Below are 112,370 nucleotides of genomic sequence, written 5' to 3'. Positions count from 1 at the left end.
CAATACAAGGAAATAAAATCCCCCCAGTTAATCTGTTTCATTTACTCACATCCTGAAACCATTAATAAAACCATTTGGGAAGCCAGTTGAAAGTGATGCTGTAATCTCTTTTTAATTCTTGTAACATCTCTGGAAAGTATCACAGTGGGCTCTGCTCTGGGTCCAGGCAGCCACAGAGTGGCTGCAGCAACACAGCACAGTGACACCAAGTCCTCCCCAAAATCCCAGGAATGCTTTATTCAGGATACTGAGCTGAAGTCTGCAATCATTCTTGTGCTTATCACAAAGAGTTTTATGTGTATAATGTCCTTTTTTCAAGGAATTGGTGGCCTCAGCTGGCTCCAGCATTTATAACTCACCTTTTTACTTGCACCAGAGGGAAGCTAATGCAATTTTAAAAGATTTTAGGTCAAGTTCATCCATGTTTAATGCATTGGGGAATAATCTCGGCCATTCTGTTCATCTCAATTTGTTTGACTGCTTAAGACAGCAACTGTGCCTGTGTCCAAGCAAAGAACAGGAGTGACATAGTCAAACATAGACAATTTGTGGATTTTACTGCACAATATAAATGCAATGGCTTTGTGGCTGTGCCCTGATGTAAACCAGTAGGGTTTGACTGTGAATTGGAGCTCACTGTAGGTGCTACACTGAGAGGAGTCAGAGTGGGAATGGGGTGTGAGGACACTGGAATTTTGCTGTTTCCTCTGAGCAGTGGCTTTGTGCTATTTCCTGTTGCCATTCCCGGCTCTTGTCCTTTCTACTCGTGCCTCCATCCTTACCCACTGACACTCCACCTTTCCACTTCCCGCTTCTCCATGCTCTGCTGACACATCCTTCAACAGCAGCAGCAGCAGCTTTGCTCTTCCTTCCAGCCACCCTCCTACTTCCTGTCCCATCCCTCCTCAAATCTGGGGGTTTGACCAAATTTCCCTTTGATCCCTTCCTCCACACATTTCTTTGTTTCCTGAAATGTTGGTCCCGCTTTGCTGTTTTCCTGTTCTTGTTTGACTGGGGAAGGGAGCCTGTCCAGGAATGTCCCAGCAGCTCAGACTGTATGAAAAATGTGACAAATGGTGAAAGAGGGCAGATACGACCCAAGCACCAGCTGAAGGATGAGTAAAGTGATTTTGATAAAACCAGGTAGGTGACAGCAGTGAAGTATTTCACACTCAGAGCAGACAGAAATGAAGATGGGGAAGAGAGTCTGGTAAATTCATCTAATATTGACTCAGCTGATGTCCCCAGGGTGATCCACTAGATCTGCTTCAGTTTCCTCAGGCTGTTGCCTTGTATTTGAGTCTTTATTTAAAAAAGCTTTCAAGCAACAAAAAACCCAAACACCCTTCGTGCTGCTTTCCCCCTCAGAAAAACTCCAGAAGGTTTATCTGCAAGTGTTCTTTAGTCTGTGCTCTGTGCTGAGCCTTCCTGGAGGAGATGTGGCTCCAGGAACCACTGATCTGTTTCAGGTTCTGGCTGACCAGCTGGAACTGGGAAGAACAAGCTGGAAATGCTCAGCTGAAATCCTCATTACTGAGTGTTTGGCAGAATTATGAGCATTCATTCTTTGAAGCCAGTGATAAATGCCAAGAAAAACTGAATTTCTAGGACTGCCTATTAAAGTGCCTCTAATGCCCACATCCCAGAGTCTGTATGCATGCCAAAATATCTGAGTTAATTACTACATCAGATATATATCAACAAAAATATTTTAAAGTAGATGCTGTAAATTGTAAATGAAATACACTAAATCCTCTCCCACTTCACTCCTCCAAAGGGCTTTTAAAGTTTACAATCCTCCCACAATGTCCCTCAGACAGGCTGTGTGTCCAGTGAGACACAGCTCACTCAGGTGAGACACAGAGTGCACAAAGCAGCAACTGCTTGTTAAGGATATCAGCCCGAGAATAGCATCCATTTGAAACACCAAGGAGAATTCAGGTCAGGAGAACGTAATTATCCAAGTTGGAGTTTGTCCAGGTCACCTGGATTACCACTGCTATAAAAAGCAGGGTGGGACCATCAGTGAGTGATTAGGAGCTGTGTTTAGCAAGGCTTGTAAAGATCCTAATGTGAATTAGTGTTCCATTCCAACCAACTTTTGGTACGAGTTGTTCATCCATTTCATTAAAATCTCCCCTTTATGCCACAGCATTCAGCAGCATTCTGGCTAGTCACAATAGTGTGATTTACTTTTTTCTAAAGTTTCAGTGCAAAAAATTACATATCATTAAGGTCTTCTGCATTATATAAATAATAAAAACTACTAAATGTTACAACACTGGTAAATAGTCCTCTCTTGTGTTTTATTTTTGGATTTTTTGTGGTCTCAGCCCTGCAAGGAACCTCCAGATTGAACAGGATTAAGGACTCTCCTTCCTATGAGCCCCAAATTGGTATCTCCAGCTGTAAACCTATTAGAAAGGCAATCAGTTCCCCTAAACCGACTGCAATATGCACCTGTACAGCACAGTGTATTTCCAGGGTCAGCTGGAGAGCAGCCTTTGCCTGGAGGGTGATTTGGGAGAGCCCCCCTGTGCAGAGCTCACCTCTGTGCTGGTGCCAGCTGGGGCAGCCTGACCTGCTCCATCACAATCTGTCACCAGCCAACACTTCTCACTGCCTCCCCTGCACCTTGCTTTCAAAGAAATTAAAGTAAATCTCTCATTCCCAGAACAATAGTTATTGCTACAGGAAACAGAGGCAGACTGGGGCATGTTCAAGGTTGAGTAATTCCTGACAGTTTTCCCTTCTGTGCTGGCCTGTCCCCTGCAGACCTATTTGCTCTCTTTGCTGACTCACAAATCCATGTGGCAGACTTAAAAGACTTTATTATAAATACACCAATAATCTGAGCTGTCACTCCTGTGAGCTGCTAAGCTTCTGCTCGGGGCACGGGTAATAATGAGTTCTTATATTCCTTTATTTTCCATGAGGGAGAGCTATGTATGGATTTGTTATCAGACATCTGCCCTGTGGGATTCTACAGCTACTTATTCCTACTTCCACATTCTGGGGAAGGATGGGTTCCCTGGGTTATTTTGCTCGTGAGCAGAGAAGAAAAAGAGCAGCTAATGCTCCTTTGTCTGTGTGAACTGTGGCATTCAGCAGTTCCTGCTCCACACAAGGGCTGAGGGAGCACAAATCCATGAAAAGCAGAGCACTCATGGACAGGGCTGTACAAGGTTCTGAGAGAGACCACGACTACAGGAAGGAGGCTGTGACTGGAGTTTTGCCATGAACAGGGAAAAGGGAAGTCATGCTAAGCCTCCAGTGAGCAAAAGTTCATTACCAGCTGTTCTACCCACAAGGTTCTGCTGCCCACCCTCAGCCTCTCTGTCTGCACCTTCCAGCTCCTCAGCCTGGGGCTGCCAGGCTTCCCTATTCACATTTTTATTCTGAAATGTTAATCAAGTAGGCTAATTATATATATGCCAGGGTTGACACTGGCAGGAATCATGGAACTGGAACCACCTCCCACCCCCTCACATTTCCCTTCTGTTCAGACACAGGGTATTATTAATCTCCTAACACTAAATCACTTTCATTCTGTTCTTCCAGTCATGGCAAATGCATGTGGCAATTAGACTTTTGCCCCTAATTTGCACATGCCCCTGAGTTTTGAACAGCATGCCTCAGGAAAATGGGTCAAAATTCAATGAAAAAATATTTTACCACCACTATTTCTACAAAACCTCTGCTTTCCTTGAGAATATGCTGATTTTCATGTGTTGGCATGAAAAAAAACTCCCTCAAACATGAAGCATTTCAAAGTAGTTAAATTATTTGGCTCTGTGCCCAGGAAATATTTTTGGGGTTTGTACACAGAGTTCTCTTGTGCATTTCCATTCAGAAGCAATAGGATTGATACTGTAATGATTGCTGGATTGCTGTGCTCTGCAAACATTTGCTGTGCTGTCTGCTGGAGACACAGAGGGGGCAATCACTCGTGAACCATTTCTGTGGGAGAGCCTCATGCTGCACCAGCCATTTCAGATGCAGTGCAATTTATTCAGTGTCAGAACTGGCACTGGAGAGGCTGCAGCTGCTGGCATCAGACCTGGGATCCAAGCAAAACAGGAGCTCTTCCCACAGTGGGCACCAAGGGCACTGCTGAACCAACCTCACTGTTGAACAGATGCATTCATAAAGCACAATCCTGTAAGACTATTATTAAATACTGCACAGTCGGTCTTTAAAGGAAATAATATAACCCCTCGCAGTGTTTTTACTTTCTTTAAGCATTTTGCAATTCCTCAGATTGTTCCTATTCACTTTTGGCCATGTTCATCTGCTACTTCTTAAAAATAAAATTTTAAATACCCCAAGATCTCTCTTCATTATATCAAGCAAGAGGCAATCAAAGCCAGACTTGTGTGGGAGTTCACCAAGACGTGTTCTTTAGAGAACTGAAAAGGTCTTTTTGATTTAGTTTTTCCTATTTCCCATTTCAGCTGCTAGGAACTCCCCCCAGACACAGAGCTCATTCCCCTCTCAGCCAAAGGATGCAGGAACAAATGTGGTGCTCTAAGTTTTGCACACCACATTCATTTGTGTAAAATCTTAGCTGGACTGAGACTTGTGTCAGCAAATGGTCAGAATAAGTCAAGATAAATCGGTGAAATTTGTGTTCACACCTATAAAGGTCCTCCAGTTTCTGCTTTCTGATAATCCTGTGGCAAACTGTAGGCAGGGAGTAAGATAATGAATTGTGTAACCACAGAGCCCACAGATAACATCCAGTGTGACTCAGAGCAAATAAATTTTTCCTCAGAAGCAGAGAAAATGTCAGCTCTGTAGCAATTTCTGCTCCACCTGGGGCAGGGACATGAAGGTCAGTGTGTGGAGCAGAATTGCTTTGCACATTTCAGTTTAGGAGAGGAAGATGGTTCTGAAATGCATTCAGCATCTAGAGAATAAGATATAATGAGAGATCCCCTGAGCTACTTTGCTCCATTGTGGGTACACCAAGGAATTCCACAAATCTGTTCATCACAAAGTTCAGCTGATGGACAGAGCTTTGTGTGCATGTTCTGAGCATAAGTAGGACAAGAACAGAAATAAAATGAAGTTCTATATATATCACTGTAAACAGATATCCAAGACAGGACCAAGCAAGCAGCCAGAGAGACAAAACCACCCCAAGAAGCAGCCAAATAAATTCCCATCCATGGAAGCTCACAGTGCTCTTCTCAGCTGAGGCTGGAGGTGTGCACACAGCTAATTAGCATTTGCTTCTGCAACCAAATTAGTGACCTTTCAGAGCAGGCATAAGGAATAGATGACACAATCTCCCACACCACTCCTATGGGATCTAACAGAGCTCTTCTCCAGGGCTCTGAAATTCTGGCACACAGAAAATGCACCAATGCTTTTCTGGCTGCAGCAAGGGAAGAGTTTTTCCAAGCAGAGCAGTTTCAGACCTCACCCCACTGGGATGATCTGGAGCAGACAGGAGCCACCAGACTGGGTGGTTTCATTGCAAGGATCCTTCTGATCTGAGGCACTGGAAAACAAACACCTGATATTGCCACTGACTCCAAGAGCAGCTGTGTTAGTTTAGGCTCAGAAATCAGGGAACAAAGGGCTCCCAGCACACAAAGGGGCCCTGATAAAGCTGCTGTGGGCCCATCTGCTCAGAACTGATTTCTGTAATGGAGAAAAGAAAGAGGGAGAGAAAGGGAAAAAAGCCCTTAAAGCATTTTTTTTTTCGGGTTTTGGGATGAATCCTTTGCAGTTTGTGACTGGAGTTGCCAGAGCAATCCTGTGTCTGTCTGAATAAAGGTAGAGCAGCACACACAAGTGGGCAGTGTTTGTGCCCTCTCTGGGGCTGCACACACTGAGCAGCTCTGCTGGGCACCTCCATCTGCTGAAGCATCACCCAGCAGGTGCCACATCAACTTTGGGGAAGGATTGGTACAATTAAAAAGTGTATTGAAAAACAAATTCTTGTTTCAAAGGCTGTTCCCAAGGCTCAGACACCTCCTGATTTTGGAGAGGGACAGGACTTGCTGGGCAAAGGCATGGAGGGGTCTGGCTGGGGAGACTGAGGGTACAGCAAACCTGGGATCTAGACCCTCACACACCTAAATCGAGGAGAGTTTGAAGTTACTTTGGACAACAGAACTGATTCATGGATGGAGGGGGAAGAAACTAAATTTCCCCTCCTTTCCCACAACACACCAAGGTGCAATGAGCCAAGAGTCTGCACCCACTTGCTCACTGAAGCACAGCTGGAATCCCAAAGAGGAGCCCAAGCTCCAGGGACACAAGCAGGGTGAGCACATACACTGCAGGCAGTTGCTGTGGAGTCAAACAAAAGCAAGCATGCAGCTCTGCACTGGGATAAATGGAGAGAGATCCCATAGCAACTTTTATTCTGCAGCTTTCAAACAAACTGTTAGAGCAGGGAGCAGGGGAGGTGGGTGTAAAACCACAGCCAGGAGACAGCTCCCTCCAGGACATTTGTGTTGTGCTCACGTTTCTTGGCTCCTGGTTTTGCTGTTATTTGTAAGGGAGCTGAAGCCAACACTTTTTGCCAGCCTTCCTGATCACTGGAGAAGGCACCAGCAGCCACAGTTCCAGCTCAGCACACAGGAGAAGCAGCTGTCTGCTAAACCATTGGAGAACTTTGCAGCACAGCTGCTTTTGGGGCATAAATAATTTCTGTTAATGGGCCAGGTTAGCAAATTAATTCAATTGTTTCCTCGCAAATAGGGTTTTTGCATCCAGTTTTGGTAGGGTGTTTGAAGGGGGGGCTCTCAACTCAGTGCTTTTTGGAGAGGCTTTCCAGAGCACATTTCTGAAGAACACCTGGGAATTTGGTGACATTGCAGTATTTGTAAGATCTTTTCAACACAGTAGCAAGAAGCAACTACTAAGCATGACCCAGAACCATCTCTTTCACTATGCCACAAATATCTGTCTGGCTTTGGAAAGTGAAGGAAAGGAACAGGACATATGGGAAAAAACCCAACAGCCCTATGTTTTTCTTTAGAAAGCAAATTATCAGCCTAAGCTGAGGTCTACAGTTGAGGACACTGGATGGTCAATTAGAGAATGGCATGAGTTGGCATTGCTGCTAAGTCAAAAACACAAGCCCAACTCTGGTCTTTGGCAGGTGACTACATCTTTTACCCATCCCAAGTCATGAGAGGCCTCCCAGAGGGTGAAATCCACAGCCCCCCTTCAGGCTTTGGTACTCAGTTTGTGTAAGAGTAACAGGAGCTACCCGTGGGATTTAGGTGTTAAAGAGGCAAGTTTTGATTGTTGGGAAAACTCAGTGCATCCAGGATTAGATTTTGTTCCTTTGTTCATCAAGTACTTGAGAAGGAACACTCTCAGTGAACGTGGCAGGACTTTTCATGCTGAGAGAAAGAGGTAAGAGTCCATCTCCATTAGCCAAAAAAATCCCATAATAACCTTGCTTGACAAGTCAGCAGAGTGGCCATTCAGGAGAGGCTACAAGAGAGCAAAGCTGAGTACTTAAGGGTTGGACTCATGATCCTTGTGGGTCCCTTCTAACTCAGAATATTCCATGACAATAGGGCTTCTGTGGATGGCAGAGTATATTCTTTTCTATATATTTACATTTTTACTCTGGTACCATAGAGTTTACTCAATTTTGACTCAAAAACTAAATAGCCTGTATTGATAAACCTCCAGTTACAAGCTTTTTTAAACCAAGATCTTGTTTAATGATAACTCTGGTATCATTAATTTTATTTATTTATTTTAATAACACCCTGGATTCAGTTTGTTCTGTGTTGATGCATCCTCTGCAAGGGCAGTGATCTTACACATTATAGTGCTTTTTGCATTAAGCATCTGCTGTGAAAAATCAGAAAACTCCAGCTGAGCAAATTGCTGGGTATTGTTGGGGCTGTGCTTGGTGCTGTGGTCATATACTTGACTGAAAAAAAAAAAAAAAAAAAAGTCCAAGCCTTAACAAGGGACTCGTGTGCATGCCAGCTGTCAGGATGGGGGGAGCAGGGTAATTGGAGCGATTAAAAGCTCACAATCGTTACAGACACGCTTTTGCATTTAAGGTGGAGTGAAACTGTCCTGTATCAGTGCCATGGCTGCTCTGGGAAAGCTGTGGAATCCTATCTGTCACCTCTGCAGCAGTATTTTAAATTCTGGAACCTTGACCCCACCAGTTGGTACCTATATAAACACCTCCAAGAAATGCTCGGGAGCAGCAGTACAAAGGGATGTGCTGACCCCCCAGCTGTGCTGAGGAGCTGGGTTTTAAAAAGATGCTCCACTTGAATATATTATGAAATAATGGCAATTTTAGTAGCTAATGTGAGGTGAACGCAGGAGAACCCTTATTATTGTTAACAGTGGAGGAGCAGTGGTCAAATAGGGCAGGGAAGGAGAAATTTCCACATGTATTTGAGAGGATTCAGTAAGATCTCAGAGATAAGGATCCAGAATCTCAAAGAAATCAGGACCATGCAAAGCAATGACATTACAGTGCATTGGAATTACTGCACCAGTGGGATTTTTGCAAATTTTTCTGCAGCTTTGCCCCTCAAAGAGTTGACCCAAACAATGAGTGGGCAGGACATCTGAATATTATCTAGGTTTTCCAGAAAATACTTATATCTTTCCCAAGCATAAAGGAGACCTTGAGTAAAAACAAAATACTGTCCTCTACCTCCAAAGGCTTTCTTTACATGCACATTTCACACTGGATAAAAATAGCCTTAAACCCTGGGTTAAGTAAGCTTCTTATATTGGAAAAACCTGTTTCAAGTGGACAAAGAAGACAGAAGTGGCACAACATAAAACAGCCTTTGGTTTCAGTGTCTGCAACTTGAAATACCATCCTGGTCTCATTTTCTGTGTCCTAGAGGGAACTAACCAACACTGAGCCCCTGATTGCAAAGAGCAGAGTAAGCATGAACAGGGTGTGGGCTGTCTACTTCTCCTTTCTGCATTTCTCTCTTGAGATCAGGCTAAGTTCCTTTTCAAGCCTAACTGGAAACTGTGAAAAATTATTCACAGGGAAAAGACAAAAATCTATTCTGTATCTCTCATCAATACTCAAAACTTACAAGCTGGTCAAGATCTTCACTACAGAAGAATCAACTGCAATCATTTCCATAGCCAGTAATTTTGAAACTGTCTCATTAGTATTAAAACATTTCTAGAGACATGCACATGACTTATTTCTGTTGTAATTATTTCTGAGTTACAGTTCAAAGGAAAGTTGAAGAAAGTCAGAGAACAGGATATGAGACTTCCTGGTGCTTTTTTAAACTGCAGTGCAAAAAGCACCAGAGCTCGGTAGATTACTCCAAAGGGAATGAGAAGGGAACTAAAGCAAGCCCATTGTTTTGCTAAATTTATTAATCAAGTGTCCAGAAACAAAAAAGAGTGAAAAAAAGAAGAGCTAAGCAAGATATTCAGAGACTTCATGCTATTGTTCCGTTCTGCTAGTCTGTTCATCTTGGCTGTAGCAAACATTTCAAGCAAACTTGGTCACTTCAGGGTGCCTCAGTTTCCCCTTAAATACCCCACACTCCCCCAAAATAAGAAGTCAGAAGGTTAATCATCTCTCATAATTAGCCACACTGAGATGACCTTGGAGGATTCTAGCCTGAGCCCTTAAAACTGATCCTGGTAAGACTAGAAACTAAAGCTTTATTGCTATTTTTCATATTAATTACTACAATTTCCCTTAGAAGGCTTGTGGTTAACACCAGAGTTTCTGTGAGGGCTCCCAAGGCAGATGCAGGACAAGCAGCTGGGTGACAGAGGAAATTCTCCACTGTCCTACAGCAAGCCATTCCCACATCTGAATCCATGCCTTTTGTGATGGAGACCAGCTTAAAAGTGAAATTTAGTGGATCCCTCACCACACCAACTTAATTCTACAGCTCTGGAGGCCAAGCTCCAACCTGATGCACAAGCTGTGTATTAGCACTGGGAATTGTCAGGGAGGCATTTCAGGGTTCCACATGGGTTTTTTTTTAATCCTTCTTTTTTCTGCTGAAGTTTAACAAGGAAATATCTTGGAAACCTTGGGAAGGACAGGCCCCCTGTGCCTGTTCAGTTATGAGTCATGGGCATGTCTGACCATTTGTTAGCACATGGAGAGCTATTTCTGCTCCTGTCACACAGCCCAAGAATAGATAATTCTAAAAAGGAATTAGGGCTAATTGAACAACATACCTGAGTAAGCCAGAAGCAAGCATCAAAAAACTCTGAAAAATGCAGATCTTCCTTGAATTTTCTCCTGAACTTGCCATGGGAGATTTCGCCAGCATGGAACAATCCTTTGAGGCAATGGAACAAAAGTGTGAGTCACTAAAAAAATTCTCATTTTCAACAAAAAGCTGAATTACTTGCCCACTCTAATGGGGACAGATATTGGGCTGAAAACCACGACTCCACTAATTCAGCACATTGGTGTCTCAGGAGACAAAATGTTCCTGCTGTCCAGGCAGGCCTTTACAGGGCCCAAAACTGCAAGCAAGGGAAGCACAGGTTTGCTAAAAAGATAGAACTGAAGTGGAAAAAAACCCCCAAAACTTACTTGCAGTCTTAATTTATTTCAAAACACAGACAGATTCATCTGGATTGTAACAGCTTTCTAAAGGAGATGGGCCATGCCTGCTCCCTAAGAAATCAGCAGTGATACTGAGCAAGTGAAGCCACACAGCCAGTGTCAAGCTTTACTTTTACATGCCTCCAATTAATAAAATACTCTTGGGAAAACCAAGGACTTTAAGGGCACCTGTGTTAAAGGGCAAAAAAAAAAAAAGAAGATTTACAATCAGAATGTGATTATTTGGCTCAATACAAGAATCATTAGGTGAAACTATGTGGCTTCTATTATGGAAAAGGTAAAATAAAGCATTATAATGAACTCATTGGGTTCAGAAAGTTACCTGTAGGGCAAACAAGGGAATGAAAGGACAAAAAAAAAGGCATAAAAACAACTCAACAACTATCACATTCAAGGTAACACAAACAGATAACACAGGCAGTGTTTCCACACACCCCACCAGTGCTTTTCCAAAATCAGAGCTGTGACTTGTCTCCCTCAGACTAAACAGGAAACAAGAACTGGTTTGGACTGGAGCCACATATTCACAGTAAAATGATTACTGGTGAAAGCATTTTGTACCAGTTTCAAATCTCAGTACAAGACAGGGATTGCTCATCTAATTTCTCATATATGAAAGGGAGCTTCATATAAGATTTTAAACTCTGCTTTCTGTGAGGTTTTCCCTGGAAAAGCACATAGCACTAGCCTTTAGGAATTAGTAGGATGGTGTGTACACTACAGCAATGAAAGTGCAGCAAAACAAAATGATAGCAAGCAAATTTAGCACAGGAAAATACAGCCTGAACATGAAATTCCTAGAAAATACATTTGACACACCATTATTTAGTATTTAAATCCCCAACCTTCCTATTTAGTCCTGTTGAAATGCATAGTGTGAAAATCATTTTCACTTTTCCCTCCTCACTAACAATTACAGGTGATGCTTCTCAGCTTTGAAAATTTTAGCTCTGCAGCTGTCACATATCTGCTGGTTTTTTACACAAGTGTTTTACTAGAGATAGTCACACAGTGCTGGTTTCCAACCCTTATTTCATCTTGTGCATTTAGAACCAAGTCCATGCCAGGTATTAGGGAGTTGTAGATGCTCTCCAGTCAGAAACCCTAAATACTGTGGTGTTTGAGAAACTGCCACACTGGTAATTTATATATCATTGCTCCTGGTGAGTACAGTCTACCAGCAAATCAGGATTTATTTATTCCAGAAATTATGAATAATTTCCAACAACAAATCCATGTGAGAATTTTACAGCTTGCCAGCAAACAAAGGAAGTAGCAGAACTTCTAAAATTAATTTTAATGCATTATTTACCAAAGCTTCTTGTACAATGAGGTAGGGAACAATTCTCTGTTGACAGACAGAACTAAAGGAACAATCTAAACAGATATCTTTCATCTTCTGTTTCTACAAAATGGCAAGGACTAGAAACATTCATATTTGTATCCTCTATTACCTTTATCAACAGCGTGCTCCAAAGCCTTACATGCTACTTAATATGCTTAATTAATATGCTACTTAATGCATAGCATATAATGAAATATTTACTGACATGGCATCCCATCACTGATCATACTTTTTGCTAATAAAGAAAAAAGTGTCTCTTATAAAATTAAAGATAAACGAGACCAAAATATCTCTAAAATCTTTAAAAGACCTTATCAGCATCTACTTTTCAGACAGAGCACTTCCTGCAGTGGCCTCACCCCAAGGCCTGTTCAAAGCCAATCAATCACTGCCCACCCTCCTCATCATCATCATCATTTCCTTTTAAGCAATAGCTGGAAATAGCCCCCATCTGCTCTGAAAATCAAAGAGCAGCAGCTGGTGATCAGCCCTCTTTTAGAGCAGCCTGTGAGACTTAAGGATATTGTCCTGAGCAACTCAGTCAAAATTAATTATAACCTAGATGGAATTAATTAGAGGCTATCTTTATTTCATCTCCATTGTTGTGCAGACGATTGTTTCGCTACTCCTCACATGACTTGGTAATTACAGTAAGATGAAACCACTTAAGATGAAATGTCCTGAATGGGTTTTGATTCAGATTTACAAGAGTGTGTTTGCAGAGCTGGGAGGAGAAAAATGCTGTTTGTTAAATACAGAGCAGATCTCCACATACACACACACAAAAGCTTTGTCAGCTCTTATTATTGCCCAGTTGGGGCAGCAAAACAGAAAACTTTTTGTTAATTAAAAAAGAATAAAATACTAACTAGGAACAAATTATCTCTAGCACAGAGAAAACGTGGTGGAATTCTGTTGTAAAATTCGGATTTTAGATTCAGGAAGTGTTCCTCTCCTATTTGAAGATGGAAGAAGCTTCCTGAGATCTGTTGCATGTTACCAGTAGTTTTATCTTGCACTGTGGGACAGAGTTTCTATAGGCACTTTAATTCCAATCCAGATCAAATGGCTCTAATCAGTATTTTCTCAACTTTTTATCAAGGCAGGCAAGTGCCTGCACGTGATGCAGATGCTTCCCAGATGGATTGCAGCTAAAAGGAAAGACTCTTATCAGGACTGAAAAGAGACAGTGGCAGATTTCTATTTGCTTAGCAACCACTGTTCTCCATATTAACATCGTTGATTAGATTACAGGAATAAGATTCTCCAGTTTGATAGTACAAAACCCATTTGAGAACAGCAAAAAAACCCCTAAACCTTGCATTTAAGAGAGAGGAAAACATCCATCCAGTTGTAATCTACTGAAATAATTTCTCCCTAGAAGCATAACAAAGCTAAATTATTCTAAAATACTAATGTCTGTTGCATATGGGCTTGGGGGAGGCTAAATGGAAGCTGACCCTCCCTGTGGACACGAGTGCTTTGTGCTTCCAGGGGTAATAAATAACATATCCCCTGCTGGAACCAGCAAATGTAATGCCTGCCACTCCTGGGAATTTGGCTAAACTGAGTCTATGGCACAAAAGTGAAGATGGAGATGAGTGATTAACTCATGTGGTACCTGCTATAAGGAAGATCTAGAGGCCCTGGGTCATGGGGACACTATTGTTAGAGTGTGAAATCCTATGAAATTATCATGAGTTTATAATACATGAGGAGGCAGGGAGGCTCAGCTTCATTCTGCCTCTCCTTACAAGCAGTGGTTCATGAGAGAATTTTTGCTTCATCAGTCCTGTCACAACCTCAGGAGAAGGAAACAGCAAAGACAAAATGGTTCTTGATAGCAGCAAACTGTTCTAAAAGTGCTCAGCTTCCTCCTTTCTGAAAAACTCACACACAGGAGATGATGTTAAAAATCAACATGAAAACCATCAGGTACTTTTTGGGACAGGTAACAGTCACAGGCATTTCAGTGGGAACCCTCCCAGGCGTTCCAGAGCAATCCAAGACTTTCCTGAGGTAATTCCAGTTAAAATGAACACTCTGTAGCCATCTCTGGTTCTACAGTGAAAATCTCCAGTGATTTTCACCTGGAGGTATAGAGCTATACCCAGCAGTAGGACTTTTGATGCCAAACACACAGACAAAATGTTCAGAAAATTTTAAACTGAAAAATGCACAACTCTCTTGTGGTTGTCATAGATATGCAAGATCAAGTAAGTGTAGCAATAAATGAAATAAAGATGCATCATTTCCTTAGACCCTAATAATCCTGTGACAATCTGACTCGATTTCCAAACCAATTTTCCCATTTCTTATCCTCTGAAGAACAATTGCTGTTTACCAAGTTGCTTCCCAGAAACACTGCTGTAAAATATTAAAACTCCTGTAAGCAGGAAAAGGTCATCATGAACATTATGTTCAGTGGAGCACAGAAAAGCTCAATTCATCCAAATAAAATGAATTATATGTATTTGTATAAAAGCTATGTCATCCCATTATGTAATTGGTTTAATTAATAGGAATATTAGTCTAAATCCAAACTGGCCACAAAACGCTCTTCATAAGCTAGGGAAAAAATAAAAGGAAAAAAAAAAGTGATTTATTTAAGTGTGCAAAATCAAAATACTAAATATTTCACACGCCATTGTTCAAAGGATCTTTCTGTGATTTCAGTCTCCTTTTAATGTTAACAGCATAAGAGACTATTTACAGTTCCTCCTGCTCTAGAAGAGGATTTAAAAACCTTGTGTCCCAACCAGTCACACTATAATTCCCCACATTTAATTAGAAAATAGATGAAATCAGTTTATTTGAACTGGTACTTGAAGTAAGCAATTAAGTGCTTCACTTAATAGGAGTGTGTGCTGTAAATCTGGCCTTTCATTACAAATACAGCTCCCCACACAATAGGTTTCTAGCAGCAGACAGAAGCTTGCAGACGTTGGTTTAATAAAAATACACTATTTAGGAATATTGTGATGTGTATTTCCACTGCCCCTGAGGGACTTAGACTAATACAGCCTATTATCTGTCCTTATTACATAGAACTAAGTATGCAATTAATTGGCAATCTGTAGTGGATTATGGAAACATTCCAGGTGGATGGGGGTTTATCACAGCATTTTGCTGTAGCAGATACTGTAATTTCCTTAATTTGGGACGCTGACTTTACAAGAATTTATTTCTTTGTCAGATAGGTCGTGTGAGCAAGAATTTCCATTTCCTTTTACAGCAGACGCAAGGGCAGGAGATGCAGCACAAAGCACCCTTGAGATAACACAGTATTGCTTCAGCAGACTGCCTGTGCTCACACACAATGGGATGTGTGGGCTGCACCTCCCTCAAGAAATGAAAATGCAATCAATTGACTTAGTTAATATTTTGCTCTGTGGGAAAAACTCCATCAGACAGTCTGGAGCTCCATTATTCCGTGGCATCACATGAGCTGTGGCAGCCCAAGCAGGAAAAAGCCCTTCGTGGTTTGCCAGCCCTCCTCAGCAATTTGGGGGTGAGAGGGGTAGTTGTTAACTTTTCCATCCTTGCCTTCCACTGCCACTGGAGCTGGATAATGCAGGAAAAACCTGGCATGAGGTATCTGGAGCTGTCACAGATGGCTTTGCTGCCATGGGAGCCTGTGGTTTTTGGGAGGTGGAGTTCACCTGGGAGCTCCATATCCAGAGGAGAGCAGCAGAGCCCAGCAATGCATCACAGAGCAGGCACCACTTTCCCAGGAAGTGTTCTTTAAATATTCAAATATGATGTTATTGTGCACAAACCTCACCAATTTATTATCTACAGAAAGGAAAGGTACAGAGAGCTCCTTCTGCCCTTGACTCTTTCAGAACAGGCAGAACATGAGATCCGGTTCTGGTGCAACAGAGGGAAAGGCCATAGGGAAAAAAAAACAACCTTTCATTATATCACACTTTGGGGCAAATTCTCACATTTCCCTTTCTGCAGTGGCAATAAGTATTGTTATTCATTAGACTACCTAGGTCTGTGTACATAAAAATTCACCTTCAAAAAGCATTCTTGTTATATAGCAGCTCTTACTCCATGTCTCAAGACTCCTATTTTCTCCCCTCAGCATAAATGCCCAAGAAATCTACTACAATGCATGGATGAGAGTTGTGTTCTTGCTTGACTGGGTATCAGTTCCTAAAAGTGAACAGCTCACTGCTTTTCCTATGGACTCAGCAAGTATCAAAATTCTGGTGAAGGTTTATAAATGCATATTTGCATAGACCACAGCTCAGCCAAGTAACCCAATCTTCATGTGAACTACATGCCCTGCTACAGCAATTTTCACTTTCATGTAACTTAAGATATAAATCTGACTGTAGAATAAAATATCTTTTAATTCTTCCAGCTATACCTAAGCCTCCTGATTCCCCCTACTCTTTGGCACTTGCCACTCTCATTTATTTTCAGACTGGTAATTGCCCCCTTTACATTTCCATCAACAGACCCCCACACATCCAGCAAATCTCCAGATTGCTTTTGCCATGTGTTAGGATTAATAATTAATGAAGGCAGCTGATTGTTCCAAGTGACCCATTATCATGTCAGGGCAGAGATGAACTAGAGAGAAGACAGGATTCATTTCTGAACCTCCAATTTCAATATCAAAGTTCAAAATCACAACACCACAAGCAACATAAACCTATTTCTCTCAAGAGATTTTTTTTTTTCCACAGCTGGCCAGAACAGTCTCTCAGCCTTGGAAGCAGATATTCCCATGCTCAGAGCTTTTTAAACATAAACTATTTTTTCTCCTGTATGTGGCATTTCTCAGGGTTTTTCTGACATTTAAGCATCATCCAGGTATTTAATGATAATCAAGAAGAGAAAAAGACTGGGAAAGGGAAATGTACATTAGCATGAAAGACTGAAGGAAATGAATATGTATAACACACACACAAGAATAAAAAGCTGGTATACAATGGGATGCCACAGAGCAGAGTGGGAGGGCTTCTGTTCATTAAGTGTTGATACAGTGGATTGAAATAAAATTGAATAAAATCCAATTTAAATGCCAGGATAAAAAGCCTTGAACGATCAGGCAGGGAACAGAATGGATTTCTGTCCCTCAGAGGTCAGATCAATGCCTGACCGACAGCAGATGGTCGACAGCAGAAGCCTGCAAAAAATAAAAAATTAAATGGTTAGATCAAGTCTGCTGATTCTTTTTAATCCCATTCTTTGCTGTTCCTGTAACATAATATTTATCTCTACTACAAAAAAAGTACCTTTCACACAGACAGGTTTCTTAACAGAGTTCATATCTTATTAGTTTTCATCATGTCTCAAACCACCTTAGCCTCTATATGCACAATCCTAAAACAGTACTATTCAATTCTACAAGAATAATTATACTTCAGCAAGAAGACAGTAAATTCACCCACTGAGAAAAAGCAAACAAACAAATAAATGACAGCTCATCAATTTCTTTGAAGTCACGAGCAAAGCTTCACTGGAGATAGAACTGCACAGCTTATTATTGGCCTGCTGATAATGTAGGGCTCCCTGCTTTGAAATTATTTAAGGATGACTAACTCATGTTACATTTATTTCCTCTAAACTTGCTCTGGGCTATATGAAAAGCAGGAATCAATTAATTATTTGCAGGACCATTCAGACAGAGCTACAAACAAAATTTAGGATTTCAATACAGCACATTTGTGGGGTGCAATATCACATGAAGTTGTACCGCAAGAAATAAATAAAACCTAGAAAGGTAAAAATTAATTTTCCAATGGGTTACAAAACCACTGAAGCGTTTTAAGTGTGAGAGCAATTTAGAGATGGAAACGTTGGTATCTTAAAAGTTTAAAGTGCAGATGGAATCGCATAGGTTTCATTGTTTCCAATTTTGTCTGCTTTCTTCAGCACTCATAATTAATATTTACGGAATGCAAGACCTTTCTTAAGAGCCTTTCTAATGCCTCAGGCTCAGTATTTTTTTCAGCAGATGACTCACATTTTAATCCCTCGCATGTCACGGTAGGGCACAGAAAAAGGAGGGTGCTTGTATTGTGTCTAGTTGGCTGCACAGCTGAAATGGTGCTGCTGTGACTTCATTGTCCTCAAGGGACTCAGCATGGGCAGCATGTTTTAGTCATGACAGAAGGCAAAACCTGTGCGTGGTTATTTAAGGCAATCACTGAATCACTTTTGTGTTGTGCCTGCTATTGATTCACTCTTAACTGCTTTTGGCTTTCAGCAATAGTCTCACTTTACCCTGAGATGTGTCAGGGACTGCACAGGTGGGGACAGCAGAGTCACAAAGCAGCCTCTAACATAAATTACAGACAGGTTACAATAGAGTGGATTAAACATCCTAAATGAGATACTCCTGCCTTTTGTCTTCATGGAGAATATCTGACCCACTCTTGGATTTCTGCTTCAAAAGATGAGCTGGAAGTTCCAGCATTTGGATTAGACACTGGGAGCAATCCCACACTAGTTTAAGGAATGGGTAAATGATTTATCAAGCTGCTGCCAGCTCAAATGAGATTAAAATGCCATAATACAATGATACCTTAAACACTGTGGTAATAATGCCTTTTACCCACATAAATTAAGAAAACTCTGCAGTAAGTAAAAGAAGTTTAATCTGAAATCTGAGTGGACAGCATATTTGAAGGTACTTATATACCCAAAAGGATGCAGGTACATTGCACTGCTTTTCTGCAGGGAAAAGCAACCAAGACCTCTCCAGAGATTTTCTGAGGAGTTTGCAAAAAGGCCTTTTTATCATTTTAGAAGAGCAATTACCAAACCACTTCAGCCATAGAGTACCAGCAGCTGTCTATCATCATTTTTCCTGAAAATGTTAAAAGTGCAAAATCCATTGGAAAGCTCCTTGCAGAGCAGCTGGGGATTATTTATTTACAGCCCATGGTCTCAAATGCAGTGTTCCACATTGAAGGAATATGCATTACCCATGAATGATCTGTGAAACAGACAGTCCTAGCAGTTCACTACTGCAAACGGGATGTCTTGAGGGAAAAAATAGAGCTGGTGAGAGTGTATTTCAGATAATAAAGTGCATTCAGTACTAATTAATCTGTAAAGTGACAATATGAACAGACTGGCTGAATCCTCTTTGTCTGGTTATTTTGCTGTGTGCCAACACAGAGCTATTCAGGGATAGCAGAGCAGTTTGTTAAGTACATGACTGGGTGGTATATGACTAAAATTTCCTGGAATTACATATGCACTTGACTTTTCATGTACAAAAAGTCTGACTCAAACCTGTGCTAGGTTAGCAGTGCCATTCTTTTCGTGCATTTTTCACTTGTGTTTCAAAAATCTGGCTGAAGTTTCTGGTTTCAAGTCTCCAGATTTTCCTCCAAGACAACAATTTTGTTTGCCCATTGCACTGCTACTGGAAGGGGACAGCAACTCTTCCCCACCCAAGATGAAGGGGAAGAAATAGTCTCAAAAATCAGACCTGTTGCCATGGAAACCAGAACAAGGATTTTCGAGGCCAAAATGGATGCATTTATAAATCAGAGACAAGGAAAATCCTACCCTTTTATAAAAATACGTTAAGTGGAAAATGTCTTTATCATAGGAAGTCAGATATTTACTAGCTCAACAAATGCTGCAGTGTAAAGCAGCATGTGAGTAATTTTTTTTTTCTATAACACAATATGATCTCATCAGCACCAGTGGTTCGTGCATTTGAGAGAAAGGCAGTAGTAGCCATAGAAACAGCCTGCTCTTCCTGAGTGGCAGAAGGTGTCGTGTGACACCCACTTTTGGTGGTGGCCTCACACTCTGCCAGATTTGTGGCTGCTTTTGAGTGTGAGGGGTTGTTTTTTTGATGCACCTCAAGCCACTGGAACCAGTTTTATTCTGTGCAGCTCCACAGCTTGGCATTGCCTCTGAGAGGAGGTACCTAAGGGAGGGAGATTCTTTCTGCAGCATGGGAATAAAAGGTGGCTCCAGGGGTCCTTGTAGAAACAAGGCTGTTACTTTCCCTCCCAGAGCTGTTAGAAAGCATGTTGCTACAGCACTGGGATAAAATCAGGGCCATTACATCATGTACTCTTTCAGTATTTGTGTGGAGAGATGTACAAGTGAACAACAAACCTGCCTGAGGCCATAGAGCAAGACAAGGGCAGACCTTGGGAAAAAAAAAAAGTTTTTTTTCATTTTTCAATCCCAACTATTCACCACTTCACCCTCCTTTCCCCATCACCATGAATCTCCCCTTCCCCACATCAGCTGCCAGCACAGAGCCCTATCTAAAGGCAGAGCTTGGCTTGGACTCTGATCTCCTGTGACATATTTTCTGTTTAGTGCTGGAAATTGCTGCTTTAAACTGCAACTTGAGCCCTGTCTGGGGACACACGCTCTGAGTCACCTCTAGCAGCAGATGATTTACAGGCAGCCCTTCAAAGCTGTCCCAGCTCACTGCTATTATCTCCATCTCACTGGTACCTTCCTCAGTATAAAAGCACAGGTTATCCTCTGGCTTGTTTGCAATGCCTAATTAGGCCCAAGCTGTAAAGAGCCAGACTGACCTTCACCAGCTCTTTGTACTGGGGAGAAGAGCTGGATTTGCAGTTTAAGACTGCTTGTTGATAATGATGGTTTCGCTCTCCTGTGATAAAGTACAACTTGAAAACAGAAAACACAGAGAGAGAGCTGCTGTGTTCTGCTCTGGAGAGCATCTGTGGGGGGCACATCTGCCACACGTGTTTTATAAAGGTACTGGAGTACCCACATATGGAATAAACGCTGAGATGGAAGCAGTTTAATGCCCTAACTTCCTCCCACAGCTCATGGCTCCAGCAGGCAGCACAGCTGGATCGCACAGGAAGCTGCTGGATCACAAAGGAAGCTGCTCCAGAACCAGGCTTTTATAGCCCAAAGTTTTGAACAAAAGCGAACCTGGAAGTGATTGGAGTAATTTGGTAATGCTGAGATGTACAAGGACATGACTGCATACTATATATAGTGTGTATATATATATATATATACGGCCTTGGGAAAGGCGTGAGGCAGGAACAGCTTCCTCTCTCACACTTTAATCCAGTGTCTCACCTTTTCCTGGATATTCTTGGAGCAGAGATCCCAGCATTGAGCAGTCAGCAACAACTGGGTGCTCCCACAACCAAAGGCTTTGGACTCTGAGAGACACACTACACACCTGGGCAGAAATATGGGAAGCAGTGGAAAAGATGAGTTATGGTGGAAAATAAACTGTACTGCCCAAACAGAGAATGAATAGATCAAACCCAGCCCAGGTGGAAGGGAAGCTGTGTGGGAAAAGGAGCTGCAAGTAACAAAGCAGTGCATTGCCACTTGCACAAACCCCTGTGAAACTGCAAGAAATTTATTTGTTTACTCAATGGCTCTTGACATCACAAGCCACGATCATGTTTCCATCATTTATTTTCAAAACGTAAGGGTTTTCCATACAACAGGGGACAAAACACTGGTTTCTTGTTACGTGGTGGGTGTCAATGCTGCACACTGCCAAGAAACACAGCTGCCCTGCTGAAAAATTCTTCCCTCACAAATCTAAGATGTTTCAAGGGGTTTTCTCCCACTGTTTGGAGAAAGAGTCTGCATGCATTAAAGACGTGAACAAGGGTGAAAATGAGTTCAGGAATGTTACCAGAACTTTCCCACCTTGTACTCAAATGTGTTTTTGTTTGCCAGACTGCAGTGCTCTAGAATTGTTTGATGTTTTTCACTGTGTTTGCACCTCATTGTTTCTGATGGCGGTAGCACTTCCAGGGTTTGGGGTGGGCAGACCAAACAGTCTGACCCCAAGGACATAATTGGGATAACAGCCTGTGAGGTGATCCATGCTCACAAACAGAACAAAGAGTCTGGGCCACAGTGTTACTGTGAGTAGCGCTGCCCACATTACAATTGAAATAGATGGAATTATGCTGTGTTCTGAGGAAATGAGACCTTCTGTTTCCATCTGGAGCAAAAGGATTCTCTGCTTTCCGTCCTGCAGTACTATATATGGAAACAGCTAAAGTTACATATTTTCTATGGAAGACTTCCTCATTGGAAAAAATACCCTCAACAAATTCTAAAATGCCTTCATAGAAAGCAGCTTGCAAATTAAAAAAAAAAAAACCAACAACAAAAAAACCCCCAAACAAACAAACAAACAAAAAAGCCACCACCACCACAAAAAAAACCCCAACAAAATTAAACCAACCAAATAAAATAAAAAGAAGTAAACCCAAAGATTGTTGATATTTAGTGAGAGACTGAATTCTACCATTTGACTCCTTTACTCAGTTATAGGCTTGCTGTACTCCTCTACAGCTTTCACTAAACACTAAACAGAGATTACAAACCTTTGCAAACAAAACAAAAGAGTTGGGTAATGCAGTAAGTAAGTAATTCAAACTAGGTCTGGGCTAAGCAGAAAATAAACAAAAGGGGCTGTGTAGGGTTTCTCAGCATCAGAGGTTGCATATTTGGAGGAAAAGGTTCTCTTGTTAGGATTGTTTGCCTTGTTAAATTTGCTGTCATTTATAAGAACATTATCCCACCTGTAAATCCATTTTCTAAAATACTGCATGTTCTAATCTACCCATAACCACAGAATGTGAGAATGGTTTGGAGGTGGCCTTAAACATCATCTAGTTCAAACCCCAACGATCAGATTCATCTGTTCACTGCACCCTTTCTCCTTTTATAGAAGAGTTGGTTACCAGCAGGCAGAGGGGTTTGCAAAAGGAAGTAAAAAGACTTGCAAAACCCAGAACTTCCTCTGTGACTACCTAAGGACTCTGTTCGGGTGAGAATCAGACTTTCTTTTACCCTTATATGGCAATCCCACAAAACCCCAAAGGCAAATCAGGTGAGAAGCTGTGAAGATACAGCTCCTACAGCAGCCAGTTACAGGCAGAGCTGAGCAACATAAAAAAAGGCCCCAGGGGTAGGTTTGGACTATACCTTTTAAAGTCAAAAGGAATTTTGTGCTGAGGTCACCCTACAGATGATCAGTGGGTTGAGCCTACAACTACTTTCATCAAATAACATTATTGCAGGATTTCACTGTGACTGCAGATGGCTTGTGAAGCTTCATGTCTCCATCAAACAGGAAATACAGAGCCTAATGGCATTAAAAGAGGTGAAATTACTTTTGTGTTCACTAGACCCTAAAACATGGATAAGGGTCTTTTATAAATTAACTCTTTAAACTCAAATGCGACCTCTTTTGCAAAGGCCGGAGTTCTGCAATATAATGAAATGCTGAGTAATAACGGAAGTGAAAAGCATCAGATGTGTTTCCTCCTTGTGACTTACAGCAGTGCTTATCTACACTCCAGGCTGCAAGAGCCTTCAACCTGATGGCTTCTTTTGACCTTTAATCCCAATCTCCCTTTCCCAGAAGGTGAATATACCCCCAAAATACCCTGCTAAAAAGTGCCTCCGGTGTGATATCACCGTTCCTGGAGTTCTGATGCCTGTGGCTGAGGGCTGGAGTTCTGCTCATTGCATGTGTGAACGCAGCTAGTTAGTTAAAAGCTCTTTGGAACAGAAATCCTGTCTCTGTCTGCACAGTCTTTGGCACAGCAGGGTCCCTTTCTCAGCTGGCCTTCAGTGAAACTCAGTTCGAGGCATGAATCACATCAAAGGTGAATCAGAACGATTCTGAGTCACTGACACCAGAGAGTAACAACTTTAACATATGTATACAAGACTAATGAGCAGCAAAATTTCTCTGTTCCAACTCAAGAGAGGAGAAAAAATAATTCTAAAGAAACTAAAAGACAACTGAGGTAAAACAGATGTGCTTAATATAAACGCACAGCTGCTTAGCTCATCATTTACATTCTATTTTGTTACCTCAAAATAATTTATTTTAACTGAAGGAGCCTTACCTGAACTGAGAGATTTGAACTGAAATGAGGATTAACTGGAACTAAAGTAATCTAAATTTTCTGTGGTCTTGGTAAACTAATAAAACCAAATTTACTCCATTTTAAAGTCAATAAGTATATAGTCTTTTAAATAAACAGTTCGGGGGGTTGTGGTTTTGTTTTTTGCACTCTGCAATCAAACACACGTCTAACACCAGTTCAAAATTAGCCACAATTGTTTACAGAACCTTCTTGTGGTTTTTTCCCCTCTTTTTTTTATACACCAACATATTTCTGATTGTCCTTAAAAGGCATCTTAGTGTATCCTCTCTTTCTTACTGGTAGAAACAAAGCACTCGAGACGCTTAAGCAGCTCTGCTTAGTGGCTGAAAATACACGAGGAAGTGACGACTCATTTAAGGAGCGCTGCGAATTGCCGCCCGAATGCACCACGTTTCCAGCTTGACTTTTTACACTCTCGGTGCAAAAAAAAAAAAAAAAAAAAAAAAAAAGGCGTTGAAAGGGTGTTTAGCCTCTGACCTGGAAATTCCCCCGCAGCAGGAGCATAATCTGTGCGATTTAGTGTGAGTATCTTGTGGCTTTAAGAGCTGGCTGCCCTGCAGTTTACAGCTAATGTCACAGGCAAGTGACAAAACGCCATCCAGGAGCAGCAGGAAGCTCGGGTTAGACGACGGGCAGGGCAAACAAACCCACAGATCACAGTCAGCTCTGTGACAAACGGGCAAAGCTCGAACAAAAGAGGATAAATGTGAGCTAAGCCAGGCCAGGTGCCTTTCTGTAGCTTTTGACTGATTCTAAGCCCAGTAGGTGGAGAAAAAGGGTCATGAAATCATCATTTGTTTGAGAAGATGGTACTGGTCAATCAGAATTAGCTGGCTGGTAGCCAGTGCAAGGTCAGCAAGACTAGAATCTCTAGTCTTGTATTTCCAGACTGAAGAGAGGTCCTACAGAAAGAGATAAAATATGAAACACAACCAGTAAAACAAACAGATGTAAAAATCCAATTACATGTGAAGGAATACATCCACTGAAACACTAACCTTTAAAAACAAATTAAAGAAGAAAAAGTTAACTTGAACGAAAAAATTAGTTTTTCTCATTCTGCATGTTTCACTGTTTTTCTTGCATCAACTGGAAATTCTTTAACACTGTTGGAAACCAAACACACTTTGGATTTTTTCCAGAACCTGCTCATGTAGCCCAGGGAGGGACTTCCACCAAGAACCGAGTTTTGTCCTCACGGTCATTATGTAGGATTAACAGGAAAGGGATGAACTAATTAATTACACAAGGTTTTACTTCCAGCACAGAGTGTGTAAACGGGGGAATCCAAAGGCACTTGGAGGGATGTTGAAGCCCGCAGTGTGGGCTCCACTGAGAACTTCCTAAACATGCGATGCCATCGTGTGGACAAAGACATCTCCAGCACTTTCCAGAGGAATGTCACTGAATCCTAACATGTTTTGAGCTATTTTGAGTTAAAATGGTCATCTCGACCCTGCTATGGGCAGTGACACCTTCCACTAGCCCAGATTGTGTTCACATCGTATAAACATGACATTAATTCCTTCGTTTTTACTTGCTACGCCCTGACCCTGCTGACAGGAGCTGGGTAACTCCTGTTCCTCTAGTGGTGATCAGAGGGAATCTGAAACAGCATCCACCCTGGAATTCTGGTCAATCTGTTTCTAAGTCTGAGCTGGCAACAAGGACACCGACTATTCTACAGGTTTTTATGAAATTTTGCATCCGTGAAGGTTAAAAAGCATGCCACAATTAAAAAGTGTGGTTTAACTTTATCAAGGTTTTTACTCATTCTTGCATTCTTCGAGCTCTGCCATGGTTAGTACAGACAGAATCACAAATTGGGTTGGAAAGGACCTTAAAGCTCATCTCATTCCAACCCCTGCCACGGGCAGGAACATCTTCCACAATCCCAGCGTGCTCCAAGCTCCATCCAACCTTGGTCTTGAAAACTTCCAAGGATGGGACATCAATAACATCTCTGAGAAACTATTTTTTTCCCTCCTAAATTTTCCTCTTTTGTACATTTCTGCTTTCTGCTGAAAACACACTGATCAGACTATAATTAAAAGTGAAATGCCAAAGCTGCTAACCTGTTCCACGGTACCTCATTGCAGGAACACTGACAACACCAGATTTTGGGAATTTTCCCACCTCCCCCCATCTGGAAGGAGAAGGAGGCTTCACACTGAGCTCAGTCTGCAAGAAAATCAACCAGAGTCAGCCAAAGCATGGACAAAAATGGTGTCACTGCTATGAATGTGAAGGCCTTGGTGTGCTGCAGGAACCAAACCCTGTGGCTGAAAGAACAAGGGGAATAATGCAAATGGGATGAAAAGTTGACAACCTGGAAGAAAAAAAAAAAAACAAAACAGAAAAAGAGGAGTTGTGGGAGCAGAGCTTTGCAGCCACTGAGGTTAGAATTTTTCTCCCAAGTATTCACATGTGTGACTGAAGGGATGGCCAGTCCCTGTGACCTTGCATTTATCCCTTAGCCCATGTACAACATTTTTACCTCTCAGCCTCAGACCAGCCTGACTTTGGCAGTCAGGAGACAGAAACCCAACCTATTCATTGAGAAATTGTTGTGCTTTCCCTTTGTTCCCCATTGCCATTGAAATTCACCAGAGCCTGCGTGTTTACCCTGAAAGTGACCTGTGTGTGTGTATTTGTTACACACACGCACACCCAGCTCTTCCCTTCCCAAAATTGCTTCCAGCACAGATCAGGGCCAGCAACATCTTCTCCCACACACCTTTCTGGGACTTCCCAGGACACTTTTTGGGATGCTTTTTTAAAACACTTCAGCACAGGACACCTCAGCCTGATAGGAGTTGCAGGGGTTATCACTGTGTCCCAGCTTTGAATTTTTACTCTTTTTAAAACACGTTTTAGGGCCAGGGAGGCTGAGGGGAAAGGGATGCCTCAGGAAGATGGGTCTCCTCAGGGAAAAGGGTTCCTGGAAAAGCAGGGTGTCCTCAGGGAGGACGGTTCCCTAAAGGAGAGTCTCTCTAGGGAAAAGGGTCCCCTCAGGGTGGATGGTCCCCTCAAAACGGAGACTTTCCTCAAGGCGGAGGGTTCCCTCAAAAAGGAGGGAAGGGTCCGCTCAAAAAGGAGGCTTTCCTCAGGGAGAAGCGTTCCCTTAGAGAGAAGGGTCTCCTCAAGGCTGAGGAACCCCTCATGGAGACGCTCTCGGGCCGCCTCCTCACCGCCTTCCACCGCGGCCCTGCACCGCCCGTCTGGCCCCTCCGGATCGCGGCGACAACACCGCTGCTCCCGCCTTTCCCGGCTTCCCTCCATCCCTTCCCTGCCTTCCTCCACTTCCTCCATCCCTTCCCTGCCTTCCTCCTCTTCATCCCTTCCCTGCCGTCCCTGCCTGCCTCGCTCCGCCCGTTCCTCCCCGTGGCCGAGGGCCGGCCCCGCGCTCCGCCCCGGCCGGGCGGGCGGAGGTGCCGGATGGCGCCGGCCGGGCCGGGCCCGGTGTCAAGCGCGGGTCCATCGGGGCCATCATCGGGGCCGGGTCGGTGTCACAGCCCAGGGACCATCGGGGCCGGGTCAGTGTCGCATCCCGGGGTCCATCAGGGACCATCAGGGGCTATCGGGGCCAGGCCGGTGTCACAGCCCGAGGGCCATCAGGGGCTATCGGGGGCCATCGGGGCCCGCCCTGCCGGTAAGCGAGAGGCGGGCAGGGGGCTCTGGCCAGCCTCAGTCCCCGCCTGGCAGCGGCATGGGGCGGGCAGGGGGCTGTGCCCAGCCTCGGTCCCCGCCTGGCAGCAGGACGGGGAGGGCGGCGCTGCCGGCGGCTGCGGAGGGACGGGCAGGGCTGAGCTGGGCTGGGCACACCGGGAATAAACGTGTCACGGACCCCAGCGGTTCGCTGCTTAAATCAACAACGTCTCCACGGTCTGTCTTTGTAGATTACAGTGGTTTTCCATTCACCCCTCGGTGTTTACCCCACGATCGGCATCTTCCTCAGGCAAAACAAGGCTTTAGGCCTGAAGGTGAAGCAGCCACAACCCGGCCTCTTGTTTACTGTAAATAAAGTTACAAAAAAAAAATACTGCACTGGGCTCAACGTTGTGTCCTTCGGAGGCGGCTGAAGGGCTGCATGATGGGCTTGTCTACAAAAGAGAGATGTCAGGAAGGACATGGAATTTGCAGAAAAAAAAATACTACAAAATTATCTTTTTATTCCATATCTGATCTTTTCCATTTTGTTACCCCAGACTTGTGTCTTCCCCAGACAGATGGGAAGGCTGTTGGCGGTGCTGGCTGTCACTGTGGCCATGGTGGAATTTGGGGTTTCAGGTGCTGTTAGGTCTGTGCTGTGCTGTGCTGCTGCAGGGAGAAAGGCAGAGCACATGGCCCAGACAACACTAAAAATTGAGTCTCTGTAGTGCAGTGACTCCTGGGACATTGAGAGAAATAGTTGTAGCACTAAAAGTGTAAAGCAAAGAAACCCCAAACCAACCCCACACCACCAACTTTAATTCTGTGGGTATCAACACCCAGTGATTGATTTATTGGTTTCTTATGAATCTGTGTTTTTAATGGGTCTTGAGTTGTGTTCCTAAATGTTTTTGTTGCTTTGTTTCAAATTATTTTTATAGTTGTTGATAAAAAAAACCACTCTCATGTGATTTTCAGACTTTGCAGTGATGGTGTTTTAGTGCCACATCATATTGGCAGACTTAGGTTCACTCCATTAATGCACCAGGAAGATGCAGCATAATCTGTCATAACTAATCCATGATCAGATTTTTCCCTTCATGTTAGGGATGTATTCCAGCTGTCAAACTCACGGTCACTTTGTGTAAACTAATTTAACCATTAGATCATATTGGTTTTTCCATTTGATAGAGACTTGACTGAGGTTTGCATTGGTGGCCAGGGTGGTTTTAGCCAGGAGCTGTCACTCTGTCAGCTTTTAAAGCACAGTTACTGTTTACAGGTCTTCTCCACGTTCATTAAGCCTTGGTGAATACAGAGACTAAACAGTAGTTTTAATAATTTCCTGTAAGGCTGCTAATTTACTCTTGTAAAGCTTGCACCAGTTGTTAGTCTGTTTGATGTATCTTTCATGCCCCTTGTGATACTTTTCTGTGTTTAATGTTTCTTTTGATTTTTTTTTTTTCATTGCTTCAGGTTGAAAAGATGGGGAATTCTGAAAGCAATGCCTATCAGAATCACCTTTCCAGATTTCTTCCTGAGGAGCAGTCTGACATTGATGGACTATTCGAGACCTTATCAGGATCGAGTGGCTCAGCTGGAGCAAAAAATGTCAAAGCTGCAAAGAAAACTATGAGTCTGGCAGCACTACAGGCAAGACAATCTCTTATTCATGATATATCTGAGTTGTAGTGCATTGAACAGAATTCCAGAAATAAGCTATAAAGATGTGGTGTTTTTTAATTGCTCATCTCAATTTAATTTTTCATATTTTGGTACAGGACAGATATTTAACTTTTTCTTGCAGTTTAACCAGAGTAGTGACTTTCAGGTTTGCATTAATCTCTTACATTGCTCTTTTGGGTCCATTTGCAGCTTTCCTGATTCTGAAGTAAGTTGAGGTGTATGGAAATATTTTCACAGAGACCTGAAAAATGGGAAGAATATTTTTACCCCTGGAATCTGTAGTGTGGGATCATTTACAGATTGTCTTGAGAAGCTGTCACAAAGTCAGTTTTTACTTGGTTATGCCTGTCTCCCTCAACATATCACTGTCTCTAATCACTTGTACTAAAAGGAGAGAATTCAATTTGACTTGATTAAGCTGTGGCTCCCTGTTTTAGCTAATTAACATGCGTTATGCTTCTGATTAACTTTGCATTCATTTTCTAATCAAGAAAAGAGAAAAATGAGTCATTGGGATGCTTAATAACTTCAGCTAGTCAGGAACTAAGTGGCCAAATGAATGTAGTGGTAAAGTGCAGTTTTATATCTATTACACAGATAATGGAATCAAATTAAAACTCATTGAAAGCAGCAGGTTATTTTAAGGTGTTCAGCAATGCCTGTGCATACAGACCAGCTTCAGCCTTCCTGCAGCCTGGCTGTTTGTGAGCTCTCACCAATTTTTGGAGCACCAAGTTTGGAAATGATATTCCTGCTGTCTGGTTTTTCAGCACTAATTCATCCAGTGTCCTTGGGTGCCTGTTAATTGTTTGGGACCTCTTTCTAGCTTTGCTCTAGATCAGTGTGAGCTTTGGTGAACATTTATCTTTTCCCTTCCTGCCTTTTTGTTGGCCAGCTTAAATTAAAATCTTTTGGAAGACTTCCTGTAGGTGCAGGGAGAATGGCAATGGCATTTCTGCCTTATAGGTGACAATGCTCATGGCTGGACTGAGATGTGACAGATTTGATCCAACAACAATCAGGCACCACTGGTGAAGCCCCAGGCATCCTGTGCTCTGCTTAGGTTACACATCTGGGCCAGGACAGGCTGCACTGCATAGCTTGGGAAGCAGGTAGAGCAGCAACTTCTTGATAATTTCATGAAACCTTTTTACAACAAGAGTTCTGAGCTGTCAGAGGTGTGAATTAGATGGTTATTAAGGATTCCTTTTTTACACACCTCATTTCTTCACACCCCAGGTCCACTCTTTGGAATAGCTAGAAGCAAAATGAAACAGCACAGTGAAGTGGTGGGATTAGGCAGGGAGTAGGTAGGTAATTCAGCAGAGTGAAGCAAAAAACCCTTGAGGATAATGTTTTAGTTGTGTTCCCTGCTGCCTCTCCCACTTCAGGCTCATGCAGGATTTTTAGAAAGCCTCTCAAAGCCAGCTGTACCCCCTGTGAGCATCCCTCCCTCGCTGTGGAGCACTCTGCTGTGAAAGGCTGTGGCTGCTATTTCTGCTGCTGCTGGGATCAATGGGAGCTGTGGCACTGACGTCAGTGCAAGCAGCACAGAGCTCAGGATATTGGATCTCTCATGCCCAGCAACAGCATTAACAACATTAACAGCAAATGGGAGCAGCCCAGGTGGCTTCCCAAGAGTGGTATTGAGCCAGCAATCAGTGATAGCAGCTCCCCTGAGTGCAGCTGCAGTTGGGCTTTTAGGCAGGTGGGGCTCCAGTGATTTTAGCACAGTCCCCACTGAGCTACACCCCCTGTGGAAGAGTCAAGGCAGGTCTTCAGCACAGTGAGGACACTGGGTAATCACATCCTCCTGTATGCATGTATTTGAGATCATTTATTTTTAAACTGTGTCATTATCTTGAACACTCTGAAAGTTGAATCCAGAGTCAGATCTTTCCCACAGGGCTGTGATGAATGATGATATGTTTCTAGGTAGATTTCAATTCCAAGGGCCAAGTATGCAATTCTGATTTTGACTCTCTTAACACCAGGGATGCTTTTTAAAAATCAAGTGATCTGTGCTTCAATGAGTTGCTTTGCAGGGTGAAATTTTCCAGGAATGTTTCTACACGTGTGTGTGTGGGGTTAAACACTGCCTTGAGGACAAAACTGAGATATGGAAAACACTCCACTTTGTTTTTAAGTGAGCCACACTATTGAAAGCAGAATTTAAACACAATTTTGAATATTTTACTGGCAGAGCTGTAAACCTTTGCACCAGAGTTATCACCTAGAAACCCTTTGCTAATATCCTATTAAGGCTTCACAGTGTTGATTTTTCTGAAGTCCTTGGCACTTCTGGAAAAACAGTACCAACCTAAATAACTAAAAAATCACTATAAAAATACAGATTTTTAGTTTTTTCTCTTGGCAAAGCAGTTCTTTGACAAAAGTTTATTGCTGATACTACAGACTGTATGTCAGCACAGATTAGCTGGAGTACATCAGTTACTTTTGATTTGTAAAATGTGCTCTTTGCTGTTTCTCTCACTGCAGGCACACACCCGGGAGCCCCTGCCAGAGCCCATGACTGCTCGGTTGTACAATGGAATGAAAAGCATTGACCTGCCTGGCAAATCATCCGGGCTGAGTGAACAGATTGCTAAAGAGCAGTTTGTAATTTTTATGTCAAACCTCTTAAAAGGGAATGCAGATGAGAAGATTAGCATAATAATGAGAATGATCGCCAAGACAGGAGGGCCTCTGAAAGGCAAACAAATTCTAGAGGTAAACGAGCAGTTAAATGTGTGTTGGGGGGACAGTAAGAGAGCAGGGCTATAGTTAAGGGCCAGCAAGGGCTGTGGTGTGGCTGGTGCTTCTAGGAACTGAGTAAAATGCTTTCTAGAACTTTAGTTGCGGGATCAGCTATGTAGCTTTTGAGATATCACAGAACAGTAATTCAGTAGCAGCTCCTACACTGCAAAACTTGACCCTTCCCTCCCTCTTTTATTCCCGGTGTTATGGAGGTGCTTTGTGAAGTAAGATGTATAAAATGTCTTGAAAAAGGATTCTTTGCAAGGCCTATGACACCGAAATAGCATTTCTGTAGTTCCTGACTTGTCATGGCAAGAGATGTTTCTGCCTTTGGGATTACAGCATCACTACTGCTTGACTTTATCTTCAGATAGTCCTTTGAAGTTCTTGGAAATTCCACTTAAGAAATACCAAAATGGTGATGTTTTAATCTTTTAAGTTCATAGAGGATCTGATCACGTCTGTAGTCCATGTACTGAGCTACAGGAAGGAGCTGAAAGGTTGGACTTTGGAGAATACGAGGGATTCTTCAAGTGGAGTCAAAGCTTTAGCTTCTGAGCTGCTCTCAGAATTGAGGCTTCCAGGTAAGCAGCCCTCACTCAGCACATCCTACAGCTTGTGCAGTCACTGGCCTCATGAGAATTTCTCTCTTTAGGTCACATCTTTGAAGTTAAAGGGTGAGACCAAAATTTCAAATCTGGTGCTTAGAAAATGACATTGGAATTTTTTTTATTCCAAAATTTATTTTATTTATTTAAACTGAAGTTCCAGTTTGTCTTGGAACATGTCTATTTTACAAATACCTGACTTGAAAATGATAGAAATGGGCATCTAAATAATATTTATTTAAATGAAATTTATAATGTATTTTTTACTATGTCCTTTTATAAGGCATAGGTCTATCTTTGCACTTTGCTGTCTTGTAAAGAACATTTCATGAGCTGTAGCTTGGAGTCTGTTTCTAAATCATGACAGCCCAATCAAAGAATGCCACAGGTAAAGATTTCTCAGTTCTGTGGTTGCATTTGCTTAATGTAGTTGACAGTTTAATGTTGCTGACTCCTTTAATGTGTGGTTTTCAAGTTCATTACAACAATGGAATATTTTGTTTACACTTAAAAAATCACTGATTATTTTCCAGACGGGGAGACTTACTCCTGTTCCTGTGTGTCTTATTCTTTAGATGGGACAAAACCCACGGGTTCTCAGCTGCTGGAGACAAATTTTGACCAAGGTGTCATTGAGGATTGGGTGTACCGAGTTCCCCAGATCTCAGTTTTCCTCAGTGTCGTCATCAGGCAAGGCCTCCACGTCCTGCATTCCCTCCCAGACCAAACCAACGACATCCTCAACCTGGTTCCTCACTGCAAAGGCATCAAAGGACGAGGAGTTGTCAGTCTCTTTGACATCCCAGCCATCATCTACATCAACTCCCACCTGCCTGCAGAGATGCAGCACAAGTGGCAGCTTTTATTTTCCTCCAGGCTCCACGGGGAAAGCTTCTCACAGTTGTGTGCCCATATAGTGAACAAAGGTCCTTGCATAGTGATCATAAGGGACTTGGATGGTTTCCTCTTTGGTGGGTTTGCATCTCACTCCTGGGAAGTGAAGCCACAGTTTCAAGGTAAAACTCACTTTCCTTTCTTTGGTATCTCTGGTAAATTCCGTTTTGTACACAAGCACACACAGTATGCCCTTAATGGATACTGTCCCTTTAATGACACAGAGCGTTTCTTACACTTCCAAGTGACTTTCACTGTGGCAAAAATAACACTAATTTTCAAAGAATATAAAACAGATGCAAAGTTATTCTTAGTATGGCAGTCAGGCGTGTTGCTGATTAATATTTATAGTTTGTTATTTGATAAGGCTTTTAAAATTGCAGGACTTATTGACCACAGAACAAGTTTTCAAGGAAAACTATCAAGCCCTGTAGCTGCTTAGGTTGAAAATTAAATGAAAATTAATGAAGTAGAGCACAGATTATGAATTGGTGTGTAAATAATTTGTCCACAGGATGGCAGTCCTCCATCAGGAACACCTGAGCCTCCTCTTGCCATTTGTGCACTGTTTTTGTTTCCCTTCTAAAATCCAGCAGCCAGAGGATTCTTTGGACAAGCTAAACTTCTTGTTCCCATAAGACTTTGGGAGAGAAGAGAGGGTTTTTGAAGAACTCTTTGGGGAAGAATGTTTGTGATGGATTTGTGAAGAAAAAAGCATTGCCTGTGGATGTTGCTGGGAATCCTCATTCTGGCTACATTAGAAACTCAATTCATGTCCTAAATGAGTATTTGAAAATTACCACTTCAGACAGTTGGTGTAATATTATTTCACACTGATTACAATTCCCTTTCCATGTATTTGTTCCTGCTAGAGAAGCATGTAAAGCATACAGGGCAAGCACACCACAGGTGCCTCTGAATCCTGAACTGGGCATGGTAAAATGGCTCTGAATCATCGACTCTGAACTGATTTATGTAACAATGTAGTCAGAACTGGGGATGTCTGCATTCACACCAGTTTGTCCAGATCTGTCAGCTGGCCAGTTTGAGGTGATATAATACAGTCTGGGGTAGGTGACATAGTGACATAATGTCCTAGTGGTGCCTCTGACTCTGCCCTTGATCACAGCCTGTAATTGCATTGACTTTTGTGACTGCACAGAGTTCACTGAGAATAAAAAATAGATCTAAATCTTGATGGGAGATCTCCCAGCTTTCTGAGATGGCAGCTGCTGTATTTGAATTACTCAGCTTAAATGATTTCTTCTAATTTATTTGTAGGCAAGTTATTGCTTGACCTCTTGTCTGATCTGAGGTGCTTCTCTGTTTGCAGGTGACAACAGATGCTTTCTGTTTTCTGTTTTCCCCACTCTGGCTGTATACACATACACAGGGTACAATGACCACTACATGTATTTAAACCATGGCCAACAGACTATGCCAAATGGACTTGTAAGTATTCAGAAATGATGATTTGGAAATCGGATTTGTGGCTGGCACTTGGAAGTGTTCTGTGGTTTTTTTTTTTTTTTCTTTCTGAGAGTAGATTTATTTCACTTGTTATTCTCTGAGGGAATAAATGTGATCTGTGTCATTGGGGATTCTTCCACTGGCTGCTCTCCCTGCCACACCAACTGCTTTTGGAATTATGGGGGAGAAAGCCCAGCAGAATGAGAGTGCAGATATTGCAAGTAGCTGCTGCTGCTGTGTGATGACAGACACATGAGCTCCTCTTACTCAAGTTCACAAATGCAGAGGAGTTATTACAGAGCTACAGCACACCACCTGTCTTGGAAATGCTTTACAGTTTTGGAGCATTATGTGCCCATAGCCTTGGGAATTGCCGTGGGATGGAATTAACTTGTTCTAGAGAAAGTGAACAACATCAGATTACATTGTTGGTTTCTGTAGATACTTTACTAAATGGAAAGGAGGCAGCAAACCTGAGCACTGCCACTCTGTTTGGAATGGAACTGCTAATAAACAAAATCCAGGAGCTTAATTTCTGCCAAAAGTCACGGGTATTTGTATTCTTTGAAGCACAGAGGTAGGGCAGTATCACTCAGGTAAATTTTTAGTTGTATTCAGGAATAATAGATGTGGGTACAGAGGCCCAGCTTCACTCAGAATCCCCTTTTTTCACCTACCCACAGAAATGTGGCATAAATACTGACCACAGCAGCTTATTCTCAGGTTTCCTAACTTTCCCAGTGTGCTTTCCCTGTGCAGGATGTGTTTAATGTGCTGGTTTTCTCCACAGGGTATGGGTGGACAGCACAGCTACTTCGGGCTCTGGATAGACAGTGACTATGGGAAGGGCCACAGCAAAGCCAAACCTCGGTGCACCACCTACAACAGCCCCCAGCTGTCAGCCAAAGAGGATTTTACACTGGATGCCATGGAAGTGTGGGCAGTGGGAGATGTCCCTGAGAGTGCAGGGGTAGGTGAAACTGTGAATTGAACCTGTGAGGTTGTGTCCTGGTTGGAACAGAAGGTGTGAATGCAAAACTCATGGTTGCAGTTTTCTGTTTCAACACTCTCTCTCCATTATAGTGAATAACATTTTCTTTACCTGGCCCTGTGGTGCCATGGGTTTTGTAGCATCAAATAGCAAAGCTGTAGTGGAATTATTGAGGGTGCCAACAAGAAAGAATTATCAGGAGCCATGAGGTGATAGAGTCAGAATAGCAGTACTGTGAATTTCAAAAGGCCTTTTCCATACTGAGGAATGGTCTCTGGGAGGAACCTCCTTGGAGGGGCTCAGTGAGACACAGAGTTTCTAAAAGCACTGGAAATTTTCAAGTAAAGTCTGATCTGTAGTTCAGGAAGAGATCCAAAATCTTTCTTTATCAATCACTTTAAATTTACTATTGTTTTACCATAAATTTATGTGAATATGTTTATGCTAATCTTTCTGCACTTAGTTTATTTTTAGGTATGAGCAGGAGCCTTCTCTCCAGCCTCCTCTATCCCTGCAATTTATTCTCTTATTAAACTGTCTGGTGTGTACAGTTTGGTGGGGTTTTAAAATTTATTTATTATTAATTTTTACTTCTTTTCCTACTGAATTCATGTGCCCTGACTTCACTGAACACATAGCTCTAAGTAGAAGCTGAACAAACTGTGTTACAGAAAGTGTTGAATTGTAACTGGATCTCTTCTTTAAAAACTCCACATCAGCACTTGAGACTGAGGTGGGGTTAACCAGGATGTCCTGGATGGCTTGTAACCTGAATAAACTTGAAATAGCTCACTGTCATCTTAGGAAAAGTTTATGGCTATTTTATGTAGCTGCAGCAGTAAAAACAATTTAATGTATTTGTGAATTTTGAAATTGCAAATGCATCTCCTCCATTGTGCCAAGCTTTGCAGACCACATCACTTACAGACTTTTGAGTGTGTCCCTTCCCTGTAGCCTGACACTGACATTTTAAACTGACTGTATTTTATTTTGTTTTGAAGAAAAAAGGTAAGAAGAGTATCCTGGATGTGGATCCTCAGGCTCAGGCCTTGTTAGAAATGGCTGGAAAAAGCCGTCAGAGCGAAGGGCTGCGGGAGCCCCTGGAAGAGGATGAAGATGATGATGATGATGATGAGAACTAAAGGAGCCACAGCAACACGAAAAACCCTTACTTTTATTTGCTTCAAGTGGTGATGATGTCCCTTGGACAAGATATTTTTTTCCTTTTTTTTTCTCCCTTGAATGTACCTAATTGGGGCAAAGCTTAAGCCTTGTACTTGTGTAATATTTAGGTCTAAAGCACTGTTCTGCCTGAAGGGTTTTGTTTGGGGAGGACAGAAAAATTAACTGGGGACATAATCATTAGGCATGGCTGAGCTGTAGCTGAATATGAATCTGCTTTCGTTCCCCATAGATCACATCTGCACACTGAATTAAAAGCAGCAGAAGTTATTGACAGTATGGCTTTCTGTCCTGGAGAATTGATATGTACATAGTTATATATATTTATAAAGCCTGTTCAAGGCACTGATTCAAGCTCTTATACCTCAACTGCACATATTTATTTGCATGTAATGAAATTAGTCAGCAAAGCTTACAAACTGTAATGATGTCTTACACTGGTGAACATAGAATAGTCCACGTGATGCCATATGAAGGATGCTATTAATTGGCATTGCTTCACTTAAAGCATTGGATTTCAAGCTTTTTAAGTCAGATTTTCAGCAGCTGATTCCATGTGAGCTGTAGGATGTCCAGAATAGTTAAACAGCAACAAAACCACTATCCCTAGTGCATCTCACTTTATCTATTCTTGTCTCTTGCTTTTTAAACTTAGAGCAGAATCGTTGGAGCCATATTTATCCTAAAAATGAGCCATACCTCCAGCAGAATTCTCTAGAGAAGGTACATTCTTTAGTGGCCTCACAAGACTGGAGTAAAAGATCAGCTTGTAAAAAAGGCTTGGTAAAAAGCAGCCACATTTAATTGGGAATAGGATCTGCAGATACCTTGTGAAAGAAATAAAAATCAGGGTTATGTCTGTAAAATGTTTAAAGAAGATTGCTGTACACTTTATTTCCACATAATGAATTGTTACCTGTTATGGAAAAGAATCCCCACAATGTAAAATGCAGTTGTTGGGGTTTGTGACTGTTCACCAGTCAGCACCAGTTTTGTCAGGTCTCTAATACTCAGGACTTTTTCTACTTGAATTAGTTCCCATCTCTCAGAAATTTGTAGTTTGACCTTGCTAATTCTATGTGCAGTTAACTTGTCAAAAAGAACCCTGATTTCTACCAGGGGCTGTGATTCCTAACTCAGCAACAAGTGTTTGGTTATCAGTGTCTCTGATTGTCAATCTTTCTCCTCCTGAGGAAAGGGACTGTGTCCTTCCCCTGTGTCCTGGCATGAATTTGTCTTCTTTGCAGCTTAGAGAAAAAAAATAGAATTCTGTAAATTCTGCTCATGTGGCCTTCCTTAAAATTCTTTCCCTTGGTGTTTTCCTGTATGAGATCTTTTCCCCCCACCTGTTGTTTTTCATAGGGAGCCAGGTTTGAATATTCTGAACAATCTGCACTTGTGCCTTAACGTAGATCTCATTTTTAAAAATTACATTAAACAACATGAATTTAGCCTTGAAAAGAGAGCATGAAGAAATCACTCCAACCAGGCATCCTAGGACTCAAATGTGTGTTTTGTAGAGTACCTGAACTGATGCTTGGGGCATTTATATGCTGTTTGTTCCAGTACAGAGAGTGCTGTGAAAGGCCTGGGAGAATGTCCTTTTATGCTGTATTTGCTTAGAGAAACCAGATAATCTCCTAAATTTGTAACACACAGAAAAAAAAAAAACAAGCATCAGAACAATTGCACTGATACTTTTGTACAGTTTTGTTCTCTCTATATATTAATAATATTGAATTTTACAATGTAAGGAGCAGTAAGTACATGATGCAGTCTGTAAATGTGGTGATAGCAGCTTTTGTTTGAACATTCTCAAACTCCCACCACGAGTCTCAGAGATCTTTTTCACTTAGCAGTGACTAAGCCTATTAAACACTCCCATGTGGATGGCATACAGGATGAGACAGTTGAATTTCACCAGTTAAACATAAAATAAACAGCTAGACTTTATTTTCTTTCCATTACAAGGCAGAAGCTTGTTTTTGAGAACTGAAACCATCTGCAAGGGTATAAAGAAAGAAAAATTGAATTGTGCAAAGCTACTCTCCACCAAAAATATCAGTGGCCAGGTTTTCTTTGATTTTTAATGAGTATCAGTATAGCTGTTTCTTTCTAGACTGTGAATCCAAAATAAAACCTGTTTAAACTTCATCCTGTGACTATCAGCATTGTGACCTCTGAAATTGTAGTTTTTTGACAAGTTTGTGTCTGAGACTCTTCCTCTTTACTTTGAAGAATACTGACACTGGCACTTCAGCAAATACCTCAGTGAAATATTATTTACTAGGATGCCACTGATCCAACCAGCAGTTGCTATTATTCCAAATTGTTCTTTAAATATAAAAGATGGGCTTGGGAGAGACTCGGTCTTTCTTTTAACCTGAACCTAATGATTCAGAAATCTGGGCTTCATGCTCCTGCACTTAAAAACGTCCAGAAAGCTTTTGTGGGCAGTGGCTTAGCTGCGATCTGAACAGCTCAGTCCCTTTTGTGCAGTTTTGACCCAGCTGCAAAGCTCAGCATCCCTGCTCTGCTCCAGACTAATCCTTATCCTTAGGCTCTTGTGGAAGTGAGTCCTTTTCCCATTAAATCATCCACTGCTGAGCATTGGCTCTGATCAGCCTTCCCTTTTTCTCCTGTCAGTCACACACGTACAAAACTGACAGCTGAGGGTTGGCCCTTCAGTCCCTGCTCTGTTTGTTTCTGCTCTCCACACTTTCCTTAAAGTCTTGCTGAGTCAAGCCTGGATAGCTGGGAATCCACAAACACTACAGAGTGAAGGAAAAGAAATGCTTCAAGGTGGGTCTTTTCCACTCTCCTAATTAAACATTAAAGGATGTGTCTAAATCACGAGTCTCACTCAGATACTTGTCAGCAACGTTTTAAAATGTAGATTTTATTAATAAAAATGATTTTGATTTAAATAAATAAAATTTCAGTTTATGCACAATAGGTTTTTCTGTACAGGTGTGAAACTCTTTTGTCTGGGACTAGCACAGCCTTCTGGAATACAGATCAGTGTTATAAAAATATACCTGCTCTTGGTTTAAACCAGGAGCTACTCTGGAGGTTTCCAGCTCACGTGGAGTGGGTAGAAGAGTCTCTGGTGTAAGGACTGTTGGTACAGATGCACTTGAGTACCTTCAGGAAGGATGGATTGGGGTTATCCAGCATCACAGCTCCGTTCCAAGTGTGGTTTAGAGCAGTCTCAGTCAGTTGTGACATCCCTTTGTGTGCTTTGGGTGGCAGCAGCGCTTTTCACACAGCTTGACGAGCTCGGACACGACGAACACTGAGGAAGCCAGGCCGGTGAGGAACAGCAGGTCTGGGAGAGCAGAGAGTGCAGCTGAGCTCAGCTGGGCAGGAATCCCAGCCCAGGGCCTTCCTGCAGCTGGGAATTGGGCTGGAGAACCCCTGGGTACGTGGCCTCGCTGTGCCCTTGCCAGCTGAGAATTAGGGACCCCACTGCAGCAGACAAGAGCCACCCACAGCTGGGACAGTCCCCTTGGAGGGTGGAAACAGGAATCATTTGGGATCCCTTCCCCCTGCTTAGGACAACAGCCTGATGTAGATGTAACACGGTGTGGTAGGGTGCAATTTGCCGATTTAAATTAAAATCTGTGTTGCATTTCAGCTGGGAAACTGAAGTTTAACCCAGCTCTTTCCACAGAGAGTGTCTGCATAATCCGAGAAATATCATCATACAGAGCCAGAAAACCTGGGCATGTCTCCATTTACTTGCATTTATGTGCAGCAAATCAAAATTCAGAATCTAAGCTGGGATAATATGAAATACTATCCTGTTTGGGCACAGCTCTGTAAATACACAGCGTCAGGAGCTGTGGTTGATTTCCCCTACCAGTGACATGTTGGGAGCTCACAGAGCAAACTGGGAATGGCATCTGCTTTCCAAAGTCACTTCAATGAAATACAAAACAAACCTTTATTTATTTTGCAACTTACCTAACACTCCTAAATTCTCTGTCTGGAAGATCTTTTGTAGTGGAGGGATGTAGATAACAGCCAGCTGTCCCAAAAACGACCCAAGCACGGAATACAGGAACATGCGGTTTCGGAAGAAGCCAATTTCAAATATCAATTTTGTCTAGAAAAGGGAGAAAAAAAATAAAAGTAACTTTTTCCAATCTCTGTTGGAGCTAAATGTCAACCTGTTTCTTTACATCTCATCTCCATTACTTTTTAAGTTACATAAACATTTAGAGCTGCGTCATTGAAAGTGTAGTTGCACTTGGACCGTGATGGACAATTTTATCTATATATAAAGTTGATAAAAATCATACTGCTTTAAATAACATTTAAAAAGCCCTTACTATGCAAAGTGCTGGTATTCTAATGTTTATGTTTGTGATTTGAGACAAGAAATTAGTGCTGACAGAGCCATCTCACCTGAGAGCGACATGTCAGGGCGTTGAAGAGGTCAAAAAACACAAAACAGGTAAAAGTCATCGTTGTGGTTCGGGGAGTTATGCCCCCTTTTGGATTCTGGAAGCACGCAAAAAAATCAGGGGTTAGTTTAACCTTACAAAAATATGCCAATTCAATAGAAGAATTAAATGTTCTCTTTAAATGAGCCCAGTCAAATCAAAGAGTAGTAAAACAAAGGAGTAAATCTAGTTCTAGCTATTATGTGTAGCATTCAGTTCTCTCTGCTAATTTTAAAGTTTATGATCTTATCAACTGTATTTTAAATTCTTAAACTGATGTGGGCTTTGAGTAAAGAACATTCTGAATTAACTTACTGAAACTTAAAGTACCAACAGCAATCCATTGTACTTGGCATTTTCTGCTGGGAAAATGGAAAGCTAGAGTTGAAAAGTCCCTTAAAGTACTGATGCCACATCAAGTAAGAGGTTTCCATTCTAGATTGGAAAGACCAAATTAGAGGTAGCAGAGGGAGGCAGGGGCAGAGCTGGGAGCTGACCCTGCTTTCTCAGCCCTCTGCCCACACTGATCCTTGCCCATGGGATGGATTCCAGAAAATCCTTCTCATGTCCTTCAGAAACTGCCCTCACTTTGTGCTCCACCCGCCCTGATGGAAACAAGATCTGAGTGCAGATCTCCCTCACCTCCTTCCAGAACACAAAGAGGGTTCCACTGATGATGATGAGTGCTGACATGAAGATTTTCAGGATCAGGGATTTGCTGAGGATGGTGTCTGTGATGCACCGGGGGGGCTGCTTGATGGTGTCCCTGTCAACAGGTTCAACCCCCAAGCTGCCTCCAAGAGAAGCAGAGAGATGTGTTAATTAATGCAGGAGGGCCCAAACTGGACATCCTGAGAAACCAGGATAGAGCTGGAGGATGCAATTCTTTGGAGTATAGCATGAATATTCAAGCAAGGTCACATAAGGCCCAAATTTCTCCATGACACTGATACCAAAGGTCTTTTCTGCATATTGAGCTGCTAAAATAATATTAGATCATCAGACCAGTGTCCCACCCCAGAGTGAGAGCCAACTGTGAGAGTGTGCATAATGTGCAAAATATAAGTATTTAGCTGTACTTGTAATTAGCAGTTGGATGAGGTTCCTAAGTCTTGTGATTTTGGGGCATATCCCCGCTATTCCCTGGCCATTCCACCAGCAGGTGATGCTTTCAGGATAAGAGGCCATTCCTAGCCACAGAATGGAATGGGTAAGTGATTCCACTGTAAAACAGGAAAATACAGAAAACCTCAAGTAAATGTGAAGTGCTTTTTGAAAGGGCAGGAGGGAACATAATAATATATAATAATATAATAAGTGCAGCTTATTGAACCACTGATGATGACTGCTGAGGAATCACAACAGTTTGTGTTCCTAGGCCTAATTCAGAGATGTTAAAGCCAAAATTATTTTGCTCACTAGACTCTTCCTCTTCCATACCTCTGTGCTGGTGGCCCATCCATGATGATGTTGATCCATAAGATCTGCATAGCATTGAGTGGATTTGGTAGGTTGAGCACAGTTGACAGGGTAATTAGGCTCAAAGCTGAAATACTCCTGCAAAGCACAGAACATTATTCTGCAGGGCCTCACCCCCAAGGTGCTTTCACAGGAGCTGAAGTGAACAGGAACTTACGTGCTCAACTGGAACCGGACAAAATTTTTTATGTTGTAAAATATTCCCTTTCCCTCTTCTATTGCATTCCTGGAAGGGAGAGAGGAGTTTATTAAGTCAAGAGCACTGTTTTACACTGAGCTCCCTGTGACACTCAAAACACAAATTGTCTTTGGTAGCCCTTATTTCAGTGGAAATTCAGAGCCCAGCTCAGGAGGAGGTTGTCAATGCAGCTTCTCATGTATAATTCTTTTATCAACGAGTAGATCTGCAAATCTGGGTCACATGGCCAGGTTTTGGTTCATAAAGCAGACCTGGGACCTATTTATACACTCACTGTACCCTGCCCACCCTCTCTCTTGTTATCAACCAACAGAGCATTGCAAATTCTGCTTTTCCTCTGAGCTTCCTGAGGCAGAGCATGAGGTACAATCATAAAAGTTGGAAAACTCCCCCAGGATCGTCGAGTCCAAATTTTGACCAACCAAAGCTCTGTTCTACCCAGAATTCTAGGTGCTCTCAGATGCCCAGTTAGTTACAGCAATGGGCTTTCAGGTGAAAGGTGGCTTGGTCAGCACCACTTGGAAGGAACAACACACACTTGCCATGTGTGCAGCTAAAGAGGAGCCAGAGCCACCCTGGGGCTCTCCACTTCCATTCCTCACACCACAGGCTTGCTGCACTGCACAGCCAGAAGACAGCCGAAGAGCAAGAAAGTCTCTAGACCTACATGACTTTTGAGAAGTCATCATCCACCAGGATCATGTTGGCAGCCTCTTTGCTGACGTCCGTGCCCGCCTGCCCCATGGCGATCCCGATATCCGCGGATTTCAGCGCCACGGCGTCGTTGACACCGTCCCCTGTCATGGACACCACGGCACCAGCCCTCTGCAAGGCCTGTGAGAGGGGACAGCCCACGACATATCAAGCCAAGAACATAAACAAGCCACGTGGGCAATCCCAAAGGGTTTGTGCTATTTGCTTTGGTCTTTTTGTATGGAATGATCAGCTCGGTTTGAGGGCAAAACAGACCCAGCACCACACCGAGGACAGAACCAAAAATAAGGAGGTTGTTTTTTTCAGGAGTATAGGGAATCTCACAACTCCAGCAGAAGTTAGAAAAGGGGAATAAAACCCTCAGAAATAATTCTTCTGATGTTATAGTTGCTAATACCTCACTGGGTTGTTTTTTTTTTTTTGTGTGCCCAAGCCCAGAATTGCAAGAAAAATCATCAAATCATAGAATATCCTGAATTGGAAAGGACCCACAAGGATCATCAAGTCCAATTCCACAGCTAATACCTTCAGAGAAACAGTGCCAATGCTCTGGCTGGGGTTTTACAGTCCTTTAGTTTGAGCTGATGCTGCTGGGGAAGAGCAGATCATGCAGAGAACTGAGGCTCCCTCCCCCTTGTTTTTGTGAGGTGTACCATGAATTTCAGAGGCTCTTAGTACCTTTATTATTTTTAGTTTGTGCTTTGGACTTGTTCTGAAGAAAATGGAAACCTGAAAAACAAAACAAAACAAAACAAAAGACAAAATATAATCTCGTATTAGATGGAAGCTATTGGAAATAGGCTTTTTAATGTAATCAAAGCCATTACATCTTGGACAGTGGAGGAGAGCTCTGCCTCTGCCAGTTGGTCCAGCTCTTCCCCAGACATGGCTTTCAGCTTCCCATTGCAGAGATCAATATTCTGTCCTGCAAAAAAAAAGAGATACTCACACTCTAAATATTAGTGGATTCTATAATCCTAGCAACGCTATCTGTGTCTTTTAAGAGCCTTACACTGAAATTTTGTCATTTCTGATGCTAAAATAGTAGAATTAATTTACTGGAATTTGACCCAGAGTTCGTAGCTGCTCTATACTCCATCTAATGTTTGTTTCAATGGAAAAGCAAAAACTCAGTGACCTTTAAAGCCTCTACTGCAGACACAAAAACGATGCTGAAGTTGATTATTAAGGGATAAAGCACTTGCCTGATGTGACAGCCATAGCACAGACCCCCAGGAAAGCAGCAGAGTTTGGTACCTATAGCCACAGCAGTTTCCAGGGCATCTCCAGTGATCATCTTCACTGACACTCCAGACTCAAACAGGACTTGAACAGCTTCTCTCACTCCAGCCCTTGGGGGATCAATTATTCCAACCAGACCTAGAAATGTTAGTTTGCCAAGTTCTGGACCTGAAGCCAGAGCTAGTACTAGTAACAGAGAGGAGAAAAAAGAGGACAAAAGTAAATTGTCAAGGATGTATTTCTGTGCTCTGAAAGGAATATTTAGAGAACATATTAGATTGCCTGTTTTCCAGCAGAAAAAGTCAATAAAAGCAGATCTTTGGTCATTACAATTAGATCTTGTATAGACACAAAAAATCAGTCCACTAAATAACAGTTTCTCTGAATGAGAGCATTTCTGTTTGACATGTTTCTCTTAGGATTTCTTTCTTTCTAATTTTAAGCTGCCTCCCATGTCTTCCCTAAATGCAGACGGATTAAATCTGGACAGTGTTATGTTAAACCAGACACTATTAAACTACTAAGCTAAACAATAGCATTCCTGCAAAAACTTACACTTTTTTAAAAACCTAAAAATGTGAAATGTAAATTCAGTTAAACCAGTGAGACTCCCATCGTGTAAACATTCAGGCTCTGAACATTTTGTCTCTGTTCTTGGTGCACACCCGTTATCATTCAATCACTCTGAAATCACTCAAGGATATTTTGCCAGGGGCTCATGTCAATGGTGCTTTGATGATGGAATCAAAAGCTGCAGCAGCTGCCTGAGTTAATCACTTCCCTTCAGAGCAGTAATTTGCCATTGCCACAAGGGCAGATGATTTGGATATTGTAAATGAAGTGCTGCACAGGAGTTCCTAACCACAGGACACGGGGTGGGAGAATCTGTACATCAACCACAGCATCCTCCAGATCCAGCTGCCAAGGCTTGTTCTCATCTCCTTACAGCCCGGGAATGGGGTCTGTGCTGCTGTGAGGAAGCCTGGGATGCTCTGAGGGGATGTTTGGGGTGATGGAGGAGGTGACACGTGTGTAACCCTCCTGTGGGCTGTGCACTGACAGGCAGCTGGGATCAGGAGATTTGGGCCTAACAAAGGATTTAACCGAGCTTCAAACAGAAATCTCAGCGCCCAAATCCATGTGTGGAACTCCTTTCAAAGTGGCTTCTTCTTGCTGTCTTCTCCAAAAGCAAACCTTGGCAGAGCAGTGCTTAGGTCAGGCCCAGCACAAAGATCTCCAGTGCTTATCCCAGACACTCATAGCACTCCATGGAAGAGAAACATTCACATTCCCAGTGCTGATTTTCAGTTCCTTTCAACCTCACTAATTTGAACCCAGAAAAAAACCCCAAAAAACAGTTAGCAGACCTAAGACAAGCGTTGAGAAGAGATCATGAAAGTGATGCTGAGAACTGAGGGCTTTAAACTGAAACAGGGGAGATTTCGATTGGAGATTAGGAATAAATTCTTCCCTGTGAGGGTACCTAGAGGAGCTGTGGCTGCCCTGGATCCCTGGCAGTGTCCAAGGCCAGGCTGGACAGGGCTTGGAGCAGCCTGGGACAGTGGAAGGTGTCCCTGCCATGGCAGGGGTGGAATGGGATGAGCTTTCAAATCCCTTCAACCCAAACCATTCTGGAATTCTGTGAGGACTGAGCCTCTGCCCATCCCAACCACAACAGAGCAGGAAAGTTTTAGGGCAGACAGGCTGGCCTAAACATGGATGAGATGGGCAGAGAGGACTGACCTCGAAGTCCTGAGGAGCCCATTCTCTTCTCTTCCTGCTGGTAGAGGGCTTTCTGCTGGGGTGTGAGTGACAGCGAGATGCCACCACTGTTGTACAGAGTGCAGTGCTGGATCACTTCCTCAAATGCTCCTTTCATAAAGTAAATATCTTCCTGATCCTTTAAAGCAAGGAGAGAGTACACTTTATCCAAAAAAAAACCCAAAAAACAAAAAAAGGAGCACATTTTAAATGAATAAATCTTTGTTTGTAGGTGGAAAAGATCCTGTGTCCTCTTTTACCTGTTTCAAGAGATGCCCAGGAGCATATATTATGGATAGGATGGGATATTTTTGCTCTGGCCATTTTTCACGTTCAGCCCTCACAGACAGCATGGTAATGAAAAGGTTGGTGATTTTTTTAAACCAGAGCATAATATCAGCCAAAATGAGCTCCTTAACCCAGTTTAAAAGGGCCAATCTTTTCTCCCAAACACCAGACCTCTCCCTCCCTGTCAGTTATCTCTGAAAAGCTTTTGTTTTCCTGCTCAAACCAATGTAGGAGAACTACTCCCTCCTCCCATTCAAACACAGTTTTATGAGCTAAAAATCCACCCAAGCTGGGAATTTTGAGGTTTGTTCAGTTTTCTCCTGACATAGTTAACTCCTGAAAACCTTATTTGCTGAAGAGATACCATTTCATGCCCTTTGTTGAGGTGCACAATTAGAAACACGAAACCAGCCCCTGCCTCTGTTTGCTTTACCTGATTTTTCAGTGTGCATTTCACAGCCATCCACTTCTGCTCGGAGCTGAATGGAATTTCCTTCTTTCTTACATAAATGTCCTTTATGTCAGCTAATTCCATCTGAAGCAAGGTAAAACAAAAAGAGCACTGTGAGGCTGGGCATTGCCAAAACCTGGATATATTTTCCATATCACGAGGGTTCACTGTTCACTGTGTCCTTCCAGGCTGACAGATACCACAGAGCTCAAGAGAAAACACGAGGAGAGCAAAATTCTTATTTCAAAGCATTTTTGCCTTTGGGTGTGCCTGATATGGGATAAATTAAATTGGAGTTTGAAGCTTGATTCCTGATATTTTTTTAAAGAATTAGGGAACTGCCCTGCTTTTTGTGAGGCTTTGGGTCAAAGGAGGATCAAGCCCATTCCTTAAATCTTTGGCAGAGCAATGGGATGAGCAGATTTCTGGGTTTCTTTTCTGGGTTATTTCCCAGCAACTCTACTTGAAAGAAGAAAAGAAATAGCAAATAACAGAATGGTCAGTCGTGGATGTGGTTTTGAATTATTTCCTGGTGAATTAGACTCAAAAAGCAATTCACAACAAAACCTTTCAGTCCAAATCAATACATCCCTGCTCCAGCAGAGTGTGTGGGTGTTCCAGTTGTAGTGGGAGAGACTGGAAGCTGCTTTTGATCACCTTTGTCCCCAGCTCCCACCAAAGCAAAACATTAAAAATGGGAAAGACAACCTCCCTCATATTCTGCTATTGCTTGGCTACTGAATTCCAGAGCGAGAGGAAGGTTTAGTTCAGCATTTGAAGAAATGAAATGCCATTGTTTAAAAAGAAAAAAAAATAAAAATAATGATTTCACTGCTAGATTTATGAGCTTTAAAAGCTGGAGGTGAAAGCAGCAGGCTGGGTGACACTGATGAGGTGACAACCAGAGGTGTTTCACTGCTCTGCCCAGGAGTGTGAATGCAATATTCATAAAAACATCTTGTTTTATATAATCATGACTAGGAAAAAGTAAAAGCCAGCAGATGATCCAAACTGAGGGTGACTCTCTGCCATGCAATCTGGCCTGGCCTGTTCCTGCCCATTTTTAACTCTTGTCTTCCTCCTGGACTCTTAATTGGCATGTGCAGGAAATATAAAAAAGGCTGTCCTGTCTGAGCCCAGAATAATTGCATTACCCAGCCTAAGTGCAGGATTAACCAAGCCAAGCAATGATTGCTGTCAGCACAGGAGCTCAAGGAAAGTGTTTGTCCATGGCTAAAGGCTGACTGGGGGAGGCAACATCTCTGACCTCGGGCACAGGACACAAGGCACGACTGAAACCACCCTGGGGAATTTAAAGCAGCCTCACTCTGCTGCCAGACCCCACCAACCCAGCTTTCGTTTATTTTTTTATTTGAATTGCAGGAAGATGTTGGATTTTAAGGATCTTACCTTCATTGCCAGGGCAATGAGGGCTCCTTCTGTGGGTTGTCCTATCACACTGTTTTTCCTGATGATGGCATTATTGACCACACAGCCAGCCTGCAGGAAGGGACAGGTTCACACGGGCTATTCTTGTCATTACTCAAGTCACAGCTTTTTCATCTCTTTAAATGAAATGATGGAAGATTGGGGAATGAAAGGAGCCCAAAAGTGTTGGGAAAAGGTTTCTCCACAGCAGCATCACTTGAGATCAGTCCTTGTGTTTTCTAAAGCTACTTAATCCATAACATACACCGATATTTTGGTAAAATATTATGCTTTGGGTAAATTAACATCAAGAAAACATGAGATACATCGAATGAGCTTGATAGATCATGAAAATGAAAGCTCAGTCTCTCCAACTATTGTTTCTAATGTGCAGTATGAATAAAACAGGACCTAATCTCCATTTGAGATTCCAGCTTAAATCATTTCACCACCCAAACACTCACTGAATGTTCAAATTTTTATGTAAAAAAATGACACAAAATCCAGAGAACCTCACAATAAATTTATAAACTGACTGTGTAGCTGGCTAATGTCTACAAACTATGCACATTAAAAACCTGAACATGGTAAAATGTATTGGTCTGTCTTCTGCTAGAATTGTATTTTTATTCAGAATATCATTGACTGATGAAGCTGTTGGCTCTGGTCTCTCCCTGAATGTCTTATGATCACTGCCTTTCACTCCTAAGCTTCAGCAATTACATCACACTCAGTCTTTCCATGAGAATCTTTTAGCAAGACAGTCCATTTCACAATCACAAAAATGGTTTTTTTTTCACACTAATTATCCAAAGTTATTAGTGCAACAGAAAATGGAATGTAACTAGGATAAGCTGGTTCATAATTTATACTTGCCTCCACGAGTTTCCCAATGGAGATGTTGGAAAATTCTTTAAGGATCTCCTTGGATGGCAGAAGATAAACATTTCCTTCTCCATTGTAGCCCACCCCACTGACCTGAGGGAGGGAGAGAGAGATGGGAAATTTCCCTTTTTCCAGGCAGGACTGGACTGCAGATGTGTGCAGGAGGCTGCACCCAAGAAAATTCTCATTTTGAAGGAGTGCAGGGGTTCTTCTTTCTCTCTCAAAGCAATACTTAAAGGAAAGGCTGCAGACAGTGACAATATCACATTAAATTTGCTTTTTAGGGACAGAAGGAGTCAATTTGTCCTATAGGGAACTTGTTTGCCATGATTCCAGAAGGCTCCTGCAGCTCAGGGGAGAGATGGCAGCAGTGGCATCTCTGGGTTTGGTCAAGCCCTGCCCTCCTGCTGACTGCCCTGTCTCTCCTCTGCTCACATTTTGTATTTCCCCTCATTTTGCACAGAGAGGAATGAACCAAGCAGAGAATGAAGCTGCTCTTATAATAAATATTCCTCCAGGAGATGGACCAGCAAGGGTCAGTGGTAGGTTTCAGTATTTTCAGTAATTGCAGGGAACAGCAGGTTATGCCAATGAACATTTCTGTGGTACCTGAGCAGTTTTTGGACCCTCAGCCCCACCCAGACCTGCAAAAAACCCTTCTCCTTATGGGATGTGCAACAAACTGCTTGGTTTGGGTCTGAGTGAACCAAAGGCAAATTCAGTGCTGCTGAATTCCAGCAGGAAAGGCTGGATTCCTGCTTCATCCATCCCTCTCCCTGCTCCATCCCTCTGCCTGCTCCATACTCTCCCTGCTCCATATTCTCCCTGCTCCATCCCTCTGACTCATCCATCCCTCTCCCTGCTCCATACCTCTCCTTGCTCCATCCTCTCCCTGCTCCATCCTCTCCCTGCTCCATCCCTCTCCCTGCTCCATCCCTCTCCCTGCTCCATCCCTCTCCCTGCTCCATCCCTCTCCCTGCTCCATCCCTCTCCCTGCTCCATCCCTCTCCCTGCTCCATCCCTCTCCCTCTTCCATACTCTCTCTGCTCCATCCCTCTCCCTGCTCCATATTCTCTCTGCTCCATCCCTCTGCCTGCTCCATATTCTCTCTGCTCCATCCCTCTGCCTGCTCCATACTCTCCCTGCTCCATACCTCTGCCTGGCAGCCGTCCGAGGTCACCAGCCGGGTCACTGTCATCTCGTTGGCAGTCAGAGTGCCTGTCTTGTCTGAGCAGATGACATTGCAGCAACCTGGGGCAGGGTGGTTTCAGTCAGAACTGGTAAATAATGCAGCCCAGCAATGAGGTTGAGAGGGAGAACAAGTTTCACTAACGTTGTTTAAACTGCACCGGTGAAAGGCAGAAAAGATCAAGACATGAATGAGCTTCCTAACAGGGAAGGAAAGGATTTGAGTGCACACAGGGGCATTGTGAGCATGTGGGTGTGAGATGTGGTAGGGGACACCTCAAGAGGGGCACGTTGTCTTGGTCAACGTTTCTGAGTTGGAATATCACACAACAGAACGGCTGCTCTATTCCAAAAACACAGACCCAATTCCCACTCTGCCAATTAAGCCTTGCTGCTCTAAATCAGGAATAGCAGCCCTTCACTGCCTCACCAAGGGACTGTGAGAGGAGATGGGTTCAAGTCTGGTACAAAAAATACTCAAAGATCAACATCTAAGAGCAGAAACTGCCCCTTTGCTCAGCTTTGTGTAGTCCTGATCCAGTAAAGCACATTTTTCCAGAGCCCATTTACAAAATACTACAAAAGGGTCAATTAGCAGAGCACGACTTTCCAGATAGTTTCTGCTCTCTAGTAGGGGGGAAATGAATACAAAACAAGAATCAGGCTCCAGCTCCCTTCTGAGTGTGAATATCTTCCCTGGCTCTGGAATGATCACAGTGCTCAGGCACAGACCCCATGAGCACAGTGACCTCCAGGTAAAAGCCTGGATAGAAAATAAAGCAGATTGGGCTGCAATTAAATGAATCACATTTTGGAAGGATTAGCAGAGAGCAAAGCTGTGACCTCCAATACCTCATTTTTAGTTACTGATAATTAAAGAAGGATTGTTTTTTCTCCTTTTCAGGAGTCACACAGGCAGTTTTGGCTGTGCCTTCCCTGCACCTGCAGTTCCACCTCTGTGGGTGCAGCCCTACCAGAACGAATTCCTTCAGAGGGAAAAGCTGTTTCAGATGTCCTGGGTCAGGGCAGAGACAATAAAATCAGGGTGATAAGATTCCTTAACTGCAGAACAAACAAGGGCAGTTCAAACAATAGCAGAGTTTCCTAAGAGGACAGGTTTCAGCTGCAGAACCTGGCCTGATTTTGGGAACTGCACGGACCAGGCTTGGTATTTGTTGTGCATTTAATGAGTGGTGCTAATTAGACACCGTGTCTCCTTCATAGCCCTGCTACCCTGACCCAGCAGAGCCTGGAGTACAGCCACCTGGGAGGAAGGGACAAATTAAACATCAGGGGAGGTGGAAGAACAATTCCATCCCAGTTCCTTGTGCCCTGCAGCTCTGAGGATGTGCTGGATGCCTTCTCGAGGTCCCCTCTGTCCCTCTCTCTGTGATTTTTTGGATAGCAAGGAGGTGGCCACCCAGCCTGCAGAAGGATAATGGCTTTATTTATGCTGCCAAGCTTGATTTGGCAGGAAGGGGATAGAGAATTTTTTATCCAGACGCTGAAGAAGTGGACAGGATGGATCTGCAGGAGGATCCCACAGCATGGAGAGGAAGAAGAAACAAAGATTTTAACCCAATGTGTGTCTGCAGAGGGGCTCTGCTCCCCATGGGCTGGGCTGCACCATTCCAAGCATGTGCCTGTGTTCATACCACCAAAATAAGGAAAAAAGGGTGAGAAACACAGGGCAGAAAATGTATTTGATTCTGTGTGGGTTGCTCTGTCCCAGTGAGCCTATTCCAAATTTATTTTTCTGGATCAGACCAAGGCTCCAGCTCAGATTTTGGAGCCTGGCAGGCCCCTTTGCAGCCTTACCTAAGGTTTCTACTATGGGCAGCTTCTTCACAATCACCTTTTTCTTGGCCATGCGCAGCACTCCCAGCACCAGGGTGACAGTGACCACGATGGGAAGACCCTCAGGGATGGCAGCCACGGCCAGGCTGGGGACAGCAGAGACACAACAGCCTCAACACGGGGGCCAAACCACGAGTACTGACCCAAAGGTGCCAAAGGGACATTCCCAGGGCTGAGTTCTCCTAAGGGTATGAAGGGGGTAACCACTGGGACTGCTGGCACACTGCAAATACAAAAGCAGGATATTCATCCAGCCCTTCCACATTTTCCTGGATGATTTTGACAGGGCAGTTATTTCTCTTCTTTACATTGCCAAAGAGCAGGAATTTCTGGCTAAGCAGGGATTTAGAGGCTGGATTTCATTTCATTTATTTAAGTGTCTGAGGATGGGGGTTGAATATTGCTTGGCATCAGTTAGCCACTGGCTCCTGGCCACGTGCAGCCTCTCTTCTCTTACCCCACAATGTGGGGGACAGAACCAGCTCCCCAAATATCCCCCCCATCAAAACCTGCAACACCTGAAACATCCAGCCACAGTCTGTATATGCAGTATTTGATATTCCTTGGGAAAATCTGAATGCTTCTAGGAATGTGCAAAATGTAATCCAGCAGACCTTATAAAACCATAATCTGCCCTCCAAAATTCAGTATTAACCACTTTCCTTTGCCACCACATCCCCCTGGGAGCCAGGAAGGTGACTCTGAGTCAGTTTGGCTTCTCTGTTGTCTCCTCACCTGGCATTTTTTAAAATTTCTATAGAACACTTCTTTTTCTAAGAATTTATTTTAGAGCCATGACAACACCAAGTTAAGAGGTTTTATGGGCACTACTGGGAAGACATTTTTTATTGTGTGTTTGATTAAGAAGCTGTGCATGCTTTTTAATGATGTATGTGATGTGCATTCATTTTTTTAGATGCAAATCCAGTAGGAATAGCAAGGAGTAATATTTGCTCTTGGTACACTCCCACTAAATTCATAGCACAGATAGGAAAGGACATTCACAGCAGGATGAGGTGAAGATGTCAGTAATTTTCAATATAACAGTTTACAAAATTAAATAAACCCTCAAGCTTGGTTTTGTTTCCCTCCACTCTGTTTAAAGCTCACATTAATTTTGCCACTGCATGAAAATTATGTATTTATGTAAGATATTTATGAAATATTAAATATTCTGTATTTATGAATGGTTTTACTCAAGTTCTCATATGTGAAATGCCCATTGTTTTGAACAGGAAATTCCTTGGGATATTTCATTAGAAATCAAAGAGAAAAGGGCTCTGCAGTCCTCACCTGACTCCAATGGTGAACATGCTGAGGAGATGCTTCCCTTGCAGCCAGCCAATGAGCATTATCAAACCTGGGGGTGAGGGGGGAATGATCTGATTGAAAAAAGAGTTTCAAAAATCTCTGACCTGTTTCAGCTGCTAAAAATGCAATGAGGCACCCAATTCTCTCCTTCAGAACCCCCAAAGTCCAGGCAGCCCAGAGCCAGGAGTGCTTTTGGAAGAGAGGGATCCCACAGCCATGCAAGGGTGAGCTTTGCATCCCACTCACCAATTATCCCAAAGGAGAACAGGGTGAGCTGCTTCCCCAGCCTGTCCATGCTCTTCTGCAGAGGTGTCTTGGGAGTCTGGAAAAATCAGACATTCCTGGTTTTTCTTTGGTTCTTGTGTGGGATGAGGAGATGATGTCAGCCCAGAACAAGTGACCCACACAGTCCTGGCTGTCCATACACGGTCCCTGCAGTTGCTTTGGGCTTTTCCCACCCTCAGCCCTCCAGGAGGCAGAGCCTGTCCTGTCCTGTCCTTCTCTCAAACACTTTGGTGTCCCTCGCTCACACGGGTGTTTTGTGGCAGAAGCAGAATTGAACCCCGTGCATTGACTCCTGGGACTGCTCCTGCCCACAAACTTTCATCCAGGACATCCAAAATTTCCCCAGACAAGGGACTGTGTTACCTCCTCAGCCTGCATCATCTTGAACACCTCACCAAACTGGGAATTTTCACCTGTGCCAATAACCACGCCCTGAAAAATGGGAAAAAGAGAGATGGAGGTGAAAAAATCTCCAGGAAAAAAAAAACAAACAAAAAACCCAAACCAAAACAAAAAACCAACAACAAGAGAATCTCAGAAAAAAACCAACCAACCAACCAAAAAAACCACAAAAAAACCCAAAAACAAACCAACTCAGAGAATCCCAGAGTGGTTTGGGTTGGAAGGGACATTAAGCCCATCTTGTTCCACCCCATCCATGGGCAGGGACACCTTCCACTGTCCCAGGCTGCTCCAAGCCCCATCCAACCCAGCCTTGGGAACTTCCAGGGATCCAGGAGCAGTCACAGCTTCTCTGGGTACCTGTGCCAGGTGCCCACCCTGCCAGGGCACAATTCCTTCCTAATATCCAGCCTAACCTGCCCTCTGTCATTCACCTTTTCCTGTCACTCCATGCCCACACCATAACAATCTGTAATTAATGATCAGTGATGTCAGGACTCACTTTTCCCTTCCCATATCGCACCAGGGTCCCCATGAAAACCACATTGCTCAGCGTGGTGATGTCCCCAGCTTCCAGCAGGACACCATCAGTCTTGTTGCAAGGCTCAGCTTCTCCAGTAAAACTGGATTCATCCACCAGCAGATCCGTAACCTAATTAAAAAGGCACATTTGTGGCACTGTTGTGACCAGGAATTTCCCAGGCAGGCTGGTTTCCAGCTGGATTTACCTCGATGAGCCTGAGGTCTGCAGGAACTCTGTCACCCACAGACAGGTAGATGATGTCTCCAGGCACCAGCTCTCGTGCTAGAAGGTGCTGCAGTTTTCCTTCCCTTAGGCTGCACGAGGCAAATGGAAAAAAAAAAAAAAAAAAGAAGAAAAGGAACCAGACTTTGAGGTTTTTATTCCTTCTGCAAGCTTGGGAATGTGGCTGGCAAGAAAGCAAGAAGCCTTGCCCCAAAGAGCTTCCAATGTAAACAAGAACAGAAAATCTTCATAGCAATGAGCAGAGGATTATGTTCGGTTTGGGCTCGCTTTTAATTCATAAACAGACGAGCAGGTTATGGATGATTTACATTTCAGAAGTGACTTAAACATTCTTTATACAATAGAGGAGCAATAAGAAGTTGTGCTTACATGCTTCAAATAATGAATTGCAGATTCTTGAACCTAAAAAGAGGCTTTTTAAAGCTAGAATTACCCCTGGCATTCCACTATTGCATTCAAAGTGGAGCCTTCCAGGCAGTTGGATGCTTCTGGTGTCATATCATAAGTAAATAAAGAACCAACGTGGGGTTTGTAAGCTGCAGGGTGAACTTTGGACCAAAGGAAAACCCCACACCTCTTTGGCAGGGCAAGACTTCCCTGAGCCTCACAACTTCTGTTGCCTGTGACGAAACTGATTTGCAAAGACATAAATAGGAAAAAGGTTTCCTGTAATTTCCAGCCCTGATAGCAAACATCAAAGCCATGGGAAAGCGGTGTCTGATCCACTCTGCTCCATGGGCTGTCACCTGGCTGTGACCGTGCCTGACACCTGTGTGCAGCACCAGGCAGGACAGGAACCCCCTCCCACCTGCACTTGCACTCAGGTGCTGCTTTGTCCCCATCTCTTGGGGGGAAAAACTACCCTAAAGCAAAAAATATATACTCAGATGAGGTGTTTCCTGCTGGGGAGACAGGGATGTGCAGGATGCTGCAGGGATGTAGAGCAGGATTTTTCTGGGACCCTCCTGTCTCTTAACATTTATTCAATTCCACAAGGTGCTTACTCCCGATTTCTAATTTTTCTAATTTTTTTCCTAATAATTAAACAAAAATTCTAATAATTTCTGATCAATACTGATTATTTCATCCCCTTTCCCTGCGACCTGGAGCTGCACCTATTCACGGTGCCACCCCTCCAGAGACCAGGCTCTCATTAAGTGCACAACAGCCTGGAATAATTTTCTTCTCCCTTTGGTCCTGCCCTCTCAGCCCCACTCCCTGCTGACCCCCTGCTGCAGCCACATCTCACCAGTTGCACTCGGGGGGCACCAGCTTGTGGAGCTCTTCCAGAGACTTTTCTGAGCGATATTCCTTTCAAAGGAGAAGGGAGAAGAAAGCCAAGTTACAGGAGGGGTCTCTTTGCTCTCCTTCCTGCCAGCCATGGCCACGGAGCAGAGCTCGGCACAACCCACCTGGATGAAGGCCACGGTGACCACGATGAGCACAGCCTGGGAGCACAGAACAGAGGGCAGAGGGCAGTTACAGGTGTGGCACAGAGAGATGGGCTGGGGACAGGACAGGGGTCACCACCGTGGGGATGGGGGACAGGTGACACACACCAGGGTGATGCAGGACAGGTGACACCCACCACGGAGATAAAGGACAGGTGACACCCACCATGGGGACAAAGGACAGGTGACAACCATGGGGATGGGAGACAGGTGACACCCACCATGGAGATGCAGGACAGGTGTCACCCACCATGGGGACAAAGGACAGGTGACACCCACTGTGAGGATAAAGGACAGGTGACACCCACCATGGGGACAAAGGACAGGTGACACCCACCATGGGGACAAAGGACAGGTGACACCCACCATGGTGATGCTGGCAGCGTCCTCGTACTCCTTGGTGATGACACTGACTAAAGCTGAGGCCAGCAGCAGGAGGATGAGGGGGTTTTTGAACTGAGGAAACAAGAAAAATGTGGGAGGAGAGGTGCTGGAGCTGAGCTGGCTGCAGACCCTGTCAGGAAGGCTGGGGTTTTGTTTTCTGTGTGGTTTTTTGACCCTCCTTGCCTCGGGGTCAGGTTTCTGCAGTTCCTGCCCCACAGGTGATGGGTGGCCTTGGGGACCAGCAGGACAAAGTTGACACCAAAACACATGAATCCCCCTCAGTTTCCCCCTTTTTGCACAGACAGTGCTCCCCTTTGCAGACACATGGCACAGAGCTGATCCCAAAAGCTTCTTAGATGCACAATAAGGACAAACAAAAACTTTACTGTCTTTTTAGAATCTGATACCAGAAATCTTCTTTCTTCTTCTTTCTCATTTTTTCTTTAATTAATCTGCTCAAATCTTCACTGGACCGAGGGCTGTGGGAGTCAGGTGCTCACTTGTTTCACTTTTAAACAGAGATTTTGAGGCCCCTTTTCCTACCTGAGAAAAACTACAGCTCTGTTTAACTCCTGTGGGAATTGATGGAAAGGAATTAAATAGATAAAGATAAATCTGCCTGCTTGGTGCAACAGATGTGTGGTGATTCTCAGCAGGAAAGCCAGGGTTTAAATTTATTCCTGGCTGGATCCAAAGGTGAAAGTCCCTCCATTTGTCTTTAGAAAACCGAGGCAAAGGGGATGTTTACAAAAATAGCAGCTGGGAAAAGCCACAGCAAGGGGCTGCTGGTGCTCAAGTGCAGGGTGTGAATGGTGCAGGACCAGAGGCACCAAAAGCTTGCAGGGGGATCAGAGATGCACCAAAAAATCCCTTTGGTGTCCTTGAGAGAGAAAATGCTTCTTAAGGCTGAGCAGAAAAAAAATAGCACCTCACTTTTTATCAGGAATAAAAAAATCCTCGGAGAGATCTAGTGATGATTACCAAAAGGTTAAAGAATATAAATTATATTTTAAAAAAAGAGATAAACCATGAAATAAAAATTAAGTCTTTCAAAGAAACTCGAATCCTTGTGAATCAACTAAGCAAGAAGATCAGTCAAATCATAGGTTGAAAATGAAAATAAAATGAAAAATAAAAACGAACAAAAGGCCCTTCTTGTCTGGTTAAAAGCTCTCAAAGGGAGGTGAAAGACATTAAATACTGATGAGAAATAGTTAATAAAAGCAAAACCCAAGGATAACTCAGCTGGAGAAAGAGAAGATAACAAACATCACCTTCTGCCTGGCTTTTTGGGGAAATTGTGGATGTCACCAGCACATGGCACCACTTATGAATGTACCTGCCACTGGTGCATCACTGACAGAGCCCCTAAAGCTCCCCTGAGCTCCACAGCTGCCCCTTTTCTGGAGGGATGGCCAAAATCTGAGCATCATTCCAGCTACCACTGGCTCCCCTCCAACCTTTCACAATTTTATCACTCGCCTTAAAGGGAATAAATATGCTCCAGCAATCATTCCCCTGATGTACAGCGTTTGATTTGTGGGCTGTGTGGAGATAAAAAGGTTCATTTCTGTTTGAAGATGTTATCTGCACCCTCAGGGAGCTGCAGAGGAACCTCACAATGGTTTTCCCAGGAGAAGGAGCAGTTCCTGTGCCCAGGGCACAGCCTGTTCCAAGGCTCAGTCTCTGCAGGTAGAAATCCTGAATATTTCAGTGCAGACACACGCTCAGAACCAGCCAGGTTTTTGGTTTTTTTTGCCAAGAAATGAGGATCTGTGCAGAAAATCCCTACCTGGTCCAGATATTTCTTCCATATTGGCTCTGTGTTCTCCACTGAGAATTCATTCCAGCCGTGCTTTGAGCGGCGCTGGAGCACGGAAAACTCAGAGAGTCCAGTCTGTAAATCGACCTAGAGGGCAAAAAAAAAAACCCCAAACCCAACCCAGCCATTTCACATTATAGCTACAGAAAACTTGATGTCAAATTATGTCAAATAGTTTACATCAAATTATATCACATTTATATATAAATGATGTCAAATTTATATCAAACCCCTATAAGCAGACTAGGCAAGATCTTCATGGCTCAGTCCCAAATATGAAAAATAAATCTGTCTGTTGTTTTTCTGTTAAAATATGTATTTTTGTTAAACTATAAAATTTTACCATCAACCGCCACAGAAACCCATAAAGTAAGCATAAGTTAATTTAAAAAAAAAAAAAAAGCGTATTTCCAAAAGGGAGAAATTATATATCATAGATAACAAATTAAAAATCTAAAATAGTAAAAGAAATAAGTAATTTCTGGTTGCACTGTGTATTTAAAGAGAAAATAAAAGTAAACACACCCTGACAAAATTCAAAGGGAACAAAATGAGAAGGGATAAAATCTGTTCTGCCTGGATTAAAAAAATGCTGAGGTCAGAACCCAAAATACAGCCAAGCTTTCCCTGATGGTGGGGACCCTCGAGCCTGGCCAAGGAGAGGATCCATCCCACAAGAAGGGAGAGGAATGGGGCACTCCAGGAGTGTGTAAATCAATTAAAGACTGATTTTGCAGCTCAGGCCCTTCCCCCGGGCAGATCCCACATTCCCAAAGACAAATCCTTACATGTAGAGCTCTTGCCAAGTCCTCCTTGTGGCATTTACAGGCGTCCTTCGGGGGCAGGACTGCCACCTCCTTCTCCTGCTCGATTATTTTCAGCTCACACTCCTCGTGGGGCTGAGTAAACACAACGAAGCAATCAGCAATCGTTAGGTGAGAGCAGTGTTAATTAAAGTTTTCCAGCTTTAACCTCCTTGCTCCTTCCCTTAATCCCATTCCCTTCCTGTCACTGTGACTTGGCATTAGAGACAAGACATCCTTTTTTCAAATTGTGAAGAAGGTGTTTTTATTACCTACAGCTTAAATTTATAGGGTTTTCTAAGGGTGTTGTGTTTAATGGGTTGGTAACTAGTTGTTATTTCATTTAACTGGTTAGTTTGTTAGTAGTGATATGTGTTTGATAAAGTGTTTTCCTTTAGGTATGTTTGTATTGTTTTTTTAATGATTTAGGATAGTTTTTACAGGTGTAGTTAATTCTTACGGTTTTAAAATTTTTCTTATGAGAATAAGTAGATTTTTACTGTTATGGGATTCTGTTTTCATGAAAGTTGGTTCATTTTCACAGGTATGGTTGATTGAGTTGCAGTTTAGTCTTTGAGGCTTTCAAACCTGGTGTTCACCCAAGCTGGGCACCTACACACTTCCCAAATCTCAGCTCTTTAATACCAGCTCTAATTAACCCAGATCACAGCCTCAAAGCCAGGGACACGTTCTGGTAGGGGGAGAGAGGCTGTGAGGAGCTGGGCAACCAAAAAAGAGAAGCTCATGGTGCTGATGAGGAAAGGTTTGTGCTGTGTGAGGTGTCCCATGCCAGTGTCTCACATCCTCGATGTGAGAACAAGGAAAACACCTTTCCCCTCCTAAAAACATCATCAATGGACTGAAAACGTGAGCTGGAAATGTGAGCCCAAAGGAGAAGCAGAATCTCCCCTCCTGTGCCCAGGGCTGTTTTGCTCCATCACTGCCTCTGCAGCTGCCTCCAAGCAGGATAAACCAAACCCTTCCTGCCCCATCCTTTCCCTTTCAATTTCCTTCATTTCCTTCTCTAAAACGCACTCCCAAAATCTCTGCCAGGCCCACGATGAAGGCATTTCATGACCATTTGTGCAGGCTAAGTACAGAGAGGAGAAATCTCACCCTTCCCAAGGGACAGGAGCTCCATCCCCTTTTACCCTCATTCACACAGCACAGGAGTGTGTGTTCATTTAGAAAGGAGCTCCAAGAGAGCGTGGCAGGCATTTGGCACTGGCTCCCAGCAGCCTGGAATGTTTGCTGTGGGATGCACTCAGGTCTGGCTCATCCTCCTGCTCTGCTTTTTGGGGACTCAGCCCTCCCTTGAATACTCAGGAGCTTTCTAGGAACACCCAGTGCTTTGCAATCTAAAGTCTGAGATAAATGCAGAAAATCATAAATGCAGAATATGCCCTGGGCTGTTCTCTCATAGAGTTGTTTTAGTCCTGGGGTTTCTGGAGAGCTTGGAGCATCTCTAAGCCCTGCTCCTGGGACAGGCTTTAGCCATACCCACCTGCTGCAGCCCCTCTTTATGGCCATTTCCTGACCCACAGCTCAGCTGCCAACACGAGGGATGCCAGCACCCCTCTGCCCCCATGGCAAAGCACAGGAGTCTGCTGGGACTCCTTGGTCTGGGCAGGGCTCATTTAGAAACCGTTTTGTCCCAAGAATCACCTACCATTCCAAACCCCCAGCAATTTGCCCAAGATCTCCATGGATTTTCCTGCTCCCACATTTCCCCCAAGCTGGTGACCCCATTTTGTCCCAAGAAGCTGCAGTACTGCTCCCCGTTTTAGGGAGCACTGGACATCACTCTTATTTCCACATCTCAAAAATACCCCTTCCATGTTTAAAACTCATGATTTATATCCCTGTCCGGGTGTCCTGGCTGTACAAATTCATCAGTTCCCTCTAACTGTGTTGACATCCAGACACTGAAATCCCAAGAGCCACTAATGGAGCTGGAAAGATTTGGTAGGAAGAAAACACAGGGCTGCCATGGACAGACACATCCCTGAATTCACTGCCATCCTGATTAATGTGGCCTCTCCAGGCTCCTCTGTGCTGCAGGTGACACACGCAGGTATCAAGGTACAGCTCTGCCCTGCAGGGGTTTAAATTTTAATGAAAGCAGCTGGAGGGCAGGAAGAGACCCGGACACGAGGATAACATTCCTGCAGTCCCCTGGCTCTGTCAGCAATGTTTACCTTCAGAAAGGTGTGGAGGAAATACATGACAAAGGCTCTGGATGTGTCTGAGCCCTCTGTGGATCCTCTAGAATGCTGGCAGCTCCCTGCTCCTGTTGTGACGGGAGCAGCTTTATTGGGATGAGAGAGCTTGCACTGCTGATCCTACACCTGTAAGGGATTTTCCCTCCTGCACATGGCACAGCTTTTCCCACCTGAACAGCCCCTGAAATGCACAGGCTGGAAGTGCATCAGTGGGGCCTCATCTCCCTCCTCCTCTGCATGTGCTGCCTCTGCAGAGCCCCTGTGCCCCAATCCCACCCCACTCCATGGATGTGGGGCACTAGGCAGTGTTCTGTGCAAATCCCTTCATAAACAAACCCCTCCTCGAGCATTATTCACTTTTGTATTTACATTGCAAAGCAGATGTGGGTTATCCACAATATCCATTTATATTTATAACCTTTATCCTTTCTGCAGGAGAGCACAGACTCCATACAGCAGGGCAGGAAGGAACAACAAAAGGACAATTATCAGTTTATCTATTGCTTTGCAAGATCAGAGATACTGGAGTCTGTAAAGAGCAGCTGGTGTGGCTGGGAGCCACCTTGGAGGTACTTGAGCATCCCTCATCCCAAAACAATCCATCAATTGTGCTGCTGAGCAGCCCATGTGGAAGAAAGAGAGCATGGGGCTTTCTGCAGAGCACACAGCCCTTTTTGTGTAGTCTGGCAAACGGCCCAAAATATCAGTTCTCGGGATTTCCCCCCACCTCTGCCTCTGCTGAGGCTTTGCATATTCTTCTCTCTGTCTTAGGTTACTTTGCACCAGTTAATGGACTGCAGTCCAGAGTGGGCTGGGTTATTTAGTCTACATGAAGTCCTTCCAAACATTCAACTTTATCCCTGCCAAAAGCACAATAAATAAATCAAACCATTCTCTCCAAAGCCTTTTACATTTATTTTTTTTGGGGCGGACATGGCAGGCAAAAAGACCCACGCTCCAGGGGTGCAGGCAGAATCCAAAATCCAGCCTAGAGCAACCCTCAGTCCTGCAGGGGAGAGCCTGCCCTTGCTGGGCTCCCCCATCCAAGCTCCCAGCCCTTTCCCACCATGGTTTCTGCACCTTCCACACCATTTCCCACTCCCCTGTTGCACATCTGTCAACAGAATTCCGATATTTTTTTACATGAAACAAAGATCTGATTCCCCTGCTTGCAGATAAAAACTTCAAAACAGTCCCTTTGATTGTTCAGAAGGCCACAGGTTTTCCAGTACAGCTGATTTGAAGCACCCAGCTGCAGCCCCTTGGGAATCCTGCCCTGGACTGTGTCCACTTGGGGGTGACCCTGGGGATGGGGGATGCAAAGGAGCAGTGTCCAGGCTTTCCCCCCACTTTCACACATACAGGCACGTGTGATTGTGCATGTGCACACACACTGGAATGCTCAGAAGAAAAATCTGCCTGTTCTTCAGATTTCTGCAGGAAACACACAATTCTCACAAACTGTAAATCAGCCCCACAAAAATCCCCCTGATTCTGAACGGAGCACTGCAGAAAAGGAGTTAAACCATGCACAGCAGAGTCTGGACACAGGCTGGGTGTGTGCTTTGATGTGCCACGTGAGTGCTCTGCCATCTCCAGGTAACACCATGGCCACAGGTGAGCTGGCTGTCACCCCACAGTGACAGCACTGGGGCTTTCTTTCCCAGCCCATTCTAGGCATTTATCCTGCCTAGAATCCCATCAGATCACCTGGAATCACACCTTTACAGCCCTGCACAGTGCTTTGACCAAAATATTTATCAGGCTGAAAGTGCTCTGCAGCTATTTTCAAATAAAGAATCAAAATGCCACCAAGAAAGGGAAAAATTAGTAATTTACCAGCCTAAATCATACTCTGAGAATAACTTTTTGATTTACCAAGTTCTGATTTTCATTTTACACTGCTGTCTACTTCCTACCCCGTGCTCTCCTCACCTCCCTCTCCTGTTATACACAGACCACTCTCTGCAAGGACCAGAGCTAAAATTCAGGAGGGGTTTAGATTTGGAAGTAAATACATGTCACTATTTATTTTGGCACAGCATAAATGGTGCAGCCTAATTGCCAGTGGCCTCCTGCCTATGTGCAATCAGAAATCTCAGCTTCCCACCAAGCCAGGTTACAGGGACTTTCTGTAACCTCATCAAGATCTTTTCCTGGGATTTTGGGCTCTGGCTGAGCAGTGCAGAGCAGCATCACCCGATGCACTGCACAGGGTAAGAGTTCAGCATCTCATTTTCTTCTCCCTGTAACACTGACCCACCCCACACTGGACAGACAAGGCTCAGAAAAGGGATTTGCTGAAATGATATTTGGGAAAGGCCTCAATCAGTCAGGAAAAGTGCATGAATGTCTCCAAGTGTGTGGGTGGAGCTCGTTGGGATGGGAGTAAGGGCTAACCCCACGTGCTGAAGGAATCAGACAAATGGGGTTCACATGGCAGAGCACACAACCAATCTGCCATGTGGGAGAAAAAATGGGGCTTGAGCCACGGAAACCTTGTGCTGAGCAAATAACCAGATAATCCCAGACAGGAAGATTTTGCGGTGAAAAGCCAAGAAAAACAGCAAATATGTCACCCAAACCAGCACTGGCCACTCCATCTGCACCCAGGACAGGCAGTGAGAGCAGGGAGGGGACATCAGTGCCGCATTTTTCAGGAAAGGAAAGCAATATTTCCAAATGGACACTGCTGACCTAAGACAAAACCCTCCTTGGCCACAGGTTACCAGCCCTGAGTGCAGCAACAGCACAGAGGAGAGAGAGCCCGAGGGTCAGAGCCCCAGGGTGACAGCCCCTCTGCCAGTGGCCAGCACTGGTGGCAGGGGTACCTGGGGACAAGGGGGCCCTGCTCTCCCTGTCCCCTGCTGTGCCCAGAGAGCTCCCACCAACTCCAGGGCTCTCCCACTCTCTTCCTTAGTTTGGAGCCTCCTCCGAGCAGGGAACAAAGCTGCCGGGCAGGACTCGGGCCTCAGCTTTTCCTGCATAGAACAAGGCTCCCCATCGCTGGCTGACCCTGGCAAACAGCGCCCAGCCCCTGGCCCTGCTGCCGGGGCCAGCGGGCTCGCACAGAGCGCAGCGCTCTCCAGTTACCCTGGGACGCGGCAGGCGAGGCACACAAAGCGAAGCCCAAATGACACCAGCTATTCCAGCAGGTCCAGGCAAGAGGCACAGGCAATCCTCACCTCCTCTTCCGGCTCGCCGCTTCCCAGGGGCTGATATTTCTGCACGAAGCGGAGGAGCGACCTTTTCTGGAGGAGTTTGGTGAAATTCCCTTCGCCCATCCTCGCCGCGCTGCGGAGCGCCCGCGGCTTGGGACCAGCAGGTTGGCACCTGTGGCCACTGGCAAGGCTGGCTCTGGCTCCCCCAGAGCTCGGGGCTACCTGCAGGGACAGAGAGGCACCTGTACCTGCCGCCAAGTCACGCCTTCCCCCGGCCGCCGCAGCCCGAGGGAGGTGCGCGCCCTCCGCGCTGCTCCCATAAAAGCCGGCACACAGCCTGGCCGTGTGTGCCACCGTACCGGGACACCGGGCACACCTCCGTGTGCCCGACCTGAAGAGCAGGTTGGGGTTTTCCTCCGCCCTCCGGAGGATTGCTGCGGGAGGAGCAGATAGGGAAGGTGTTTGGCCAGGGGCAGGACAGGTTACAGGCACCGCCGAGCCTGTTTGTAAACTTCCAGTCCTCCTTAGGGAATGCTCCAGTCAGCACAACGCCGCGATTTATAAGTGTTTACATCAGGGAGAGGGCATGGATGTGTGCTGTGGGGATTTGTAATGATCATTTGTAAAACCCACAGTGTTTCATTCGTGCTTTCCAACACACAGCTAAGGCTGAACTTCAGTGTCCAGAACTGGACCTCAAAAATCGCTGTAGGTCCCTTCCAGCTCGACATACTCTCTGGTTCTGTGATTCTAGGATTGATAAAGTTCACTGCTTGCATCATTCCCAAAGATTTATGGCTGCCTGTCAGGGAGCATCACGCTCTGCTTTGTCCCATGAGACCGACATCCTCCCCCCCCGCACCGTGACTGCGGGATCCACTTATCCTGAAATCGTCCCTGAGGTGTAAACTGGGACATTAAGATCCTCCTTTGGCAGTAAAAACTGCACCGAGGGAATAAAAGTCAGAGAAAAACGGATTGTGCAGTTTTCTGCAGGAGAAGAGTTTCCTCCAAGGACGATGTCCAGAAAGCTGCACATTGATTTTCCTCTGGCCCGTGATGAGGCCAAGCCCGTAGACCTTTGTGACAACCTGTGGTACCCAAAACCTGGCCAGCCCTCACCAAAGCCTTCCCAAGCTATAGGAGGGTGCCCACCGAGGTGCTGCGGAGGGAGGGGATTCTCCCCAGACTGAGGGGAAAACAGGGATTGGGAAACACCCCGCAAGGAGCCGGCACCTTGTAAAACACAGCTGGGGCTTCCCGGCTCCCTGGGTTGAGCAATCCTTTCGCAAGGACCCGAGCTGGATGCGTCAGGCAGATGGAGGAAGTTCCTGCATCACCGAAACAGCGCTCCTTCCCATGGGAAAGCAGCCAGGGAGAATGCTGGCCTCTGATTTTCGGGAATCTCACATCCAAGCCCTGCCCAGGGTTTAGGTAAAGGCTTGGAGCAGATCCAGAGGGATTTGGATTTTATTGTACTGGAATCAGGAGGTGAAAACCCTCTGAGCTCATGCTCTTGCACTGGTCCCCACCTTGTGCAGCTCTTCCCAGGAGCTGGAGCACATCCAGCTGGCCCTGCCAGCTCCTGACAAGGCACAGCAGCACAGCCTGGCAGGGAATCCCTTCCCCTGCCCACCTGAGCACGTCTGTAGCCACCACAATCCTAAGATCACTCCAAATCCTCGTGTTTCTGCCAGAAAAGTGGTGGACAACATCTTCCCCCTCTCTAGGCAGCTAGGAAGAAAATTTCCCCTTGGTTTTGCTTTTCTCACCCCAAATCCTCACCCATCATCATGATGAAGCTGCTGCTCAGGAGGAGCATCCAGGGGCTGTGCTGTGCACGGTGTGCCCATGGCCTGGGCAGCCCCAGCGTGGCCCTCATTAGCCACTGTGGCTAATTGAGCAACAGGCTGCTCCTTTCCTTATTTAGCATCATCCCCTTGGCACACACCTGCTGCTTGTAGAGACACATGGAGCTCCGAGAGCAAAATCCAGAATGCACAGGACGGCCAAGAGGCCACACCCTGGGTTAGGGAGGGGGAACGCTGCCCTGAGTGGGACTGACAGAAATTCCAGGACAAACAGGACACAGAAAAGGAGAAAAATGAGTATAATAATGCACTGTAACAATCAGTGCAGGATGGTTGATTAATTATCCTCCCTGGCAGCTGGGGAGGAGCAGAGTGGTTTGGGCTCTCTCTCTCATCTTTGTGTTCCCTCAGTTCTGTTATGGGAAATTATATTTGATGAGATGGAATAAATGCAGGAAAAAATGTTGCTGTTTGCCACTCACTCTGAGAAATTGCTGAACGGACTCAAGCTTCATTTTCTTGCTGCTGTTGATTTCTGCATGTTAGGAAATCTAATGAAAAATTAATGCATTTTGCTCAGAAATGGCTCAGAAAACGCTGGGAATAGAATGAATCAGGACTATAATGTTAAGAAAACAACACTAATACAAGTTGTATTTCTTCACTCTATCATTTTCACACTCTAAAAAAACATAACACACAGCCCAATTACAGTGCCCTAAGAGTATTTCCTATTTAATTGGGTAATAAAGCTCAATTTCTAAGGAGATTATTTGGAAAACCTTTTTTTTTCTGGCTTTTAAATAGAAAATATCTGTTATAAAGACACACACAGCAAAGGAACCATTCTCTGAGACCCCCTAAGCCCCAAAATATGATGCTGTGAGTTCAAAACTCACAGCTCCTTCATCTGCTCCCCTGCCTGCCAGAACTGGGGCTTGTTGCACTTTTGTTCCTCTTGTGCCACCTTGAGGGAAAAAAAACTCTGCTGCGTGGGTAGAATGGAGTTTGCTGAAAAAATCCAAACGCTTCACTTTTGGGTTGGGATTTTCCTGGGCAGAGCTTCTGCTGCTCCTGGCTGTACAAGCAAGGAACAGAGTTTAGAGCCACGGTCCTTTTCCATCTTGTCCCATAAAGGCTGAGTAAAATCCTTGGGTCTGTCCCCAGGTGTGTAATGGGGAAGGAACAGGGAATTTAAGGACAGCTTTTGGTTTCTTTTTGCACAGCTTCCATTACTTAAATTGGGAGATTCACCTGGTGGGGGGCTCAGGCTGGGTGGAACGAGGTGGAAACTCTCTAAAGATCTTTTTTGTTTTGCACAGCTTCTCTTGCTGTTTTGCCTGCATGGAAAAGCAACAGGGAGAAAATAATGGGAAGAAGTAGGATTTACCTCTGCAGATTCACCAGAAGAAGGTGTGTTTTTTATTTTTAGTTTACCATTAAAGGATCCTAAATGATGCTGTAAATCCTTCTGCCATAGAGAGACAATCAATGCTCATCCAGTGCCACATCCAGAGGAGAATCCAGCCTGTGCAGCCAGTGTGAGGTGGGAGAAGAAAATAACCCTGTATGAACCAATCCCTGCTGTGTCACGAGCAAAGAGAAACCTACAGCCTCCAAAAACTCTTTCATGGATTGTCCAAACCTCAGAGGCTTCTTCACTGCTCAGCAAACTATGGAAAACTTCCTGGAGGTGATCAAGACACTCCAATAGCACAAAGCTCTGAACCAGGCACGCCAGAAATATAGTGTATTATTAATGATTTTGTATTATTCTGGTAGTAGGAATAGAGTTCTTGAAGATCTATTTTGCTAGTCCTTCTGTTGATCCAGCTGTTGGTTTCTGGGATGCACTGACAGCACTTCAGTGTCACTCCAGATGCTGCCTCAGGTCATGCTGGGCTTTTTCCACAAAGATCTCTCCCAAACTACAGTAGCAGAAACTGTATTTGCTTTCATTGGGGTGGAAATGAGCTGAAATTAAACCATGATTTCGGGGTGCTCACCAAACTAATCACTCTCTTGCAAGCTGAGGTTCTTGGTTCCTGTCACACTTCCCAGCAGGAGACAGGAGTTATGTGCACACCCCTGGAAACCTCCTCATCCAAACATGGAGTGATCCCAAGGATCCCAATGACCATGAAAAATCCAAGTGATCCCAAGGACCATGAGAGGCCCAAGTGATGGCAGCTTCACTGGCACAGTGAGGATCTACCCTGACCCTTGGTGCTGGCTGGGGCCATCCCAAACCCCCCAAACCTTTCCCAAGTGCCAGCCCTGCTGTGCCCCGTGGCTGAGCTGCAGCAGCTCCTGCCCCTGCTGTGGTTCCAGGGCAGGAGGGAGGCAGTGCAGGATCCTGAAGAGCAGGTAGAGCAGGACTGGAGGGTGGAGCAGGTGGGATGGTGGAGTCTGGGAACAGCCCAGCCCCTCTCCTCTGCCAGCTCTGCCCTGCAGTGGGCACAGCCCAGCTCTGACCTCACCTTGGCTGGTTTCTGCACCCTCTGAGCCGCCTGCAAAGCTGCCTGAGCAGTGCTGGTGCAGCCCAGAGCGGCTGAGCTGCAGCTCCAGCACTGACCCATGCTGGGCAGACAAAGGGTCCCTTCTCCTGGGACACCACCCCAGCCTCCCAGGGCTGTCCCCCAGCTCCTCTGCGGGCACTGCAAATGCAGAGGCTGAGAACTGAGGGTCTGACCCACAGCAGTGGCCCCTCTGGAAGGGGACAGGGGTGCTGGATGTGTTTTGGGGTCTCCCTTCCAGTGGACAAAATGACTTTAGTCTCCCTACGCTTGTGTTATGTTCTCGCAACAACAAAAATTTAGAAATTTGTCCTTTTTTTTCCCGTAATCCAAAGGTGAAAGTTCATCAAGAAGACACAACAGAAACTCGGCAGAGTTGAAAAACAGACTGGTCACTTTTTATTGAGCACCAAAGCAGAACCTGAACGTGTGTGAGCACCGGGGAGGGGCTGCCTGGGGCTGCACGGACCCTGGGGGATGTGGGAGGCATTGTCAGCACTCAGTGACACGCAGGAAGGTTATCATAGCACCAAACATGCTGCAAAGTGTTCATGGAAATGTTAAAAACAACCGACACCAGGCATTTCCTACTGTGCTGCACCAGGCTGCTGGTAAAGCATCTGTCTTTGGAGAGAAGAGCAGCTGAGGACAGCTCACCTGCTCTGTTCTTCATTTCAGTGTCTGAGATTCACATTTCAGTGCTCAGCGTTTCACTGTTGGAAACACAGCACTTTGACAAGTCCCTTCTGTGGCTTTTGTTTCTGAGTTTGACAATTAATAGCTTGAATTCACTTGGAAAAAACCCCCTGAGCATTATAGCACCACGAAGAAGGGTGATGGCTGTGAAACACCCAGTAAACAGAAATTCATCATCAAATTATTAATTTGACAATTTTCTTCTTTTAAAAATTACTTTTGCAAGCAGAAAATACATGTACTGTCCCACCCAGGTGGTCAGGTATGTGTTTCTGCAGCTACAAAGAAAATAAACACTGAAGTGAATGTGTCCACTCAAATTAAGCATATTTTTGGGCTGCTTTGAGAGATTAGGTTGAGATTTGAAGTTTTAATCTTTCAAATGTGTGAATGCTCAACACCAGTTTTTCAACTGGCTCCTCACAAGGTTTTAGGAAGTTTTTAGATTAAAATATAACATTTTGGCATTTACTCTTCAGGGCTTAGCAGTGATCACTGGAGGGCTTTGCTCATTTAATCAGAATTCGATATTTTTCTGCAGAAAGTAATGCTGAACAAAATCAATCCATTTCACTGAGCAGCACCAAGGAGTGAGGCTGCAGTAGGATAAGTGGCAAGCTTCTGGTTTAAACACAGATTGGGACTATAAAATATGGATTGGAGCGTGGAAAACCTGGTCTAATGGAAGGTGATGAGCTTTAAACTCCCTCCCAACCCAAACCATTCCACAATTCTCTGTTTCTGTGGCTCCTGTGTCCAAGCAGGAATTAAGATCTCATTGCAGGAAGCTGTATAGGATAAAATTCTAGAAATAGCTGTCCAAACATGGTGCTGCATTTAATATCTTGCACTTGGAAAAAAAAAAAAAGAGTTCAACAAGTGAAGATATTTAGGAAAATGTGGAGCCCTTCAGCTATTCCTTTGCTCTGTAAAGCACCCAGGACTGTGTTTAAATGGGAACCAGAAGAGCAGTTTGGCACCTTCCATCTCTCCAGCTGCAAATGTCATGTGCAAAGTATCAAGAGTTTTATAGGTGTCTTGGATCTGGCTGAAACCATTTAGTGAGTGGAAAAGCAAATCCTGTATTTTGTGAGTGGAAGCAGGCACTTGCATTTGTGAATTGGGTATTTCTAGGCAGTGCTACTACTGTGCAAATTAAAATGCTAATTTCATGCATGCAGATGGGAACGTGGACTGAACCATAGAGCAAATGTGGCTTTTGTGCCAAACAATTCTGGCTGATTTGTCACAATAAATGCAACCGTTCCTTCAGGACTGCCACGGGAAAGGAATAATAGAAAATGTATTTTCCATTGGATAATGTTAAACAGCTAAAAGAAGCTGTGAGGCCCAAATAGAAATATCCAGACCTTAAGGGTTAAAGGAAGGCAACACAAAGGTACAGGACTCCTGAGGAGCATGGCCCATCTGCCAGACAATCCTTCTCATCACACCAATTTATCCTGGGTTTGCTTTTCCAACACATTTCACAGATTATCCAGACTTCAGGCCTCTGGCTGAGATTTTGCAGGTACAAAACCACAGATTTTGTGAGTATTAACTGTGCTGGCTAAAAACAGCACATTACAAAGCCTGGCATGCATTTGTGTGTCTGCTGGATCTTGTAGGGAGGAATCTATTCCATTATTAACCCTCAATCTGCAGCTCACCAGACTGAGAAGAGGAAAGTAACCTAAAAACATTTATAAAGCTGGTTTTTGCTCCTAGATTAAACCTCCTCAAATTCTTAAGACTTCGAGTTTAGCCATTTAGAGTGGGTGTCAAGCCTGGTTTTTATCTGGATATAAATAGGAAAAGAAGAAACTTGCAGGTTTATTTGAATTTTAAGCTGATGAAAAGGCTTCTTTAAAGGAGTTGTTCAAGACAGGCGGGCACTGGATTTGATCCAGAGAACCTCTTTAGTCTCACCTATTTTAAAGCAACTTAGATATGATATTTAGGTAGAATTCTGACGTCACTGGGTTGTGTTCCCAGGCCTGAAATCTGAATTGGTCACACAACGAGCACGTACAGGGCAGGCTCTGTGTCAGCAGCCTGGTCATGGCACTGTGGCTTGCAGGGATCCCTTGGAGCTGTTTGCATTTCATTTGTAGGAGGGCAGCTGATAAGCAGTGATTTCCTTCAGGGGATGACCTTCCTCCCCTTCCTGGTGGGGTTAAAATCTGGACTCATCCTGCTCCTTGGGTAATGGAATTTTTTTTTGCCAGTGATGGGCAGGGATCAGGGGGATGCTGGAGATGTGCTTGTGGAGATCTGGGACCAGAAAGCTGCTGGGTAAAGCATTCCTTGGCAGAGTGGTCCAGCTGGGTGAAAACCAAACAACAGAAGGAAAAAAAAAAACCCAAGAGGAATTAAAATATTTATCCTTCCTGGATGTTTGCACAGAACTTGTCCTTAAGTAGCTGAGTAATCTTAACAGCCAGCCTGACGTAGGTACAGAGACACACTGAACTGCTTTGTTTTCATAATTCCCAGCTAAGCCCAAGTTAATCTTAAAGTGAAGCTTTAAGCTTTTTTTTTTTTTTTTCTAAAGTGTTCAGAAAACCATCTTGGGACAGAATTTTTGGTGCAATAAATATTTTAATTCTTGACTAAAGCTGGCAAAACGGATGGAGCTTTTGCTGTTGGCTTGGCTCTGGCCAGATAAATGCTCACATGAGTGGGTCCCACTGCTCAGCACACGTGTTCACACACATAAAATTATCCCACAAAACCCCCATGCGCTGAGGTATTTGCAAGACTGACCCTTTTTTCAGCCAGTCCAGAATAAACAGCTTTTCAGTTTGTCTGGCAGGACCAGTTACACCTGTGTTAGAAGAAGCCCCTAAATACAAAGTTCAAAGTCTTAAGGATCACCAATTATTTTCCATCCTAAAAATCACTCCATCCTCTAAATACCCACGATCAAAGGTTCTGCAAAGGAATCAGGTGTGTCTGGTGGAATGAGAGTGTTCCATGCACCTGTACAGGGTTTTAAGGTGCTGTCCTTACTCCAGCATTTTGCTTAGAGGAAATTTCACTCTCGGACAATGGTTTCTCTGAACAATTGCATTCTAAGCACCAGCTATTTCCACCCAGCTCTCCCTTTATTCACAGGGCACTTACCCAGGCACACCTTCAATTAGCCTAAATGTTTCTGCTGGTTTTTCACATAGCCCACCAAGTTGTTGGAATTGCTCCCTGTAAAACAAGTATCAGCAAAGTCAGGTTTTAGGCTAGGCTGTGGCACATGCTTTCAGGTGCTCTCAGCAGTGCAGTTTTATTGGTCTCATTATCTAGCAGTTCTCTTGGAGAGCTGGGGTAGCCCACACTGGAGGAGAGGAAAGGAAATCCTCTCTTGGTTTTGTCAGCCCAAGTGGCCAAATTTGGCTGTTTGTAAATCTTATATCAAAGATGCTGTCTCGTTAAACCTGAATGTCACTTCCAATCTGATCCACACCCAAGAGGGAGAAAGCAGGAGCTTTGAAGCTGTGAGGAAAGATGTGGGAGATGCTCCTGCTTTCTTTGAGCCCCAGATTTGTGAGAGGGACCTGGCACCTCTCAGGGAACACTGAGGGACTGATTCACTGGGCTCCAGCCATCCCTTATCTCTCACCACAGCCCTAAACCTGCTTTTGACAGAGCTCCGTGTTCAGCTGCAAGGAGTCCTGGGCCAAGAGCAAAGCTCAAAAACTATGCTTAAAATAAAATAAAAAAGATTATTGGACTGTGTGGTTCCTCTGGCAGAAGACTGCACCATTTAACTCATTCTGTCACAGCTGAAAATTCTGGTTCTCAAGAGTCCACAGTCAGGACATTGTAGATCTTATTTTAAGATCTTCAAGGCATAAAGAGTTGAGAATAAAAAAATCTCTTTTTTCTATGTACAAACCTTCATTTCATAAGGAGCAAATTCCTTGTAAGCATTGCAAGAATTATAAAGCTCAATAATAACAACAAACACTTCATGCCAGCAGCTTACCAAAATATTCCTTGTAATACTTATGCCTCAGGTTGTGTCCATCTGGAAAGGAAGGTACATAGTGAGAACATACCCAGTCAGCCTTCATTTCTTGTGTTAAACTCTGACCTTCTGTGCACAGCACAGAGAAATTAGAGATATGGAAATAATAACCTCACAATGAGGAAAATGAAGTCCTCTGTAGCCTAAGTGATTAGGGTTGCTATAAACCTCTTATAAAGTGCTGAGATTACTGAGCTCTGTGGACACAACTCACTAGCCATAAGAGTGGGAATTGCCACAAGCATTTTATAACCTTTTCAGTAGCTACAGGTCAAGGAATCAGAGGCTTTCCCAAATGAAATAAAATTTGGGTAATATTTCAAACCATCTATTAGTATTTCATATAATTCAGGTTCCAGCTAGGTTGTTCTGTTTGCCATTTATATAATTATTGAAGCTCTTAGAAATATTTCATGTCTAAGATCCCCAAAGTTCTACATTACACTGGTTACTATGGATGTTATTAAAGAAAAGGTTATAAAAAAGATGATCCAAAAGCCCTGGAAAAACTCTTCATCTGTTTTGGAAGCAGCTCAGAGACCTGGTTTGATACTTCCCCTGGTTTTTACAGTGACTAAATGGCAAAACTGATGTCTCACATCTCTCCACTGAGGTGATTTGTTGCCCAGTGCCAATGTACATACCCTACCATTCAATGAATATCTAAATATGTTATGAGCTTTCCTGGAAAATATTTTGGCATGTATGAAATTCTTTTTTGGGCAAATGCGTCAGCAGAATAAAGGCAACAAAGTTTTGGATGCAGAAAGCAAAGTCAGAAGACAAAACTGGAAGTTAAAACTCAGATTTCTCATTGAAGTGTGCAGTAACATAAATATTTCTAATTTTTGTGCTGTGTAGTAACAGCACGTGTAGACAAAACACCAGAGGACACTGGCACGGAGTGTCCTGGTCATGCCTTAAGTTTTAGCTTTCATATTTTTTAGGTTCTGTACTGCCTTAGTGTGTGACTCTGAACTTAAAATGAAGTGTTAGCAAGTTCTCTTCTGAGTTTAGTTAGACAAAAAAAAAATGCTTTTCTAGCTTAAGAACCACGGACACCACTGCATTTTCAAGTCCAGAAAGTGCAAACAGCAGCGAATTGAGGAGAGAATCTGGGAGCATGGGACTGCAGAACCTGGAGCTGGAATTGGACAATTAACCCAATATGGAAAATAGACCAAAACTTATAAAAGTGTGAAAACTCATGACTCGGGGTCCCTCTTGGGTCCATTTTGGGTGTAACTATGTTGTGTTCTTGCACTGCCCAAGGTGAATCCTTTGAAAGCCTTTTAATAAATCCCCACGTTATTCCTTTAACCCTGCCCACCCTCTGTTCCAGGTCAGCCTCTCCAGGTGTCACTGGTCCCTGTTCCCCTGTTCCCCTGGTTCTGCCCTGTGGCCTCAGCACACACAGAAGGGGCAGGGAGGTGCAGGCACTCACCTGGGTTTCCTCTCTGCTTGATGCACTGACCCCTGTTGGGGATGCCCTCGGCCGTGTTGCCAGGGCTGATGATGTGGCACTCGTAGCCCGTGGGGCAGTGCAGGGGCTCGTCCCCATCCTCCGTGGTGCTGCAAGCCTCGGCTGCAAGACAAGCTGCAGGTCACCAACCTCAGCTCTGACAACTAGGCTTTCAGTTTTAGCTTTCATATTTTCCAGATTCTGCACTGCATTGGTGTGTGACTCTGAATTTCATATCAAGTGTTACAAGTTCTCCTCCCAGCTCACACAAAACAATCCTTTTCCAGCCCCACAACCAAGGATATCCTGCAGCTTCAGCCCCAAAAAGTACAAACAGCAGCGAATGGAGGAGAGAATCTGGGAGGATGGGACTGCAGAACCTGGAGCTGGACTTGGACAATTAACCCCAGTATGGAAAATGGACCAAAACTTATAAAAGTGTGAGAACTCATGACCTGAGTCCATCCTAGGTGTAGCCATGCTGGGCTCTTGCACTGCCCAAGGTGAATCCTTTGAAGGCTTTTCAATAAATCCCCACTTTATTCCTTGTACATTGTCCAGCCTCTGTTCCAGGTCAGCCTCTTTAGACATCATCTGTATAACTCCAAACTCCATATCCAGTCTTAGCTGCTGTTCTCTCATTCTGGTCAGACACAACAATTCCTCTCCAGGCTTTGGAATCAAGGATACCTCACTGTCTCAGGCCCCAAAAAATGTAAACAAAAGTGAGTTGGGGGCGAACAAACTTGGTGTAAATGACTTCATTACCTGAAGCTGTAATTAGAAGATTAACCCCCAATATGCAAATGGACCAAACTTATGAAAGTGTGAAAACCTGTGACCTGTCATCCATTTTTGGGTGTAGCCCCGCGGGGGCTTCATCTGCTCTAAATGTACCTGAAACCCATTCAATAAATATTACTGCTTTTTATTGCCTTAATTTTGTCTGGTCTCTGCTTTTAAGTAGCCTAAAAACGCATCACCACTTCCTGCCATGCAGGATGACCCTCCATGGGGCTGCTCTCTCCAAGCAGGGTAAGTGTGTCCCTGTCCCAGCTCAGGGCTGGGTGAGGAGCTGGGGAAGGTGAGCAGGAAGCTGGCTCTGTGCTGCTCTGCTCCCTGTTCCACACCCACGCTCCTGCTGCTGGATCCCAATCTCAGGTGTGGCTCACTGCGGGGTCAGGCACTGCCACCCCTGTCCCAAACAGAGGTTTCATCATCTCACCTGGGATAGGCAGCAAGTGCAGCTCAGGAAGGTAAAGCAGGACTCGGGCAGTGTCTGTGGCCATTACATGTACAGACTCTGCAGGGCCACTCCACCCTCTCATTTTTAATTTCAAGCACCTCTGCTGTAATTCTCATGCCATGGCTGATAGTTCTTGCTTCCCTAATTACTCCCTCAAGCTGAGATGAAGGTGTTCAGATAAGAACAAATAATATAAGCATGACAAGGATGGATGAGGAGGAACCTATTTTATCTCATTTCTAGCTGTGCAGCTTCAATGAGCTGGAGGCAGAATTTTCTCTTGTAGAACTTGGAGTTTCCATAATAGATGAGAGTTGAGGCCCAGTGAGTCTAAAACCATCTGTGTAAGACCAAAGAGGGGAATTTATTGGCACTACCTGGATCTGACTAAAGCTGCTCAAAAGCTGGGTTAACATTTCCATGAAAAGCCCAAAAACTTCAGGTGTCCATACATCTGGGAATGCCACTTCTCTTCCCACCTCCTCACTCCCTCCTTATTTCAATTTTAGGTATTGAAAAAAATGAATTAAAACCCCTTTCCCTGTGGAATGAACCTGAGAAGCTCAATCTCATTATCAGTCTCCAAACTTAGATACCCCAGCTTCACGTCAGCTTGGCACAGCTCTGCAGCAGTTTGCCAGGGCTCCTGTCCAAAGCACCTTCAGATCCAAGAGCCACAGCCCCAGCCCAAGGCACCTGGGTGATGAGGCCACTCTGGATTAAAGGATCTCCCATTCCAAGTCCACCCACGGTCTATCAGGAAGCTGGCACAAAATTATGTGTTATGATGACAAAGCCTTTTTCTAAAAGGAAGAAATATCTCTAATTATTTGAAGAGTGGGTGCAAGCCCAGTCCCCCGCAGCATTCCTAGTGCTCTGCTGGATAATCTATATCCATAAAAAGTAATTTATTTACTGCACCAGAAAGCAGCCCCTAGCACCACACAGAGTTATTCCTGTGGAAACTCCAGACAAATACCAGCAGCCCCAGCAGCCCAGACAAGTTCTGTGTATGAGGGATTTATTCTCCAAGGCCTTTGTGTGATTATGGATATTGCAGAGAAGAGAGAGAAATGTCCTGTACCTTGTAAGACTTCCTCTGGGCCATCCAAAAGCCACCCATTGCCTCCCAGCCAGCGGGGTTTGGGCTGAACCAGCCAGTCCAAGACTGCAGAAGACAGAAACAGGAGACCACAGTGTCAAGATGCAGCAGCCACAGGGCACAAGGTTATGGAAAAGTTATGGATTTCCTCTAAGGGCCAGTGAGGGGGGTGCCTGATGGGTTGATCTGATTTTGACTTTCTATTTGTGCTCTTGTTGTCCCAGTGGAGAAGGAGACATGGATGTTACCCAGGGCCACAAGAACCTGGTGTCCTAGAGGCAGCTGCTGCTTCCCATTGCCACTCCCATGGCAGGGAATGGTGAGGTGGCTGCCTCACTTCTGTCAGCACTAATTCAGGCTGGGATTGCCTCTTTTCCTGAGTATAGAAACACAGGAACACAGAATGGTTTGGGTGGGAAAGGACCTCAGAGATCATCTCACTCCAATCCCCTGCCATGTCCACAGGGACACCTTTCACTATCCCAGCTGGCTCCGAGGCTCATCCAGCCTGTCCTTGGACACTTCCAGGGATGGGACATGGAAAATGCCATCCCAGGAAAAGAACTGGCCTTGAGTAACTTCTGCAATTCGACTAAGTGGAAATTTTACAGCACCAGTTTTCCTTGGACACCTTTTTCATTCATCAATCCCCCCAAAACCTGAAGTGTGCAACTGAACTCCACCCCACACCCAGTGCATGTGAAGATCACCACCACCACCACCCCCATGCCTGCAAGCTCCTCTCCCTCCCAGTTTGCCCAGGGGTCCCTGTGGTGGCTAAACAGGATGTTTAAAAGCCTCACAGACTGAATTCTAACTGGATTCAACTGCACCCGTGAGAAACCTGTCAATCTCTCCTGAGAATGGAATCTTATAATGGTAAAAAACAGCTTGTGTCCCTGAGAAAGGATTCTGAGACTAAGACTGTTTCTGATGCCTTGGGTTTTAGCTTTTATATTTTTCAGACTCTCTGCTGCTTTGTGTGTAACTCTGAAACTTCATGTTGGGTGCTAGTAAGTTCTCTTCACAGGGGAGTTGGATAAAACAATTCCTTCCCAGCTGGAGAACCAAGGACACCCATTACCCAAAAAGCAGAAATAATGAAGGGGGCAAACCAGGGGGCTGAGACTTTATAACCTGGATCATTTAATACACTGAACAACTTCATAAATTGGACAATTGACCCCAATATGTAGATGAACCAAAAATTATAAAAGTGTAAAGACTCATGACCAGGATTCATCCTGGATTTATTTGGGTGTAGCCCTGGCCAGGCTCTTTCACTGCCCAAGGTGAATCCTTTCAATAAATACCTATTTTATCCCTTTTGCTCTGCCTAGTCTCTGTTCCAGGTCAGCCTTTAAGGCATCAGTTCCTTGCACTTACATAAACTATTCCAAATCATCAAAAAGAAGACTACAAACAATATCTAAAAACAGACACTTGCCAGCATGGAAGCACCTCAGCTGAACTGACCAATCCTTATGGGATAACACCTAGTCACTGAGCAATTAGAAGTAAACACTGTGGGAAATAGAAAAGGTGTAAAACTCTCAGAAAGCTGTGTGAAAGCAAATCTCAAGATGGAGAAATGCAAGAATGCTGAAGATGCAAGGACAAGAAACAACAGGGCTGTGAGCTGTGTAAAGATAGGCCTCAGGAAAATATGTTAAGCAAGATAGTAGAAATATGTAAGCCTAATAATGAAGCTTTATCCATTGTTTTAAGCTATTACAAGCAAGCATTGTTCAAAGCAAGATGTACCTGTAGCTTCATTAATTGGCCTAAGCAAATTCTTGTCAGCTTTTAATATGATGCTATTGTCTAGAAAGTTCTTAAAAGACTTTGTCACAAACAGAACTTGGTCTGCTGTTGCTAGCAGCTGAAGCTGTTTCCATCTCCTTGGCTCTGTAAAATGAAACTGACTGTGATGGAATCTCTAGGGAGCTGGTGTTGTTTATCCTGGAGAAAAGGAGACTCAGGGGTGGCCTTATCACTCTCTACAACTCCATGAAAGGTGGCTGTAGTCAGGTGGGGTTGGTCTCTTTCTCCAGGAAGCACTGACAGAATGAAAGGACACAGTCTCAAGCTGTGTCAAGGGAAAATTACTTTGGAAATTAAGAAGAAGTTTTTCACTGAAAGAGTGATGAAGTGCTGGAATGGTCTGTCCAGGGAGGTGGTGGAGTCTCCATCCCTGCATGTGTTTAAAGAAAGACTGGATGTGGCACTGGGTGCCATGGTTTAGTTGAAGTACCAGGCCATGGGTTGGACTTGATGATCTTGGAGGTCTCTTCCAATTCAGTGATTGTGTGATTCTGTGATTTTGTGATTCTGTGGTTCTGTGATTGTGTGATTGTGTGGTTCTGTGATTGTGTGATTGTGTGATTCTGTGATTCAGTGATTTTGTGATTCTGTGGCTCTGTGATTTTGTGATTGTGTGATTCTATGAATAAATCTTCCAGTCAACTACTCCAGCAGCCCTGTCCCATTGCTTATGTACATATATACATAAATATAACACAACAAATATCCCAGAACCACCAAAACACGACCCATCTACAAAACCCTACGCGACGAGACGAGCTGCCAATCTCTCCTTGGCGCGCGCGGGCTGGAGCGTGTCCCACCCCTCTGGGGACAGTCCCCAGGGGCTGCAGGTGGCCCTACCTGGCGGGGGCTGCACGGACTCGAGGCAGGCATAGATGCAGCCGTTGTAGCAGCAGCGCTTGTGGCGCTGGCACTCGGAGTCGGAGCGGCAGCTGGGCACCTCGCAGGCGCGCTCCGGCAGGCTCTGCGGCGGAGGAGGGCACCGGTCACTCTTCTGCTGCTGCGAGCTGTGAGAATGAAGAGGGTACTCATAATCCTTTGCAAAGAGAAGAAAAGGAAGTCAGGTTTGCTGTAAGGTGTACTCATAATCCTTTGCAAAGAGAAGAAGTCAGGTTTGGTGTAAGGTGTACTCAATCCTTTGCAAAGAGAAGAAGTCATGTTTGCTGTAAGGTGTACTCATAAACCTTTGCATAGGGAAGAAAAAGAAGTCAAGTTTGGTATAAGATGTGCTCAATCCTTTGCAAAGAGAAGAAAAGGAAGTCAGGCTCGCTGTAAGGTGTAGTCATAAACCTTTGCAAAGAAAAGGAAGTCAGGTTTGGTGCAAGGTGTACTCGTAATCCTTTGCAAAGAGAAGAAAAGGAAGTCAGGCTCACTGTAAGGTGTACTCATAAACCTTTGCAAAGAGAAGAAAAGAAAATCAGGTTTGGTGTAAGGTGTACTCATAAACCTTTGCATAGGGAAGAAAAAGAAGTCAAGTTTGGTGTAAGATGTGCTCAATCCTTTGCAAAGAGAAGAAAAGGAAATCAGGTTTGCTGCAAGGTGTACTCATAATCCTTTGCAAAGAAAAGGAAGTCAGGTTTGGTGCAAGGTGTACTCGTAATCCTTTGCAAAGAGAAGAAAAGGAAATCAGCTTTGCTGTAAGGTGTACTCGTAATCCTTTGCAAAGAGAAAAAAAAGAAAATCAGGTTTGGTGTAAGGTGTATTCATAATCCTTGGCAAAGGGAAGAAAAGAAAATCAAGTTTGGTGTGAGTATGGAACATCACGCCAGGTCTCAAAGTGGTTTTTGGGTATTCACCAGAGAGGAGGATTGACTGTCCAGCTCCCCGAGCTGTTCTGTGGGTTAGAGAGGGTTAATGAATGAGGTTTGTTTGAGAAGTATTCTCTGACCAGGGCTGTTGGTCTGGAGACCAAGAAGAGAAGATAAGCAAGAAGAAACCTGCACAGGGAAAAATATTTTTAGAAAAGTTTTATGGAAGACAGAGGTGTAGATGGCTTTACACCAATGAACGTTATGTTGACTAAGTGTGACCAATGAAGAAAGTGTAAACTGAGTAGAGTGTACAAAAGACAGCGTGCTGTTGTAATAAACAGAATATTAGCCTTTTGAAGTGTGTCTGTTTGTGTGTCATGCCTGCCTCTACAGCAACACCCCAGCACTTCCCTTAGGGACGTGCTTTGGGAACACCAAACCATCATTAAATTATTGTGTGGAGCTTGTCTTTTAATTGAGATTATTGCATAGAAAATTAGGAGGTTAAAAAATAAAATTATTTGAAGTCTTTTCTATTTGTCTGGGAAACAGAGAGACGACCCCAGGCATCCTCATGATGAGGACACCAAAACACTTTGATGGGGAAGCAGTGGAAATGAGGGCACTGTGTTGTTTTGGGACATGGAACAAATGTCCCTGGTAGCACCTCTCTCCTCAGTGGGCTCCTTCCTCTCCATCACCTGCTCTGGACTAGAATTTATAGGGGAACCTTTCAAGTCTATCCACGGGGGAGCTCTGGCTTGTTAAATTAGAGACCATTCCTAAATCATGGGATATTCTGGGTGAGATCTGTGAGAGTGATGCCAGCTTCATCCCAAATGTTTCACTGCAGCAGAAAGAAGCCGAGCTGCTCATTGCACCCTGACAGGACAAGGGAGGTGAGAAGTGGATGAACAGGCACTGGAACATTTCTGAGGCAGCACTCAGATATTTTTCACACTGGGGTTGTTTTAGCAAGAAGCCAAATCCCTCCAGCAGAGAGGTGAATCACCCCAGCCCACTCCTTACTCACCCCTGGGCTGCAGCTCAGCTCCCCAGGGCAGCACAAAGTGCTCAGGGCACTCAGGTCTCAGATTTATTAACAACCATTTATAAACTCTAATAAAATCAACAGGTGGATGCTGGATTTGCACTTTTAAGAGGGTTCAGCATCAAGCCATGATGCTGAGCATGAAGTAAAGGCTACCATGGCCTCATGAGCAGGTTGGTAAGAGTCATAAATAGATAAAAATATGTGTAAATATACACTTGGCCCAATCACTGGTGTGTTACAAAATCAGTGATGAGAAACTGGGGTCGTTATTCCAAGAATAAACATGGTGCAACAGTCCCCCAGGGGTTTCTAGGAAATTTCTCCACCAGACTATGGAGAAATTTGAGGTGACATTAGCATCCCTCTCTGCATCCTGCTCCATCCTTATTGCTGTAACCCCCAATGGCTCTTTTGGAGCATCTGTGTCTTTGATAATACCTGTTCCCACATGGATTCTCCCAAAAACTGGCCCAGGAGAGGCCATTGCACGGAGATGGAGTGTCAGAGAGACAGAGAATTCCTGATATTTTCACTAATGACAGCCTCCTGCCCTGTTCCCAATACCAATAAACAATTTTCTTCTGCTTTTTCCTTTAAAAACCTTCCGTGATATTGTTTTCCCATGAACTGATAGGTGTTTAAACCAATAAAAAGGTTTGGGAAAACCCAATTTTGATGATGTTTTCCATGCTGAAGGCACAAGCTCTTATTATTAATCCATTCCTCAACAGCTGCAAAAACTCCAAATTTGAAACATGTTTTAAAATTTAAGATTTTGAAAACACACTTTTTTTTTGAGGGGGAATGTTGCTGGATTTTAAATAGAGAAAATGTTCAGACCAGATATAATTTTTGGATATAAGGGAGCACTGAACAATTAATCTGTGCAGCTGCAAACACTGAACAGGTCTCCTTGCTGGAGGGAGTGTTCATCCTGGAAGGTCACAGTTTACTATTCCATTTGAAAGGTCATCTGCAGACGGAAATGTGACCAAAATAATACTGGCAAATAATGGATACACGAAAAAAACCACCAAACAATTACTGCAGTTGCTTCACAGATGATTCAGAAACCAAGAAGCCAAAATTGCAATGAACAGCTGGCTCCATGAATGAAATTTCCGTTGGGGAACAATACAACAGTTGTGGCCAAATAACTTTGTACCTCATGACCTCCCTGCCCATTTTCTCTGGTCACCCATTGCTCATTTCTTTCAAAATAAGAATATGTTTTAAATTTGGTTTAATAAAACCCCATTGTTTATGTGTGCATAAAACAGGATTCCCTCACTCCCCCAGATAACCTGGTTAAGGATATCTCCAGGTTTGGGTTACAAGGATTTTTTGAAAGCTCTCCCAGCATTCACAGTTTGGCTCTGATTTATTATTTTTGCAGATTGTGACGACAGTCAAAATATCTTTAAAAATATTTTTTAGTGCAAGAGATAAATTTCTGTTTCCCAGAGAGACTTATTAAATAATTTAATGACAATATCTGCCTTAGAGATAGCCAGAAACAAAGTAAGGGGAAAAGTCCAGAGTTCAGCTGAGGAACCTTGGAAATCAACAAAGATAAGGAAAAACCTGGATGGATTCACTCAGTCTCAGCCATAATTTCAATAGCAACTGAGGGATGCAGTCTGCCTCCCAAAAATCACAGATTTATTCTGTTATTTGTGTCTGGAACTGCTCCCCGAGCTTGTGTCAAAGCAGAGCTCTCTGCTAATTCATATTCTGCACGGAGCCCCTCGAGGTGACACGAGATTTATTTCAGCCTCCCACCACCAGCTCTGGCCCTGGCAGGTATTCCCAAGCACTGGCCATAAAACACCTTCCCCCTGAAAATAAATACACAGTCAGGGAGAATTTTGAATCCTCCAATATTTCCATTAAAGACCTGGAAAATCACCCATCAGTGATGATCAAAGTGGCAAACATCAGACTGAAGGCAGCTTAAACAATCTGCAGGACAAGACCAAAGCAATGGCAATAATATTCTCCTGTTGTTGGCTCAGGATTTGTCATTTTGGTTCTGCTGTTTGCAGTTGGAAGAATGCTGCAGGATTGGGGTGGGCTCCAAGAAGATGCACAGTAATGGCTAAAAGGCTGGAAAGCAGGAAATAGAGAAAAAAAGGTTTGTGTGTGTGCAGGTTCCAAAGGGGAGGCTGAGGCTGCTCTGCTCACAGGTTACTCTGAGGATACGGGGGCCAGAAATCTCCTGGGGCACACAGGGCACCCCAGGGCTGACTTATGACAGCTGGCTGCTGGAGGGAAAATAAATTGTTGGAAGAGCATTACAGCAGCTGTGAGGAATTCTTCATTTCTGGAAAGCTTTAAAAGAAGGCTGGGATTTTTCCAAAACACTTGCTGTAGCTGACAGTGGAATGAAATCCAGACTGGCCCAGCTTTTCCCAACAGACTGATGGGTGTTTTACAATGAACTGACTCCCACTCCCAGGTAGGTCCCTCCCTCTGCCCTCTGGGGACAGTCCCTGGAGTGTGGGGGCTGCACAACACCAAATCACTAACCTTGACAAGTGTCCCAATGTAAAAGATTTGGATTTTTTTTTTTAAAGCTCAGCTCCTGCATCCTGCTGTGACTGCCAGGTTTTTTTCCTCACTGCAATCCCTCTTTCTCCCTTCTCCATTCCCACTTGACCCCTCCTTTCCAACCCACGCCCTTCCTCAGGGTGAAGGAAAAGCCCCTGGCCAGCTCCTCATCCTCACACCTGCCCCTCATTCTGCATCCAGCATTTTCTACATTTTTCCTCCTGCTGCAGCCTCAGATTTTCTGGACTCAGACCACACCAATCTCTCTCCCCTGTGTCTTTTGGGGTCCCACAGGGATGTCTGTGGCCCGTGTCCCATATGGCTGCAGGTTGCCATCAGCACCTCCATCTGTCATCCCCCTATCCAAGTGACTCACAGATCAGCTGCTCTGCCCCCAGACTCTGATTTTCCAAGCACAGGGAACACAGAGCATTTGGTAGGAAAGAAAACATCCCTGTGAGAAACCAGAGGGGCTGCCAGAACTGACTCCTGGTGCAGGAGAGGATGGAGAGCAGACGCTTTCCCCCTGACAAGGCTTTGAGGAGGAGAAAGAAATGCATTTTCTGTTTTCCCTGGACCAATGTTTCTGTCAATATGAGCAATTCTAGCTGAGCTTGCCAGATCAGTAGCACCTGGATTCAGGGCTGCCAGGAAAAACAGCCCTTTGAAGAAGTGCAGGTTGAAAGAAGAGGATATATCCTCAGGGGAGCCAGAGCTGCCTCGGCAGGGCTCCTTATCTCAAAATCAACATGTAAATCCCTCTTCTGCTCCTGTCCTATCCCTCTGGGTCATTCACCTCACAGCTCCTATTAAATTTGAGCTTCACATTGAAATATGGCAGAAGAACATCCATATGAATGCACTTTCCAGTGAGTGATTTTGCAGGAAATTCACCTTTTTATATCACAAATTTTCCAATAAAAGTGCAAACCAGAGAATACCCTATTCCAAAAGAGGTTATAATGAAGAAAATTTCTTACAAAATCCTTTCAATAACAGCACAACGTTTTCTGCAACATTTCAAGAAGACAGAATTTCAATTTGTTCATTGAGGGCAAGAGATGTGTGTCACAACTCTGAGTCAGCAGTTGCACAAACCAAATGTTGCCATGCACAGACATCACTCTAAAAGTCATGGGCATAAAAACATCCTTTTTGAATTAAAAGCTGCAGAAAAGCAGATGGAGGAATCTGCCTGTGGCACTAAGGTGCTGTTTATACCCATGCAGTGGTTGGAAGATGCAATCAGACCTGAGCATAAGAAAATAAACTGTTTGGGGCTTGCCCCCAAGCAATTCAAGGGGCAGAAACCTTGGCTCAGTGCTGGTTTTCAAGGGAACTTGAATGGACCAAGTAAAAATTTGAAATTAATAAAAAAATTGATTTTTTTTTTTTTTTTAACAGTAGGTCCTAAAACTCAAGCTATCACATTATTTTCCCTTTTTTTTCAATTTCCATTTCCTCCATGGCCATCTCTAGTCTTTTTGCACATCCACACCAGGACAAGATCCAGCACCATCCCCTCCACTCCCAGTAACTTATTGCTGTCCGAATTTCAGTCCCAGTCCCATTTCCCATCCCAGTCCCAGCCCTCGTGCCCCGGGTGGATTTGGGGGCTGTGCTCGGTGCCCTGAAGGATGCCAAGAGCAGGCAGGCACAGATGGGGCCACCGGGGCTGTGCCAGGGCGTGGGCAGCAGCTCTGCTCGCAGGGGATGGATTTTTGGGATCGCCACCCTTCAGGGTGATGGGCACGCCAGGGCACTGCAGGGATTTACAGAACCGTGGGCAATGCCACCATCCCTCCCTCCTTCCCTCCCTCCAGCACACATTTACCCAAAGTTACCCCAAAAAAGCAGCAGAGGAGCTGGGCACGGAGCCCTCCCTGCTCCAAGCAATAAATCCCATTATTTTCCTCCCACTAACAAACGCGCAGGGTTTGCATCCCCCCTTTCTCCGCGGTCACTTTTCCCTGGGGATTTTCCAGGGAAAGCGGTGCCGGTGCCATCCCAAACCCCTCTCCCAGCTCCGAGCGCTCTTCCCAAGCTTCCCCCCACAGCAGCTAGGTGGCAAAAGTTCCTCGCAGCCTGGGAAAAACTTCACGAATCCCTGTTAGACAGAGCCAGGGACCGAGCCGAGCCCTCCTTATCCCAAAACGCGAAAGGAAAACTCCCCTTGGGAGGCGAGCATCCCCAAAAATCCCCCCCAGCCTTACTCACATCGTATTTCTCGGTCATTTTCAGCAGAGCGCGTTTCCAGAGGGTCCTGGCACAGCCCGGCTCCGGCAGCAGAACCAGCACACACACGGCTGCAGCCAGGATCTTCCTACACAAACCCATCCCTGGCACCAGCCTGGAACCCATTTTATTTTTTTTTATATTTTTTTTTTTTTCCCCAAGGAGAGGTGGAATAAAGAGCCCGGCTCTGGGGATCCGGGAGGTTCCGAGGTTTGGGAAGGAGGGAGGGAGAGAGGGCTGAGCGCTCCGAGAGCCGCTTTTCCCTGCGCAGCTTCTGGGAAGGGAAAAGGGGAAGGGAAAAAAAAAAAAAAAAAAAAAAAAGAGAGGGGAAAAAAAATAAAAAAAGAGCCTACAGGCAGAAGCCGGGAGCTGCTGTTGAACTTCTTTAAGTTAGATCAGGTTCTCGGCTCACATGTTCACACAAAGCTCACGCTACTCCTTGAGTGATGGACGGGAAGATTACTTGGAAAGATTATTTTTAGACCTTTGTTCCCAACATCTGGCATCCTCCGAGAGCCCCATTCAGAGCCAAAGCGTGGGATCAGATGACAGCTGCCGCAGGGGGAAATAAAGGTCTCGGAGGGGTGGGCTCGGCAGATTTTTGCAAACAGTTCACCCAAACTTCCCCAGAGCCTGGGCTCTGCCTTTGTGTGCTTCCCACTGAGGGCTTGCATCACGCTTTGACAAAGTGATAACTTCATCCGAGCCCGCTTGAAGGAAGTGATTTAACAACGTGATAAACATCCAGGAGCTTTCATTAAACCAAGGGGACGCTGGTTTTCTGAACACCATACTGAGGGAGGGGAAAGACGTTAGGAAAAAATAAATCGGGGTGTGGAACGGGGAAGGAAGGTGGTTTGGAAATTACATGAGCACAGAGAAAGCAAGGAAGGGGACATGAGTCAGGCTGAGCCTGACAATGGGAGGGACGGAAGGAAGGAGTGGACGTGGGGATTTGGATATCCCCATGGACATCCAGCGCCTGCAGCACGGGAATGGCCCGGTGAAATCAGCCCAGCATCCTACTGGGATGGACACAGAGGTGCCGAAGGAGAACTATAAGAACGCGGCAGCTGTTACACTGATGTGTATAAATATGATAAATATATACATCTGCATGTATATAAATTTAGAGACGTCAGGAGGGCTGCTCAGGGCTCGCTGAGCCAAACATGGGGGTGTTTATTTTATAATTCCCCCCGAATTTCTCCTCCAGCAGCTTGTCCAGCCTCCACCTGAATGAAGGAAGAAACGGAACCACAAAACTTGTCGAGATTCAGACACTAAGCCCTGTTTGCCCTCACTTTACCCTGGCTGCAGCCCTGCTGAGCAGAGCGGAGCCTTGCTGGATGCACTGGATTTGTTTTATATCCACTCTAAAGTGGATCTGCAGAGGAGTGTTATACCCTATGGATACACAAAAAAAAATAATCTTCCAATTATTCCTTATACCTGGAAGCTGTGGAAATTCACTTTGATCCATGCCCAAGTGTCAATAGCTGCACACAGGTGGAAGCCAAAGGATTTTGTCTTGAAGCTTGCCAGAATATGATGATGGGAACCTGAAAAAAGAGCAAGGTGTGACTTAAAAAGCTCAGTATTTAAGGGAGTATATTTGATTTATTTAGAGTTAAGGTTCCTAAAGGTTTTCTAGCAGTAATTGTGCTTTGGGCAGTTCTCTCTATATCTCTACTGCTCTAAAAAGGTTCTTAGTAACAAAACCTGCTCAATTCATGCCAGGGAATTTTACTGGGAAGTAAAACCAGGGATTACTCTTATGGGGGGAAAGGGAATGAGGAGTTAAACTGGAGATGGTCACCTCCCTCTCAGCTGCAGAGGCACAGGATGGGGGATCCCAGTGGGACAGCACGAGTGCCTTGCCCCTGCATGGTCTGGGATTGATTCCCAAAGGAGCTCTGCTGGCAGGAGCCTGAGAGGGGATCCCTGTGGAGATGCATTGACCCTGCACGGTGTGTTTGTGGAATTTTATCCCTGCCTGATCCACAGATTGCTCCTGCAGTAACATGACAGCCATCCCCATAGGTGCAAGCGGGGTTTTGGGGGCTGGCAGGGTTTGAGGTGCCCCCATAGTACAGTTCTTTCAGGCACAGAAGGGGACAGGGAGCGAGTATTTGGGCTGGAGAGCATTTTGTGCCACAGAGGCTTCACCCTGCACCTGGCTGCTGAGAAGGCTGTCCCTGCACAGCTCCAGGTCCCTGTCACCTGCTCTGCCCTATTTCACCAGCTGTCCTCTCCCCCAGAGCTGCAGTCACACATTTAAAACAGAATTTATCCCAGTTTTCCTTCAAACAGCTCATTTTCCTCAGGCTCCTCTCTTCATTCAGTGGTAACTGTGGACAGCTCACAGGCCAGCCCATGGAAAAGTGACTCCCTAAGGACAGGAGTGTCACCTTTGGGTGCTGGCAGAGCTCAGCACCTGCAGGTCACTGTCACCTCCACCCAGATCTCATCCAGGCACCATCTGCAATCAGCAGCTGTGCTACAATTCGTGAAAGGCACACTGGGACAGCTTCAATACATCGAGAAAGGAATAAATCTCTGCCACAACACTGTCACCTGTTCCTCCTCTGACTTGATTTTTTACTGCTCAGAGAGCTTTGTCCAACACCACAGGATTCTCCAATTCCTTTCACAATATTTGTTTCAATATTAATACCTGCACCTTGATCCAGCACCTCTCAGGCACATCCAGGAGCTCCCACCCGTGCCTGGCTCCTGTGCTCTGAGGTGACAAATGACACTGCTGCTTGCACAGAATAAACAAGATTTTTCCTTGGAGTATTCCTATTTAATTTATATCTTTGTGCTGATATTTCACTGGCCTGTGCTCTCGCTGAAACCCAAACCACTGTGAAACAACTGCTCACCATAAATCTCCCTAATTTAATTCAATTTTTTGTTGATTCATATACTTGCAATCTGGACTTGGAGCAACTAATTCCACAGATTAATAGCTACTTCAGACACCATTTACTGGCCTTTATTTTTGCAGATACACAGCTTTGACATTTATCTGAGAGAAAACAGGGTCTGTGCCTTGCAGTCCATGGATTGTACACTGAAGAAGTGGGAATTCTGCAGGACCAAAATTCAACAGCTGGTCATGGTCTTCACATCAAAATGAAAGTTTATTGATGTTATAACACTTAGGGAACTGTAACTCATCCTGCACACAACTCTTTCATCAATTCTTCCTGCCACCCATCTCCATTCCTCACATGCTTCTACCTCCAGTCTCTGTTGGAAGCTAGGCAAAGGATTGTATATTTTTTACAATGTTAAGAAAAACTTCCCTGGTAGTACTGGAAAGAATGTTTTTCTCCCATTTTCTGGATATTCTTCTTCTTGGCAGTCCCTGGCTGGGCTGTGTTGTCACAGGACAACTGCAGGACATCATTTTTGCCATTCACATCCACTTTATTCTTCCATTTGGGGCTCAGTGAAACCTAAAACATGACAGACCTCAGTCCACTCACTTATGGAGGCATTTTTCATCCACTACAGAGCAGTTCCTGTCTTACCAAGTTCACTTTTGAATGGCCCATTTAGACAAAAATAAGAGGAACAGCCTTGACTTTCTGAATAATTTCTAGTTTAACATTGGCAGGTTTATGGCTCCAGCTATTAGTGCAAAGCATTCCCAGCAGCTTGAGAAGAAATTTGAGACATCAGGCACAAATTCTTACAAACACAGCCAATGGGAATAATTCGAAATTTAAAATTTCACTGGTAAGCAGGTGTCTGAGTTGTGTAACTCAAATACCAGGTACTTGATGATGTATGGTGATTTAAAAGCAATTGTTACAAGAGGGAGAAAATTAAGGGCCATTTTCTCTTAAACTACATTTTATCCACACACAACAGTGGGGCTGAAGTTGTTGACTCCAAGTGGAGCATTTCCCTCTGGTGATGGCACATCCATAGGGAGTGGGTGCAGGTCCTATGCCCAGGGCAATAAGACATAAATGAAATATTGCAATATCTTGGCTAGATTTGGCTCCAGTTTATGTTAAATCTTGGGCATTCAGCAGGCCAGCAGTTCAAATAATTTTTTAACGTGTGCCTTGTCCAGAGAATCCACAGAGCATCACTAAGTCAAGATTTCTCTGCTTCAAGATTTGTGGTGCAGCTCCTCACACCAAATTCCTGCTGCCTTCAAGGATTCAGAGTGAGCTTGCTCCATCCATCAGCACTGAGCAGAGAGTCACCCTCTGTGCATGAATCTCTGAGAATCTCCATCCCACAAAGGGTTTCAATAAGGCAAATTCTGCACTACCATAAATTGCTGTCAGATGAAAATGCAAGAACATGGGCGAGACTTGAGCACCTCCCCAGGGCCCGTGGAACCCTCAGCATCATTTGTCACAGCCAGGAAGATGGATCTGAAGGAAAGAATGGGTATTTTATCAGCTTAATTATTCTACCAGCAAAAAATAAAACAATTTTTTGGAACTGGGGTCCATGCTGCCTGATTGGGATGACTTAAATAATAGTTTGTAAAAATGTTCTCAGGAAGGTTGTGAGTGAAAGCCATGGGGCAGCCAAGAGAAAATATCTTTTTCTAGCCAAAAAACAAGGTAGGTCAGCCTAAGTCAAGACTTGCCTTTTCCCAGAGGAAAGATCTGACTTTTAAAAGAAAGATTATATCAAAGAGAGAGTTTCCTCAGAGCACACCACTGCAGCAGCACGAGGTGATTCATTTTAGCTGGATATAATCCCAGCACCTTCATGCCAGGGGTTGCTGCAATTCCTTTTCCAGGGGCTGTTTCCTTGCCAGCTCTGCACAGGTTCTGTTGCCAGCAGCAAAGGGCAATGGTTTTCTGGGGGTTATTACAGATTTTTGGTGTTATCTAATCCAGTGGGAAGGTAACAGCTGATTTGTGTCCCCCCTAAAAAATTATTTAATGCTCCCCTCCTGCTGCTCTGGCTGCCTCATGAAGGTTTAGCCCTGGGGCTCTGCCCCACTTCCACTCACTCTTAGGAAATCAGAAAAAAAACCCAAGTAAATCCAGAGTGGTTTTGTTGTGAATATGAACATAGAGAAACCACAGCCCTGGTTCAGCTTCCCCCAGCTGAAGCTGCCCCATGAAAAGCAGGGAGAGCCCCAGGGAGTGCTGGGCTCCCCAGCAGTGATGGATGGCACCACTTGTCCCTGTGTGCTCACCCCTCCAACCTCTGCTCTGTGTAGGGTATCCTAAAACACCAATAGTATAATTGATGCTTTTTCCCTTGCCTAATCCAGCAATTGGGATTGCTCCCTAAATGGATTATCAGGAAAAGGAATCCCTTAGGTGCCAATCCTGATGGGTGAATGCAGAAATCAACAAATAGAAGAACCTGCAGCATCTCTGGAGGGGTGACCTGGATGCAGATGATTCACCCCCACACCCACGGGCTTCTTTTATAGCCAGCTCTACAGGAAGACACCAATTCTGAGGTTTCAATATTGGATTCATTCCTTGCCTGAGCAGGAAAAACTGTGCCAGATGTTTGCTACCAGCGAGCTCCGCTGGGAATTTATAGAGTGAAATAAAAGATCAAAAGCAATTGAAAACACAGACAGGTGATTCCCTTTAAGCATCTGGCCCCAAGCCCTCACAAAGCCTGGCACAGGTCAATGTTAAGTGGCCCCTGACCATTTGGAAAGGCCTGTAAAGAAGAATATAAAGCCTCTACTTTCATCCAGCTTTGTGGGATATGAGGTATAAATGAAGCAGAGGAATGTTATTAAGGAAGCACTCGTGTGAGTGCTGCATCCCACTGACAGAATTCCCAGGAAGCCTCCCAGTGCACGGTGCTATTAATTACAGGCAGAAAGGCTCTCAGGGTGGGGAGAGGCTCCTCTTGGGGCACAGCTGCGTGCCCTGGGGACACCACTGGCATCCCAAACAATTCCTCCGAGTGGGACTGCCCAGCTGCGGTTCTTGCCCCTGTGCCAGCTCCCTCCGGGGCGTGCCGGTCCCAAAGCCTTTTGTCTCCAAAGAGGCTGCTCTGAGCTCTTGGTGTCCCCCCAGGAGGGGTTTTGGGGGGGGCAGAGGGCAGTGGGATCATCTCCCAGGCCAGTGGGAATTGTTGTGTATTTTGGGAGGGGAGGATGTGCAGTGGAGCTCTCACACTGGGGCTGCTGAGAGGAGACGAGTCACAGACTGGAAACCTCAGAGCAATCTCCCTGGTGGGCAGATTGACCCTAAAATTAAAGACAAAGGAAGTTTGGCATCCACATGGATGTCACAGCGAATCCTCAGTTTTACCATGCTCTGCATTCAGCCAGGCTGAATTCCTGGGGGTAGCAGGGTTGCATTTGGGACCCCCAGCCCTAAAAGAGCTGAGCTGTGCTCTGGGGGTCCCCCGAAAGTGTGGGGCACTTGCTTGGACCACGGCAAAATCAGAGCCAGGGACCACCCAGACATGTCAGCATGGACACCAAGAAACCCACCTAAAAGACACTTTCAAATCCCAGATTTCACACATGGCACTGAAACAGGGGTTATCTCATGGCTGATGCCCTGCTCTGACCCACAAAGGCTCGGCCAGGGCCAAGCAGTTTGATTTTGGGGCTGAAGCTCTGCCTGCCTGTAGCCCCAGAGACAGACGGTTTCCCATAACAAATGTCCTGCCTACATGCAGAAATAACAAATTCCCAGCTCAAGGGCCTGTCAGAGACACCTGCAAAGCCTGCACAAGGCAGAGGGAAGGGCAGATGTGTATCAGCATCGTGCTTGTGTAGGATTTCCTTTATGGAACCTTTAACCTCCACGTCCCACATCCTATTACCAGTGAACTCCCTCGCCCTGCTGCAGCTCCTCTGAGGCCAGGAGCACTTTGGCAAGGACATTAAATGATATCCCAGGCAAATGCCTTTAGAGCTCTGGGATAGCTCCAGCTGTCAGCCCTGGGGATGTCAGTGCTCTCCAGATCAGCTGCTGGTGTCACCTCGAGCTGTGCTGCCACCTCAGCCCCAGCTCTCTGCAGGAGTCAGGGGCTGGGCAGGGATCTGGCCAGGCTGGGAGCATCCCTGAGCTCCTCAGGCATTGTAAGGCTTGCAGTCAGCAATGTTGCTGCAGAATCCCTTAAAAAGTTTCCAAGGATTTTGGAGCCTGAGTTGCAATTGCTTTGAGGCAGTTTGCTATGAGAAGGCAAAGAGGTTTTCTTGTCTTTTCTTATCCAAAGTGCAGGGTTGAACAAGCTGTAGAAAATCCCACTTGCCTTTGACCTCTGATAAAAGCCTTATCTAGAGCTGGCTGAAGGCACAGCAATATTTGGAGCTGTTGCAGACTGGCCTTTAACTGGGAGAGTTCCTTTTCTTGTCCCTCAGCAGTGTCTGGAAGCCAGTGCTCGTGGTTCATCATCCACCTGGCCTGAAGGGCACATCCAGGCTCTCTCCTATCCCAGATCTCTGCTAAGGGGCTGGATCTCATTCACCACTGGTGCCCAGACAGAGCTCAGGCTCTGGCTTCCATGTTTGCATTGTTTTGAATCCTCTCTTGGCTTGGGTATAAGATATAATGAGATCCCATTTCAAAATCAGAAATCAAGAGATGCCAAAATGTCATTGTAAAGCAAAAACATCCTGTAAGAAAATTCCCAAAACTGCCTGCTGACATCCACACCTGCCTCTGGGCAGACAGGCAGATTTTGCAAGCATCAGAGTGGCAGAAAACACAAGAGAACTCTGATAATTTCTTTTTTTTGGATGTATGTAGCCCTAATTAAGAGGATAGATCTTCTACACTGGCCAACTTCACTCCTCAGCTCAGCAAGAGACTTCTTTCAGTAGTCAGACATAGCTTAATTTTTGGAAGGTGCTGGAAGAAATATAATAGAAGGGGTTTCCTCCCCTGGTGTCTCTGTGTGAGGTCCTGAGCAGCACATTGAGTTTCCAGCTGAATTCCTTCTGAATTGTTCAGCAGGCTGGGACAGACACATGGAGAGTTTCCACCTTTTATCTCAGCACAGAACTTTCCATGTGAATAGCATGGCTTTATTGGGAGTTGTTGTCCTCCAGTGAGCCACTCGTTTTTCAGATGGCAGTAACTTGCATTTTACCACGGATGTTTCCTATTACAGCTTTTCCCAATCCTGGCATAAAGGGGATCCTGCAGCCTCTCCCAGTGCTTGGCATTCCCTGCCATGTTCTGCTCTCTAAATCCCCTGGGCAGGACAGGGCACAGGTGGGACAAGGAGGGCATGGGAAATGGGGACAGCTCTGTTACAGAGTCATGGTTTGATTATTGCACTGAGACTTCAGCACTTGTGTTGCCTGGGAAGCCTGACCTGGAACAGAGACTAGACAGAGCAAAAGGAATAAAATAGGAATTTATTGAAAGGATTCACCTTGGGCAGTGCAAGAGCCTGGCCAGGGCCACACCCAAATCAAATCCAAGATGAATCCTGGTCACGAGTTTTTATACTTTTATAAGTTTTGCTTCATCTCCATATTGGGGTCGATTATCCAACCACAGCCCCAGGTTATGAAGTCTCAGCTCTCTGGCTTGCCCCCTTTCCCTTGCTGTTGTTTCTGGCTTTTGGGTACTGGGTGTTCCTGATTCTCCAGCTAGGAAAGGATTATTTTGTCCAACTCCTCTGTGAAGAGAACTTACTAACACCTAATATGACGTTTCAGAGTTACACACCAAGCAGCAGAGATTCTGAAAAATATAAAAGCTAAACCCCAAGGCATCACTTGGAGCCCCTGCTCGAGCAGCAGAACAATCTGGACGTTGTTAGCTGAGCACACAGCCAAAAATCCCTGAACACCCTGTTAGCACCAGGCAGAGATTAAGAGCAGCACTCAAACCAAGCTGTATTTCAGGCCTGGTTCTGTCATTACTTAGAGCTGAATGTGGCTGCAGAGGACAATCAAGCCCCTGACTCTCATGGGAGCACCCCCAGCTTGGCAGGGCACAGCTGCCTTTGCTGTTCCCCTTGTGAATTTTATATGCTGGAAAATGTTTATTTCAGTTTTGGTTCAATGTTCTTGTTAAACTTTATGTACTATATAACTATGCTATATAGTGGTATGTTTATGTTATATGATGATAAATATTTTTATATATCTACATAGTTATATTTGTTTACATACCCATAAACTTAAATCTCCAGCATGTTTCTTGTGTGTTTATGCCCCTCTAGCCTGTCCCTCAAAAAGAATGGAGGAGTATCAAGGAATTCCTGACTGGAAGAGACCTTAGAGCTCATTCCATTCCATTCCATTCCATTCCATTCCATTCCATTCCATTCCATTCCATTCCATTCCATTCCATTCCCTCCCTGTCCACTGTCCCAGGCTGCTCCAAGCCCCAATGTCCAGCCTGGCCTTGGACATTCCAGGGATCCAGGGGCAGCCACAGCTTCTCTGGGCACCCTGTGCCAGGGCCTGCCCATCCTCACAGGGAAGAATTTATTCCCAACATCTAATCCCAATCTAATTATCAAATCCTTCTGCTTTGTATGTTATAGCTCTACTTAATACCTGCAGAGCAGCTCCAGGCTTGCCAGAGTTTGAGCTCAGATTTACACTCACGTTTTGCACCACTTGGCAACTTTTTTTTTCCTTCTTCAGGGTTCATTTATCTGAGTTTTGCAGTGCCCAGCAATGCTGGACATGTTCCAATGTAAATTATTTCTACAGAACCAGCAGTTGTATATTTTGTCCAGCCTGAATCCTGGCAACCTCAGGCCTCTGTGACTTGTATTTAATTATCAGGGGTAGGAGAACAACCTGAAAGTATCAGAGTGCACTGGTCCCGTGGGCTGTTTTTAGCATTTCTCCATAGGGTGGGGTAAACATTTGCAGTTGATTTGGCACCAGTTCCAGGCCCCCTTCAAATCCACCTGTCTTTTAAAGTCACCAACCTGTTCTTGAATGTAACCAGCCCTAAGAAATCACTTTCTTCTGCCTTGTCTTCCTGAAGTGGGTGCATTATTTCATCATCCATGTTTTCTGCATTGTGAGAGTGTTAATGGGAGGAAGTGAATAGCTGGGTATTCAAATACTTTTCTACAATATCTCTCTGTCTTCTCTTTAAAGTCCTGGATTTGGGGTTTTTTTCCAACTTGCATCCAGCAAGCTCTTTGGCAAGAGAAAGCTCAGATGAGGCTTGGTTCTTTAATTACATTATTGGCAGACTGTGGCATTCCTTTGTTACTTTCTTGATCTAATTCCCCCAAAGAGCTGCAAAAAAAGAGAATGGTGGATTAGTTTAATCACAGCTTCTTGTGTGGTTAAATACCAGCTCCTTTATTGTCCACCCACACCTTTGGGTGCTCTGAACTTCATCTTTTCCACCCGGGGTGAAAGGCTCTTCCTCTGGGTATTTTTTCCTTCCAGACTTTATTCAAAGCAGTGATGCAGACTCAAGTCCATGTGTTGGGGATTCAGTAGCTGGAGCAGAGGATCCAAAGCCTTTCTTATTCCGTCAAGTCCTTCAGGGACAAAGTGACAAGGCTGATTTAGCTGATGGCAGAGTGAGCCCTGCCACAGCTCCCACAGGCACGGGAAGGGTCCTTGGTAAAGGATCCCCAAAATGTCAAAATCCAGCATTGCAGCAATGAGTCTGCTGGAGGTTTTTGGGGCACTGAGCCCCACATCCTTATTTTGCTGAGCCTGTGTGGAGGGAAAATCCTTCTCATGACAAGGTAATGGAGACAAATGGGGTAGGGCCTCTTTCATCTGGGGCTCCGTGGCTGAGAGCTGGCAGTTATTACCAACTTTCTGTCTCAATTAACTCAACACTTCTGCCAGAGAAGCCCTGGACATGCTGTTTGCAGCAGGGCAGATTTACTTTGCTGTGCAGACTCCAGCAGCTGTTCCAGACTGTGACTGAAAAGTTATGGCATTTACAGCTGAGCTTTTCCAGGCTCTCCCTGAATTTGAGCTGTGGAAATGTGAGTTGTGTCTCTTCATCCCTGCATCCCTGTCCCTCGGATGGGAGGCCTGGCTTGGTCTCAAAGGATGAAATCCCACTTCCCCTTTGGAGAAATCCTATCTTGTTCCATCTAGCTTCCCATTCCTCAGGCTCTTTCCTTTGGGAGCTTGCTTCCAGCCGTAAATCCGAGGCAGCCTTTGCAAATCAAAGCAACATTTAATTTGGACCTAAGGGTGAATAACAATTAGCACCCTCTGCAGAGCTATTGACTGGATAATCACCAGCTGGATCACTGGGTAGTCCTGCTTCTAGAAATTTCAAATGAACTCCCTCCCTCTTTCAAACATTTCCTTGAGCAGAGGACCCTTCATTCTCCATAGTCAGCTCTGTGTCAAGGTTGAAAAATCAAGCTGCAAAGCAGGGCTGGAGCAGGTTTTTCCCAACTAATTTCTTAGGATTTTTAGCTGAGCTGCCTCAAAGAGAGAGATTTTCTTTGAAGCTTTAGTCTGGAATTCCCACAGAGGAAGTTTTTCACACCTAAACTGGCAGATTTGGACATCTCAACAATTAGCTTATATACAGTAACTGTGAATTACTACAAAGCAACACCTCGGGGTATCAAAGAAAACAGATTTAAACATTATTTGATGAATAGAAGGGATCTTAAATTAAGGGAGAATGAAGACTAATAAAGCAGCAGGCTATGCTATAGGAAGGCAGCATTATATCCAGCAGAAAACACTGGAATTTAGGTCAGAAATTCCATAGCTTACACACAGGTCACACATGACCTGGCACAGCAGCCCAGCTCCTACAGTTTTCCTCTCTCTCTGAGGAAGAAAACGTGCTGCTCTCCCCCCTCCACACCAATTCAGATTTATAATTGTGTGTATCATGGCCTGATTCTGATTTCTTTGTAAGTAATTGTTTGCTGAGAGATCAGAAGAGATAATAACTGAGAGTTAAGCAACTCCCTTCATGTGAATAATTGCACCATCAGCCCGTTAGTGAGAGTCACAGCCAGAAACTTCCAGGCTGCTGCTGGGACCAGTGCAAAGTCTCAGGAATGCATAAGCAAAGGCATTAGACACAATGCATCTACTGGAGCAGCGATTCATTCAACAGAGCAGCTCCTGGAAACGTGAAAAACATGTTCAGCACAGGAATAGTTATTCCTGTTCCTCCCCAAAGGGGAGCAGTTGCTGTAAACTGACATTATTTATAAAGTGACCACCTAAAAAGAGATAGGTGGAAATAGTAGCTCTTCATAAATATATTTAGACAGGTATACCACAAACTCAAATGATAATACATTTCATCAGTTTCCAGATTTTCAGAGGAGGAAAAGAAAATATTCTACAGGCTTGCCTGGAATGGGAATTCTGAATCAAAGGCTGAAGTTGTGCCCACCTGTCACCCAGGAGCATTTCAGCCTGTTTCACCTTCCTCTAATTCTACACATTCCTCCTAATTCTATCCCTCCTTCTCATTCTGCACATTCCTCTTCATTCTATACCTCCTTCCTCTAATTCTACACATTCCTCCTCATTCTATCCCTCCTTCCTCTCATTCTGAAGTGGTTTTTATTCCCACACCCAGTGCAGAACGGATGCAGGGAATAATTCCTGGTTTCTGTGACACATGAGCAGCATACTTCTGATGGAGAGCTTTGTCAATGAGCTCCTTCCAGATCAGAGCTTTGGGGCCACCCTGAGAAGAGGCTTTGGCTGGCCCGAGGTGGGAGCCCAGAAGCTCAGGGGTTACTGGCAGAGCCACAGAGACCTGGGAAGGGCCCCAGGAGCCTCAGGAGCTCCACAGGAATCTTGGCCTTAGCCCTGCATATCTTGGGATGTGAGTAATGTCTCCAGCACTGCTGCTGCTCTGCTCTAACAAATGCCAGGCTAACTGGCTGGATCCTTCCCCTTCCCACCATGGGATGGATCCAGCTGCCCCTGCAGCCTGTCCCTGGAGCAGAGAGGGGCTGGAGCAGCCCCGCTGCTGGTCCTTGTCCCTCCAGACACACCACAGGCACTGGGACTCGAGGGCAAAGCCTGGAATCCACAGCTAATCCTCAGAGGGGATGTGCTGGATCCCACAAACCTGAGGTTTCTGAGCTTTCTGTGCTTTCTGTGCTTTCTGGCACTGACCCCCTGCAGAACACTGCTTTAGAGCTGAGGCCTTGGAGAAGGCTTCCAAATTTGAGTGATGGAGTTAAAATCACTGGTGTGTAGTTAAATAGAAGTGTGTGATTTCACATGGTGAAGGGTTTTAAATTTGAGGTTTTTATAACATAGGTATAGGACAAGATGGAGGATTTTGGGTGTTGTCTTTTTCAGTGCTTATCTTCCTTCTTCTTCATGGGTTTCAGGCAGTAGTTTCTGGTTGCTCAGTCAGTGTCACACTAAGAGTCATGGGAATTTAGTTATTGGGTTAAAAGTATAAATAATATAGGTGTTAATTCTCTATTGGACTGTTTAGCTTTAAGAAACTTTGTAGCAGCTGGATCTTTCTCCATTTTTTCCTGGCTTCTAGCAGGTAGCTAGAAGTGCTGTTGAATGCTCTGTATTTTTTATAAGATTTAATAAACCACCAAGCCCAAACACGAGAAAATCCATTTCCATCGTGTATTTGTTAATCCTGGCTCTGAGTGAAGGCAGAAGAGACTGAGACAAAGCACTGATTAAGTGATGCAAAACTCCCACTGCTGTTGCAGGGATGGAGCTCCTATTTAAGGGAAGAAACAAAAAGGAGAGGAGGTTTTACAGCGAGGTCTGGAATGAGGCAAGGCAAAACAGAGTGAGCGATTCAAATCCCAGCAGGGTTTGGTGTTTCAGCCAGCCTTGAGGTTTCATGGGTGGCACTGCCAAGGTGAACCCCAAAATGTGTCCCTGGGAAGGGATTCTGTCTGCTGGCATCACAAGGATCATGGAGAGGGCTCATGCAGAGCCAGACTTTGCAGAGCCAGACTTTGCTGCTCCAGCTACTGTAAAAAAATGAACACAAGCACAAAGCAGAGCTCACACTTGGAATTGCAATTATCCTGCTCTCCTCAGGCTGCAAGCCCTGACCCTTGGTGGGGTCATGGCCTGGCAGGAAGGGTGCAGGGAAAGGCTGGGAAAGTGGTGATGGCTGGGAGCTGAGCAGGGCTGACAGCAGCTGAGTGTTTCCAAAGGCAGGGATGAGCAGGGTTGTGTTTACAGCCTCCTCTGGGTCAGGGCACTCTGAAATGTGACACAGCCCCACCCCATCCCACCCCAAACAGGGAATAAGGGTGTACAAAGGATGAGGGAAATTCTGGGTTTGGAAATAGACAGCCTTCATCAGAGGGCTCTGTGTCAATCTGTGTGTGTGCTTGGCCTCCCTCTCTGCACACTGGGAATATTTTGGGATTGATCCCCACTTAGGACTGGCTGGTTGGGTGTATGTTGCAGAAAACAACAGAGCAAAGCAAAACCCCGGCCTTATAAAGTAGTGAAGTCAGAAAGCTGACAACAGGCAGAGAAGAACCTGAAACTGTTTCTAATTAATTTTTTTTTCAAGGTATGTCCCTCCTGCTTTGAATTTCACCACTTAATGGCAGCTTATCCCCTCAGCTGGGATAAGCTGCTCTGGGACCATTGTATTTTGGGATGAAATCCTGTTCCCATTTTAAGTGGAATTGCTCTTCATTCTCATAGCCCAGGGGTTGCAGCATCTGTGATGAAATCTGTGGGTTTCACACTCTGCAGGAGGGCAAATATTGGCTTCAAGACACAGTTTTCATTGAGGATTTTATTCCAGTTGTTCAAAGGCTGCATTTTAAAAATGCTGGTTCTGCAAGGTCTTCAATTTGGAGCCAGATTTAAGGTAATGGTTGCCATTTCCCCATGTCAGAATCAGAAATACGAAAAATAGTTGTCAAAAGATTTTTTATTAAAACCTGAGAAGTGAGGTCAGGGGGTCAAGTAGCTCTGGAAAACAGAAATCCTTCAGGAGTATGTCTGGCTGGTTTTTTTCTGAATGGGAAAGTTGCTTTGCTTGATCCTTTTAAGTGTCTGTTGATAGAGATGAAGCAAAGCCCAACCTCTGAGGGTGAAAATGGAACTGAAACTCCATCTCAGGGCAGTGGAGACACCAAGTGCCTTTTGTTTCAGGGGAGCTGACCCCTGGGGATTCAAAAATCAAATACTTGACTCCAAAGAACAAGCATAAAGATGTTTTGGTGGGTTTTAGTTAGTTAGTTAGTTAGTTAGTTAGATTAATGAAAATCTAAAAAACAGATATAAAGATGCAGATTCACGTGGCTTTCTTGGTGAGGTGACATGAGAGTCACTCTGGATCTCTGCACAATTCTCTGCTGGGTCATTCCTGTCAGTGCCAACATTTCCAGGGAGCTGCTTCAAAATATGGAGGAGTGAGAGAAAATATTCCCCTGCCTTCACAGGGTGATGAGATCAGCTCAAGACTTTGCCTCCTGTGCTCTGTCCTTTTCCCAACAGTTTGCATCTTCCTTCTGCATGTTGGTCACCCTTTCTCCTCTCTCTTGGAGAAAAAACAGCTTTATTTTTATTTTTATTTTCATGGCTCCTGGGCTGCTCAGGTTCCTGATGTATCAGGATGTGGCAGCTGGGAGATCTTTGAAGGGAGGAGTTCCTTGGGTGCAGATTCTGCAAGGGCACATCAGTGATATGGAGCAATTTGAAATGCACCAAACTTACCCAGAGAGAGGAAAAAAGTTTGGAGGTTACTTCTTTTAAAGAGTGATCCAATATTCATTCCTCTTGGATTCCAAGTTAAAATATCTTTTGAGGGAAAAAAAAAAAATCAGTTGTTCTTTTTTTCCCTAGGATCTTTTTTGTGTAGGAGTATAATAGGAGTATAATTGCCTTACATCAGGCATAGGCCATGAAGGAAACAGATGCTTATTTCTTTTAGAGATTAGGCAACCTTGCAGACTGCCCAATAGGAAACAGAATAGAAAGCAGGCAATGTATCTCATAAGCATCAGGCAAATTGCAACATTGCTCAGGAAATAACCAGATTTTATGACTGATAGGAAAAAAATAGCTTTTTTTCTCTTTTTAAATGCAGGTTGTAGCAAGATTTCATTCATTTTGAAGTAATCTGCCTCTCTGGTAATTGTATTTTGGCCAGCTGCACCTCCTAGATCTGCCTGATGGTTTGAAAGAGAAGAAAAAAGGTTATTTCCTGAAAATGCACTGCACACACCTATAGCCCAACACCAGCAGCTTTCCCTGAACTGCAGTTTGGGGGTTCCTGAGCTCAGGAATTTTCAGGAGCTGCTGATCATCACTTCAAGGACCTCAAAGCCCACATTCCTGTGAGGACCTGGGGCTGCTGCCCAGACTGGATCAGCCCCCAAAGCAGCATTTTTGCTGTCAGGGTGGACTGTGTGCCATCAGAGCAGCTTAGGAGAGGTGGGAGCCCTGCAGCATCCTCTGGCCTCTGCTGAGGAGAGATTTTCCAGTTCATTAAAGCCCTGATGCATTAATGGGCTGTGCGTGATTTGAGGGGCTGGTGTGCAGGGCTCCTGCAGTTCGTGCCTGGAGCTTGTTAGTGTAATTTTCTAAAGATTAGCAGGCATTGATTCCACTGGGAAGCCTTGGGGAAATGCCCTCAATCTCCCCTGCCTGCGGGGTCCCCGCTGGGCTCCCGCTGCTGCCGGGGATGTGACTTTGAGGGAAAGTTTTTCTCTTTATAAAACTACATCAGATGCAATCGAGAACCATTAGCTAATGGCAGCGTCATGGAGGCAGACACTTCATTTTCACATCCCCCGGGATGTCTGAGCCCCCAAGGGCTCCCACAAAAGAGAGACACTCACTCAATCCTGGCTTCACCCTAAGCTCCACAAGCTCGGACAGGGATGCTTTAGATGGAATTTTACCTGTTGGAAGGACACTGTATGTATTTTAACACAGAAGAGTGGTGTATATGTGTGAGTACCATACACTGGAAAAAGAAAACTAACCAGAATAATTCAATTTCCTAGACAAAAGGTGGAAAGTAATAAAATTAAGTAGTAAGTAATTCAATTTTCTGGTTATAAAACAGAACATTCTTGGTAGAATTAATGAATGAGTGCCGAGTTTCTGGGCCAGTGTTTACAAATCAAATCTCACAGTACACAGGTGGCAAGGGACAATAAAAAGTCTAATTCTAAATTAGGGCCGCCAAAGGAGGGGCTTGGAAGCTGGTTTATTATTTTGAATAACTTTTTGCCTACTGTGTGTGAGCCAGTTTGGGATGTGAACACTGCTTTCAGTATCTTGTTCCAAATGCAAAATGACCTCCAGTGATTTTCAGTTTTACATTGTGTAATGACAGGCACAGCCTTACCCCAGGGAAATCATTATCAGCAATGGCCCGAAGAGGGAAACAGTGAAACTTAAAGCGAGAAAAGCAAAGTGCCTAAAGATAGACAAATTGTCTGGATAGTCCAGACATTGTTTTCTTATCTCTGACTAAGCTGGGGAAGTAGATTTGTTGGTCTTGACAAGAAAGCCCTTTGTACGTTGTGGGAGCAGGGGACCCTGGGGGATGAGAACAATGGGCTTCCTTTGACACAGGGATTGATTACCTTCAGGAAGTGCATGTGGATTGCTCAGTGATTGAATTCCACTCTTGCTTTTTCAGGATCATCTAATTATATTACAGACTCTATCCTGCTCCTTTAAATGGCCACAATCTCTTTTACCACACTAATGAAATAACCACTGCTTAAAATAATGGTATTTTTGCAATGGGCTTTGCAGCCAGCACTGGAGCGTTTTCTGCTCTGACAGCCAAGGGGACTCCAGGGATGTGTTGCCACATCCCTGCAGGCAGATGCTGTGGATCTGTCCCCTCCATCCTGTGCTTCCCAGCTGCCTAAACCATGTTGGCAGGATTCTGTGGCAGGGAGAGAGCTCCGTGCTGCTCCTCACCATTCCCAACCAGCAGTGAAATGGTTTCTGAGAGACAAGAAGGAAGGAACAACAGGGCACTGCTGGGTTCCTCTTGCATCAGCAGCTGCACTGGATTTGGGGACACTGTGTCTTTCCAGAGTCACAGGAGACATCACTGGTGTAAAGCCTTTGGCACTGAGGTCACAGGTCACAGGTCAGGGCTCACAGGGAGCCCAGAGCTCCTTCACCAGCTTCAGGAGCAACCCAAACTCTGAATCTGCCAGCAGAGCACCGGGCTCACTGCTCCCCTCACAACCCCGCATTCTGCACACTCCAGGCTTCTTTCTAAAGCAATCTGCTGTGGCCCTTCCCTTTTCCTCACAATATTTGTTTTCAGGGAGATGCCAGCTTGCCCCACAGCCGTGGCACCCTGCATTGCCCAAGGACTGCCCTCAGTGTTGCACAAACAGCCCTTGTGAAGAACAAAGGCGATTCATGGCTGTTTGCTTACAAACTTTTAGAAGAACAACTGTAATTTACGGGAGATTTCCCTTTCCTGTCACCAGAGCTGGAGGAAAGCTGTGTGTTTCTTGCTGTGGTTATGTGCACACAGCCCATGGATGCTGAGCTACCAAGGACATTTCCTTGCACAGATGTTGGGATTTTTTTTTTTTTTTGTGCTGAAAATGATGAATTCCAGAGATCACAAAAGCTAGAAAGCCATCAGCAAAGAGCTCGTGGTTCAGGGCAAGGAAAGGCAGCTGCTGGGAGCACCTCTTCCCCTGGGGCCCCTGCCGTGACCTCCACCTCTGGCAGGGAATCAGTGAGGAAGAACGGGATGTCACAGCTCCCACACGGAGCTCGGTGAGAGCAGAGATGGCAGAGATGCTCGGGAAGGAGCAGTGCTCCCAGAGAGTTAGGAGTTTGTGAATAGAGGCCATGGGAGTGGCTTTAAAAAGATGCTTTACTAAAAAGAGAACTCACATTGACAGAAACTATCTGGATATTTCACTATCTAATTAAATTAATTTTTTTCCTGATTTGTGCAAAAACAGTTTGTGACTTTAACAGCCAGTTCTGTAGCAGAGGAGACAGACCCGTGGATAAATCATCCCCCCTTTCCAAGTGACCTTTTGCTACCGTGGATTAAAATCTCCACGTTATTTACAAACATCAGCTCGCTGCATGAGCTGTTGAGGGCTGCAAGTGTTGATGGATGCTAAGGTCATCTGAAACATCAAAGCAAAGGCTATTTATGAGCAAGGATGGATAAAACATGGCAAGCTGCCTCTCTTCCTTCCCACCATGTGCTGCAGCCACTGCTCCATCCTTTGGAAGAGGATTTTAGAAGTATTTTAGAAGCACAGGCTGCGACTTTTATGGGCTGGAGATGAAATACCCAGCGTGGTCTCGATGGCAGCAAACACAAATCTCCTGATTCCTCAGAGCTCCAGGTGCCACTGAGTCCTGTGCAGGGGATAGATGTGGCAGTGGAGAGGAGGAGGAGGAGGTTTGGACATCGTGGGATTGGTGATGAAGGCTCTGTGTCAGTGTTACCCACTGGGCTGTCCCACCCCAGCAATTAAAGTCACTTCCAGAAGCACTCAAAATGGCTTTATCAGGATTAACAACATGATATAAAATCATTCCTAACTTTATGTGAGCAGAGAGATCCCTGTATCCCCTCAGCCCCAGGACCTAAATCAGAGATGTCCCCTTGACATTCTCTCCCTCAGCTTTTCCGAGCTGCAGATCCCACAAAAAAACACCAGCCAGGACTCTTCCCCCATAATTTTAGATTCTTTCAGTCCTATTTGAATCAAAAAGTGGTTGTTTTTCCATTTAATTTTTTAATTTATTTTTTTTATCTTTTTAACTTGGCAGATTGAAAAGATTAAAAGGAGCTATTCATTTTTCAGACAAAGTATTTCCCTGAACTTCCCTGGTCAAGAACTGGGACATTTGCAATAGATTTCAGGTTCACATAAGCAACTGCTCTCTGTTTTTCTTGCAAAAAATCCAAATTAAACACACAAATCAAGGGTATCAGTAGCTTAGAATTTTGTCAGAAACCATAAATAACATGCAGTTTATTCCCAAGGAACATATTTTGGAAAATACTTTCGCATTTCAAAAAGGCTAAAGGTGCAAAAGGAGAGGAAAACTGGGCACAGTTTCCTCTTGTTCCCTCTCCTTTCATTACATTTTACCTTGACATTTGTAATTTACCAGATAAATGATTTGCACCAAAAATGGGAATATTTCCATTGATGAGGGAGGATGTGCACCATCCAGAATACTTGGGAGCCTTGTTCCTTCTGTGTTTGGCTCCTGACCTCAGAGGGCTATTTTCCACTGTGCATTGCACTCTAATATAGCTCCCAGGATATATTGGGCTAAATATAGCCACCCAAAAAAGGCATTTGTATTAAAAAGTACCAATATATCAGTGTCTGCAGGCATGACAAGCTTTCAGCTTTGTTTGGCAGTTGAGAAGAAGTGAGAACGCTGCATTTCTGTTTTAACTTAGAGAAGGGAGCCGAGCTGGGGTTGGTTCAGAGTTTTCACCTCTCTCAAAGTTGTCTTTGTGGTAAAATTGCTTCCTGGAAGCCGGGGTAGATGTCACATCCCCAAAATGAACTTTCTCCAGTTCCTGTTGGGAAAAGCAGGCTGTTTTCTTTGAAAGCACAAGTCCCACATCATTTCAACCCTTGGTAACCTTTTCCCTCAGGTCCTGGCATTTTGCCACACCTCAAGTCCTTGGGAGCACACTTCCCTTTGAACGTGGGCTGAGAAAGAGCAAATGAGCCTGAAACCTCGTGGAGCCACGGAGGGGAAACTCAGACACACAATTTCTTACAATTTCCTCAAAATCTATTGGCTTATCTTTCAAACTAATGTCCTACCTTAGCCCTTACCTCTCCATCACACCCCAAAGGGCCTCCACCTCTCCACCTGGAGACTGTAAGCTTTTTTCACTTTTCCAAAGCCATCTTCCGAAAAAAAAACCCCAAACTACATTACAAACGACCCCAAATTTTATGCACTCTTCTTTCCAGGAGAAGAGGAAGGTGGAGAATATTAATTTATAGGGATGGAAACTGAGAAATCCTTGCACAGGGGAGTAGATTACACTACACTTCTGTCACACCTTCCACATGAGGATACCTCAGTGATCTTCAGGTGAAGGTCACTGGTGAGGGTACAAAAGCAGAGGATTTTGGCTGCACGAGGCTTTAAGCAATTTAAATAAATCCCATTGAAGGAGGCCTCATATGTTTAAACTTCCAGATGAGCTGTAGGGTTTTGCTGGTTTAGGATCTTGGACCTCAAAGCACACAGAGGAGATCTGTCAGGCTTCAGATGAACCACAAGGGCAAATTTAATCTGCTTAGAAATGTGCAGCTGACTTGATACAGATTTTCTGGTGCACAGATCAAAGCCAGCACTGCACGCTGGGCTGGCCACAGTCCCCATGTGTGAAAGAGATGGAGAAAAATGAGCAAAAGTAAGGGAACTGTGAATGGGGCTTCAGTCTGTGATAGATCCCCTGCTTTTGGTGAATGCCTGTTTCTCCTGCCTGTTGGCTGGGAGAAAGGAGAGGGGAATGCAGGAATTTTGTTGCTGTCCTGTGATTGCTTCAGACAAACCCACAAAACTGCTCCAACTATTGGCCTGAGTGCTTTGCTGCCAACTTCTTTCACCTCCTTGGAGAAAATTCGTTCTTTTTAGCCTTCTGGGGGGAAATGGTTAGGCAGAAATTATTCCAGAGTGGAGAGGATGGGATGGCCTTTGTATTCACAGCATCGATACGGCATTTGCAGTACAGAACAATTCAGAAGGCTTGGGGTTTGTGTGGCTCTCTGAGGTTGCTGTTGAAATGGAAAAGGAAAAATAAAGCTGTTTTTTGAGGGTTCTGATGTGCTGGGAGTGTCCCTGCTGTGCTGCAGTGCTCCTGGCACAGAGGGGTCACAGCCAGAGCTCTCAGGGTACCCTGAGCTTCCATCAGCCTCACTCCTTGTCCCAGAGGGCACAGACAAAACTTTGTGCCTTTCTGGGCCTCTTGATCTAAGGAATAAAATAACAGAGTTTGTGGGAGAATTTAAGTGGCAAAACAGAAATGTTCCCAGAGCAAGGATTTGAAGATTTCTTGTTTCTGTGAGCTGTCATAAACCAGGACTCTGCAGCCTTCCCCAGACAGGCCCGTGACAGCAATCAATAACTAGAAAAATGAAGCCAATTGTTGGCAGCAGGATTTAATATCTCTTTGATATGGGGCTTTATTTTATTTCTGTGCCTGGCTGTCATCTGCTGGGACAAGATCTGGGAGGAGTGGAGCAAAATCCAATTTTTGTTGCACTTCCACAGAATGAGCAAGTTTGTTTTGCACCATGAGATGAGGTTGTGCAGCCCACAGAATAACTGCTCAGTCCTCTCTTTGTCCCCCATCCCCAAATTCCTGAATTCCTCTGAAAGGTTAAATGTAGCTCTGCTTTGACCTGGAAAACAAGATATGTCTAACGGATTTTTAAGGATTAACTTTTCCAAGGTGCATTATTGAACTCATTACTCCAGTGCTCAGCTGAACTGTCAGCTTTGGGCTCTGTTGTGATACTTGGGATAATCTCCAATTAGACCCAGCAGATTCTGCTGGGAAGGCAGACAGAAATCAGGCAGTGCCCAGCACAGAGGCTGAGTGGGCAGACTGAGCAAAACTCATGCTCAGAGTCCCCTGGCACTGTGCAGGGACAGACAGGGCTTGGCTGGGACTGAGATTTGGGATGTGGGCCAGCAGCCAAGTGGAGGAGGCAAATCCTTGGCACACTTGCCTTGCAATGCTGGGAGATGACCAGTTAAGGCTGTTTATTCTGAGATTTCAGAAATTTATGCTACAGGTCTGTGGTTTTTTTTTTTTGCTGTAATTTTGCATTCAGTCCTCACATGAAATGTCACAGCAGGAAAAAGTACCAGATTACTTTCTTAGAGCAGTGGGCAGCCCCAGCTCTCCTCCCTGCAGCACACTGAGAGCTCTTCTTGTGGCACCAGTGAGACACAGGACAAGCAAGCAAACACTTAGACCACATCTGCTATTGGAAGTACAGGACTTACTCCTCTGACTAGCTTTAAATGTTTTTACCTTAAAACAAGTATTATTGCCTATATCAATTAATAATTTAAAATTAGCATGAATCATAAAAAATATTAATTAGTGCCCCAAGTCCTCATTGTGTTGACAACAGCTTCACCTGGAATTCAGGAAGGTGATAAACACATATTTTAACATTTTGTTTACAAACTCTCCCCTTCTCCCTCCAGGAAAATGTGTGTTTAGTAAATACCTCTGATGACACGAGCACGTTTTATTGTTTGAGTTAAATGAATGTCATAGACTTAATTAGTTACACATTTCCCTGGCAGGAAATGGGAAGCCATTAGAACTACTGCATTAAAATACCCCTCAGCTACTGCTCCTCTGCAGATGATTCCAATTTGGCTCATCTGCATTTCCCTGGCAGTGGGTTGAGCAGAGATGCTCGAGGAGCAGCCCAGGATGGGCTCCACCACAGAGAAGGGATGTTTGCAGGTCCCCTGTGCTGCCATCTGTGCCCACATCTGGAGCAGGAGCTCTGCACCCTCCCGTCCTCACCCTCCCCTTGCAACAAGGGAATAAAGAATGCCTTGGTCACTGTCCCTGTGCCCCACCACTCTCCTCACTGCAGGGTGGCATGAGGAGCAGACCTGGCCTTGGCTCTAAGCAGGCTCTGCTCAGCTTAACCAAAACATGCCTGAACAGCATCCAGCACAAATCCAAACCACAGCCCAGTGAAGGAGATGAACTCTGTCCCAGCCCAAAGCAGCCTCCTGACTCAGCCTGTACCATCCCTCTGTCTCCAGAAGGAAAACCACACCTATTTCTGGACATACCTGTGCCATTTCAGCCCTCTGGTGTCACCTCTCACCTACAGCTCAAAAATAACACCCTTTCCCTTTACAGCATTGTCTCCATAATCAGAACAAACAAAGGAATAGAATAGAGAAGGCTGGGAGAGTGTGAGTGACAAAAGGGTTTCAGTTTGCTGGAGCTCCCAGCAATCTGCTCCCAGGATAATGAGGAAAATGTACTGCTCATTTCAGTTCAGGGCCACTTCGAAATGAGCTGAGCCATTTAATTAATGAATATATTTAAAACAAGGAATGGAAGGATAAAAATCACTGAGAGGTGCAATTATTTTGACAGATGCTGCAAGTAAGGTCCTGTAATTCCTCACAGAAGGAGGGTGCAGAGCTAATTGAAATGCAGTGATTCCACAAACAGGCTCATCTGGGGGACTCCTTTGCTTTGGGGGGAATTGATCCTTCACTGGGGCTTCATTCAGGGCCTTCTGAGACCTCTTCAAAAGCTGAAAACTGCTGTTTTATAAGATAATATAGAAAATGGGGTGAGAGCATCTACTGCGGTTTGGACTAGAGCTGAGACAGGGTCTTGGCACCCTGGCTTTGAGCTCCTGGTTGTGTTGCTGTTGAACACATGAAAGGCACATCCAGACAGGCACAAACATGACCTAAACCATCCCTGGGATACCTTCATGATGTCGTGGTCTGACAAATTGCTAAGGGCAAGGGCTTGGGAACCTCTTAGTTAAAGGTGGGCACTGAAATTCTTTAACTCTGCCCCTGCAAACCGAGAACAG

The 112,370-nt window shown here is 44.6% G+C and overlaps 3 protein-coding genes across 4 annotated transcripts; 1 reads left to right on the top strand and 2 right to left on the bottom strand.

The window, feature by feature from the left end:
- The first annotated feature begins 27,260 nt into the window (after positions 1-27,260).
- On the top strand, positions 27,261-40,036 carry MEAK7 (MTOR associated protein MEAK7). Of its 2 annotated transcripts, none has more exons than XM_014874469.2 (8): positions 27,261-27,378; positions 28,970-29,146; positions 31,679-31,909; positions 32,376-32,520; positions 33,120-33,560; positions 34,772-34,890; positions 35,699-35,878; positions 36,901-40,036. In XM_014874469.2, the coding sequence occupies exons 2-8, from the start codon at positions 28,979-28,981 to the stop codon at positions 37,039-37,041; spliced, it is 1,425 nt and encodes a 474-aa protein (XP_014729955.2). In that variant the 5' UTR covers positions 27,261-27,378; positions 28,970-28,978; the 3' UTR covers positions 37,042-40,036. The 2 variants fall into 2 exon arrangements, with proteins under 2 accessions (XP_014729955.2, XP_014729954.2); XM_014874468.2 differs by having other exon boundaries at positions 27,271-27,494.
- Positions 40,037-40,062: 26 nt separating this feature from the next.
- On the bottom strand, positions 40,063-65,751 carry ATP2C2 (ATPase secretory pathway Ca2+ transporting 2). Its single transcript, XM_014874466.2, has 27 exons — positions 65,653-65,751; positions 60,231-60,341; positions 59,413-59,529; positions 57,603-57,692; positions 57,198-57,233; positions 57,035-57,096; positions 55,748-55,856; positions 55,522-55,671; positions 54,981-55,049; positions 54,579-54,654; positions 54,315-54,381; positions 52,983-53,107; positions 51,130-51,227; positions 49,968-50,069; positions 49,074-49,163; positions 47,646-47,747; positions 46,907-47,063; positions 45,179-45,349; positions 44,749-44,846; positions 44,600-44,650; positions 43,875-44,041; positions 43,166-43,234; positions 42,970-43,086; positions 42,172-42,319; positions 41,492-41,587; positions 41,048-41,189; positions 40,063-40,409 (listed from the first exon to the last, which is right to left on the bottom strand). The coding sequence occupies exons 1-27, from the start codon at positions 65,749-65,751 to the stop codon at positions 40,297-40,299; spliced, it is 2,832 nt and encodes a 943-aa protein (XP_014729952.2). The 3' UTR covers positions 40,063-40,296.
- Positions 65,752-71,036: 5,285 nt separating this feature from the next.
- Positions 71,037-88,193, bottom strand: WFDC1 (WAP four-disulfide core domain 1). Its single transcript, XM_014874470.2, has 7 exons — positions 87,885-88,193; positions 81,153-81,348; positions 78,468-78,551; positions 76,120-76,260; positions 74,634-74,675; positions 73,778-73,852; positions 71,037-72,975 (listed from the first exon to the last, which is right to left on the bottom strand). Exons 1-6 carry the CDS (start codon positions 88,026-88,028, stop codon positions 73,794-73,796), a joined length of 666 nt encoding a protein of 221 aa, XP_014729956.1. The 5' UTR covers positions 88,029-88,193; the 3' UTR covers positions 71,037-72,975; positions 73,778-73,793.
- Positions 88,194-112,370: the final 24,177 nt, after the last annotated feature.

The sequence above is a fragment of the Sturnus vulgaris genome, chromosome 12 (genome assembly GCF_052056855.1).
Source record: "Sturnus vulgaris isolate bStuVul1 chromosome 12, bStuVul1.hap1, whole genome shotgun sequence".
Lineage (NCBI taxonomy): Eukaryota > Metazoa > Chordata > Aves > Passeriformes > Sturnidae > Sturnus > Sturnus vulgaris.
Note: the sequence above shows the minus strand (reverse complement) of the source record. Positions and strands in the feature narration are given on the sequence as shown.

Excerpts from the sequence above, each read along its gene's own strand:
- MEAK7 (XM_014874469.2), top strand. The coding sequence starts at position 28,979 with ATGGGGAATTCTGAAAGCAATGCCTATCAGAATCACCTTTCCAGATTT. Across the intron at positions 31,910-32,375 it reads AAGGCAAACAAATTCTAGAG|TTCATAGAGGATCTGATCAC; the intron begins GTAAACGAGCAG and ends TAATCTTTTAAG. Across the intron at positions 33,561-34,771 it reads AGTGAAGCCACAGTTTCAAG|GTGACAACAGATGCTTTCTG; the intron begins GTAAAACTCACT and ends CTCTGTTTGCAG.
- ATP2C2 (XM_014874466.2), bottom strand. The coding sequence starts at position 65,751 with ATGGGCGAAGGGAATTTCACCAAACTCCTCCAGAAAAGGTCGCTCCTC. Across the intron at positions 59,530-60,230 it reads ACTTGGCAAGAGCTCTACAT|GTCGATTTACAGACTGGACT; the intron begins GTAAGGATTTGT and ends TTTGCCCTCTAG. Across the intron at positions 47,748-49,073 it reads TCATTGCCCTGGCAATGAAG|ATGGAATTAGCTGACATAAA; the intron begins GTAAGATCCTTA and ends ACCTTGCTTCAG.
- WFDC1 (XM_014874470.2), bottom strand. The coding sequence starts at position 88,028 with ATGGGTTCCAGGCTGGTGCCAGGGATGGGTTTGTGTAGGAAGATCCTG. Across the intron at positions 74,676-76,119 it reads CAAGCAGAGAGGAAACCCAG|ATGGACACAACCTGAGGCAT; the intron begins GTGAGTGCCTGC and ends CTTCCTTTCCAG. Across the intron at positions 73,853-74,633 it reads GTATTACAAGGAATATTTTG|GGAGCAATTCCAACAACTTG; the intron begins GTAAGCTGCTGG and ends CTTGTTTTACAG.